At 45.4% G+C, this 131,608-nt stretch overlaps 38 protein-coding genes across 38 annotated transcripts in view; 21 read left to right on the top strand and 17 right to left on the bottom strand.

Moving 5' to 3' along the window:
* The window catches only part of M430DRAFT_50860 (hypothetical protein), a gene marked incomplete at both ends in the record, with an annotated part of 688 nt that extends 120 nt beyond the window's left edge, over positions 1 to 568 (top strand). Inside the window, one exon of the mRNA XM_024868171.1 lies at positions 26 to 568. Coding sequence (XP_024721224.1) covers positions 26 to 568 — 543 coding nt within the window. The remainder of the gene's footprint in view (positions 1 to 25) is intronic.
* Positions 569 to 879: 311 nt separating this feature from the next.
* Positions 880 to 1,964, bottom strand: M430DRAFT_101905 (hypothetical protein; the record flags this gene model as incomplete). The annotated part of the gene is made up of 3 exons (XM_024860752.1): positions 880 to 1,223; positions 1,288 to 1,733; positions 1,792 to 1,964. 3 exons carry the CDS (start codon positions 1,962 to 1,964, stop codon positions 880 to 882), a joined length of 963 nt encoding a protein of 320 aa, XP_024721223.1.
* An 886-nt stretch (positions 1,965 to 2,850) lies between these two features.
* On the top strand, positions 2,851 to 4,851 carry M430DRAFT_276355 (hypothetical protein). Its single transcript, XM_024865676.1, has 8 exons — positions 2,851 to 3,211; positions 3,264 to 3,344; positions 3,401 to 3,565; positions 3,625 to 3,866; positions 3,920 to 4,070; positions 4,119 to 4,251; positions 4,310 to 4,538; positions 4,596 to 4,851. The coding sequence occupies exons 1-8, from the start codon at positions 2,881 to 2,883 to the stop codon at positions 4,809 to 4,811; spliced, it is 1,548 nt and encodes a 515-aa protein (XP_024721222.1). The 5' UTR covers positions 2,851 to 2,880; the 3' UTR covers positions 4,812 to 4,851.
* A 232-nt stretch (positions 4,852 to 5,083) lies between these two features.
* M430DRAFT_102380 (hypothetical protein) lies at positions 5,084 to 7,517 on the bottom strand (the record flags this gene model as incomplete). The annotated part of the gene is made up of 6 exons (XM_024860790.1): positions 5,084 to 5,536; positions 5,601 to 5,790; positions 5,848 to 6,003; positions 6,057 to 6,266; positions 6,326 to 7,173; positions 7,428 to 7,517. 6 exons carry the CDS (start codon positions 7,515 to 7,517, stop codon positions 5,084 to 5,086), a joined length of 1,947 nt encoding a protein of 648 aa, XP_024721221.1.
* A 2,516-nt stretch (positions 7,518 to 10,033) lies between these two features.
* Positions 10,034 to 11,920, bottom strand: M430DRAFT_19457 (hypothetical protein; the record flags this gene model as incomplete). Its single annotated transcript, XM_024864080.1, has 1 exon — positions 10,034 to 11,920. The coding sequence occupies one exon, from the start codon at positions 11,918 to 11,920 to the stop codon at positions 10,034 to 10,036; it is 1,887 nt and encodes a 628-aa protein (XP_024721220.1).
* Positions 11,921 to 13,383: 1,463 nt separating this feature from the next.
* On the top strand, positions 13,384 to 14,917 carry M430DRAFT_28255 (hypothetical protein; the record flags this gene model as incomplete). The annotated part of the gene is made up of 3 exons (XM_024865773.1): positions 13,384 to 14,411; positions 14,461 to 14,531; positions 14,808 to 14,917. 3 exons carry the CDS (start codon positions 13,384 to 13,386, stop codon positions 14,915 to 14,917), a joined length of 1,209 nt encoding a protein of 402 aa, XP_024721219.1.
* Positions 14,918 to 15,634: 717 nt separating this feature from the next.
* M430DRAFT_19454 (hypothetical protein) lies at positions 15,635 to 16,706 on the bottom strand (the record flags this gene model as incomplete). Its single annotated transcript, XM_024864079.1, has 3 exons — positions 15,635 to 15,709; positions 15,753 to 16,540; positions 16,592 to 16,706. 3 exons carry the CDS (start codon positions 16,704 to 16,706, stop codon positions 15,635 to 15,637), a joined length of 978 nt encoding a protein of 325 aa, XP_024721218.1.
* Positions 16,707 to 17,838: 1,132 nt separating this feature from the next.
* Positions 17,839 to 19,455, top strand: M430DRAFT_91016 (hypothetical protein; the record flags this gene model as incomplete). Its single annotated transcript, XM_024869664.1, has 1 exon — positions 17,839 to 19,455. A coding segment is annotated over one exon (1,617 nt), but the record flags the coding sequence as incomplete, so codon positions are not given.
* A 385-nt stretch (positions 19,456 to 19,840) lies between these two features.
* Positions 19,841 to 21,730, bottom strand: M430DRAFT_121811 (hypothetical protein). The gene is made up of 4 exons (XM_024861821.1): positions 21,481 to 21,730; positions 21,000 to 21,275; positions 20,649 to 20,935; positions 19,841 to 20,592 (listed from the first exon to the last, which is right to left on the bottom strand). The coding sequence occupies exons 1-4, from the start codon at positions 21,524 to 21,526 to the stop codon at positions 19,849 to 19,851; spliced, it is 1,353 nt and encodes a 450-aa protein (XP_024721216.1). The 5' UTR covers positions 21,527 to 21,730; the 3' UTR covers positions 19,841 to 19,848.
* A 1,171-nt stretch (positions 21,731 to 22,901) lies between these two features.
* M430DRAFT_35260 (hypothetical protein) lies at positions 22,902 to 24,060 on the bottom strand. Its single transcript, XM_024866709.1, has 2 exons — positions 23,457 to 24,060; positions 22,902 to 23,315 (listed from the first exon to the last, which is right to left on the bottom strand). Exons 1-2 carry the CDS (start codon positions 23,913 to 23,915, stop codon positions 22,926 to 22,928), a joined length of 849 nt encoding a protein of 282 aa, XP_024721215.1. The 5' UTR covers positions 23,916 to 24,060; the 3' UTR covers positions 22,902 to 22,925.
* Positions 24,061 to 24,664: 604 nt separating this feature from the next.
* On the top strand, positions 24,665 to 25,120 carry M430DRAFT_35259 (hypothetical protein). The gene has a single exon (XM_024866708.1). It carries the CDS (start codon positions 24,737 to 24,739, stop codon positions 24,899 to 24,901), a length of 165 nt encoding a protein of 54 aa, XP_024721214.1. The 5' UTR covers positions 24,665 to 24,736; the 3' UTR covers positions 24,902 to 25,120.
* Positions 25,121 to 27,064: 1,944 nt separating this feature from the next.
* On the top strand, positions 27,065 to 29,123 carry M430DRAFT_58947 (hypothetical protein). The gene is made up of 5 exons (XM_024868766.1): positions 27,065 to 27,302; positions 27,361 to 27,424; positions 27,477 to 27,856; positions 27,909 to 28,481; positions 28,544 to 29,123. The coding sequence occupies exons 1-5, from the start codon at positions 27,209 to 27,211 to the stop codon at positions 29,026 to 29,028; spliced, it is 1,596 nt and encodes a 531-aa protein (XP_024721213.1). The 5' UTR covers positions 27,065 to 27,208; the 3' UTR covers positions 29,029 to 29,123.
* Positions 29,124 to 30,571: 1,448 nt separating this feature from the next.
* On the top strand, positions 30,572 to 31,912 carry M430DRAFT_121806 (glycoside hydrolase family 16 protein; the record flags this gene model as incomplete). Its single annotated transcript, XM_024861820.1, has 3 exons — positions 30,572 to 30,866; positions 30,918 to 30,969; positions 31,033 to 31,912. The coding sequence occupies 3 exons, from the start codon at positions 30,572 to 30,574 to the stop codon at positions 31,631 to 31,633; spliced, it is 948 nt and encodes a 315-aa protein (XP_024721212.1). The 3' UTR covers positions 31,634 to 31,912.
* An 884-nt stretch (positions 31,913 to 32,796) lies between these two features.
* Positions 32,797 to 35,237, bottom strand: M430DRAFT_121803 (glycoside hydrolase family 1 protein). Its single transcript, XM_024861819.1, has 5 exons — positions 34,782 to 35,237; positions 34,387 to 34,731; positions 34,000 to 34,337; positions 33,141 to 33,921; positions 32,797 to 33,094 (listed from the first exon to the last, which is right to left on the bottom strand). The coding sequence occupies exons 1-5, from the start codon at positions 34,951 to 34,953 to the stop codon at positions 32,958 to 32,960; spliced, it is 1,773 nt and encodes a 590-aa protein (XP_024721211.1). The 5' UTR covers positions 34,954 to 35,237; the 3' UTR covers positions 32,797 to 32,957.
* Positions 35,238 to 35,692: 455 nt separating this feature from the next.
* Positions 35,693 to 37,314, bottom strand: M430DRAFT_102090 (hypothetical protein; the record flags this gene model as incomplete). The annotated part of the gene is made up of 2 exons (XM_024860766.1): positions 35,693 to 36,475; positions 36,529 to 37,314. 2 exons carry the CDS (start codon positions 37,312 to 37,314, stop codon positions 35,693 to 35,695), a joined length of 1,569 nt encoding a protein of 522 aa, XP_024721210.1.
* A 699-nt stretch (positions 37,315 to 38,013) lies between these two features.
* On the top strand, positions 38,014 to 42,609 carry M430DRAFT_66848 (hypothetical protein; the record flags this gene model as incomplete). Its single annotated transcript, XM_024869250.1, has 4 exons — positions 38,014 to 38,361; positions 38,455 to 41,114; positions 41,165 to 42,522; positions 42,570 to 42,609. Exons 1-4 carry the CDS (start codon positions 38,232 to 38,234, stop codon positions 42,607 to 42,609), a joined length of 4,188 nt encoding a protein of 1,395 aa, XP_024721209.1. The 5' UTR covers positions 38,014 to 38,231.
* A 1,323-nt stretch (positions 42,610 to 43,932) lies between these two features.
* On the top strand, positions 43,933 to 45,143 carry M430DRAFT_121794 (hypothetical protein). The gene is made up of 3 exons (XM_024861818.1): positions 43,933 to 44,224; positions 44,279 to 44,554; positions 44,623 to 45,143. Exons 1-3 carry the CDS (start codon positions 44,046 to 44,048, stop codon positions 45,128 to 45,130), a joined length of 963 nt encoding a protein of 320 aa, XP_024721208.1. The 5' UTR covers positions 43,933 to 44,045; the 3' UTR covers positions 45,131 to 45,143.
* A 31-nt stretch (positions 45,144 to 45,174) lies between these two features.
* On the bottom strand, positions 45,175 to 46,655 carry M430DRAFT_140514 (hypothetical protein). Its single transcript, XM_024862666.1, has one exon. It carries the CDS (start codon positions 46,413 to 46,415, stop codon positions 45,276 to 45,278), a length of 1,140 nt encoding a protein of 379 aa, XP_024721207.1. The 5' UTR covers positions 46,416 to 46,655; the 3' UTR covers positions 45,175 to 45,275.
* Positions 46,656 to 47,780: 1,125 nt separating this feature from the next.
* Positions 47,781 to 48,301, bottom strand: M430DRAFT_35255 (hypothetical protein). Its single transcript, XM_024866707.1, has 3 exons — positions 48,246 to 48,301; positions 48,009 to 48,137; positions 47,781 to 47,950 (listed from the first exon to the last, which is right to left on the bottom strand). Exons 1-3 carry the CDS (start codon positions 48,258 to 48,260, stop codon positions 47,840 to 47,842), a joined length of 255 nt encoding a protein of 84 aa, XP_024721206.1. The 5' UTR covers positions 48,261 to 48,301; the 3' UTR covers positions 47,781 to 47,839.
* A 9,420-nt stretch (positions 48,302 to 57,721) lies between these two features.
* Positions 57,722 to 58,871, top strand: M430DRAFT_19442 (hypothetical protein; the record flags this gene model as incomplete). The annotated part of the gene is made up of 3 exons (XM_024864075.1): positions 57,722 to 57,814; positions 57,876 to 58,116; positions 58,174 to 58,871. 3 exons carry the CDS (start codon positions 57,722 to 57,724, stop codon positions 58,869 to 58,871), a joined length of 1,032 nt encoding a protein of 343 aa, XP_024721205.1.
* Positions 58,872 to 59,656: 785 nt separating this feature from the next.
* M430DRAFT_276339 (hypothetical protein) lies at positions 59,657 to 61,997 on the top strand (the record flags this gene model as incomplete). Its single annotated transcript, XM_024865673.1, has 5 exons — positions 59,657 to 60,167; positions 60,235 to 60,596; positions 60,933 to 61,062; positions 61,112 to 61,194; positions 61,291 to 61,997. The coding sequence occupies exons 1-5, from the start codon at positions 59,956 to 59,958 to the stop codon at positions 61,995 to 61,997; spliced, it is 1,494 nt and encodes a 497-aa protein (XP_024721204.1). The 5' UTR covers positions 59,657 to 59,955.
* Positions 61,998 to 63,249: 1,252 nt separating this feature from the next.
* On the top strand, positions 63,250 to 67,781 carry M430DRAFT_121784 (hypothetical protein). Its single transcript, XM_024861817.1, has 3 exons — positions 63,250 to 65,811; positions 65,913 to 67,077; positions 67,144 to 67,781. The coding sequence occupies exons 1-3, from the start codon at positions 63,459 to 63,461 to the stop codon at positions 67,601 to 67,603; spliced, it is 3,978 nt and encodes a 1,325-aa protein (XP_024721203.1). The 5' UTR covers positions 63,250 to 63,458; the 3' UTR covers positions 67,604 to 67,781.
* Positions 67,782 to 68,345: 564 nt separating this feature from the next.
* Positions 68,346 to 69,539, top strand: M430DRAFT_121780 (hypothetical protein). The gene is made up of 3 exons (XM_024861816.1): positions 68,346 to 68,453; positions 68,504 to 68,635; positions 68,694 to 69,539. The coding sequence occupies exons 1-3, from the start codon at positions 68,412 to 68,414 to the stop codon at positions 69,486 to 69,488; spliced, it is 969 nt and encodes a 322-aa protein (XP_024721202.1). The 5' UTR covers positions 68,346 to 68,411; the 3' UTR covers positions 69,489 to 69,539.
* Positions 69,540 to 72,409: 2,870 nt separating this feature from the next.
* Positions 72,410 to 73,969, top strand: M430DRAFT_102226 (hypothetical protein; the record flags this gene model as incomplete). The annotated part of the gene is made up of 3 exons (XM_024860777.1): positions 72,410 to 72,564; positions 72,612 to 73,489; positions 73,551 to 73,969. Coding segments are annotated over 3 exons (1,452 nt in total), but the record flags the coding sequence as incomplete, so codon positions are not given.
* A 3,003-nt stretch (positions 73,970 to 76,972) lies between these two features.
* Positions 76,973 to 77,718, bottom strand: M430DRAFT_244523 (hypothetical protein). The gene has a single exon (XM_024865067.1). The coding sequence runs from the start codon at positions 77,604 to 77,606 to the stop codon at positions 77,064 to 77,066; it is 543 nt and encodes a 180-aa protein (XP_024721200.1). The 5' UTR covers positions 77,607 to 77,718; the 3' UTR covers positions 76,973 to 77,063.
* A 1,705-nt stretch (positions 77,719 to 79,423) lies between these two features.
* Positions 79,424 to 80,351, top strand: M430DRAFT_244512 (hypothetical protein). The gene is made up of 2 exons (XM_024865066.1): positions 79,424 to 79,524; positions 79,641 to 80,351. Exon 2 carries the CDS (start codon positions 79,646 to 79,648, stop codon positions 80,258 to 80,260), a length of 615 nt encoding a protein of 204 aa, XP_024721199.1. The 5' UTR covers positions 79,424 to 79,524; positions 79,641 to 79,645; the 3' UTR covers positions 80,261 to 80,351.
* Positions 80,352 to 80,730: 379 nt separating this feature from the next.
* On the top strand, positions 80,731 to 84,432 carry M430DRAFT_58934 (hypothetical protein). Its single transcript, XM_024868765.1, has 4 exons — positions 80,731 to 81,787; positions 81,833 to 81,895; positions 81,942 to 82,454; positions 82,500 to 84,432. The coding sequence occupies exons 1-4, from the start codon at positions 80,864 to 80,866 to the stop codon at positions 84,033 to 84,035; spliced, it is 3,036 nt and encodes a 1,011-aa protein (XP_024721198.1). The 5' UTR covers positions 80,731 to 80,863; the 3' UTR covers positions 84,036 to 84,432.
* M430DRAFT_35247 (hypothetical protein) lies at positions 84,427 to 86,936 on the bottom strand. Its single transcript, XM_024866706.1, has one exon. The coding sequence runs from the start codon at positions 86,903 to 86,905 to the stop codon at positions 84,530 to 84,532; it is 2,376 nt and encodes a 791-aa protein (XP_024721197.1). The 5' UTR covers positions 86,906 to 86,936; the 3' UTR covers positions 84,427 to 84,529.
* A 287-nt stretch (positions 86,937 to 87,223) lies between these two features.
* On the bottom strand, positions 87,224 to 87,631 carry M430DRAFT_244488 (hypothetical protein). Its single transcript, XM_024865065.1, has one exon. The coding sequence runs from the start codon at positions 87,503 to 87,505 to the stop codon at positions 87,275 to 87,277; it is 231 nt and encodes a 76-aa protein (XP_024721196.1). The 5' UTR covers positions 87,506 to 87,631; the 3' UTR covers positions 87,224 to 87,274.
* Positions 87,334 to 89,370, top strand: M430DRAFT_35246 (hypothetical protein). Its single transcript, XM_024866705.1, has 3 exons — positions 87,334 to 88,073; positions 88,195 to 88,829; positions 88,877 to 89,370. The coding sequence occupies exons 1-3, from the start codon at positions 87,758 to 87,760 to the stop codon at positions 88,949 to 88,951; spliced, it is 1,026 nt and encodes a 341-aa protein (XP_024721195.1). The 5' UTR covers positions 87,334 to 87,757; the 3' UTR covers positions 88,952 to 89,370.
* Positions 89,371 to 90,028: 658 nt separating this feature from the next.
* M430DRAFT_42471 (hypothetical protein) lies at positions 90,029 to 90,989 on the top strand (the record flags this gene model as incomplete). The annotated part of the gene is made up of 3 exons (XM_024867559.1): positions 90,029 to 90,132; positions 90,188 to 90,618; positions 90,671 to 90,989. The coding sequence occupies exons 1-3, from the start codon at positions 90,058 to 90,060 to the stop codon at positions 90,984 to 90,986; spliced, it is 822 nt and encodes a 273-aa protein (XP_024721194.1). The 5' UTR covers positions 90,029 to 90,057.
* A 118-nt stretch (positions 90,990 to 91,107) lies between these two features.
* M430DRAFT_35245 (hypothetical protein) lies at positions 91,108 to 92,655 on the bottom strand. The gene is made up of 2 exons (XM_024866704.1): positions 92,179 to 92,655; positions 91,108 to 92,117 (listed from the first exon to the last, which is right to left on the bottom strand). Exons 1-2 carry the CDS (start codon positions 92,338 to 92,340, stop codon positions 91,257 to 91,259), a joined length of 1,023 nt encoding a protein of 340 aa, XP_024721193.1. The 5' UTR covers positions 92,341 to 92,655; the 3' UTR covers positions 91,108 to 91,256.
* Positions 92,656 to 93,025: 370 nt separating this feature from the next.
* Positions 93,026 to 94,075, bottom strand: M430DRAFT_35243 (hypothetical protein). The gene has a single exon (XM_024866703.1). The coding sequence runs from the start codon at positions 93,996 to 93,998 to the stop codon at positions 93,099 to 93,101; it is 900 nt and encodes a 299-aa protein (XP_024721192.1). The 5' UTR covers positions 93,999 to 94,075; the 3' UTR covers positions 93,026 to 93,098.
* Positions 94,076 to 95,189: 1,114 nt separating this feature from the next.
* Positions 95,190 to 97,094, top strand: M430DRAFT_19430 (hypothetical protein; the record flags this gene model as incomplete). Its single annotated transcript, XM_024864071.1, has 4 exons — positions 95,190 to 95,348; positions 95,404 to 96,083; positions 96,131 to 96,674; positions 96,729 to 97,094. 4 exons carry the CDS (start codon positions 95,190 to 95,192, stop codon positions 97,092 to 97,094), a joined length of 1,749 nt encoding a protein of 582 aa, XP_024721191.1.
* A 156-nt stretch (positions 97,095 to 97,250) lies between these two features.
* On the bottom strand, positions 97,251 to 98,790 carry M430DRAFT_140475 (hypothetical protein). The gene is made up of 2 exons (XM_024862665.1): positions 98,639 to 98,790; positions 97,251 to 98,573 (listed from the first exon to the last, which is right to left on the bottom strand). Exons 1-2 carry the CDS (start codon positions 98,732 to 98,734, stop codon positions 97,743 to 97,745), a joined length of 927 nt encoding a protein of 308 aa, XP_024721190.1. The 5' UTR covers positions 98,735 to 98,790; the 3' UTR covers positions 97,251 to 97,742.
* A 184-nt stretch (positions 98,791 to 98,974) lies between these two features.
* M430DRAFT_58926 (hypothetical protein) lies at positions 98,975 to 100,913 on the top strand (the record flags this gene model as incomplete). The annotated part of the gene is made up of 2 exons (XM_024868764.1): positions 98,975 to 99,217; positions 99,268 to 100,913. Exons 1-2 carry the CDS (start codon positions 99,016 to 99,018, stop codon positions 100,911 to 100,913), a joined length of 1,848 nt encoding a protein of 615 aa, XP_024721189.1. The 5' UTR covers positions 98,975 to 99,015.
* Positions 100,914 to 127,801: 26,888 nt separating this feature from the next.
* Positions 127,802 to 129,169, bottom strand: M430DRAFT_19427 (hypothetical protein; the record flags this gene model as incomplete). The annotated part of the gene is made up of 3 exons (XM_024864070.1): positions 127,802 to 128,091; positions 128,140 to 128,948; positions 129,003 to 129,169. The coding sequence occupies 3 exons, from the start codon at positions 129,167 to 129,169 to the stop codon at positions 127,802 to 127,804; spliced, it is 1,266 nt and encodes a 421-aa protein (XP_024721188.1).
* A 1,412-nt stretch (positions 129,170 to 130,581) lies between these two features.
* The window catches only part of M430DRAFT_101448 (hypothetical protein), a gene marked incomplete at both ends in the record, with an annotated part of 3,289 nt that continues 2,262 nt past the window's right edge, over positions 130,582 to 131,608 (top strand). The window contains 2 exons of the mRNA XM_024860706.1: positions 130,582 to 130,808; positions 130,857 to 131,269. Of these exons, the coding sequence (XP_024721187.1) occupies positions 130,582 to 130,808; positions 130,857 to 131,269 (640 nt within the window). The remainder of the gene's footprint in view (positions 130,809 to 130,856; positions 131,270 to 131,608) is intronic.

Below are 131,608 nucleotides of genomic sequence, written 5' to 3'. Positions count from 1 at the left end.
TTGGAAGCTCACTAACATCTCACAGTGGAACTTGGCCCTCCCAGGTCCGCGAATTGTCTACGTACAGAGACGCCTCACATCGGGTCTCGACGCGGTAGAGGGATATACTCTCGCGAGTGATGACGGCCCTCTCGAGGCGACGTATTTTATATCGCCATCCTCGAGCTATCCAATTGCATCGATGACACAGACGTGTAAAGAGTCTCGCTTCGTGGCCACGAAACATTACACACTCCTGTTCCCGGCATCCTCGACTTGGTTCTCCTTCTCAGCAGATTTCCTGCATCTCGACTTTGGCCGCTCGCCCTACGTGATGGACTATGACCCTAGGCATTTTGACAGATCTATCCCCCAACCACCGCTCACGCCTGCTAACCTGAAGTCATCTCGATACTCATGTCCGGCATTTGACACGCGGTTGGCCACAAAGGTGAAGAATCTGGCAATAAACAACTCCAGTTATATGCGAGCCGTTCCTATTCGCTGTATTCGGGGGGCGGCTTTACGTGGGCCGACGTGGTGGCATCGGTCATGGATCGCTTCTGTGGAGTGGAAACCTTTGTTATAGCGGATCAGCTATTCAATACCTGCTATGACCCGTGTCCAAAATATCTCACTAGCATTATCAAAATAAGAGTGGAATCTATAATTTTTTCCACATACATAAAGCGCCACGCATAACGGCGGTATTATATTCATATCGACTAAAAGAAACAATCTTGGCATCTAACTTGCTTGCAGTTTTTCATATGAGTTCAGGCAAAAGAACTACTAACAGTCATGAGGACAACCCACAAGCTCCCAATGCTCTTCAGTACATACGTCCACAGGGTCCGAGTCGGGGCTGCTTCCGGCTCATTAGCCTAGGTCCGGCTTTTTCTATTCAGGGCGGACCTGCTTCTTCTCCCGAGTGTCGACACCAAGCCAGATCAGATCTGGTCGGCTATAGTGACCACAGGTATCGAGGAAATGCTTGTTGCGAGTAATCTCCTCCATATTGCAGTCAGCAATGACCAAACCTTCCTCGTCCGGGCCAAGAGTGCTCTCGGAAATTTGCCTGCCATCAGGGCCATAAATCGCAGAAAGTCCACCCCCTGGAACTGACCACATGATGGAGTCTTCGAGGTCTTGAATCTCGACGTTGCGCTTTGATACGACTGAATTGCAATATAGAGAAAAGGTTCCACCCTCAATGCAGTGAGTGCTGGTCAAAATCTTTGCGCCTAGAAAAGTGGGAAAACTTAGCCCTGACACTGTTTTTACTTCTGGATGTCGAACATTCATTACCTTCAGCAGCCTGGCTCCAAAGAGCATCTGGTGTTTGCGCTAGCGGCAGCATGGGTGGCCAAGCAGCAACGTGAAACTCCTCTCCCTGGGTATAGGTATGGTATCTCAACAAGGGCTGGGTATGCTCCCAGCAGCAGAGACCTCCAACCTTACCAATACCAGGCAGGTCAACGACGTTGTTCAAGGAAGCACCGCTTCCATCACCATAGATGGTCCTCTCCATGTGTGTTGGCTTGATCTTTCGGCGGGTCATTTTAATCTCTCCATCAGCACCGATCAAGGCCTGAGAGATATATAAGGACTGGTTCTCATTTTCGGAAAAGCCCAACATGACTGCAATCTTGTTCTCCTTGGCGGTGGCGCAAATGAGCCTCATCTGAGGTGAGTCGATTTTCAGGGAGCTAGCTATGTACTTCTTAACGGACTCGATGTCGACGGTTCTTTTCCTATGGCACATATGAGGAACTTGATTGGAGTGTATAAGTAAGTTTTTGGATTATGTACCAGATCCAATAAGGATATCCAGGAATAAAAACCTCGGAGAATCCAATGAGCTGGCAGCCCTTTTCAGCAGCCTCTGCAATGTACTTGCATGCCTTGGCGACGTTGGCATCCAGGTCGAAGTCTATCGACTCGAGTTGCGTGGCTGCAACACGGATGACTCTTGGGTCTGACATAGCTGCAATGACTTGTTGATGGATGGAAGACGGATAGATAGAAGATGGACGAATTGATGAAATGATGAAGTGATGGATGAACTGAGGAGTCTCTGCCAATTGAAAGCGCTTATGATTATATAGCCGTATAAAAACAGCTACCAGTCTATCAAGTCATCGTATCCGGAACCTAGATATCCTGAACCAACGTACAATATCCGGAAGTTATTGACCCAGTCACCCAGGCGTTGTATGCTTATCATCTATTCAAGACCCGAAGACCATATGCACATGGAAGATATGGCGCTGCAAAGAAAGCGGAAAAGCTTATCTATCTCGGTGACACAGCCTATAGGCCCATCTAGTATAATCTCCTATCCGGAAACTTGTCATCCGCGGCTGCTATAGGTATATGCGACGGAGAAGAGCGTGTTCTCCATAACGATCGACTACGTGGGGAGAGAGGGTGGCCTTCGCTAAGGTTATCATTATCCGGGAAATTGTTATCCTTAAGGTACCTAGCGAAAATCAACTACCGGCGGGGATGCAGAAGTGGCAGTGAAAAGTACATAATAACATCCAGATAAGAACTATCCCAATCGGATGAAAAGATTGGATAGGAATCCTGGCCAACCAAAATGTTTCTCAATCGAGGCTGCGGCGAACAGGTCTATATACCGTTTGTTGCCCGATACACCCACGAGTATAAGAACATGCCACTAGTCCTACCCTTATTTTGATTCCTGGCACAAATCAATCAATCAATCATTACTTTTGTTGAAGACCAATTCTATCTATTTCGACGCAAACAACGACGATATGGCTGAGGTCTCTCATTCTCGATTTACGTGGTATAATGCCGTAGTAAGTACCTTAGTCTCGCCTATTCGCCCTCTACATCATCTAATATCCAAAACAGATTGTATTGACCTTGTCTATGGGAAGCGTCTGTTATGGCTATGATTTTAGTGTCATTAGTTCCATAATTGGCATTCCAGCTTGGTATTCGTACATGGGTCTCACAGAAGATAAATCTCAGACTGCCCTGTACACCCATTCCAACAACATGATCGGAGCGCTCTTTGGACTCTTTTCCGCCGGTGCAATTTTTGGCGCTCTTTTCGTCGGCTGGATGTGCGATGCTTACGGGCGCAAGAAGTCTCTTATGCTAGCCGCAGTAGTCAACATCGTTGGTGGTGCGCTCCAGGCTGGTTCTGTCCATATTGGAATGTTTATTGCGGCACGATTCGTTACCGGTTTCGCTGCAGGTAGATATACCTTGATTCAAGTCTTTCGACTTAGCTGATGGATATTCTTTAGCAATGTTCGTCGCACTGGTACCCATCTACATCGCAGAAGTCGCCCCTCCTGCAACGCGAGGACTTTTGGTTGGACAGCATGGTGAGTATAATCGTATTCAACCAAGAATCCAAGATAGTGGGCACTAACCTTCAAAGGTGCCTTCTTTCTCTTTGGCTACAGCATGGCTGCTTGGTCATCTGTTGGTTCCTTCTTTTCTAAGTACCCTCAGTTTCAATGGCGGTTCCCCTTGTCGCTGCAGATTCTCTGGCCCTCGCTGGTTCTCATATTCATCAAAGGTTTACCGGAATCACCTCGATGGCGTAAGATATGCTTCTAACACTACCATTAGCGAGCAAATAATTGACGTGTGTTCTTGCAGTTATTAGCCATGGACGGGCTGAGGAAGCTTGGGACGTTCTTGGAAGGTTGCATTACGACCCCAAAGATGCCTCTCAGTCATTTGCTCGCGAAGAGTTTCATCAGATAACTACACAGTTGGCCGCGGATCACGCAACCTATGGCCATGTAACTATCCTTGATCTTTTCCGCAAGCCTCATTTTGCGAAACGAATGCTCTGTGCTGCAATTGTTATGTTCACTTCTCAAGCTGGTGGAAATCTTGTTATTTACAGTAAGAGTCAATTATATTTGAAGTATGACTTCACTGCTAAAAGTTAATAGGTAACATCAGTATCCTGTGTAAAGGCCTGGGATTCAGTGACAGTATCTCGCTGGTTCTAGGCGCAGGTTATATCACCTGGGCATGCGTAATGAACTTTGCAAACGCCTCTTACCTCGACCGTCTAGGTCGTGTTCGCTCTCTACGTGCGTATTTCTAAATATGTATTGGATTTGGATCTTGCTAAGACTCAGAAACAGTCATTGGTTTCAGCTCTGGAGCAGTGATGGTAGCCATCGAAGCTGCGATTGTTGCGAGATTCGGGTCATCGACTAACAAGCCCGCTTTGGCCGCTGGCGTCGCTCTTCTGTTCTTCTACATCACAACGTAACTAGATACCATTCCCGAATTTTGCTATGAAAGCCAGCAGCTAACATCATAACAGCTACGCAGGATTCTGTGATACAACTATCTACGTTTATTGCTCAGAAATATTCCCAACTCACATCCGTGCGAAGGGAATGGCCTGGAGCATCGCCATATTTATGCTCTCGACTATTCCATTCCTCGAATCTTCTACAACTGGCTTCTCAACCATTGGTTGGAAGTATTACATGGTATTTGTGTCGCTAGCCGTAGTTTGTTCCATCGTCATGTACTTCACCTGCCCAGAGGTAAGGCAAAGAAAACTCAGTGCTCCTGTGGGATATTGCTGACAAGAGTCTTTTCAGACCAAAGGTCTATCTCTTGAAGAAATCAATGGCCTGTTTGGAGACGAAGTGGCTGTCAACATTACGAACTTGACGGAGGAACAAAAAGCAGCACTCGATCAACAAATTCGCCTCGACCAGCTTAGGGAGAATGACAACGCCAGCACGGATTTTACCGACGATTCAAAAGAAAAGACCCCTAAGGAGCAGTCCAAGAGTGTGCTGGCGGAAGTGTAATTAGACTCCCCTCAGTATAAAGAGCGAAGCCCAACCATACCTGATATTGCTGGAGCTACGTCTGATATCTGGGCCGCTGGGCGGTCGCTGTCATTCATGCATTGTGGGGTAAGAATTGAAGCATTTTTTTTTATAGATGATAGCCCCACGGGCTTGGGCAAAGTAGAACTAAAAGTATGAAGTAACTTGAACAAGCACATTTTCGCGGCCCGTAAGTAGAGACTATCTGATTGAACACGAAGGACTTGTGATTCCTTAGTCAATTCCCCTTCTCAGCAAATTGAATCCAACCAGTCATTTCCACTAGAGTATGTCGGCTCTAGGCCTACCCCCAGAAAATTGAAATTGGGATCAGAAGTCCACGCAGCCTCGAATGAGTTTTCACCGGTACCATAGCCTGTCGGTTCAGCATCGGTCCCATGTCTTTGCTCGACCGGAATTTCTCCTTTATATCTTTGAAACGACAGTAATGACGCGGGGTCAATTTCCTTTGCCAAGCCAGTACCCCAAATATCCACCTTCCACTCTTCCGCCAGTGATTCGATAGATCTGATGGATCTGTTGCTCCAATTCCACGTGACATTCATATCGTACAAACTCTTGATCAGGATTTTCAGACAATGCATCGCTTTGCTCTGTGATTGCGATCCCTGGCGTCTGACATTCACAAGATGAATGATCGCTGCAGTAACTGCGGAATGAACGGCAGAAATTGGTATATGGCGCTATTCATGATACGAATCAGAACCCCTATTTCAAGGTACAATTTAGGGCAAAAAGCTGACTCACAAGGTTGTAGTTAGAGTGATAAATACGGAAAATGTTTGCCATCTTCTCAGCAGATACTCTGCATGAAGCGGTGTGGATATCTTCTTGATCGTCTTCTCTTTCTGGTTCATCAATTTCTCCGCTTGGTTTCCGGCGGAATCCTCGAGCGAACGGACGATGTAGTAATATCATCGCAACATGAAACTGAATACTGGGCAAATTGATTAGTTGCGGTACAAAAGACTTCGAGGTTCTATGAAGGTCATACTGTAGTTGGTATACATGCGGCAATGCAGGTTTAAGTGAAGAGGTTGAGATTTTGAGAATCTTTGGTAGTCGATCATAAAATTCAACGAGTCGCAGATGAGTTTGCATGATGCGATCCTCTCTCTCTGAGATGGTCCAACCAGGACGTCGGGAGTACCTGTTTATATCAGCCTGTTCTTTACGTCTTAACTAGGTTTAGAGCCGCCTTACAATTGATCGTGAACTTCCGATGTAATGTTAAATAGCTCACATGTGTAAATGGAATTTATGGATATATGCGAGCTTGAGAAGGGTGGGGTACATCTTGTTTTGATACTAGGCGGCCAAGGGGAGATGTTGTCGCAAGAAGTTGAGGGTTTTGGCGCGGACATATTACATTCTTGAATACATCCAGGCCTTCCATACCCAAGGCCAAAGAGTCTGTAAGAGTGAATTAGCATCTGTTGTCTGCACAGTAAACTGAATGGGCATCGCCTTACCGATCTAGGACATAGATTCCCCACCAGGCCACGTTGCGTGCATCGGCATCTTCTGGTGATAAAATACCTTTCCGGACGTATTCTGAGCAATCCGAATGCAGTCCCAAGTTGATAGCTATACGGGATGCTATACCAACATACAACCACCCGAGAGATTCTCTATCCATAGCAGCAGAATATAAGCTAAGCAACCCTGCCGCCTGTACCGTTGAGGTTGTAGGTGCTTCAAATTCACAATGAAGCATTGTTTTCGCTTGCGTGTATAACATCATGCCTGCGGTATTTGGATCCGTGGGGTCCGTCCTTAGCTCAAGTCGATCAGAGTATCGAGATGCATAAGCAAGCATGGCGGTGAGAAGAAGAGGGGTACAAAATCGACCAGACTTCTCGATGTGCAGATCGTGAAGAAAGGATTCCTGGGGTACGAGATACTGCCAGGAATTTTGCCATCGCCAATATAGACCGAGAAGGTGATCACGCAGATCGTCCGAGATTTCTAGACCATTCAACTGCCGAGCTGATTCGATACCTAGCATTCGGGCGCTTATCGCGGACGTCTCTTTGAAAGAAAGGTTTCGATTGAAACTAAAGTTGCTGGCTGCTCCGAAATATCGCAACTCACCCGCATCACCAAGAGTAAAGCTTCCTAAGATATCAGTGAGCTCGTCAACAGTTTCTGTTGCAGCCGGCTTCCCAGCCAAGGCGGTCTTTAAGGTGCTCGACCGCGGTATGGACGATGTTGCGGATTGCTCTTGAATTTCTAAGGATACAGTCCCGCTCTCTCCGGATGAGCCTCGAGGGGCGGTTGACCTGATTGCCAGTCGCTCCTCGAGACATGCTAATCGTGCCTCCAAGGACTCAACATATTGTTTGCTGGGGCGCCTTTACCAGTCCACTGTTAGCTTCTCACTCTTTCTCTCAAAAGCTTGGTGCTAACCTACTTCCTTTTGCTTTCAGCTTGGGTGTATTCGCATGGCTCGTTCCGGTACTTGCAGGCACTACACTGAGGTTGCTGCCCATCGCACTATGTCACAACAGGAAGGGTAAGAAAAGCCCAAGAAAGAAGAGTCGGGCAGTTGGGACATTGAAGCTCCTTGCGTACCTTGGTTCTCTTTAACCGGCAGCCATTGCAGGCGAGAGTAATTCTCTGCCTCACCCGGCGATTCTGGTTCTGGTCATTTGCAGGCCTCATCATTGGCATGGTCATATGAACGGCAGATTGTTTCTGTTTGGGGGTGGGGGATGCAGCACTCATTGCAATTGTGTAAGGTTAGAAGCAGAGACAGATACGAGCAGAAACAGGCAGAAACAGGCAGAAGTTAAAGATATATAATATATATGTTTCAAAGTGACCTCTGAAGTGGGCGTGGTACCTGAGGTCCTGAGCAAAGGAGCAGCTCTCACAAACCAATTAGCAGGGGGCGTCAGAACTGATGATAAGCCAATCAGTAGGGGACGTCATGGTCGGTGATAAGCCAATCCGCCGGAGAAGTAAGAATTGATGATACTCCGAAATTCTGAGTGCTGAAAAGCAAGGCCCCCCTGTGCCAGAGCATATTTCTGCCGGTACCTGGTTTTACGTAGTATTAGTCTCTGCTCCGTATATGATCCACAGGGACCCTCACAATGCACTCTACTATTCAAACAACACCTTTAGAACGTGGGACGACATCTTGAGTATCAAATATAGAATCATAGAAGTGTGATATAGGCGACAGCGAGGTATACGACGGCGATGTTGATAGCGATAGTGAACAACACTTGGCCGCCTACTCTATTTATGGCTCACCGCCGACGCATTAGGTTAGCAGGTTCGCGTAACAATAGGAGGGGTTCGTGTATCACGATCCGAAATTCAAATGCCGAATAACGTTCCTTTAAGCTCTTGATCTGTTATCTACGTACTTATCTACAGCCAGTTAAACTAAAGCATGCAATTCAGACCAATCGATAGTTCTTTTCGGGGTTTGAATAATGGCTAGTGGGTTTGATTAGGATGGTACGCCACATAAAAGCCATATGAAGACGATGAATGCACATCCCTCTCTCGAAACAGATTGAATCAATGTATTGTCTCCCACTTACGGTGTCGATTCCACCTTAGAATAATTCTCAAGGTTCTTCGAACGACATCAAATCCTCCTTCAAAATGAATAGGGCTCCGACCTCAATTCCGGACAATTTGCAAATCACAAAAACCGTGCGAAGCGAATCGAATTCGAGTCGGTGAGTTTGAGATTCGGATATATTACGAATCAGAGTGAGAAAAGTCCAATTCGTCTCACATATCCTTCCCTATCCTTATTCAGAAATATTGGTACGGAAATATCATAATAGTGAGAAATTGACCTTGATTTATCTACGAACGAACTGGATCTTGCCTTAAGAGATCCACGAACGATTATGCGTTGATCGGACGCGCTTATCTCCGTGGATTTATGGAGCGTCGGGCCCTAGTAGGAGTCAGAGTGGAAATATCAAGCTTTCTAATATTGTTCTCGCTTGGTCATTCGAGAAAAGACGGTTTGGAATTGCTACAACTACCTGATCGATTGGAGAACCTTCCTGTGCTCCCTTTTCCAGCACTTTCCGCCACGACACCAAACCGTCTATCTCCTCAACAGTAATAGTGAACAACCCCGGACTTCCATCACAGATACTCCTTGACTGATTTGCGCCATTACTCGGTTTTATATCGTCATACGGAACCGTATAGCCCTTCCCATCCACATTCGCCTTGTACACAATGCAGGCATAATTTGTAACTACATTATCATTGTGCGGTGACTTGGACGTCTAGTAAGACCAGACGTCGGAGGATACGGCAGAGAAAACGATCCAGCAGATTTCTCTTGCGCTATATTGCCTACGTACAGTACCCAAGCCAATAATTCGCCGAGGCGGCGATCTGTAACTATTCTCTGCCGAGGTGACAGACTTCCATCTTACTGGCTTTGGTATTGTAAATGTCGTCGACTCGTCGTTAGGTCACAGACTAAATTGGAACGCAATACTAGACACTAAAACTTGATATATATACGCTTAGTATAACAAATCTCGAGTATTTAGGAGAACTGTAAGTCCTATCCGAAAGGCATGCTTGCGAAATTGCCAAAGAATGGTATGCTGGCAATTCTACCTATGGCTGATGTTCTCTCCTCTAACGTCATTAAGGGTACTCAATAGGGAACGCCAGAAATGGGCACACAACCTGGTGATAATGATATCACCGTGTTAAGTAAAGGTAATCTAAAGGGGTTAACAGCTTCTATACCCATAGGAGGTCATTGAACTCCTAATTCTACAGTAGGTGATAAGGCACCATGAAAGCATGCCCAGAGGGCTGAACTTTTATGAATGGGTGCAAGAATTCAGTCTGCCCAAAGTGACCAAATGATTGGGACTAACTGACGAGGAAAGTTGTAAAGTTCGTTACTATATTACCAACTTACTAAACTCATACTAGGAAAGCAGGGTGTTATAGTATAGTGGGATTTTAGGACTAGGAGACTTCTAAGTTCTCACAGATCATTAGGTCCAAATAATTATTCAGTTATACCTTAATAATAGTCTTCGTTGCTCACACAGTCTATATGCCCCGAGCTTTAATGTAGTTCGACGGCGTAAACACAATTTAACAATGTAAATTTGCCAGTTCTTTAAGTATTCGCGAAATTTTCATACTAAAACAGAGTAGGTATATAATGTTTAGCTATCCTCCTCTAAATCACGTAGCTCGAAGGTAAGATGGGTCCTCCTCCCACTTCTTGACGGCCTCCAAGATCCTCCAAATAGACTAGACGGAACAGGACCGATTACCTCCCCCAGTTCAAGCTGGAAGATCATACCCTGGAATGCCGCGCAGCCCGCCTCTTGGTTATCACGATTTGGATTTGCTGCAAGTAACAGGTTCTTGTCTGCCTCTAGCGAGTATATCTTGCTTCCTCTCTGTACCTCAGGAAAGCCAAGTCCAGCGATGCGCCGTAGTGGCGATGTTCTACACTCTTCCTCATCAACCTCCTCCCATATCACGAGAGCGAAACTCTCCTGCATTCTCTCGAGATGGGTTCGTATCGAGAATGCGGAAGAAGTAACAACAGAGACAGTAGTGGGTTCGTGTTCAGCTGTTAGGTTCTCCCGGAAATACTCCTCCAGATCGCGGAAGGAAAGAAGAATGATAAAGATCCACATCTTTATCGATGTCTTGAGTGTGGCAGGTATTGAAAGCACAGTACATATGTTTCCAAAGGCGGGTTCTAGGAGTAATGGTGCGACAATTTCGAGAGCGGTCCGGCGGAGCAGCCAAGGGATGTATTTGAGACTTTCTACTTCACTCGGGGACGAATGATTAAGTATATCATCGAAATTAAACTTCTTCTTTTCGAGCAGGTCTTTAACCTCTCGAAGAACACGATGCAGTGGCTGAACATAGGTAACTACGCCGAGTTGGGTCGCGTCGAAGCCGCGAATGCACTTACTGATGGAAATGCTTCGCGGCTTAGCCATTAATTTTCCTCCATCTAGTCTAGTAAGGACGAAGGGAGCCATTTTATTGCTCATAAGTCTTATCCCGGTACCTTGAACAGATGGAGGAATTGCATAGAGCCATGACAATCTGCCGCATTGTGTCAAAGCGTCTATAATGGCGTGCAATGCCCTATCAGCAGTGTGTGTTGAATTGTACTGTACACGCTTTAATCTTAAAACACCACAGAGGGCGTAATATTTATCGCAGGGAACCGTAGCTTCTAGCTCACTGGACATCTGCAAAACGTTGGCATCCGAAAGGTCAGAGAATTGGTGGTTGCTATAGTATTGACGAAGATATTCCAGTCGCCTACACCAGCTTGCAAATTCGTCCAGCCATGTCTCCTTTGGCTGGCGCCGGAAAAGGATGCTGGCAATCACTCCAATGTTGGCAAGGCTGGTCCAACCGGACTGCGACCAGCTAACAAGGTAATTCCTCGACAGAAGAATCTCTTGGAAAATCCAAGCTCGTCTTCTCCAAATTCCAGATGCAAAGGATCTCAATACCCGGAGGCAGTCATTTTCACGTTCTTCAGTCAAGGCTGGCAAAATCGTGCAGCTCTGGGTAAGCACGCAGGAATGAGGTGCCAACATTCTTTCAGCGAACGGAACCTTTCCCTCAAATTCGCATCTCATCTCCTGCGCAACTTCCATGAGGACCGTGAGATTGAAGCCTCGCAGCAGGAGAACCGTGCACTCTGCCTCGTGGTAAACCTCGTCCATCCTAGGAATCCAGTACATCTTGTCGACCTCCGAGTCCTGATTGATGCATTTGCTATCCAACCAGCAGCATGAGGCATTCCATGTCTGACGTCGGAGAGCCGGAGGTGTTCTAGGTCCGACAACAGCCAGGAGCCGTTCACGAAGTTGGGTCCAGTCAGGCAGCTTGTCAGAAGGGTCATCCTTCCATTCGCTCCAGACGTAGGATATCACCACGTGCATTTTAAGTCCGCTTCTAAATGCTCCATGCCGGTCAAGTACTCGATGATATCGCTCTGTGGAGGGATCTATCAAGGCAAAGCTAGAGCGAGTACCGGAAAAGAACGCCTTGGGGATATTTTGTGACATAGAGAACTATTAGAGAGAATGCGAGGGGTTTCAGGGTTTAGGTTTTGGAGAGAATGCAACGGTTTCGCGTGACTATTTTGTTTAGAATTGTCAAAAGAGACAAATACTCTAGAGAGAGACGGACACAAGCCTACCTACCTACCTTACCTTTACCTTACCTACCTTAACCGAGGCCAAAAAACAGTATCATGTGATTTGAATTTCCGTGAGGTGCAGTGGTATGCTGACATTTAGCCACCGCTTATACAACCAGATCCTATAACTGTTTAGCTAAAATGCGAATGCGCCGAACAAACAAAACACAACTGCAGTACTTTTATGGACCCCGCAAATCAAAGAGTACCATACAGAAATTAAGTCCAGGAAAAGCTGTGTTCAGCTCAAAAACAAAAGTGCAAGCACTCTTTAGCCCCCAACATTACCCCCCCCCCCCCCAACATTACCTTACACCAAACGGTCCTTGCTAACATGTAGTCAGCATTTCCGCATTCTGAACCGAAAATACCCCCCGGTGCTGTTGTGCTAGAATAGAGTGAGGAGGAGGTCATGTTCTGTATACTCATGCGCTGTCTATGGTCGTGATATCTGCTGACCAAGAGGCAAAAACCTTTACTTTACTATGTGTCGACATCGACGTTCGAGTTTACTACTATTTGACACCCTGCTATAGCCTATAGTCTGAGGCTATAGATAGAGGTGCAAGTAACGTCAAGCTGTCATTTGAGAAAGGGAATTCAACATCCTCTACGACATAAGTCTGATTTGACGTTATTATTACAGGTTGTGACAAAATCACACCCGATGTTAATATGTTCGTTACTAGAACGTGATATCTCTGGGCCGAAGACGTCTTTTAGGCGAAGCTTGCCTGAATGTTAGAGTAATACTAAAATAGGTATTAAATTATTAATTCCCCCAAAAGTTATTCTTCCTACAAGGCCTTAATTAATCCGACATACACGATATAGGGTTAATGGCACGAGGGAAATAACCTATCCGAGCACGTTTCCTTTCTGGAAAATGGTGTAAAATCTGAGGCGGATGATAAAACGAATCAAGATACTACCCTGTGCGTAGATTGGGCACTTAGGATCGAACAAGTTCCATTGATCACATGTAATATACGAACCCTTTCCTCATGTTTTCAAAGGCTATCGACTAGATTGATAATTTAGTTTCCAGAAGATGACTGGTCGATCAACAACTGAGGGATTTTAATGCATGCATGTCTACCTACTGTACCATCCATCCCCTGCAAGCAGTACTCGGTCTTATCAATATTTGCAGCAGCCACATCCCGAAACGGCCAGGTATACCAAAGCTCACTGCCGCCTGTATCCGTACGGTAAATGACAACCCACCCCCCAGATATATAGATGGAGCAGTCTGCTATATTAAATCGAAGACTCTATTTTCTATGCATCGAAGTTATCCAGCTCAACAGCAGCATCAATTATTCTATCATGTCATCTTCTGCTTTTCGACCCCATGGGCTCATTAAAAGCCCAATAGAAGAAGCCTTGTATCACAGAGCTCATATTGCGAACGTCTACACTGGAATAGCTGATCCGAAAGAGCATGAAACGTCCGCTCTTATGGAGGTTATTCTTTACAGCAATGTCTTCACTTCCAGCGAGAACTTTATAGTAAACTCCCAGCAGCCCCCCACAACCCAGTCCGACAAAAAGTGCGATATTGTCATCAGGTATCTTGAAAGCGGAACAAACAGAATCAGAGTGCTTTGCTTCGCCGAATGCAAGCGGACCAGAACAAGTCAACCGTTTAGTTTGAAAGCACTAGAGAAGCAAGCCAAAGACTACTCTAGATTGTACCTTGACTCTGAAGATAGCATACTATTCGTATATGTCGCTACAATGGCTGGCGCCCATATTCGGCTGTGGACATATTGGCGTGATAAAACCGAGTTGGCACCATTCTGGGGTTCCCAGGATCCTGGAAAATGGGACCAATACAAAGACGTCGGTGATAACGAAGCTGGGCGAGATATCGAGTATTGGTTTGGGATAATGAAGCAGTTTCCACCTACACCACATGCGGGCCAGAGCAGTCTCACCTATGGCACTTCAAGCACGGGCGATATGAGATATCAACCCCCTGCCTCGGGCTATGGAGCCTCTGCCTCGGGGTATCAAGCTCCCGCGTCAGGCTATCAAACAAGCCCATATGCCATACCACACCTCTCATCGAGCAATATACCGACGGGCCAATCCACCAGTACGGGTGGAGACATGAGCCAGCCGACGGGCGGAGAGGACAATGACAGCGATGACTACGATGAGGACGACCAAACGGTGGGGTACATTGAAACACAGCAAGTCTCCTCGTCGAGCGCAGGATCTCACTATCACGTCGTCAAGGTGACCAAAAAAGCGCATAGGTTCGGGAATGATGAGTTCAACTTCAAGGACAAGAGAGGAAAGCTGAGGTCAACTGCGCGAAATGATTGGAGGAAGACAACGCACAATGGACGGTCTGCTTGGAGACATCGCAATTATATCTGTACTGAAAATATTTTCTAGTGACAGTGTAGGAGGACAAAAAGGCGACGCTCAGGAATTTCTCCATTTTTCTTCATACCTTCGGAAGTCCCGTAAGTTACAAATGCAGTCTCATTGTACTCTCTTGGGGGATGTCTCGAAGAGCTCCCGTCCAGCGCAAGACTGTGTCGTAGCGTTCTGAAAACCACCAGGCAATGTGCTGTACAAGGGTGTTAGCAGACGTGTTATGTATCTGAATTAGTTTGCAATTTACCTCCCCGGCATCAAAGACTCGATAGTCATGAACCGGCGTTGTCTCACTCGTGTCGGGTGAGAAGCTAATATCAGTGACAATTTGATGGTCTCCAGACTTTAACATTCTGAAATAGATTTTGGTAATGCTCGGCCCGCTACAGTTGTAAATACAGGAGCATTGCGAGACACAGGAAGCGTGCCACTGCCCAAGGACTGTGGTGTGGCCGTTCAAGTAGTGTATTAACATGCCGGTACAACGCTTATCGATATAGCACACATCAACTCTTTCGAGGCCGCTTAAGACTGCGACTGACAAGAAGAGTCCGGCATTCGGGCTACCAATCGGAGGTGAAGGGAAACCACAATCGTGATATTGAGGAGGAAGGGGAGCGGCTCTTACAGTAGTGCTATCACCTATAACACCAAGTCTCGTGATCGTCGTACCGGACTTTACGTTTTCGTAATATAGCCCCGAAACACATCCTTTATTCTGCAGGAGAATCCATTTATAGCTGTTACTAACCACAAGGGATGGTAGAATGTACGGCCCAAATGAGTGTATTCTTCCGAGTGTCGTTTGAATCTAGTAACCCGTATTAGCAGCGACCGAGAGAGAAGTTGACAGAGACCAACCGTTAGTGTTGGCGCGGCAAATGCAGGGCTAATGGAATTAACAATGCGAAGCCAAGTATAAGTTATCCGTTCTTTTGTAGAGAGCGGAAAGTGTAGTGCGCAACCGCTACGGTATCCAGATAACCTCGAAGTCTGAGTGAAATAAGCTTCTACACCTACTATGCCATGTCCGGAGACATAAATAGTAAGGCCTTTAGTGTACTCGTCCCCGCTATACAAGGATAGGTATCTGAAAAAGCGTCGCTCAGGATCCTTTGTAACAGAACGGAGAATATCTCGATCGAAGTTAAACAATGCGGCATCTGGATCGAGCAAAGTAGACGGGAAATCAGGCTGATCCCATACCACTTGATTTCGTGAAAAATGCCTCGGGGGCGATATAACGACGCAGTTGAGATCCTTCCTAGTTCAGTCGGAATAAATTGGTAGATATAATACCAACTTACGTTATAGCCCCAGCGAAAGCTCGAGACACTTCCTTCTAGCAATCCATGCCAGGTACAGTCTGTCCTGGGAATCTTGCCAATCCAACCACTTTCCCAATTATAACCAAGCAGCTGAATTGCACAGATACCCCCAAGACTCGTGACATATTTAACCCCTGTAGTATCCTCAAGAGGATTGGGATTGCCCTCACAATCTCTATCTATGACGAAGTCTTGGACATATTCAGTACCAAAAACCGAAATCATCTTGGTTGACAAATGTGATCCTCGTTCCAGTATTAGACGGCGACTTGAAGGGCAGTGTAGATGGTGAGCGAGGCGAGACGTTTCATCTGCAACGAGGATGAACGCGCTATATGGCGTCATTAACCCAATGTACCGCCAGATGTAGGTCCTAAGCTCCGCAGGTAACCTAGATAGAAAGAGCGGTTGAGACTGACTACTAGCTAGCATCTGAAGCCTGCTCACTGAGTCAAGATCCAGTCGTCGCTCGCAAATATTCTCCCATATTGAGGGGTCAGCAGTAAGCGTTCGAGCTAGTTTGTAGATGACTGATCTAGGACAACCATTGAGTTTCCATATCAAGATCGAGTAGCACCAGTCATGGAAACAGAAAGCGGTTTGCTGATTTCGGGTTTTCTGATTGATTCGTGGATCGCGCGAGATCGTAACTGTCTGGGGTCGTAGACGTCCGGTCAAAGGAACATCAATGTCATCGTCAATATCCGGGAGGCAGGCGACTTCAGTAATCTCGATGCTATCGTCGCCGTTCGCGTCTAGGCACAGCGCTGCAGGGAGTATCAGTAGTGTAAATAACAGAGGAGTTGACTGGACTATACCGGCGCGGAAGTTAGATTGCCAGGCGTCAGCACCCTGCAGACTGTGCGGAGGGAGTTGCTCACGGCAGAACGCACAGCAGTCGGTCGCATTAAATGAAGGTTTGGGTGATTCCATAGCCGGTGAGAAATGAGTCGGTATGGCGGAGAGTCAAATTGGCATGGGATTGAGATTAATCGTCGACATAGGGAGAGGTATAGGTGCTCTGTAGATGCCGCCACACCGCCGGGCAGAATTTGTACGGTGGTCGTTACCTTATCTCCGTGCTCACCTATCATCACGTGATTTGACATCCTCAACCCACCTGGTCCAGGATCCAGGGACCTTGAGGACCTATATATAAAGGCCAATAAATAGTACATGTACTACGTCTGTCTGGCATACTCCTGCCCTTGCTTGCAGGGAAGATTGCCTCACCTAAGGTTGAGGGAAAAGAGCCCAGTGACTTAGATAGCGCGGAGAACAAGAATACTGTTAGCTCTATTAGTCTTCCCCGGAAGAAAAACGCCAAGAATTGTCAAGATCAGCATCTCAAATGCAGACCGGTGTCTTGGCTATTCTCTCCACTCATTCTTCAGCCAAGCATACCTAGGTAGTTTTCCATGATAAGATAAGGTAGTGTGAGATGATCCGAAAAGGGGAGATGGCTAATGAGTTTCCCACGTTTCGGCTATTTCAGGGGGGTCAGTGCAGGAGCCGCGAATCTTACATAAGCATGACGCAGCCCCTCGGATCTGGGCCGAAGAATTCTCTCGACATCTTGAACTCCATTCGTCAATTCGTCAATCGTCTTTTTCGTCTTATCTTGTCTTTGTCAACTCGGATTCTGTGTGAAGGAGCCTCAATCTTCTGGAGATGCAGAATTCCCGACAACACCATGGCTTCCCACCAGCCCCCACCGCCATACAGTGAGCAAGGCTCTGCGCCGCCCCACGATGCCCGCCAGGATCAGAGCCAATTCCGCCTGAACCGCAAGCCAGTCTCCAGCCCTGCGCCGGCGGTGACATCCCAGCATCACAATGGGTCCTCGAGCAGCCCCGCATACCGCGTGGGAATCAACTCGAGACCATCCACCTCAGGCGCCCCAATAACGCCGCCGTTGCCCTCACGCCCCGGCTTGATAGTCCAGACATCTCATCCGCCAAACATCACGGATTCTAAACTGTATTCAAGCCCTGTCTCGACTCATCCCGGGAGAGTCGGGACGTTCGCATCGACAAGCACTGTCTCTTCGTCTGCAGCCAGCTCCCTCCCGTCCAGCAGCATCTCCTCGGTCTCTACGTCGACGACAGCTACCTCTCCCGCCCCCTCCCAATCCTCCCAGCCGTCCCAATCCTCTGCTGCATCATACTTCCAAAAGGCATATCGCGAGGCGCGCCACTTCGCAGGTGGTCTAATTGAACACCCCACGGAGAGCACCAAGCACTTCACGATCCTGCGCCACTCCCACGGCTTGGTCTTCTACCAAGGGACGAGTACCTCCATTGCGATATCAATCTTCGCAGATGCGCCACTACCGCCTGACCGGACGCTATGGCTGCAAAGCAAGGGCTGGACGGGGAAGACAGGAATGCGCGTGAAAGCCCTGATGGGACAAAATGGTGATTGGTTGAACGTCACACCTACAATGGCTGTCGGATCCCAGCAGTTGAATCCGAGTGACGAGCGGGCATGGCAAAGGGATATCAAGGCGTTTTACAAGAAAGCGCACTCCAATGTACGAGATCATAAGTTGCGGGAGACTGCCGTGGTGCGTATTCCGGCCGAGGCAGGGGATGGGTATTTCCAGATTGTCCTCTGTGTAGGAAGCAAGAAGAAAGTGCTCTGTCCCAGCCCCGTCTTCCGCGTCTTCTCGACATCCAGCGACCCCAGCTCCATCCGAGGGGCAAGCCTGAGTACTCTACCGCTGGAGCTAGGGGCAATGGTGCTGAGCACGGGGGTGCAAAACACGGTGGGGGCTTACATCGCGCCCGTGACCGAGGTAGTGCAGACCTCGGTGGAGAAATACATGCCATCTTGGTGGACTCAACAGGCGGCTATTGCAGCTGTTGGTGTGAGTGGTGTCGGGGACAAGCTCAGCACGACGCTTGAAGACGCAAACAACGAATATGACCAGAAGGCCGGCATGAGCCTCGCGGGGGCTAGCAGCGAGGGGCTCTCGCCTGAAGGGGGGCCACAACCACCGTACCCAATCCGCTTCGGCGGCCGCAGCCAACCCAACCAGACAAGCAACGAGATCACTCAATCCCATCTTCTCGCCTTCACCCTGTCCAACGTCGACGACGCCATCATCCAGAAGCTCTACGGCTACTACTTCGGCTGGGTCCGCGTCCTCGACAAGTTCTCCACGGACCCGAGCACCAATCACTGGTACCAATCCGTCATCTCCTGCACCCTCATCGACGCCTCCCAACTCACGCGCGTCAACCTCGCCCAAGCCAACAAACGCACCATCACCCTCCGCCTGCTGCACGGGCTCTCCAGCCCTCCCCCCGAGCGCACCCCCATCGACGTCCTCATCATGGGCTTCATCCGGCCCGACGAGCCCGCGCAACGCGCCGGTCTCGCGCGCGGGCTCCAAGCCGGCGACCAAGCCGCCATCGAAGCCGCCCACCTCTCGGAATCCAACGACGTCGCACTCCTCCGCACCTTCCTGGACCATCCCGCCTGGGCTCCCGAGCTCCCGCCGCCGCAGGCGGCGGAAGAGACGCGCAAGCTGGACAAGGCGAAGATGGGATATGCGAACACGCGCTTGGCGGTGCAGAAGAAGATTGACAAGGTGCCGCTGCATAAGATGGGCATTAGGACGCAGAGCGATCTGTCGAAGGAGAAGACGGTCGTAACGAGTGGGTTTTATGTTGTGCGGGGCTGATCTGATCTGGTGTGTGTATGTGTGTATGATTTTGATCGATTTGATGGTTTGTTTCTTGTATGTAGTTATCGATGCTTAGAACTCTTGTAATTTGAGATGAAAGAATGAAATGATCGATATATGCCTGGCCATACTTCGTATCTCTGGATTCATTCCTTGGACAATGCGCGCGAACATGAGGAGGATCTTGGAGCGGTCGGTATATTATATAATATGTAATATTGCACCCAGGAGATCAGATATAGATGAGAAGAAATCGTTTATTTTATCTATTTCATTCGTATCATGAGGCTAAAGCAGCAGAACTAACCCAACCCGCACGCAGCCCGAACCGCCCCTCTTTTATAAACAAAAAACATACATAGCTTGATCCAAGAAGCGCCGGATCTACCACCAGTCACCCAGGTCGTGCATAGCGGCCGCGACCTTGACGAAACCGGCAATATTGGAGCCGGCCACCAGGGACGGCAGCTCGCCCTCAGCCGCCTTGACGTACTTCTTGCTGGTCTCGAGGCCGACCTTGAAGGCCTCCTCCATGATGCTCTTCAGCTTGTTGTCGACCTCCTCGCTGGTCCAGGAGATGCGCTGGGAGTTCTGCGCCATCTCGAGTCCGGACACGGCGACACCGCCCGCGTTGGCCGCCTTGCCCGGCGCGTACCAGATGGCCTTGCCCCCGTTCGACTTTCGGTGCGCCTCGAAGACGTCAATCGCGTCTTGGGTGCATCCCATGTTCGATCCCTCAGCAATGAATCTGGCGCCGCTGGCGATCAGCGCCTCGGCCTCCTCCTTCGAGACCTCGTTCTGGGTGGCACAAGGAAGAGCAACGTCGACCTTGACGTGGGTCCATGGTCGAGCGCCGTCGATGTACTTGAACTTGCCACCGTGGGAGAAGGCAGTCAGGGCCTTGTGCTTGAGCTTCAGGGAGGCAATCTCCATGATGTCGTCAGGGGAGAAGGACGAGCCTTCGGGGGCGATCAATGAACCCTTGGAGTCGGAGAGGGAGACCACAGTGGCGCCCAGCTCGATGGCCTTGAGGGCGGCGTACTGGGCGACGTTTCCGGAGCCGGAAATGGCGACCTTCTTGCCCTTGAAAGAGCCTTGGCCAGCGTAGGCGATCATGTGGTCGACGTACTGTACATTATTAGTTAGGACGTGATTTGAGAGGGGCGGAAAAAGGGATGACGAACGTAGACGAGACCGTAACCAGTAGCCTCAGGTCGGATCAGAGAACCGCCCCAGGTCTCACCCTTACCGGTCAACACGCCCTCCCACTTGTTCTTCTCCGCACGGTAGGCACCAAACAAGTATCCAACCTCACGTCCTCCAACCCCGATATCTCCGGCGGGCACATCAGTGTCGGCGCCAATGTGCTTGCTCAACTCGCGCATGAAGGCGACGCAGAACTTCCGGATCTCATTGTCGGATTTGCCCTTGGGATCGAAATCTGCTCCTCCCTTGCCACCACCGATGTTCACTGCCGAGTGATTAGTTCATGTGCAGGAGGAGATGCATTAGATAAACAATATTAGGGCACTCACAGCCAGTCAGGGCATTCTTGAAGATCTGCTCAAAGCCCAGGAACTTCAGGATGGAGAGGTTGACGGTAGGGTGGAATCGAAGACCGCCCTTGTAAGGACCGAGGGCTGAGTTGAACTGCACACGGTATCCGCGGTTGATCTGGAGTTGGCCCTTGTCATCCTCCCAGACGACGCGGAACTGGATGATGCGCTCTGGGATAGAGACGACCTTGAGTGCGGTCCTGTACTCGGGGTGCTGCTCGAAGAGGGTGCTTTGTTCGAGGGTCGAGACCAGCTCTGCAAGGCATTAGTTAGCACTGAAGAACCTGAACAGAGGAATCTTGTTGCGTTTCAATCGCCCCCTCCCTCGCCCCCCGCCTCACCCTCCGTGACAAGCTCACCCGCTCTTTGCAGAGGGCAGGGGAAAAGGATAGAGTCGTGTATGGGCAATGGAGGAGGCCATGGGGGGAGGAGCAAAAGTCAGGGAGGATGTCAGTAGTACCTTTGTAGGCCTGCTCGAACTCGGGCTCAGATGGAAGGACAGGCATGATTACGGGTGGCAGAAGAAGGGTATCTGGGGGACGGCAACGGAAGGGGTATCACAGGAATCAGAAGTACTGGTCAATGGAGTGACGGCGGAGATTGCTTGATGGGGGCGAGAGACGAGAGTTGAGAGAGAAGAAGAAGAAGAAGAGAAAAGGAGAGAAATGTTGCGCGGCGCCAGGTTTTTATGGGCAGAGAGGGGGGGACGGAGGGGCCGTTGGGGGGGGAAGCCTTTTGTGTTTCTAGAAGGGTTTAGGGCGGGAAGATATTACCGTGTCTATATAGGGGATTTACCGTATTAACAGAGGAGTGTGAGGGACAGGGCGTGGACTTAGGGCCAGATTGGTGTATTAGAGGAGGTATTTTACAGAGGTTTACAGTTGGTTTACGGTGCCTTGGATTTTGCCCTTTTTCCCGTCGGCGTCGCCTTGCCTCTGTGACGTGAAGAATCATCCCATCGAAATTCAAGAGCCGCGATCGGAATCGAAAAAGTCGGACGGGCTAACCTGAAACGGATCTGGCTCTTGCGCGCGCGGGTTTCTTCTTCTCTCATTAATAATTATTATTATTATTATCATTGATGTTGTTGTTGTTGGGACAGAACAGCAGAGCATGAGTGCCTTACCTTACTGTCTCGATCTTCCTCCTTCTGCTCTGTCCCGCCCCTCTGTTTTTCTCTCGATACCGTATTTCGCCCTTTGGCATCCCGCCACAATCAGATATCGATATCGGATATCGGTGCTTATCGTCGCCGCGCCATTCGCTTCCTGAGGGGGGCTAACACCCAATCAGGGACAGCGGGACCGCGGGGCCACGAACAGAAACAGGGGATCCCCCCCCACGTCGCGTGAGACCCTGCTCGAGGCAGCTGCGATGGGTGATTCCCGGGGAAGAAACATGTGAGAGGAAAAGCTTCTGCACAAGTTTCACAGCTGCATTATTATCAACATCGTTGTCCCGTTGCCCACGCACACACCGTCGTCGGTCGGCTGACTTCTCCCGAAACCCGCCGCAACCCGGAGAGCCGGTGTCGGACGCCTTTCTCCCCCCCCAAATTCTCTCTTTTCCTTTTTTCTTACGTTTTTTTTCCTCTGGTCACACTCACTAACAGCGTCGGGCCCTTGGTACCTGGCGCGGTGGACCCTTTCAGCCTTACTGCGTGTTTGCATTTATCCTCTTGCGGTCTAGGTCTGCGGCCCTTCATCTCGGACAGGCGCAGCTTCCGGCCGTTGAGAGCCTCACAGCCCTACCTTGCCTGATACAGCGATGGTTTGATGCTTGATGCCCTCGGTAGCGCAGTACAGTACCAGTACACTACAGTAGTCCTGAACAAACAGAGCAAACATCCTTCACTCGTCCCCTCTCCGCTCATATCTCTCTCCTTCCTTTCCCCCTTTTCCCCCCTCAAGGCGCATCAGTCGGATCCCAATCCGTCACCAGGTGCTCGTCCAGCCCATCCATCGTCTTCATGTCCTCCGCCGAGATCTCGATGTGTTCCACGTGTCCATTGGCGATGATCCTCTCCTTCGTCACGCTCTTGGGCAGCGGCACATAGCCATGCTGCAGCGACCACCGCACCATCAGCTGTGCCGGCGTGCACTCGTACTTCTTGGACAGCTTCACGATGGTTGGATGCTTGAACCGCAGCGCGCGGGCGAGGGGTGCGTAGGCCTCGATCACGATGCCATGCTTGGCGCAGAACGACGTGATGTCCGTCTGCGTGTTGAAGGGATGCACTTCGATCTGGTTGATTGCCGGCAACACCCGTGGTTTGGAGTCGAGGAGTTCTTGTAGCTGCATCGCAGACAGCCGGTCAGCTTGGCCACTCGAGAATAGGGAGAGGAGGGGAAGGGAGAAGGGAGAGAGAGAAAGGAGAGAGAGAAGAGAAGATGGAAGAGGCAGAAGCAGAAGCACAAACACAAGCAGGACACATACATGCCGCACCCCAAAGTTCGAGACCCCCCCAACCCGCACCTCCCCCTCCTTAATTGCATCCTCCACCGCCTTCCAGCACTCCAGCCGCTTCTCCCGCCCGCCATACGGACTGTGAATCAGGTACAGATCCAGGTATTCCATCCCGCTCTTCCTAATACTCTCCTTAATCGCCTTCCTCGTCGCATCGTAACTCGTGTTATTAGCCAGCTTGGTCGTAAACCAGATATCGCTCCTCTGGAGCTGGGAAGAGGCAAGGTATTTCCGGATCGCGGACCCCACCTCCCTCTCATTCCTGTACATCTCGGCCGAGTCGATGGCTCGGTATCCAGCGTCGAGCGCCATGGCGACGGCCGACGACGTCTCGTTGCCCGAGGTCATGTAGACACCCAGGTGGATGCGCGGCATCGAGATGGCCCCGACCTTGATGGTGCTGGCGAGAGAGTAGGGTGAGGAGGCCATGGTGTTTGTAGTCGTACTGTCTGTCTGTATTGCTCGCTGTATACCTAGTTTTCCAAGTCGTGTATCGTAATGCTTCCGAGCGGTTGTCCTGTTCGTCTTTTTTCTCACTGAGAATCTGGAGAATCCCTAGATGGCATCAAGCCCGTCGAAGGCGCGCACACACGCACATATATATACAAATCCCCCACTATCGATGATGTCGCGATGAAGTCAGTCTTTTGGTCGTCACCACTGTAAACCCCTTCGGACTTTCGGCGATGCCCATCACTTAACGCCTATAAGCGGTGTAAGCCAGCAGAATCACCCAAATGACGTATCTATATCCCCTCCTCGCATGGTGCCTGCCCCCGCCCGAGAATCCATCCCACTTATATATTTCATTAGACCAAATGCAAACACAAAGCAAACAAACTTGCCATCCCTCGGTCGTCTAGTTGGTTTATGGCGTCCGGCTGTAATTGTCACAGTCTCACCGGAATGGTATGTTCTCTTCAACCCCAATTTCTCTCAGACATCTGCTAACAGATGTAACAGTCGCGCGTTCGACTCGCGCCTGAGGGACTTCAAAAAATCTTTTTTTATTTCTTTTTTTTATTTTTATTGTGCCTCTTTTGGCGGAGGTGCTGTTTTTTGGGACGGTAGGTGGAGTTTTGACTCTTGAGGTGAGGTAGCGGATTGGTTGGTTGGTTGGCTTGCACCCGATCGCATAATCGTGGGGTATAAACGGTTCCAATCTTCCAGAACACTTCCACAAACCTTATCACCAGCATGAGCCTAATCTTCCATTTCACTCCTCAAGCTCGCTATCATCCCCTCTAAACATGATATGGGAAGTCATTTTTATCCCCCTCTTATTCATTCCAACTCTGGTGCTCATGGCACTCTGTGACCTGCCGGCGCGGTTCCGGCGCAGCTCGCGGAAAGGCAAAGGCGAAGGCGAAGGGACAGCGCGGAGAAAGCAGCAGCAGCAGCGACGGCGGGTTTGATTTCGATGCGTTCTTCTAGGTCTTATCGAATTGTGGTTTTTTGGGGGGAGGGGAGGATGGGTGGTGAACTTGCTCTGTACCTGGGTAGGTACGCATGACATCTGGTCTCTCTCTTCGTGGAGCAGCTGTTGATGTCGATGGGTTTCAGGACGGAGAGTTCGGATTCGGGCGTCGAAGGGGTTTGAGGGGATCGGTGGTGTAGGTTATATAGTAGCAGATAACGTTAAATATCTATATCAGGAAAGGTTTCCATCATACACAGTGCTTACCTGTTCTGCTCGTGCAAAACTGCTCAGGATGCGGTTCTAGATTAGAGGTTCAAGAATGTATTCTATAAATCATTCTGCATCGAATTCATCTCCTCTGCTGTTATTTCCTACCGCCTGAGTATATTATAATAAAACAGACGGTCGAGTAGCAGTTGAATAAAAGGCGTGTGAAGTACTGGAGTTAGGGAGTTAAAAAGAATAGGAGAAGAGAAGAGAAGGGGGGGGGGGGAGGGGGGGCGCATATCACGTGTTATCGCAATCGATCGATCGTTTTCAGAGAAGAGATTCTTACACAGTACCTAGGTAGGTGAGGTACTTATTACATGGGTAGGATTGTAGCCACCTTACTGTCACATCTCATAATCCAGGAAACAGTTTCTTTGAAATTCCAAAACCTGGTGTTCCCCAGCCTTTGATACCCAAGGTAAGGTACCTAGGTACAGAGTAGAGGTGATTATGTAATTAGGATCGCCAGTAACGATGGATACCTTGTGTATGCGTGCCTTATATGTGAGGCAATTATCAACATCGTATACCCAGGGAGCCTTTTGATCGTGGAGCCGCCGACGTTTTTCTGGGAGTGGGTTTGTATATGCAGTGGCTCTCACTGGAATTAAAGCGGTATGGATGTTTTCCGGATGCTTTTCTGTTACACCGCGCGTGGAACTAGGGGCTGTGTAGCTGTTTCTTGGGCCTTGGTCTTGCATGAAAATGACTATCTAATGGACCCCGGACGTCTCCTTGCGGCATAGGCATCTTGGTATCTACCTAATCGTAGACTTTCGTTTTAGTGTGTCTCCTTTTGTATCCACTCAGAGTTCCAAAGTTAACAGGAGCTAGTTAGTCGCGAAGTGAGTTTGTCCGAGATATAGTTTTGGTAGTGATTCCTATACAATCTTTATTTTGACTCGACCAAATAGACTACTATGTTGACACTAAAACTGTATCATTATTGGTTAACCAGTCAAGAATAAACATAGACTCATCTAAGTCTCCCTCGTTATATAGGGACAGAAATCCTTTCAGTACCACAAGTCCCTCCTATATGGACTTTGTATACTATCAAAACTGTATCGCGGATTATTTCCGCTCCGCGGACTAATTCGCTTCTGTCGATTCTAAGTAAACGCGAAAAGACGACGCACTTGAGCGAAATCGACGATTAAAATAAGAAAATAGTCAAGGATCTCATCGGATGCCTCGGCATCCATCTGGCCAATTCGCACGTGGGAGCGTAATTCGGCCCCCTAATTTGCCGATCAACAACCAGTTCGACGTGGTTGATTAAGGTACCTATTGACGAATACAGCTTCAAATTGCCTGCCCTACATATATTGCTGTAGATTCTGCAGGTTCGACGATTGGTCTATTACATGCAACATCGTATGCAGACTCTCTATGACTTCATCAATACCGTGGTGCATGGAGGCACTGCTCTAAAAGTGGAGGGAGCAAATGGGTCAAGGGGAACCTCAAGGGAGATATACTGGAAAGATGGGATACAGGGTGATCGATCAACCTTGCAAGGTATGATTATAAGTGCCAAGACAGACACCAAGCTGGCTAGCAACGGCTACAAGAAGATGCTTAGATGATATCGTTAAGTCTGGTTGATCTCCATCGCATCGCTGTCCTGTTTTCGGTCACAAGGTCCACCGGCTATATATAATAGATTTGGAATTGGATCAAGTTGTCGATTCTCCAGGCCGCTGGTTGAAGAGCGACAAACTATTAACCGACTAAGGTAGGTACGCATATCCCATTCTTTACCCCGCACCCCGCACCCCATGGGCCGCTATTCCGGTTCGGCGAATCAGAATTCGTCCGAAACATGAAGCATTAGATTCCACGAAGCTGCTCCTAGTCTCGTGGGAAGTCTTGGGACGGCGGACGGCGTCTTTCCCTCCTATCGACTATAAAGTACCACGCCTGCTCGTCGGTACCAACAGACCCTGTCTCCTTGACCAGCTTCACTTCGATTTCCAGGCTGTAGGATTGGAATAGGGTCAAGCTAGACTTGTACATCTATCTTCCCATCATGGCGTTCCTGATCCCTCTGGCGCTCTGCGCCTTTGTCGGTCTCACTTATGTCATTCTCTTTGTCGGAAAAAGAGAGCGTAACCTTCCTGGCGGTATGCGTTGCCCTGTGTAAATATTAGAGAGCAGAGCAGCTTATGTGTTTCTGTGCAGGTCCACCGACATTGCCTATCATTGGAAATCTCCATCAGATGCCATTAAAAAATGCCCACTTGAAGCATGTCTCCCTCGTGCTGGCTCTTACCTGCGCACTCACTGACCTGACTTAGGTTCACCGAATGGGCCAAAGAGTACGGTGGAATGTACTCGCTGAAGCTCGGCACTGGCACAATGATCGTGATTACAGACCGCCGGCTGGTCAAAGAACTCGTCGACAAGAAATCCTCCATCTACAATGGCCGACCGGAATCCTATGTTGGAAACGGAATCATTACAGGAGGCGATCATCTACTCGCCATGGATTACGGAGAGCTGTGGCGCGCTTTCCGCAAGGTTATCTACCAGCACTTCAAGGAGACCATGGTTGAGAAAGAGCATACCAAGGTGGTGAACGCCGAGGCGATCCAGATGTGTCGGGACTTTCTGCTCGCCCCTAACAAGCAAATGTTACACCCGAAGAGATTCAGTAATAGCATTACCATGAGCTTGCGTAAGTTTCGTCTCCAGCAGGGCTCCTCTATTTCTTCTGACATGCGAGATAGTATTTGGAGTCCGCACACCCACGCACGACACGCGGCACATGATCAAGCTGTACGATATGATGGAGGATTGGTCAAAGGTTATGGAAACCGGAAACACTCCCCCGGTGGACATCTATCCCTTCCTGCACTGGATCCCTGAGCGATTCTTGGGTATGTGGGCTTCACGTGCGAAAGCCGTTGGCGACTCCATGAACCAGCTATACGCCGAATTCTTAGACGTCGTCATCGAGCGACGAAAGATTAAGGGGAGCAAAGGTTCTTTCATGGATAAGGTCCTGGACGAGAACGAAAAGCATGGGTTCAACAGACATCAGTTGTATTTCCTGGGGGGCGTGATGATGGAAGGTGGTTCAGATACTTCATCCTCAATTGTCATTGCTTTTATCCATGCAATGACAAAGTGGCCCGAGATTCAGAAGAAGGCGCAAAAACAGATTGATGCAGTTGTCGGAGAAGACAGGACACCGGTCTGGGAAGACTATGACAAGCTACCTTACGTGGCTGCGATTGTCAAAGAGGCCATGAGATGGAGACCGGTTGTTCCCCTTGGCTTCCCTCATGCTCTGTCTGAAGGTATGTAATCTTTCTCTCACTTCCCACTAGTATCCTGAAGTACATTTCTAACGTGGTCGCAGATGACTGGGTCGATGGTAAATTCCTTCCCAAAGGTAGCACTATCATCCTCAATGCATGGGGTATGCATCATGACCCAGTTCGCTTCCCCAACCCCGATGTCTTTGATCCAGACCATTACTTGGGCGTCACCAAATTGGCTGCCCACCTCGCCAGTTCCGCCGACTATGAGGATCGCGACCACTATGGATACGGCACTGGACGCCGTCTATGCCCCGGTATCCATCTTGCAGAACGGAACCTGTTCCTTGGAATTGCCAAGCTGCTTTGGGGCTTTAACATTAGTCCCGGCAGAGACGAAAACGGTGCGATCATTGAGCCGGACGTTGATCCCAAGAGGGCATACAGTGAGGGCTTCCTGGTTTGTGCCCATCCGTTCCCATGTGAGTTCAAGGTCAGGAGTAAGGCGAGGGAGGAAACAATTATGAGAGAGTTCAAAGAGGTGGAAGAGAAAGTGTTTTCAGCCTACGAAAACCCTGTGGCTTAAGAGCTCAGCTGCTCGGCTGTGTCAACCTGTACTGGATAAGTATAGCTAGCATCTCTAATAATAAAGCGAGTCAAATGAACCCAGATGGGTGCCAGCATACCCTAGGTACTTTGAGCATAACGAACCTATAATCGCAGACAGAGTGCTTATATCTTCACAGGTCAATTGACCCTTTGACCTTCTCAACTGATACGGCTGCGAAATGTCGGGCGCAGAGCTTCGAGATAATATCTTTATTCTGACTTCAACATTGCCCGGCGATCCGGAGGCATGGAGTTAACACGGAGTAATCTCCTAGCCAAGATCTCTGCACACCATGTTACGCAATTTGACAATGCATGATCTGATCAGCACCAGTCCGCCGGGGCCTGTATCAGGTCTTTGTTCCTTTTGGAACTTGAAACGCGGTACCGGTACTTGGAGTGCCGCGACGCAACGTTCCATCTGATATAGAACTTGTCGATGAATCTATTGAGATGAGATTGAGGAATGACCGTAAGATGGTAAGCAGATCGTAATAATTGTGTTCATGTTTATATTTCGAATATTTTATAAACATAAAAGATCATACAGAGGTATCTGTGGTGTTGCTGGTATTATTAATCTTTACGAGCGAATCACAAGCCGCCATCGCCGCACAAGCGAAGAGGGGCAAACCTTGTTATCATGTCTGGTTTGATCGGCGCATCCTTCTTCGCGGCTTCTTTGCTATCTGTGATCTATCTATTATCTGCTATCTAGATAGCTTCACCTACAGTCCAAACTTCTATTTATCAATAGCCATTCTTCGTCTCTTCCTACCATGTCCCGCACCGCCCCGCGCTCCGCCAGGCTGTGCAAAGCCGGATTCCTAGTGGAATCGGGATCTCGACAGCTGTTGACTCCGTCATTCCGCTGGATCCTGGATCCCGAATCCTGATGCTGGTACATCCGCTGAAGCTTTTGAATTCACCACGGGCCCCCTCGGTCCATAAGTACTGTACCTGAGTACGGAGAGTATTTCCGCCAGGGGCGAGCTGCTCCGGGCGGAGGACCGCGGGATCATCCTTCTCCTAACCAATCACAACTCATGGACCTACCCCCCAATGCTCCCTGCGACAGCCGGCAGGAATCTTATTTCGAGGACATCCCTGCCTCTCGAGGTGACTGGTAGGGCATCTCATGGAGCCGGCCAGGCACATTATGAACCTCCCGTTTTTGTACAACCTTATCCCAACTCGACCTTCTAGAAGAGGATCATTAACCATGTCGAATATGCGTGAACGGCCAAAAGATAACATAACAAATCCATGAGCTGAGTCGGATGGGTCCTAAAGGACCGAATCCGTACTCCATGGCAGCAGTACTTTTACGTGCTTTTATTCCTCTCGAACCCAAGGCGGGCTTCGAACCTCTACGCCTCTGTTGAAATGCATTTATAGAGCGATCATCCGCTCATTAAGTCTTAGTTTTGATCAGCCACGTTTGACCCACCTTACCAGAGCTTGCGCCTTGTATACTTGTTGAATCTTGCATTTATCAACATATTCATTGCTTTGGAACCATGCGTTCAACACATTCCTTCACCTTGGGCGCAGCGCTCTTGTGTGTCCTTAGTAGCACGAATGCGTATAAACTGGTCGACACGTTTGACAGTACGAACTTCTTTGACGAGTTCAGTTTCTTCACGGGCACGGATCCAACCCAGGGATACGTCGATTATGTCTCTGAATCTGCTGCTAACAACAGCCATCTGGTACGGACTCAAAACAACCAGGTCTACATGGGGGTCGACTACACCACCAAAAATCCATCCGGCGGAAGGAAGTCCGTACGAGTAAGTAGCAACAAAGCATACAGTAAGTAAATGTGCCTTCATGTAGGAGTACGCTTTTACTAACTCTTAACAGCCCAGGGGCTTTTCATCGCTGACATCGCACACATGCCCGGTGGGATTTGTGGGTATGTTCAACCTGACTTCTAAGACAACAACTCTATAAGCATTGGCTAATGAAATTGGAACAGCACATGGCCAGCATTCTGGACATTTGGTCCCAACTGGCCATCCAGTGGTGAGATTGACATCATTGAGGGCGTCAACAGCGCCAATACAAACACAATACATCTCCATACCTCACCCGGATGCACAGTAAGCAGTCAGAACTCAGCGTCTGGCACTTCGTCGCTCGGCAACGACTGTAGCGCGGGAAATTCAAACACAGGCTGTGGCGTCAGCACGTCGAATACCAACGCATACGGAACCGGCTTTAATGCCAATAAAGGTGGGGTTTACGCCATGCAGTGGGCGTCGAACGGAATCTACATCTGGTTCTGGCAACGGGGCCAAGTGCCAGCCGGCATTACCAACGGCTCCCCAGATACCTCACATTGGGGTACTCCTATGGCATCCTTCTCGGGGTCGGGCTGCGATTTTGCCTCGTCCTTCAAAAACCATAACATAATCTTCGACTCGACGTTTTGTGGTTCCTGGGCCGGGCAACAAAGTGTGTGGTCCAGCGGCTCGTGTGCCAGTCTTGCTTCCTCTTGCAATGACTACGTTTCAAACAATCCGTCTGCGTTCAAGGACGCATACTGGCTGATCAACTCGGTGAAGGTTTACCAGTAGTCGTTGGCATGTGTACTTTTTGCTATGGTTGCGTCTAACTTTTGCGGGCAAGGGGGAATGGCGACTTGGGCTCCTGGAGTTTTCTGGCGCATGATATCCCAAACGGATTTATATTTTTTGCTTCGGGGCACTGTTTTTTTGCACTGATTTTTACACTGTTTCTTGTTTGTACTACTTATGGATTTCTATTGTACATTATACATTCGGGAGGCAGGGTTTCAACGATATGTCTTCAACCTCATTTTAGAAGGTGTCTATGTTAGGAGTTGCTGAATTACGGAATGAAAACATTTTGCAGTATATTCACGTTCGAGTAAAATCGACAGTATTGACTATTGAGTAAGTGGGAAATAATCAACTATTCAAGCCCTGCTGCTCGCAACATACGGGGAGAAAACCTCCTACAGCCTATAAGAAAATAAAATCTTTATTTATCCACAGACAGCGCTTAGTTAGTGAAAAGCAAACTGCTCGCTCAAATACCACCAAACCCATTAATTATACTTCACATCTACAAACCCTATATAATACTTAACACCGCTGACTTCCCGTTCACGTTCACGTTAAAAAAGACCTGGATGTACGCCCCAAGAATCATTCTCCAGAATTGGAAGATTTGTTAGTGATATATCAGTCACGATATTATAAATCTTGATGATTTCTGATTCTGATTCTGATTCTGGATAGGAATAAGAACAGTGCTAATAAGGAAGACACATATCCAGATTTCAAATTGTATAATCAACACTGTTCCATTTCCAGTGCCATAAATAGCGGAAACTAAGGGCCAGAGGCACAATGTATGCAATTCTCATTTTCAACCCCGGAGCGTCGGCTTGAAGTTTTTTCTTTCTTGTACATGTCTCAAAACAAATGGAAAGGAATCGAGCTATATATGTTTTCTGTTGTTGTACAGAAATATAAAGCTGGGTCTCATGTAGAAATAGAATACCGAGCGAGGCCCGGTTCCAGAATATTGTATGTATCCTTGATTCATTGCATGGCGATTGTATTACCAGTTTTCTGACATGCGTCTAGGATTGACAAAGGTAGCACTAATGATGTGTAGCCGGGAGAAAAAGCGTGAGGACGGAAACCCTTGTGTATGGTCATTCATGATGTGATGAGTAATAGCATGTTATGAAGTTAAGTTACTAAATTACACATGCTAATAGAGCTGTGGTATTTATTCTGATACTTGCTGGACATGAGGAACGGAGCAAAGACCCCCAAAGCAGCAATAGGGACACCAAGGATCATCATATCTCAGCAACACACAGATATCCGGGACAGCCTTGGTTCCTAGTGCATCCATGTTTCAAGCTTACTCCACAAATATCGGTGTCACAGGATCTTCAGCATACAGCTTGAAGGTATTGACATACTCGAAGAATGAGGCTTTGTAATTTCTCTCATACGTCGTAAAATTGACGTACTGCATCCCGAACTTCGCATGATAGCCTAAAAAAGGTCAGTGGTAAATTTGTACTGAAGACGAAGAACTCACCAGAGGTCCACTCGAGATTGTCCATAATCGACCATGCAAGACATCCTACCACGTTCACACCTTCCGATATGGCAATCAAAACGGATTCCAGATAATTTCGAAAATAAGCAGACCTTGTATAATCGCTCAAAATGTCCTCCTTCAGAGTTCTGAGTTCCTCATATGGTTCCGTCCAGCCAAATTCGCTGATGGCAATACCACCAGAGGGCCAGGTGTCTTGGATATAACGGAGAAATGCTGGGACCCAATCTGTCGCACGCTGTAGCCATGGTGAGTACATGTCGGACGCGGCGCCAATTAGCCACCCGGTAGGACCAGTGTTACTTGAGTTGTAGCATCCAGGGTAGAGCGGGTTGGAAGAATTTGTAAGGCAGTCAGCGACGCCGACGTCAGGTGCGAAGTAGAAGTACGAGGTGTAGGCGTCATGAGCAAAGATATCAGCGGTACCATTTATCAATGACTTCTGCTCATTGGTAAATTCAAGCCCCAGAGTTGAGACGTGATCTTTCAGCGATTGTGGATAATCGCCATTGACGAAAACTGGATTCGCAAACCACCCCTCATTAAAATCCCAAGCCCTCTGGGTCGCTAAGGCATCATCTGTTGAATTTGTCAACGGAATTTTATATCCACCATTGTTTTTGAATGAAATTGTTCCATTTATACCCATGGACTTTGCTAGACGGTACGCAGAGGCGTGTGCTAACAACGCATGATGACCACAGAAAAACGGCTGGGCCTCAGGGGGAATGGTCACGGCAGTGAAGTAGCCTTTTGGCATCTAGCAAAAGATCAGCAGAGATTCATTTTGGACAGGGAATGTCCAAAGGGTTTGTGAAATTTGGTGGAAATGACTGACTGGATATTCCTGGCAAAATTCGATAGGCTCGTTGAGCGTGAACCAGTGAGATACCCTATTTCCATATCGACTGAAAACTACCTTGGCATACGAGAGGAAATCGTCCACAATTTCGTCACTCAACCACCCGCCATACGAATTTTGTAGGAACAATGGAAGATCCCAGTGATATAGAGTAACCATTGGCTTCACGCCGTATTGGAGGCAGGTATTGATCACATCGTCGTAGTGTGCTAGGGCGAGCTCATTGACAGGTCCTTTACCAAAAGGGAATATCCTGGACCAAGAGATGGAGAAAGAGTAATAGGGCACACCGAGAGCAGCTATCCGAGCGATATCTGTTGAATAGTCAGTAACCGATTCTCATAGATCCAAGCCATACTTTACCCTGCTTGTACAGGTAATACTGGTTGTCACCCACGTCACCCGTATCATTCGAAACCGTAAGATAGGTAGCTCGGTGGGTGAAGACGTCCCAGATTGAAGGTCCACGTCCTTCAGCCTGTGCTGCACCTTCGATCTGATATGCCGCAGATGAAACCCCCCAGAAAAAGCCAGACGGGAATTTCCAGCTCTCATTCATTGATACCAGAGGGGACTGGTAGCCGCTTGGGAAAGCGGAATAGTATAGAGGAGGTGGAGGAACCAATTCACTGGTAGGAATGGGGGTGGCTTCTACAGTTGTATTGATGGTGGCTGTCTGAACTGGGCCCACGAAGAGATCCCAGTATTCTGCAGAAATGTTGGTATACAACCAGAACATGCGGGATAATAGCACCTACGCTTGAGATCAAGTGTAATGGGCGTAGCAAATGCCGATGGGTTTGCCACTGGGGATCCGTTGTTGGCTGTGGTGGTGGCATTCTCTGTGAGTAGAAGGGATCCGGTAGAGTTGGACGCTGCTGCAAGTGTGAGACCTGCGATTAGCAGGCAAATGTTCAAGGAGAGCTTCATAGCAAGAACGTGAGAAAGAGACAATAAACACGGCCAATTGATGCTATTCTAAACCCATCATCTGCAACGGGTTAATTTTCCTTTTGTATGGTTCCATGCCCCGCTCAATGGCGGGGTTGCACCTTCTTCCACGATCATGGTCAAGATCGTCTCCTCATTCAGGAGTTCACTTCAGCCTTTATCCGGGGCAGCGGGGAGCCTCGTCAAGGATCGCAAGTTGCTGCGTGGTTATTGGTGGTTATTGGCGTGGTTGTTGAAGATGGATGAATAGATATTTACCAGAGACTGTTCACGAGCCTCGGCAAAGCACAGAGCGAGCGACATTCGGCAAGGCACGTCACGTGATCACGTGAGCCCCTGCAAGACACGGGGACACGGGTATTCCACGGGTATACCAAGGGTATCCCTGCCGGCACGGGTATTATACGGGTACCCCTGCCGACGCGAATGAGGGTGAGCGCTCTGAGACCCGAGATCCATCGGCCCAAGTATACCTATGTTGTAAGGTTGCACTGTATCTCTTGTGACCTCGGAATGGCTATCGCGATGCTCGACACACATGCAAGAAGTATCTGCGCATCAACACTTGCTCTGATCATCTTTCAACATTGTATATTGTCTCGGTTTCCGGGTATATTCCTGTCTTCTGCGGATCCGTAATCCTTGCCCTACATAAGTATTCCTGACTTCCTAACTCCTGAACTCCATACTCACATATGCAATGCCTTGGGCGACTCATCTAACTCATCAAATCAAGTCCCTTATCCCGTTTGAGTTTATCCGCTAACACCGCCAACGCGCTACTGGCCGCGCTTCGCTCAACTGCGCGACCGGGAAAATCTACCAAAGCGATTCGCAATGCTGCCAGTGCTGCATTCCCATAGAAGCCCAAGAACCTTTGCTCGTAATTCTCCACCATGGACTTCAGGACGACATACTGCGTTGATGATGCCTCGGAGGGTGGGGTTGAGGTGATGCTTGCCATTGCCCGCCAGTAATGCCATGGCGGCCAAGGGTTTTCATTTCGGGATTTTGAGAAGTCTCGGAGGGAAATAGCAGCATACCCGGCCCCGAGACCAGTCATTCGAGTGACGTGAACCTGCTCCGGAATCCAATTCCCCTCATCATCTTTCTTCCATCCCAACCTCGCTCGTCCTTCCTCCGTCCTTTCGCTTCCTCTGATGCCCCACAAGACAGGACATGCCACCCGCATTTTAGCCATCAGAATGTCTATCAGGCTGTGTCCACGCCAGCCTAACTCGGGATTGGAAAATATGGATGCCACGACAATTCCAATGGGTTCAGCAGCCTTGGGCGACACGCCAGCTTCGTCAACAAATTGAGCGACGACCGCCTTCGCAAATTGGTTGAGAAGGTATATGAATAACATTGGAAGCTCATCGCCGTTGTTCCTGACATCCTGTTGGCTGGGACCGGGCTTTGAGACCATGAATATACTTGGATCAACGCCAGGGCTGCCAACCTGGAATGATTCTTTAAGCACGGCAACAATTTTTGCCATCTGTAGTGAACTGTTAAAGCCGTATCACCAGTAACGGAGCAATGCATACTTACAGGTTGTTTATTGGACCCCTTCTCCCCCGTCAATTGACCCATGGAAGTCCTGATTGCTCGGCGCATCTCCCCCGTCTTCTTCTTAAAGGGGAGATTCTGCTTTCCTTCATTGACGATCGTTGCTCTCAACTTCTTTAGAGATTGGTGAATTTCCGTGTAGCGATCGACGTCAGCAAGAATATGGGGGGGTTTCTTGGAGGCCGACGGAGCTAGTTGTGTGGGAGCCGGTTTTGTCTGTTCTTTTGAGGGAGGCTGCACCGTGGTTACGGAGCTCTGCTGGGGCTGCGGAGCCTTTTGAGGAGGAGTTTGATCTGCAGGACTCGTAGGTTTTGAGGTCGGCTTGGGAAGTTGGTTGTTTGGTTGAGCTGTGAGTTTCTGAGCAGCCGGGACTTGAGGCTTCGGTGCTTGAGCCGCTGGCGCTGGAGCGGCTGGAGCTTGAACAGCGGGTGGCGGAGGTGAAGGTGCGCGGGGAGGAGGGGTTTTGACCCTCGGTGCCGGGACTGGTATTTGTTTCTTCTTGTTCTCGATCTCTCGCAGTCTACACTCCTCCTTCGCGCGCTCCGTTTCAATCCGGACGCGTTCCTCCTCTTGTAAAGCTTGCAGCCGGAGCCTTTCTTGTGCCTCCCGCAGCTCGTTCAATTCGTAGGCGCGTAATGCAATTGCTCGAACCCTCTCGTGCTCGGCGAGGGCTGCTGCAAGGGCGTCTTTGTGAACGTCCTCGGCATTGCGAGTTTCAAATCGCATGTCGTGATTGTAGGGCGATCCAATATGGCTTCTCCTCAGCATAGACGGCAAGTCATCATCGCCAGAGGCTTGGGACCCCATGGCTTTGTTGCATGGAGAGGAGAGGCTGGTGAGGAAGCCCGCACTCGATCGTTGAGCAAAGAAACATTTTGCCCAAGGCGGAGGCAGACGAACCGGATTGCCGCACTACGGCCACGGCGAGGACTGTTATCTGCACACCCCGCATCCCCGGCCCATAGGAAGACGCCGTCGGCTGGAGGCTATGGTTGACGAGGATGGTCGTGAGCTGGCCGGGAGCAAAAGAGGATGAAGAGGAGAGGAGACTGGATGTCGAAGAGCTGCATCGATACTATTCATAGGATTCACCCACGCAGCTTTCATTCACCCCACGAAATATCACATGGTGTCGGCAGCTACCGAGCACGTGAGGCGGCTCCTAAAAGATTCGAGACCAACCCTTCTAAGGGTGAGGAGTCCAATGCGGTTCTAGTTACCTACATTACATACCTACAGTACCTACCAAGACATATATCGAGGAATGCGTCCGTCAATCCACCTCCATCTCTTTGTCGACGTTCTTTATCCTCAGACCCAACTCATCTCACCACTTTCGTAAACGCATCAATCCAGCCCCGTGCCCTTATTACGCGAGCTCTCTCGGCAAACTAGGCGCCAAGGTTGCCACCTTATTAGTCAAATTCGCAGTCGACAGGGAAAGCGTCAGGCGAGAAGCATCGCATAGCTCGAACCATCATATCTCTCGACAACATCCCCAAATTCTCCCTAACTCCAACTCTCCCACACCCACATCCTCGAATCGTCGAGAACCACTCCTTCACACCAGCCTCTTCATATCCTCTCCTTTGCCCTCCTTTGGTTCTTCTGCTACAATCTTTCGGACTGCCCACAAGAAATCCATCTGTCTCGACCGCACTCGGCGTGCACTTGTCCCATTAGCCATGGAGCATAAGCAGAATCAACCACCCCCTGGTGGTGTCCCGGGCCCAACCGGCCGCAGACTGCATATCGCCCATCGCAGGAGTCCTTCTGAGCTTACGCCTCTGATGAGCATGTTCTCGTCGCCTGGAAGTAAGTTCTCTCTGTTTGTTTCTTCAGCTGCTCCAATGGCTGTCGTCATCGAATGCCATCATCGATATCGAGTCATCACTAACAACGCCTAAGTGGAACAACTTGCAATACAGCAACAGATCGAACTGCTCCAGCAGCAGCAGCAGCAGATTCAAGCTACGCATCAGCAGTATGTGAACATGGGAATGATCCCACCGAGTCAACACCTCGCACCCGGCGGTTACCCCATACAGCAACAGATGCAGAATCTGTCACCACAGTCGGCGTTCCAATTCCCAAACCAGCTACAACAGCAACAGATGAACGCACCAATGGGTGCTCCAACGCAACCGTTGTCACATCGCCGTAATCAATCGGCACTGCCCAACATGGGCATGGGTCCTCCACCTGCTCCGTCCTCTGGCACATCCGGATCCGCATTCGGTGATTTCGGAGGACACAATCGGGAGAACGTATCTGCTCGAGGTGGCAGAGGTGGTGGGCCTCCCGGCGGTGGGCATCAACGTCGACACTCTCTCGCGTTACCGGAAGCCAAGAAGGCGGCGGAATTAGCCCAGCAGAAACGGACCACGTCCGGGTTCCAATTCCCCATTCCTGGAGCTGGCGGTGCTTCCCCGTCAAATGCAGATCAGACGGATAGTCCTCCCGCAGATGACAAGAATGGTCAGGGTCAGAACACTGGAAATCATGTTTCGACGGGCTCAAATTTGCGGGGTCGGGGCTCTGCTCATGGAAGAAGCCAAAGTTTGGCTATCGGCGCAAATGGACGAGGTGGTTCATCTATGCGCGGTGGCGGCTCCTTCCAATTCCCCCCGATGCAAGCGACAGCAGATGCAGGCGCTGGAGGTCAAAACCAAGGACATGGCAATGACTTCTCGAGACGAGCAGGTTCTACTGGACATAACCGAACCTCATCTCGAAATTTTGAAGGTAACTGGAGAAACCAGCCACCTCAGCAACCCCAGCAAGATCAGCAGGGGCAAATGGGTAATTTTCAGGGCCAACAGCAAGGCGGTTTTCAGCCCGGTCATCGCAATCGTGGCTCGATGAACCAGTCGATGAGCTCCATTGGCAACTTCCAGTATGGTGGACAACCTCAACTGGTCCAGTTGCCACAGGGCCAGATGGCTCTTGTTCACCCTCAACTTTACCCTGGTCAGCAACTGAATCCGTTGCAGATCAGTCAGCTCCAGGCTCTACAGGCTTCACAGATGAATGGCCATGTCGGACTGCAGGGCAGCCAGCACGCCCCACAACTCTCTGCACAGCAACAACAGCAGCAGCGCAAGACACTTTTCACTCCCTATTTGCCACAGGCCACGCTTCCAGCCCTCCTTGGTGATGGCCAGTTGGTTTCCGGCATCCTACGTGTTAATAAGAAGAACCGTAGTGATGCGTATGTCTCAACTCAAGACGGCCTTCTCGATGCCGATATCTTCATCTGTGGTAGCAAGGATCGAAACAGAGCTTTGGAAGGGGATTTGGTTGCTGTAGAATTGCTCGATGTGGACGAAGTCTGGGGTCAGAAACGAGAGAAGGAAGAAAAGAAGAAGCGCAAGGATATTACCGACACGCGGACCGGTGGATCAGGCAATGGGAATGGCGAAAGATCACACCGTGACAACTCTACAAACGGCGATGATCAGTCAAACACTGCTGATGGTGGGATCCGGAGACGCGGCAGCTTGAGGCAACGCCCGACTCAGAAGAAGAATGACGATGTTGAAGTGGAAGGTCAAAGTCTTCTCCTCGTTGAGGAAGAAGAGGTCAATGATGAACAGAAGCCACTTTACGCAGGCCACATCGTTGCCGTTATCGAACGCGTTGCTGGCCAGATGTTCTCTGGCACGCTCGGGTTGCTTCGCCCAAGCAGTCAAGCTACGAAAGAAAAGCAAGAAGCTGAACGTCAGGCCAGAGATGGGGGTAACGGTCGCCACCAAGAGTCCCGTCAACCAGAAAAGCCAAAGATTGTCTGGTTCAAGCCAACTGACAAACGAGTCCCACTGATCGCCATCCCTACCGAGCAGGCACCACGTGATTTCGTGGAAAAGCACCAAGAGTACGCCGATCGAATCTTCGTTGCTTGTATCAAGAGGTGGCCAATCACTTCCCTCCACCCCTTTGGTACACTTGTCGAACAGCTCGGCAAGATGGGCGAATTGAAGGTCGAGACGGATGCTCTCCTCAGGGACAACAACTTTGCCTCGGATGAATTCTCCGACGCTGTCATTCGCAGCATTGGTCTCGACGATTGGTCTCTTGAGAAGGAAGACCAGGAAGCACTTGCTGCACGACGGGATTTCCGAAGTGAGAGGACCTTCACGATTGACCCTAACCATGCAGAGGAGCTTGATGATGCCATTCACGTCAAGACTGAAGTAGATGGGAAGATCGAGATCGGTATCCATATCGCCGATGTTGCTCACTTCATCAAAGCAAACTCTCTCGTTGATCGTGAGGCCAAGAAGCGTGGTACGGCCGTTTATCTAATGAACAGAACTTGCGCAATGCTCCCACCGAAGATTGCTTCTGATATCTGCTCCTTGATCCCTGGTCAGGAACGTCTCACCGTCAGCGTGGTCTTCAAGGTCAATCCTCACACTGGCGTTGTCTACGAGGACGAGACATGGATTGGAAAGGGCATAATCAAGAGCGGCGGCAAACTAACATTCAAAGAAGTTGACGCTGTGCTCTCGGGCCACCTTGACACAAAGCTCCAGGGAGCCGAGGTCAAGGATATCCAGATTCTCCACGTGAGTTAATTATCATTCTCTGTTTTTCTGGCCTTTCTAACAAGTAGCAGGCTGTTGCGCAGAAATTCCGAGAATCTCGCCTCGGAACAGACGGGGAGACCATCGCTCCTTTGAGACTCATTTACCAGCTTGATGACGAAAATGTCCCTGTCGAGCAAAACATCTTCCAGTCCACGCCTTCCCATGAGCTAATCGAGGAACTGCTGCATAAGGCGAATGCATATGTCGCACAGAAGATCGCAAAGGGCCTGCCCGAAAAGGCTCTCCTCCGTCGGCAAGGGCCCCCCAACCCTCGGCGACTCCAAACCTTTGCCGATCGAATGAACAAGATCGGCTACGAAATAGATACGACCAGCAGCGGAACCCTCCAGAACAGTCTATTCAAAGTCGACGACACAAACATTCGCAAGGGGATGGAAACCCTTCTGGTGAAGACTATGCAGCGCGCGAAGTACTACATTGCCGGAAAGACCCCTCAACACCTCTACCCGCACTATGCTCTCAACTTGCCTCTCTACACCCATTTCACAAACCCGTCCCGCCGTTATGCCGATTTAGTCGTTCATAGACAGCTCGAGGCCGTTCTTTCCGAAGGCAAAATCGAGTACACTGAGGATATTGAGACTCTTGTCAAGACAACCGAGTCTTGCAACACCAAGAAAGACTCCGCTCAGAATGCCCAAGAACAAAGTGTGCACATCGAGTCATGCAGGATCATGGACAGAAAACGCGAGGAGGTCGGCGGTGAGCTCATCAGCGAGGGCATCGTTCTTTGCGTGTACGATTCGGCCTTCGATGTTCTGATACCTGAATATGGTTTTGAGAAGAGAGTGCATTGTGATCAGCTCCCACTGAAAAAGGCCGAGTTCAGAAAGAATGAGCGCATTCTGGAACTGTACTGGGAGAAGGGCGTACCTTCATCCGCATATGTTCCAGAGGATGAGCGCCCAAAGGCCGGTGTATCCCAACGCACGGCCAATGCCGTAGCTGCCGCCAAGCAGGCTGCAGTTGCCGAGCGAGCTAAGAAAGAGCACGAGGAGGCTCAACGCAAACAGATGGAGACCGGAACCATCTCGACTGACGATGTAGACGCCCTCTTCGATGACGATGATGATATGTCTGATGTCGCGGAAAGCCTTGCTGGTGTTTCACTTGCCGAACGCCCAACTCAGAGTGTCCCTCCATCGCCCACAAAGAACTCTCTGACGGCTACCGGCGACCTTCATCGCACTCGTTCCGACTCGAAGGTCCCCACGGCCGAACCACCAATCGAGTCTAAGCTCAGTGCCAAGGATAAATACATGAAGTTCTTCACATTACGAGAGGAGAACGGGGAGTATATCCAGGATGTTAAGGAAATGACCAGAGTTCCTGTGATTCTGAAGACTGATCTCACAAAGAGTCCTCCGTATGTAACAACCATATCTTGCTCTGTTCATTGCTGACATATCTCAGATGCCTTACCATCCGTTCCGTGAACCCCTATGCTCTCTGAACCCTCATCAAGATATCACATAGCTTTGTTGTTCACCCGACTGTGGTGTCGTATCATTAGCTTTATGGTTTTCCATCGTATGGTTGGAGCAGGGAGACAAATGCCTACAGACATACAATATGTGGGCGGCTCTTGGATCCCACAAGGTGCCACATTATACGGGTGCCTTTAACCCGCGCGGGATAACCCCATTAATAAGATTGTCATGGAAATGGTCAAAAGCAACAGTCTGGGAAAGATAACCGGTATTCACAGTCGAGCGACGGAAAGAAGGCGTGATGCGCAGAAGTGAGAACCAGGAATTTATATATCATGGTGTCCACTATGTATTTTCTTTGCTTTAGCGTTTGCATCTATATTCCTTAGCGCAAATCATATATTCCTGAAGCGCGGCTCTCGATGCCGTCCCAAGCATATTAGACCGGTGAAGCAATTGACCTGTGCTTGTCAAAACCCGCGACTCGGCGAATCCATTCACTCTCTGCATATCCTTCCCAGCAACTACTTTATTCCAGACAAGGATCGTGGACGAGCACACTGCATGTTATATACCCACAGCCGCCGAGGTATTATCATCAGTTCTAATTGCCCCGTTCAATGCTTGACATGGCATGTTCATCTGCAACGCGAAGTGTCATGACCTACGGATCTAGTTACTTCCGAGGGCCTTGGCAAGCTCTCAGACGACCCTCAATTAGCTATACGGCATTGTGGTCTCGAACTCTATAGGCGAATTCAGATTCCAAATGCTTGACTTGAAACCGATGCGATACGCGAGATCCTTCATCGTCCAACACTTAACCACTGGAAATCACACAGTACCCTGTCGGCCATGGAGCGAATCTGACCTATTTGCAATAAGCTTGTTTTTAACGTTGCACTAGGCCCGAGCCTCCAGCCTCCAAGCAAGCATTCCCAGAGCGTGATGACATTGCTTTCCGGAGTCCCAATTGGCCCAGTCGTCCCAGCCAGCAGGATAGTTCCCGCTGCCAACGCAGGAGCTTTGATGGTCTTAGGATGACTGGCTTCTCACGGTTCAGAAGGAGTTTTTAAGGTTTTGCGGCGAGGGACAGGCATCTTCTCGGTTGCCCCTCGTCCCGTCCGGTTCATGGGGGTCTGAGAACTACTTCATTAATGAGCTTCCCCCTTGATACCTGAAAGCCACCTCGTTGAATCTCCCTCGGTACCACTTCAAGCGCTGGTCTGCTTCTACGAGGAGAACCCGATTCCTTTCGTTCTTTGATATTTTTATTTTCATAATTTTTTAATTGTCCAATCTAGTTATAATTACTCAGGCTGGCCTTGTCGTTCTTACTTCCTTGCATTCTCTACAATACTGCCAACGGCGACGGTCGTTTCTTCAATCGCATCAAATTGATACTCTTCTCTGGACCATAACCAACTACCGACAACTTCATACAATCTCATATCTCGCAATGCCTGGCATCAGACAGATCTTCGGGGTGGTGGCAGTGGTATTTGCTATTACCGGCTCTGCTCTTCCAGCACAGCCAAAGCTAAGCAGTCGGGCACTGAGGGCCTACGATATCTCAGCCAGGCAGCTTGCAAGTACAGGACTCCCAGCGGGCTTGACGGACATCGATATTCTACAATTGTATGTGGCCGTGACCCCGCGAGTTTTAACATTATTAACTAAGGATACATACAGCGCCTTAACGTTGGAAAATCTCGAGACTGCCTTTTACCAACAAGGCTTCGCGCAATTTCCAGACTCGGATTTTCTAGCCCTGGGGCTTACACAAGCACAACTCACTGATCTGAAGTCCATTGGTTCAACAGAACAAGTTCATGTCACTACTCTGTTGAGCGCCATCGCTGGGGCCGGCACTCAGCCTGTTGCACCCTGCCAGTATAACTTCGGATTTACAACCGCGAAAGCCATGGTAGCCACGGCCTCCATATTGGAAAACATCGGGGTCTCTGCGTAAGATAGCCATACCTACCTACCTCTCTCTCGCCAACTGCCAGGAATTCTAACAGTTGTCTACCTAGGTATCTCGGAGCGGCGCCCATGATCACTACACCTAGCATCTTGACCACAGCAGCCGAAATCGTAACGGTGGAAGCGCGCCACCAAACCTTCGTCCGCACCGCATCGCAAGTCGCCGCCGTGCCCTCCGCATTCGACACTCCTCTTGGGATCCGCTCCGTTTTCACCTTGGCCGCGGGATTCATCGCCTCGTGTCCGTCGGGCTCCAATCTCGCCATCACTCCCTTCCCCGCGGTCACCACGATGGCCTCGGGCTCGTCTAATAATATTATCCAGGCTGGGACCGTACTGCAGCTGCAAACTACTGCGACGGGGGGGACGTTCTGCTCGTTCACGAATGGCGGCGAACCTGGTGGCGCGGCTTTCGTGCCTTTCGCGAATGGTGCGTGCGCCGTGCCGCAGAATCTGGCTGGGCAGGTTTATGTTCACATTACGAATGCAGCGCCGTTGACGGGGTTGCTGACTGATGCTATTACGGTTGCTGGACCTATGGTAATGGTTGTTTCATAAGAGTCTGTGGTGGATTTTCATGGTTCATGAATGAGATGTATGCTAGCGAGGTTTAGACATGGGGAGGTTTTGACTACAGATATCATATGTTAATGTTCATATATCTACCAATTCGATCATCACCGTTGTGTTAGTCCTTTCAAGTTCATGACATTTCAATGTCATCCTTTGACAATCCCGATGTGATCTTCTCGAAGACGGGTATGCCTTCCCTTCCAAGTGCCGTCCCGACCCCTACTGCTGTGGCGCCCACACTCTTCATTCTCCTGAATCCATCTGCATCACTCACACCCCCAATTCCGATAACAGAGATGCGACGCAGCTGCGAATGCTCGGACGCATCCAGCATCTGCCTGATCGTCTTCACATTCCCCAGGGCAATCGGATGAAGGGCGTCACCCGCCATTCCTCCAATGCCAGTCCCATTAGCCGATCCCAGAGCAGGCTCGTTACTAGCATTAAGCACGAGGCAGGAACCCAGCGTATTCGTTGCCGTGATGAACGAGATAGGACATCCATTTGGCAGCTTCGCAGATTCCTCCAGGGCCATAATCAGGTTCTGAAACTGGCCGTGGTAGGTATAAGGCGGGGTTTTAATGCCCACGTGTACAGGGTGTTTAGGCGCACGGCCAAAAGACTGCCCTGCTTCCGCGATAGCAAGAATATATTCGGACAAGCTGGCCGCATCGTAGGCTGGCGGTGGTTTACCCGGAATATTGGGACAGGAGAGGTTAATCTCCATCATCATTTCCAGATCGTCATAATCCTCATCCGGCTTCCACCTGCACTTCTCGGGGTTGTTTTGGATTTCCATGAGATGCGTGTAGCAGGCCGCAACTTCGAAGGCGGAGCCCGTGACGGACACAATGAAGGGCTTCGCGGGGCGCCGTTTCAGCTCACCAGACTGAGAGAAGTTGATCAGCATCTTGGTATAGTCGGTGAAAGGGATTGGGCTGTAGCCTAGGGTATTCAGGGAGCTGGTCTCGCCAGGGAGGACGGCGCCGCGGCCTTCTGCGAGGGAGACATCGACAGGCGCAGTGGAGTGGCCTACGGTGGGAGAGAAGAAGGTGTATTGGTGAGTTGAGGAGTGTTGATTGAACGCCTTCCAGAGAGAGGTCCGTATCGTCACCGCGCCGGTGTAGGGGCAGTCGTAGAGGGCTTTAAGGTCATCGTAGCTGCTGGCCCAGGGATTGGCAGAGTTGATGAGGGGCGGGTTGAAAGTTACGATGTGTTTAGACGGCGGCTCGGCAGCCGCAAGAGGTTCGGGAGGAGGTTTTGCGTCCATCGATCGGAGTCGAATTGGCAGAGAAAGGGGGGAGAGTGAGAGGTGGAAGATGAAGATGAAGATGCAGAAGTGGGCGGGACTTTGGAGTCAATTTCGATGGTGGGGTGTCTTCAGCCGCCTTCTGCGAACCCCCATCTTTCACCTCCCTCTCGCATCGGAATCGCCATGGCGCTTTTGCTGGGACTGTCGTTGCGTTCACCTCGGCGAGATGTTGATGCTGCTATCGATGTTGATGTCGATGATGAGGCTGATGATGAGGCTGATGTTGATATACCGACGCACATGTATTGATACAGATCGATATAGAATCGAAGGGTGAGTCGTGACCTCACGAGCCGAGGTACAGTAGATTCCGGTCCAGAGATCTCCGGAGACTTCTCCAAACCAACCAACACGCATTAGTGGTGCACCATCAAGTTCAGTTGCTTTCAATTAAATATGCAGGCAATTATTGAAACGTATCTTCTTTCTTTGCCCAGATCATCCGTCCGTGGATTTATCAACATCTGATTAAATTACAAAGTGTGTACCACTGGCCAGGTAAGGTAGTTCCTTGAACAGGTCTGGCACGAACTCCTCATGAGAAATACGCGCAAAAGGGTACAAGTCTCGGAATTGAGATCTTTAACTTTTTATATCTTGTAGTAGGTGCACAGATTCTTCAGATTAGGCTGGGTATGTGCGTATCATCTTTTCGTTGGATTGGACGGTGCTGACCCTTTCTTAGCCATCGCCAGTCGAATGCCCAAAGACAGCTTCGTACAACGGCATCGAACATTGTCTGTGTACAGAAACTTGAAGCCGGGTACAACAAGGTACTATGTTCAAGTAATATAGCGATGGCATAAATATTAAGAAGATTGAGCAAGGCATTCTTGGGCAGTACAATACAGCCGAATTGAAGTGCTTGGGTTCCAGATTCTTGCTTTAGATGAAGCCTCGCGAACTCTTCAGCAAGAAAAGAAGCCAACTTGGGACATCTCTTGAATTGCTCCGTATTATCCTTGGTCTCTGGATTGGCTTTTGCTAGAATATACTATCCATCCGCGGGCTGGTTCTGCGATCCTGAAAGACACGAAGTTAAGCATTCATGAGACCATCCATCGATGGCTTCAGGAGCATGTCAGAACACAACCTGAGAAAAGTTCCTCTCATTGTTTGAATATCGATCTGCTCATTTCAATTGCAGTCTTCGCAAACTATATCTCAGCCTCAGCGGGCGGGCATCTTTCTCCCCAGGCACACGTCTCCAATCATCGAATCCGTAACAGCTCGTCGGGCACATTGATACGATGCGTAACTAGCCGATCTACTAGCTGGTGTAGCACAATCATCTTAATCTCATAAACCGTCATGATACCCCATATCCAACTATTCTGCCAAATCCCTTGTTGCACAAACACCCGATTCCCCTGACAATCCCCTCAAAACTTCCTCATCACATCATTAACCACATCCCCTCCAAAAGTCGCACCTGCGCCGAACATGACTGCGTTCCCGAATCTGGAGGCCATATTTTTGGCCCATTCGTGGTGCTATACACTGTCAATGCCCGATGCAAAAGATGGTATGTACGGAAGAAGGGGGTAATGCCTTTGGATGGCTAGGATGCGCAGCATTCTTCGGATCTTGCGCCTCCTGTGCTACCTGGCTGGGGTTGAAGACTGGCTGATTGGGAGCGAACTTTGGGTCCATGTATTGGGAGGGTGTGCCGTTTTGTCCCTTTCGAGTTGGCATTCGTTAGCCTCATATCCATTGACAGAGCATCACAGGCATATCGGACCGGAATGGGGTATGGGAAGAACAGGAAAGACGAAGGGATCAGCTTACAGGAAGCTGGGCCATAATGGACTGGAATTGCGGGGGAGAGAGGACGTTCGAGGCCTGCAGGAACTCGAGCTCGGTGCGGATGGTGGAGAGGGAACGGTTGATCTGTGCGGGGTCTGGCATTGTGACTGGCAATGTTTCTGTACGATCAGGATAACGTCAATTGAGTGCGGGCTCTACGCTGTCCAAGAGAGATGGGTGGATATAAGGGAGGAAGAGAAAGAGAGAGGGCGTGATCGTGAGACCGAAAGACCGGGGATTCGAGAGGGACGATCCTGGAAGAGCTGAAAGAGTGGAGGATGCGGGTGATTATGCTTGGTCGCGATCGCCGATTACGTACTCAGCCGTTCGCTTATCGTCACAGTGTTAATCGTCGGCTCGCTTATCGCGGGCCGTCTACGGGCTAGCCCCCTCTCTTCTCTGTCGGATTATGCTTGAAGGCTCCCGCTGATTTTCCCAATGAGGTTGTTGCTGATATTTTTGTACCACCTTGGGCGCAGCATAAGGCATTGAAATAGCCGCTTGACAATGGCGAAGCGAAGTTTCAAGAAATTTGAGGGAGGACAAGTCATGGAGAGCATCCATCTACTAATAGGGTCAGGTAGCGTATAAAGATGCTTCTATGTCAGGGACCCAGGGTTGCTGCCGTTGGACGGTCAGCAGTAAATCTGTGTATTGGGTTAGACAGTTAGTCGTCGATCGTAGCTACTGAGGGCGTAGACTTGCGAAGGGCCTCTTGAATCAACTACACCAAGACGACCTCGATATATCCAGATTCAAGTGTCATGAGCTCTTATTCCGCTACCCGTCTGGCGGCTGCGAAGGCAGTTGGAGGTAAGCGTACTAAACTTCTACATAATGGAACTGACTTTTAAGAACTGTAGACTGTATTATTACATACCTAGCTCTTAAGGCGTTTTCATCGAAGGGGGACTTCCAAAATCAACGTAAAATCGCTTTACCTCTCTTCCCCTCCCCGCACTTCCCACCCCGCTGAGCCTCGACTCCGGGCCTACGATAACCCGGGTTACATAATCCCGAACCGTCAGAACCCATCCGTCGAGATTGTTTCCCATGGATCAGGACCATTGGGTTAAGCCTGCGGTACGTCAGTATTTCTCTGGTATCCAAAGATTGTGAGCCACGTGCCTAAAGTTGCGTAGGTGGTTTTCCTACCATTTTCTAGAATTTCATCTCGTGCGAAGGCTACCGCCCCTACTAGGGTCTAACGCCAAATCAGCATTTTCCCACCACAACTTTTGTTCCCAGATACAAATAAAATTAGAATAAATGAAAAGCCCTAGCTTGGGGCATCAACTTAAGCTATTTAAAATATCTGTGCGGGGTGGTGGTGGTGAGGTACGAGGGGGTGGAATGTTTTGTTGCACGTCGCACTTTTGGACGACGGTTTTCTGAATCCGAAAATTTCGGGCGAATATGAGGCTACGGTACAGCCTTACCGCCTGATCATTGCCAACTCGGCAAGGCTGACAAGGTGGTGCCTTGGAATTGCATTCACACCAGATCGATTATAACCAGCGACCATGAGATCACATTCTTCTACATTCCTCTGAAGAGTCGGCCTCAATGCCTCCACGACGTCGAATAAAACCTCCCTAGAGAAGAAATGTCTCAAAGCTGGCTGCAGCAAGGCCCAACTTGATCTAGTCTCTTCCTGGTAATTCATACGAATTCTTTCGCTGATCGAGTCGAATTCGTCTGCGTCCATGAGTCACCATTCCTCAGGTTCCTTTGACTTGTTAAAGTCCAAGTATGGCGCGGTGGATTAGAAGATGGCAGGAACTCTTTCTCAATTACCACTTTTGAATTATTAACTAACACTCAGTTGGATATCAGGACTGTGAAGGCAGAACCTGGAACGGAAATACTAGTGGGGGCTAGTTAAACGAGAGAGTTAAGCGACAAAGGTATCTCCACTCTCCGTCGCCTTCTCAGCTATCGCTACCATCTACCTTATACTAGAAATCTACCTTATACTAGAAAATAGACCGAACTTTTGCCGAAAACAGGGGTATTTTTTCGTATTCTTATTAGCCCGCTTCTTACCTTACTGCCTTAGGCTTTACGACGCGCCTACGCGCTCTCTTACCTCCTTACCTCCTTACCTCTTACTTACTTATATATTTTTTATTTAACGCCTATCCTTCTCTTACCTCTTCCTTACTCTTTATAGATCCTTCTGTTTCGTCCGTTTTAATCTACTCTCTCCCTACTACCTAGCTATTCTACTTTTGTTTATAATAGAATCCTCTACGCTAACCCTTACACTAACTCCTACGCTAACTCTTATACTAACTCCTACGCTAACTCTTACGCTAACCCTTACGCCGTCCCTTCTTATTTAGTGCCAGATCTATAGCTTACGCTATCCTACTGTCGACTTTACTATTAAGAGGAACAAGGCCTATTACTAGACGTGTTTTTAGTACAAGGTATATAGTTATAGCTTACTATAGTAAAGCTAACCTTTTTATTACTATATAAGATCGTATATAGTAGACTCTTCTATAAGATCTTAATCTTAATACTACTAGGGCGTGCCTTACCTATTAAACCGCTACCTAGCTAGCCTCTAAGGCCGAGCTTATAGATGCCCTTACTCTAAAACGTACTTATAGACGCCTTTACTAAGGTGTTATTATCTAGTGTCTACCTTTATAGCGGCTAGGACGCCCTTACTAGCCTCTAATAAAAGCTACTCTAGAGCGTAGAGGTTTTATAGTATATAAAGACCTTATTTCTAGACTGTCTCTAAGTCTATAAGACGCTATTATAACTAATATCTTATACTTATAGCTTTTTATAGACCTATAATCCTCTAAGTTCTATAACCTAAACTTTACGCTACTATTAGACTCTAAGCTCTAGCTTTACGACCCTTAACTCTCTCCTAATCTCTCTAATCCTTTCTTAACCCTATAGTCCCTAGTTATATACCTCTTGTAACAGTCTAGTAGTAGTCTATAACCCTTTATACCTAAAGACAATCTTATACCTAGTAGACACCTAGTAGTGTTCTTATCCTACTTTAATACTATAGTAGAGGCCTATAATTTAGGCTATATAACAGACGTCTGTTATTACTATTACGCTTTATAGTAGGTTAATAAGAGTATTTTATACTACCTTAATAAGAAGGTAAAGCTCTTACGTATTATAGACCTACTACACTTTTTATAGAGGCTCTTAGATAAGACAGATACTTATAGCTAGGACTTTATAAGAAGTATATAAGTATATAACTTAGTACTTATACTTACCTCTTATAATTTTAAGAAAGACACCTGTTTTAATACTACTTAAGGTATCTACGTCTTCTCTATCTATAGTAAGCTTTACTATAGCTAAGGCCTGTTAGAGCTACTACTAAGTAAAACCCTTACCTTTACCTAGCTGTTTATTTACGACCTAGATTATACTAACTCTATTTAGCTATAAAGGTTTATAGGTTTAAACCTTAAGGTCCTTTATAAGCTTTTAGAATAGCTTTATAATAATAATTATTTTATAAAGCTATATAAGACAGCTAGTAAGTAGCTCTATAAATAGTAAGGCGATTTCTAAGTACTATTAAATCTATAAATACGGCTGGTTTTAGAGAAGGGTATAGACTATTATAAGTATAACCTACCTACTACTAGCGATAAGCTAGTAGCTATTATTATATACAAAACAATAAAAGAAACGCGCTATAATATCGTTCTTATAGTCTATAACCTAGGTAGAAACGGCCACGTTATTTAGTAGATTAATCTTACGACTATAGTGTACATACCTCTTTACTACGTACTTCTCTTTTTATATAAGGACTACGGCTAGTACTATAGGTTAACTTTCTATAACTAGAATAGTACTTGTTAGTAGACCTGTCTATAATAGCGCTAGTACTATTAGTACTGTCTTATAGCCTATAAACGCTAGTTTTTAATCCTTTACTACTCTAGACGCTTGTTTTAGTAATATTATATTAATAGTTACATCTATTATAAGTATACTAATCTTGACTAGATTAAATAAAACTAGCCTAAGATATAGGCTAATCTCTACTAAGGCTTAGTTAATACGATAATCTATAAGGATATTAGCCTTAACAAGCTTAGCTATAAGATCGTCCTCTTAGCTACTTATATAAGTAGTAATAAGAGTATATAATAGTAGTTTTAGGATTTAATAGCTATTGTCTGTTACTTTAGTAAGCTAACTCTTTTTATTACCTTTATAGTAAACCTAGACTAGCTAGAGATTAGGGAATAGCTATTATAAGGCTAGAGTACTAGTAATTAGCCTAATATAGTAGTCTATATCTTTTACTAGAAAGTTAATAAGCTATTAAAAGACGTCTATAAGGGTGTTTTTAGGCCTTATAGTACTTACGTATACACGATTAAGTACTAGAAACGCGGCCTACTATACATGTACCTGTTATTATTCCTTAGGGTATATATAGATTACCTTACCTCTAATTAGATTAATTAAATCGTCTATACTAAGCTCTTAGACCCTTTATAAGACCTAATAAGTAAGTTAGTAAGCGTTATTATAGTTTAGATAGCTTATAGCCCTTATAAGGATAATAATCCTAATAGTCCTTATATATAGAGTACAATACCTAATAGCCTAAAAAAGTACTTAAAGTACTTTCTAAAGGCTTTTATAAAACAGACAATCGTCTAAAAGGATTTGTACCCTAAATACTAACGCTAAGATAATAGGTATACGTTTATAGTCTTTAAACTAGGCTACCCTAGAGAGTAAGTAACCTATAATAATCGTTAGGTAGTCTCTTATAACCTGTACTTACTCTAAAAGTTCTACTATTATATTAATGTTAAGGTTTATACAAGTATTATAGCTATTAAGTATATATATAAGTACGTTTATAAGGGTTTAGATTATACAACTATAGCTGTTTTAGAATCTATAGACAAGATTACATAGTATATTTAGGCCTATTACGTAAGTATAATAAAGGTATACTAGCGTTTATTTAAGTTTAGGTATTACTAAGAGTACTTATACGTAAAGTGTTTAGCCTTATACCTAAAGAGTTAATAGCCTGTCTATTATAGTAAAGACTTAACCTCTTTTTAGTTAGCTATAAAGGCTAAAACAGCTAAGACAACCTTAATAGGCTTCTTTAACTATAACACTTGTTATAATCTAGATCTAAAAAGACTATACTAAGAGTTCTCTAACTACTATATATAGTATAAGAAGCTAGAGTAGTAGTGCCTATAGTAAAAGAAGTAAGATATTAGACGTATATTCTACTATAGCCTTATTATAAGTAAGCGTTACTACTTATAGCTCTTACTTACTATTATTCCTAGTCTAAAATCGTTTAAAGAGCTATATAATTTTAAAGACAAAACCTACCTAACGTATTACGCTACGTATATAGTACGTAAGTTATATAAGAGTAATTAAGAGTAGTTTTAATACTTTAATAAGGCTAAGATCTTTATGTCTAGAAGTAGTTTATAAGCGCTTTTAGTATTAGGTATCTATTATAAGGCTATTACAGATCTAATAGCTCTATAAGATTAGTTTAAGGATAATCTATATAACGATCTACGCTACTAGCTTAGACAGGCGCCTACTAGCTCTTTTCCTTTCTTATTACTTAATCCTTACTATAATTATAGACTATTTCTAATAGAAAAAAGGCTTATAGATTAGGGTAAGTCTTTAGTAAGCGTATAGTTACCTAAAAACAAGTTTAATTAGTCCTAGGTAAAGGCTATAATAGAACAAGAGTACAATCCTATAATAGAGGCGGCTCTAGCTAAAGAACAAGTACTACTATTAAATACAGGCTAGAAAGAGTACTATAATTAGGTTGTTATAACTATTTAAGATAGTCTAGAAACAGCCTACTTCTATCTTTAAGGCCCTAGTAGTACTAGTAAGACGTTTCTTTACTAGACTCTTTACTACTACTTTTAGAGCTTAGGTAAGACGGTTTTTTATATTACTTTTATAAGTATTACAGCCTTCTTACTCTTAGGTAGCTATACTTTCTACTCTTTATTTAAGATCTCTGTCCTTATTTACAAGACATCTAGTAGTATAATAACTAAGACTTTATAAGCTAGAAAGCTCTTATAATAAGCTAATTTAATTATCTAAGATAAGGTTTTTATATAAAACAAGTACTGTTTTAAGGTAGTCTACTAGCTATTTATAGACTTATAAGGTACTATAAATAACGTTCTCTTTAGTAGTGTACTTATTATCTTTAGTAGAGACTTTACTTAGATCCTCTTAGTCGTCTGTTACGGCTTATAGGCTAATATCGTTATAGTATTCCTTTAGAACACATAGATCTAGCTACGGCTTAGGTAGTTATACTTATAGACTAATATATAAGTAAAGGACAGTCTATAAGATTAATAGTTTATATAGTAGATTAGTAGCCTACTATACAACCCTGCCCTTTACGGCTAGGTAACAATACCCTTATATATCTCTTGGCCTTAGACTATACATAAGCTTATTAACTCTATTTACTTACAGGCTTTATTAGAGTAGGCTATTATAGACCTTACTGTCTTTTATAGACAGGTAATCTTATCTACCTTAAACAAGACTATAATAGAGCTAAATTACTTAGTCTTTAGCCTATTTAATCCTAAAGGTAAGTTATAGACCTATATAGTAGTTAACTTAGTAGACGTAAACAATACTAATCCGGACGTTATAGTACTACTAGTTAAGTACCTATAAAGTATCGATCTCTTATTATTACCTTTATTAACCCTAAAACTTAAGAAAGGCACTCTAATTATAGTGTTATAAAACCTGTACCCTTAGGAGAGGCTGTATAACAGGTTGTAGATAGTCGTTACTAGGCTATAACAGTACTATATTAAGGCCTGGTTTATTAGTAGTAACTTTAACAAGTAGTTATAGACGATCTCTTATATTAAGTTATTGTCTACTAAAGAGGATTCTCTCTCTTTTACCCTAATCTATAAGTAGTTTCTAGTCTGTCTAAGTTTTACTATAACGATTAACAAGTCTTAGAGGTAGTCGTTTTTATAGATTAGACTAGATTTATAGTTCCTTGTTTTCTCTTATAGTTAGTTTTATATAGCTGTCTCTTAGGTTACGTCTATAGTAGGCCTATCTATTCTTTTACTAAAAGAGGTAAGTACTACTACTAATATCGTCTACCTAGAGGTATTATAAGATATTAATCTAATAGAGTAATCCTTTACGGTTTAATAGCGTATAGTGTTAGCTATATACTTATAGCGTTATTTATTTTTATAATACTATATATGTTATATACTATATATTATTCTTTTATAAGTATTATATCTATAGTTTATAGTCTGTTTTTACTATTTATAAGTGTTAAAGAGGTTTTAAGTATATACTTTAGTATAATTATTCTAGTTCTATTATATAACCCTTATAAGGACGCCCTTTATAAGACTTAGTAGTCTATAAACTATACCTTTACTCTTTCTCTTTATTATTATCGTCCTTATCTTTTACCTTAGCTTAGGCTAGAGTAGTAAGCTTAAGCTAGATTTTAGCCTAGCGGCCTATGATTTTAGCTTAGCCTAAGGTTTAGGCTTTATTAAGAAGTTAGGTAAAGTAACTACGTAGTGTAAGTAGTACTCTAATAGCGCTAGTACTAAGGACAGTAGAAACAGGGCTATAAGGGCTAGGGCTATAGTAAGGACAAGGGCTAGTAGTAAGGTAAGTAGTAGGTATGTATACTAGGGCTAAGGCTAACAAGAGGGTAGTAGCTATTAACAGTTAGTTATAGACTTATAATTAAGATGTTATAAGGCGTTACTATTAGTAGCTAAGGCAATAGTAGAGAGAGCTACTATACGTAGTAAGTTTTCTGTCTATATATAATAAAGGTAGTATACTTATAGTAATATAAGGAGTAAGGGCCTAAGGCTAGGGCTAGGGCTACTAAGGCCGTAAGTATAGCTCTTAAGGCCTATACTAGTAAGACAGGTAGTATAATAAGTAGGCTAAAGGGTATAGGTACGGCTGTAAATACGACGTTAATAGTAGATATAAGGGTAGTAGATAGCGTAAGTATAAAAGTCTAGCCTATAGCCTGTTAGTTATAGTATACCCTAAATCTACCTTATTAAGTTAACTTATAAAAAGAGTAATAGATCCCTTTACTACTATAGTAGTAATTTGTATAGCTCTAACTTAGCTATCTAGGTACTATAACATACTCTATCTATAGGCCGGTACTATTTTAATAATAGCTATAGCCTAAAAGGTTTACCTAACCTATAATATAAGTAAGCTCTACCTCTAGGTTACTAGCCTAGTTTTAGTTTAGTAGGTTATAGCCTAGATAAAGAGTTACTAGCTACTATAGTACTATAGTAGTAAGGGCCGTTATAGTATAAGTAGTGTTCTAGAGAAGAAAGAGAAGGGTAATAGCCCTAACAAATAGGTTAGTATTAAGGTACGCTTTATATTTAGGGTCTTTAGCTAACTTATAAGGTAGTAAGGGTAGCGGCTATAGTAGTAGTAAGGGCGATAGCCCTAATAGACAGGTTAGTATTACTATATACTCTATATTTAAGGTCTTTAGCTAACTTATAGGGTAGTAGTAGTAGTAAGGGCTAGGGCGATAGTAGCCGTAACACTAGCTAAGAACACGGCTTTAAAGCTAGGAGAAGAAGAGCTAAGGACTAAGCTAGCCTAACTATTAACAGGCTATTAGCTACGTATATAGTAGTCTGTTATAGCTAGAGGTAAGTAGTTACTTACGTACTAGTAAGGAGGTTGTTATTATAAGTAAGGGAGGTTAGTAGCCTATTAGATCTGTTAGTCTCTTTACTCTCTAGATCTAAGGGTTAACTTACTATAAGCCTCTACGAATTATAGTACCCTTAGTAGGCGTAAGAAAGTCCTTCTCGAATCTATCTATCTAGAAATAGTCTGTAAGGTTAGGAATAATAGGCCGTAAGTAAGGCTATATACTAACTTTATCTTTAGTATTATAGTTATAGTTAAAGTTAGAGTTATAGTTATAGTTAAAGTTAAAGTTAGAGTTAGAGTTAGTAGTAAGTAAGATAAAGGATTGTTAAGATTGAGTTTCTATATAGCTAACTACTACTATTGTCTCCTTTAATAGTAATAAAGAGATTAATTAAGCCCCTTATAGCTAATAAGAGTACTCTATCTGTAAGTAGCGATTTTAATATTACGTGCCGTTACTATTGTCGTCTACAGGTAAAAAGGGGCTTAATTGTTCTGTACTATACTTACTAATCAAATATTTTTGGGTCACGTGACTAAGCATTGTACCCACGCGAGCGAAGCGAGCCATTGCATCCTAGTTCCTGATACTTTGGTGTAGGGATGGCATTCCGGCCCAAAACGAACGTCCGTTTTCAATTGGTGGATGTGTCGCTGTGTGGCTTGACAATGATGGACATGTTCCTGCAGAGATACCGATCGGTGACATGGGAGCAATCCAAGACGACTTGGTCATGGATCGTGATACCATCTCAGGCTTAAGAGCATTCGAGATTCCGACCATGAGGACCTTGCGTCGGGTGTCCAAATACTTCCCTGGGTGCATATGTGACCTATATCACTTGCAACCTCATTATCTAGTTCGAGAAAAAGGACGACAACGCTTGGTTTGAGTTCCTAGGCACACTTCCAGTAGGCATCTCTGATGTAAAGGGTGATGGAGGCGTACCTATCTGGTACCACAACGGGCCACTGATTGCCACAGAATCAAAACAAGGAATAAAGCCTCAGTCAAGGTACGTTAATGGAGACGAAGACGATACTGATTATATCAAATCTGATAGTTGCTTCTATCCGGGAGTTATGCTTAAAGGGAACTCTGGTGACTAGGTATCGGCAGGTATTGCGATCCAGAAAGGCGCTGAAACTAGGGTGACAGTCCCTTCCCATTGTTGGAATTCCGAGAACGAGCAGACACAGCAAAAATTAGGGGATCCTGATTACTTCAAAGCTACGCAAGGGGAAAGCCACGTCGGCAACCTTACAGAGTATATCAACACTACGGACATTGGCTTGATGAAGGTCAAAGATGGCATAGCTTTCAATAACCGCTTGCTCGACCTAAATACCGTGCCGAAAAGGCTTGTATCAGCAGGCGAATTGAACCTTAACGAAGAATACGCTATCGATAGTTTTGTTACTGGTACTCAAAGATTGCGTCTTGCAGGTATACGCGCTCGCAACGACGACGCAGTATCAGCATTGAAGGGAAAGCCGGAAGACATTCCAGATGATGGGTATCACCTTTCTTTTGCCCAAGGGATTTACGCTACAGGTGCACCAGAAATCTACAATATGCCAAGAATTAGAGACGGTGTCAGTGGCTGTGCTGTGGTAAGGGTAAACCCAAGAAAGAATGCGAGTGAACGAGAAAATGTCTTGCATGAAGGCGAAATATGCGGTTTCATGCATTGGTCAAACATACAATTTCGGTATGGCTCCGGAGGTCTGCTTTGCTTTGCAGATGCAGTGGATAGTTTGGTTGCGGAGGGCTGGGAAGTTTGCAAAGTCGCCGAGAAGAGAGTTGCTGAAGATGGAGATCAAGAGGGAGAATCACCCTCTAAGAAGCGGAAGTAGACTCAATCTGTCTGCTGCAAAGTCGCTGAGTTGCTGGTGATGGAGATTGTTAGGGCACCAGCATGTGACCTCGCTTTATGTAAGGTATGTATGTACCATAGTTTACAGTGACAGCACTCTGAACTCTACAGACTTTCACACATAATCAAGGACCGTTACAGAGATCAACAGGAAAATAGCCTTTTCGAGGAGAAAAGGTGGCGGAACAAGCTCCTAGGGATTGGCCGGCGGACACAATTCAGGCGTTGACCTACCTCCTTTTCACAGCAGAGCTGGACGGCGCCCAGGAGGCTCCTAGGACGAACGCCAGGATCCCACAGGAGTACGAAAAATGGGCCAGAGTTTTTAGCAAGGAAGAAGCAGAAAAGCTCCCACAGGAACATAGCCTCAGAGCTGGCCCCGTCCCGCTTCGACTCGTCCCCTCGGAGTGTTCCAGGAGAAACAGGATTTACAGGCGCAGACGTATCGATAGGCAGACACAGCAGCAATTATTGAGAGTAGGATAGTTATTTGTACAGGATAATTATCTGTGTAAAGATAAGTATCATAAGAGGTTATTTCCTTCAAATTTGACTTACCCCAGCTGTATCATTGAAATACATACAGTATGACGTTGAGATTAGAGTGCGGGTCTTCCCTTTCTGGAAACTGGAACACTACCAAGGAGCGAGTCTGGCAGACATGATTATATTAGCTAAGAAGCATATAGACAACTCGTACGCTTATTAGGTAGTAAAGGACTAGGACGTCGACTTGCACACTTGAATAGCCAAAGATGGTTTGGAGTCCAGTTCGACTAATATAAACCATGGGACGGACAGCCCAGCACGTGTATTCTCAACGGTTTGGAACGCCCCACGTAACAAGACGAACCGCAAAAGAGCAAGCCTTCCATTCTATGGCGTACTATCATCCGTCATGAAACATCCTGTAGTATAAGCGTACCATCTCCCACATTTCAGACTTCAGCTTGCCTCTCTCATATTCTTAATTACCGGAACAGCAACCCTTCTGGTTTGACAGCACCGTATGGAGTTTCTTCTTTACATTGCAAGACCTGCAAAATATATAACCTATTCTAGTAATGCCATTCGACAATATTCTTTCTGCGAGCACCAGCAGGAGCAGCGCGCCATCAGATAACCCGTTTACTGACGACGAGTTTGTAATTGAGGTTGGCGTTCCACTCCAAGATGTACCACGCATATCAACGGAGACGACCCGACGTAACGGGTTTCGGCAATCTGTGGCGCCCGATCGAGGGACGCGTATCATTGAGGACATCAGGAACGGAAAGTCTGTAGCCGAGTTATTTGGTCTTCTCCAAGCTTCCCTCCTAGCATCCACAGACTGACGGGAATAGCTACACATGCTCTATTTGTACTGAGCCCATTGTCGATGGCGCGACCCAGGAATATACCATGTGGCACTGTGCAGACTGCTACAATGTATTCCACTTCCGATGCATAAGAACTTGGGCCATGACGAATTCGAGTTATATCCTCCACGGGTTCCGACGTTATCCGGTATGGAAATGCCCGTACTGTCTTGTGATCCACGGGGAGAATCCCAAGGCGACGTGTTGGTGCGGCAAACAGCCATTTGACCCGTGCAACCCCCGCAGCGATATACCAAATGCATGTCCCAGTCAGTGCGGAAAGACAGGCATGTGTAAACACGAGAACCGAACAGAGCCATGTATGAACCGTTGTCATCCGGGACCATGTAACTGGCCTTGCAAGGCTATATGTGCAGATCTGCCGGCAGATTATGTACCCAAGAAGCCGAATGCCTGGGGCAGATTTCGCAGGAGATGGCAGCAGAGAAAAAGAGGAACCGTAACATGTGCGCTGGGATGGACTATATGCGTCGCTGGAGCATACAGTTTCATTATCAAATTCACCCTCCAACACATCAAATGGTGGACGCAGCCATACAACTTCAAATACTTCACCGAGGTTCTCAGCGATTATGAGTGCCTAGCTCTCCTTCTGGTTGGAATGCTGGTGTGCTTTCCAGTGGTGACCATTACCATTGTGGTGTGGCTTTCCGCAGTGGGAGGTTTACTCAACACCCTTTTGAATCTTGATAACCGAGAGACAAAGGAAAAACTGAAGAGTTGGACGCAAGGGTTGGGAAAGGTCTTCCTGGGTCTCATAGCTGTAGCTTTCATCGTTATTCCTATTGTAGCGTGGGTCCCCAGACAAGTGACTGCTTGCTCGATACTGACGGACGACTAGTATTGGGGAAGGTCCTGAAATCGCCTGGTACAATCAGTTTCGACATTCTTGCAACGGCTTCAATACCAGAATCCGAATGGATGGTAGATTGAAACCTGTCAAATGAAGTGGGATTTTGCTGACCAGGCTACTAGGCAGAGGCTTCCATATTAGTGGAAGTAAAAGGGATATCAAACCAGTGCAAGATTTCAGGATCCACAGCCTCTCGCCCTCGATCCAAGATGAAACATTCTATCTAGGGGCTCACTTAAACCCCCAAGTAAACAGCACGGCTCCGTTCCAATACTATCACCGGTTTGGCGGTACCACCAGGGATCACCGAGATATTGCTGTAGATGTAGATTCCGAGCGTCACTCATGGCGCATGCTCTCCCTGGACGGCCCCGACGAGGCAAACAAATGGATAGCCAAGACGTCGACCGAGCTCAACATGGGGTCGTACCCAAAACTCCCTCAGTTTTCCAGCGTGACCGAGACGGAGATTCACAGCGGCACGTTCAGCCACAGCACGGTTTCCTACCAGCACATGCATATCCCGGAGATAGATTTCATGATTGGAGGGATCCATGACTTCCTCGAGCGGTGCGAGTACGAGCCTTTCCTGCGCGTCTACTCGACCGCCGGGCTGGCGAAGAAAGAAATGCAACAGATGGCGAATAAGTCGTGGTCGAGTCGATCAGAGGACAGGCTCGTGATGCGCACCGCCAGTTTTGGACACGGAAGACAGAGGTTGGATATGTGTGTTCGAGAGGGGCCGATACAGCCAACGAAACCTGGTTATGAGCACAGGGAGGGAATGGCGGATGAACTCCTTGTTCCAATGGCAATTATTGCAACGTTGCGGCTGAGGTTGTGGGAGACGGGTAGGAGGGCATTTGTGTGTTAAGATATATCCAAGCCTACCTTACGTTATTTACTCACGCATTGGTTTGTTTAGTGTTCTCCAGTCTTGACTCTTGGTTGAGTTCTCGTCGTTCTTTTCAAGGTTGGCAAACTCTGTAGTCAGTGTACGTACTACCTAGCACAGCAATAATTGAGCCCCAACACAACGCCTGGGTTTTGGGTTCTCGGCCAAGGGGAACGCTGCCCTCAAAACCACCATCCCTTACTTCATTCCCATGTCCCTCCGCCCAATGATCAATCGCACTTCCAGTTGGATGGGTTCACGTGATGCACCCGAGACACTGGTCTCGGTCGACGGGGGAGATCAGTGTTCACTCGTGTCTGAAAAAAACCGGACCTGGTTCGTCTCCACAGACAAATACGACAAGGTAGGATGCAATGAGCGTGACGGTGTGAGATCGAGTGCTGACAAGACCCAGATGAGTGAGACGGTGAGAAAGACGAGTGAGACTGGCAGCGGAGATGCCTGGCGCTGGAGGGAGAGAGGGAGGCAATTGAAAGAACAGCTTCAGAACGACATTGTTGTTCCCCTCGATTCCTCCGGGATATCCGCACTTTTACCACCTCCAAAGGGTTCAAATAGTTCATCCGGAAGATAGGGTCGGCCCCCTCCCAAAGTGCCCGATGGACTCGGTGGGGTCGGAAGTTCTGAACTCGCCGCGATGATCCGTGACGAAGGGTGCTGCAGAGACCCAATGAGCGACAGCAAAACGGCGCACCTACATGACGAATCGACGATGGTTCTCTCTTGAGCCTTGGGGAGGGGCGGGAAGAGAATCCGTACGGCTGCTTTCGTACACTATGTACACAATAGCCTCCGTAAGGGCGACGGGGACGGCCACGCGAGGCACTATTTGTCTGCGGGCCTTGAATCGCTGAGAGTCAACCAATCTTCAGTCGATCTCCTCGGCCAGTGCTCTCGACCCCTACCCCGACCCTACTTTACTGGTCTTACCTGGGCTCTAGTACTCGACCCTTGCGCCGCCAAATACCACGCTCAGCGGCTCAAGACTCTGCAATTGGCGGGCGGCGAGTGGGAGGCCTGACAATGCCCGATACCAATGGACTAAGCTACGGATTACCACCCCCAATTCATCATCCTCCTTCAGCTGCAGCTTGGAACTCGAGCTTCAGCTCAACTTCAGCTCCAGCCCGTCAGCCATAGGGGTCCGAATCCTTTTGTTATTAATGGCTTCCATCCCCTCCTTCGTACTGGATGCATCTTCTTTCCTTGTTTTTTGACCATCTTGTTTTTCCCCTTCCCCTCTTCTCGGTCGCATAGCTTTTTCATTATACATACACATATACCCACCCCTGTATACTCATTACCACGGCATCGGGTCACTCTGTTGACGCGTTGACCCTGTAACCGCACAGACGAAAGAAAGCGAGCTCTCATTCACTGGCAGGCATTGAATCGAGATCGCGATAGCCGCCCTGAAACATGGCTATCCAGGATGAAAAGCCGCCTTCGGTATCTTCCCTTAACGGCCACACAGCAGTTCCGAAGGTGAATGGAACGAACGGGACGAACGGGACGAATGGTCTCAACGGCGCCCATTTCAGCTTTCCTGACCCGGCATCCAAACTGACCGGGATTAGTTCAGATGAACAAGGTCCTAACTCCGAGATTCCTTTCGAGGACACAACCCCTCCAATTCCGCGCTTTTCTCCCCAGACTTCGACAGATGAGCCACGGCCAAATGAATATCCCAGAATAAGAACATACAATGATGATTCAGACCTGAAACAGCCTCCAAGATTATCGCGGCCCGTAGAACTCTTGAGAAAGGAGTATGATGTGGTCGTTATCGGATCAGGCTATGGGGGAAGTGTTGCAGCCAGCCGGATGGCCAGAGCTGGCCAGACAGTCTGTCTCCTAGAACGAGGACGGGAAAGATGGCCCGGAGAGTACCCAAGTGGAGTCGTTGATGCGATGGAGCAACTGCATGTTTCCGGTGATTTCGCTCCCGGACTCCTGGAGCTGGAAGGTTCTCTGGTCGAAGGAGGTGATCCAACCGGACTCTACCATCTCATCGTTGGCAAAGGGCAGAACGTGTTTGTGGGAAATGGGCTAGGTGGGACGAGTCTCTTGAATGCAAACATCTTTCTAGAGGCTGATAACGGCACCATGGGAATGGATTGCTGGCCAGAAGACCTTCGAAAACCGGATGCGCTAAAACCTTACTATGAGCGAGCAGCATCTGTTCTCGAGCCAAAGAGCTACCCAAAGGACTGGCCATTGCTTCCGAAACTACGTATGCTAGAGAAGCAGCAGAAGGCTCTCGGCTTGGGAAAATTCTACCGACCCCGGCAAACCACTCGATTTCAGGGTGGACCTAATAGCACCGGAGTCGAGATGAACCCCTCAACATTGACCGGAATGGATAGTACCGGACTCAATGATGGGAGTAAGTCCAGCACACTTGTCAACTACCTTTCAGATGCTTGGAACTGGGGGGCGGAAATGTTCTGTGAATGCGAAGTGAGATACATCAAGAAGCATCCAGACCCTGAAGAGGAGGGCTACCTTATCTTTTTTGCCTGGCATGGTGACAAAAGAGATGCGTTCCGGAAAAATATATATGAAGATCTTATGTGGGTGCACGCAAAGAAATGTGTGTTCCTTGGCGCAGGGAGTATCGGCACTACTGAGATTCTCCTTCGAAGCAAGGAGCTGGGGCTGCCGATGAGCGACAAGGTTGGCTTAGGTATGAGCGGGAATGGTGACATGTTGGCTTTTGGATATAATACTGAGGAAGAGGTCAACGCAATGGGGCACCAGAATCCGCCCGCCTCCAGACCTGTTGGTCCAACAATTACAGGTATCATCGATTGCCGCGAAGGTCACAAGAACCCCCTTGACGGATTCGTCATTGAAGAAGGCGCCGTGCCAAAGGCCCTGGTTCCTCTTCTTCAAACTATGCTAGAGCTTATGCCTGGTAAAGAAGAACCGCAGCTCAGCCTTCTGGGTAAGGTGAAGCAGTCTCTTGCATCACAAGGTAGTCGCTTCTTAGGGCCATACTTCTCCAAAGGAAGTCTCGAGAAGACACAAGTCTACTTAATAATGAGTCACGATTCCAACCAGGCCGTCCTTTCTCTCAAAGATGATAAGCCAGTATTGGAGTTCTTGGGAGTTGGGCGCAGTGAACATGTGAAGTATTTGAATGGTGTTCTGAAAGATGCCACGGAGGCCGTCGGTGGAACCTTTATTAACAACCCCTTCTATGCTGCCTTAGGTCGACAGGAAATATCTGTCCATCCCATTGGCGGGGCTTGCATGAGCAACGATGGTACAGGAGCGAACGGGGTTACAGACCAGTATGGTGAAGTTTTCAGTGGATCTGATAAAAAGACGCACAAGGGTCTTTTTGTTACAGACGGTGCGGTCATTCCTACAGCACTGGGAGCCAATCCTTTTGCGACTATTACAGCGCTCGCCGAGCGTTCAGTCGAGTATGCAGCATCTAAACGAATCAATAAAGAGATCAATCTGGAGCAAAAGAACGATCTCCTGAACCTTTTTGGTAACCCAGGTCAATTTCCTGACGACTTCGAATTACCTAGTCGGACGAATACGAACCGAATTCGAAGGGCAACTGAAGAGATCGAGAGCACAAATGCAGCGAAAACGAACGGATTCGGCTTCGCGGAAGTCATGTCTGGCTATATTCATGTTGGCAGTGACATCGATAGTGGCAAGTTCGAAGACTTTGAGGTCGCTGCAAAGACAGCCCAGGCACTTTGTGAACAAGCAAGATTTTTCTTGAGCGTTAAGGCGTGGGATACCGAGACTAGTAAGTCTGATTTTCCGCTTATGCCTGGTCCTTTTGATTCTCGTAGAATACCTCCACCCTTGCCATCCCACAGCTAGCTTGATCAATTCTGATATCTGTAGTCGTCAACCGAGCCGATCATTCAGCAATGATCACAGGCACATTTACTTGCGCCGGACTACCTGGCAGCCCTTTCATGGTTCAACGAGGCAATTTCCATTTGTTCACCGTGGATGAAAAGGCACCCGGCACCCGGAATCTCAGCTACGATTTCGACATGTCTTCAATAGATAACAAGCGATATCACTTCCACGGATATAAAGTCATTGACTCGTCGTGTGCCTTGTCACCGTTGCGCTTCTGGACCTCAGCTTCGACTCTCTATGTGACTATCTCAGAAGTCACCAATGGGAGACGCACTATTGGACGTGGTGTGATGAAAATCAACCCAGTTGACTTTCTCTCTGAGGTACTCACCTTCAAGGCATCTGGCAGAAATGCCTTAGCAAGACTACAATCTACAGCTAGCTTCCTGAGTTTCTTTGCCAGGAAATCCGCGAATCTCCTGTTCGCGCCTTTTACGCCTCAACAATACTCGGCTGTCACATACACGGGATATATTAACGACACATCTCCGGATGAAACATTTGATATCGTAGCAAGAGATGGTGTCCATACTTTGATGCACATGTGGGAGTCGCAAAACCCAAATATCGAGACGAAGACAATTTTCATGGTGCCCGGTGCCTCAGTCGACCAACAAATCTTCTCTCTTCCAACTATCAAAGTCAATACTGTCAATTACCTTACCCGCGCCGGATACCGAGTCTATGTGAGCGTGCACAGAATCTGTCATCTGATGGTGGCAGAGACTGACTGCACAACATATGATGCCCGCCTTGATCTCCGGGCCTGCCTAGAGAAGATCAGAGAGAGGGAAGGCACAGAGAAAATATACACCATATGCCATTGCATGGGCGCTGTGGCATACTCCTCCGGCCTGCTGGATGGCACAATTCCAACTGAGTGGATCAAAGGGATCTTCTGTTCACAAGTCTTCATGAATCCAGTCTGGGCAACACTCAACATCTTTAAAGCCAGCGCTGGTCCCATCCCCTTCGACAAACTCTATGGCATGCTTGGCGGGCACTGGTTCTCTTGCTCTTCTACGCCCGACGATTCGTTCTTCCAACGACTGCTCAACCAGGCTCTTCGGTTCTATCCAGTCTCAAGACCCGAGATCTGCAATAATGTGTCTTGTCATCGCTGTTCGCTTGTTTTTGGACGGTAGGTTCCTGTTCTGTTTGATCATATCCAAGTCCCAAGATTACGGTTTGCTAATGAGAAATCCAGACTCTGGAACCATCGTAACCTGAATGAAGCAACGCACCGGCAAATAGACCGCTTCTTCGGAGGCGTGAACATGACGCTCCTGAATCTCCTGATGCAGATGGGTGTACGGGGCAACGTAACCGGCAACAAGCCATTATACAAGGACCTCGTCACCGACCGAAATGTCGCACGCCTGGAAGGGATCCCCATTGGACTCATGTCTGGATCTGATAACAAGGTCCTGAACCCCCTTTCCACGGATAAAACATATTCGATTCTAAGGGATAAGTTTGGGGCGGATTTGTACGAGAGGACTGAGATACCGGGATACGGACATCTGGATTCTTGGATGGGTAGGGAGGCATATAAGGATGTGTATCCGATTGTTCGGAGGCATGCGGACAAGGTATGCAGAGGGAAGGATTATAAGTACGAGGAGCCGGATTGGAGCGATTGGAAGACTTGGAGGGACAGGCGCTAGGTAGGTTCGGGTGTTTAGGGAGGCTTCGCGATATATTGGGATAGGATTGTATTTTGGGTACTGGGTTGGGTAAATGGTCGGAGTTTTGTAGATAATGCATGTACGGATATACAGATAATTAATAAATGTCACCAAGGTAGCTAGCCACGCAGGTTGCTATAATAGGGACAACCTCTACATCACCTCAGTTGCTTTGAGTACCTCCTGCCCATATCCTAATAACCAAGCCTCACAGGACAGTTAAATCTCAGGGAACAACTGAATCTCACTGAACATCAAACGGGACATTCTCCTCATAAATTTTGCACCAAATCGACATCTTAATCTAAAAATTCGTCGATTCTGAACCCTTCCAATCATATCCAGCGAGATGCCCAGTCTTAGCACTCTCCCCAATCTCCAGGAGAATCCGAAAGCTTAAATAGAAAGATGTTTTGTCCTCAAGAGTCCCAGTCACCAACGTCTGGAACGGGTTCATCTGTCCACAAAAAGGATCAGCATCCTTTGCACCAACCAGCCTCAGGATTTATGAAGATGAAACATACGCATTCCGCACAACAAAGCCTGCCATGTCGTTCACAATTGCTTTTGGTTGGTAGAATACCTAGGTGCTGGTGGAAAAGGGGGTCGATATTTACCCCTGAATCCTTATCGTAGGCGATAAGACATCGGCATCAACCACAGTCGTCAGAATTTCGCTTCGGCATCGTCACCAATCTGCACCTCAACTGCACCCATGGCCGAGATTTTGGATTCCTGGACAATCGCCAGTCTTCTGTTTGGTCTTTTGCTGTTTGTACTGTCAATCATGGGCCTATTCGGAGGCAACAAGTTCAATGTCCAGGGCAAGGCAGGTATCCGCAGTCTCGTGCAGCATGCTTGAGCTGACCTTCACAACAGACGGTCCTTCTCACCGGAGCCTCGGAGGGCATGGGCAAAAGCGTAGCCAAGCAATTGGCTGCCAAAGGCGCGAATATCATTATAGTATCGCGGAATGTAGACAAGCTGAAGGAGGCGTTGGAACAAGTCAAGGTACGGGCGGCCTGCGTTTTCCATCCCACCTCGATGCTAACCGCATCTCACCACGCAGGCCGCGGCAGCAAACCCCTCAGCTCAACGATTCCAATACATCAGTGCCGACCTCTCCGACCAGGACGATGCTGCGCGCGTCGTCGCCGAAGCCTCGGCCTGGAACAATGGCCACGCCCCGGATGTCGTATGGTGCATCGCCGGCGCGTCATACCCCCAGCTCTTCCTCGAGACGCCGAAAGCGATCATGCGGCAGCAGATGGACATCAACTACTGGTCGTGCGTAGATATGGCACAAGCAATCTTGGGCTCGTGGCTCGCGCCGGCATCTAGCAGCAAGGGGCGCGAACGGCATCTTATATTTACGAGCTCGGTGGTGGCCTTCTATCCCGTTGCAGGGTATGCGCCGTACGCGCCTAGCAAGGCGGCGATCAAGAGCTTGAGCGATACGTTGGCACAGGAGCTGCTCCTCTATGGCGAGGATGTAAAGGTGCATACCGTGTTCCCAGGCACCATTTCGAGCCCTGGGTTGGAGAGGGAGAACCAGAGTAAGCCGGAGATTACACACATACTGGAGGAGTCGGATCCGGTGCAGACGCCTGATGTGGTTGCTGCAAGAGCTATCGATGGGCTGGAGAAGGGGCAATATCTAGTTACGGTTGGCTGGCTTGGTGCTGCGATGAGGGCTTGTGCGTGGGGTGGCAGTAAGAGGAATAGTTGGGTGCTGGATACGTTGATGACTTGGGTTACCAGTCTTGCCTGGCCATTTGTCGCATGGGATCTGGATGGGAAGGTGAAGGCTTATGGGAAAAAGAATGGCCATCCGAGCACATACGCAAAGACAGCGTCGGCGTAGACCGACTGTCGTACGGTCGATAACCAGTGGTAATATCAGCGATACCCAGGCGTCCATGATTCGATTTTGCTCTCACAGTCGGCTTCATACCACTTTTCATTGTTCTCATCTACTTGAATGATTAAGAGTGAAAGGCAAGTATCTCACATCTATCATCCTCGTGGCGGAAGAGGCTATTCGAGATTTAGCCCCTACAATTGATTCCAAGTGATTCAGCAATCTCTTTCTAGAGAATAATTTTTTTGTATTTCACGGAGGGCGGAGAGAGAAGGCAAGTTACGATTGATTGAACACAGAAAATAGCAGATATCTTATCTGGAGTCGACACCGACATAGCAAAAGCCAATCCCTGGGCTTCCGACAGCTCTCACCTTCGTATTGGCTGTGCCCTAAGAAATTACAAGGGCCAAGTTATCTTTGCTTCGAAGCCATCAAAGGGACGATTGACGAGGGCACTGTATACTACATGAGAATCGGCATGTGTTTCTGTCCCTAGTGCGAATCGGTTGAGCGTGATCACTTCTCGATATCGCGGGTTTTGATCGAGCATCTGCTTTACACGTTGCAGAGAAAAACGCGTCTTTCCCTTGACAGCTCATTGATGGAAACGTCTTCTGATATGGACTGTGAATCCGAGTCTGTTCATTTGGTCTTGTCTCTCTGATCGAATCGCAGCTCCGAAGGTAGATACGGCTCAGACCTTTTTGAGAGCAGTTACAAAGCCTCTTGGGAGAGTTAATTGAGCATTGACTTAAGACCCGAGTGAGATCAGGCCTTCTGGGCTTTGCCAGATGTTGTCATGAGGCACGCGATCATGTCTCTGTCTATTCTGACCCATGTCAGAATTTAGGGCACAGAGAGATCCTTCGAAGTAACCCCCACGACTTCAACCTTAACGGATTCTACAGCCCTTCTGCGGTATGATCGCGGCTGCACCCTGCGCCCTCCATGGAAGGTGTGACCAAACGGCCGAGGTATTGTGCTACACTGCTACTGTACTCGTATGGCTGCCAGAAGCGAATTAAAGTTCCCTCAACTCGGGGTTCTGATGCCATCAGAGCTGGCTATTCTCTGTTCTGATCCCAGAAGCGTCGGTAGTCTGTTATCAGTGACCTTGGAAGCCGCAACCAGCCCTTGCTAAGTTGCAAGGTCGAATTCCCTGGGTTTGAAAAGCCAAACATAAGGCGAAACCCCACGAGCCTCAAGAGCCAGGAAGGGTTTGTAATGCTTCATAATTGCGGCTTCTAATTCTTTGTAAATTCGTTCTTTGCTGACTATGCAGTTTGATCGACCCGCTTCTAGAAAGCTACGAGTCCTGTGCGATTCCATTGGGGGGATGTGGCATCCAGCGGGAATAACCCATGAAAAACGCTTACGAGTACCGGCGCCAGTTCGACCAATAGGCCTCACTTTGCCTAGGGTTTGTCAACGACATGTGGAATCAAAATGGAAGATCGTCGGCACTTCTCCTTCCACATCAGTCGTTCTACCGCGGCAGGGAACTCGATCCTTACAGTCGATCTTCTCCCGAAACGACTGACATCCGGTCTGTTCAACCATGCCAGCCTATCGACGAGATTTCTCTTGCAAGTTGCAACGTTGTTGAAGCATAATGTGGTTTGTACAACGTTAATTGATGTCAAAACACCTCCCTGTTTAAGTGGTATCGTGGTATTTTACATCGTCTTCCGCAGTCGCCATCTTAGCAATCGATTACGATTGCTTACGATTAACGTCGATTCTAAGTAGAATCAAATCCTTGTGTCGTAGTTTCGACCGATTGAATGCATGCACGACATTCCATGTTGTATCAGGATCATATATACACATCTAGCTGATAGATCTCAAGCCTTTCCCGAGTGAGGAGGTAGTTATTGTCAAATAGAGCGAATTGGTGATCGAATAACGGGACGATATAGGGTGGATTCGAGTGGATTGAATTGAACTGAACTGACTACTTAAAAGAGAACGCGAAGGGAGTTATATACAGGTAAAGGTGGCAAAACCAGCATACCAATTATAGCATATGTGGTAATCCAAGTACTTGGTACGAGGTATGCGGTAATAGGTATGCGGTAATCCATGTACTGGATACCAGGTATGCGGTAATACGCAAAATCTGACTTCTGATGACGTTATTACCAAATTAGGCAATAGGCGTGACATTCCCAGTTTCCAACAGTTATGGTGTTGCGAAAGGCCAGAAGCCTCTATCTGGAGATCTCAAGGAGAGTTTATCCTTACCTCTGGTAAACTTCTCGATAATTGTTCCTTCGAGTATGTTGACTTGGATCTGTTCAAAGATCTATCATTATAGGCGTAGTACAGTCTACGTAAAATCCGAGTCAAGACCGTTTCGAATAGGGATAATCTATCAAATCTTCTTGGGTATATCGCAGACGCAATGCTTGGCTTGGGTATCAGAACGACCTCTGACCAAGGATGTTATTGGGCATGTTCCCAGTTGCTACATCAGGCTCCTGGTCTTCGGCTCCCACCGTTTGGGCTGGGTCCCCAATGGAGACCCCTCAGTCTTATCGATGAGATAGTTCTGGACCAAACATTTATAGCATTGCCACTTGTCTCCTTGATATTTTCCTTCAACTCAAATACTTCCACTCTGTCTGTTATCCCTCGCAGCTTTCCCATTCATCATGAGCACGGCATCTGGCCCTATGTCGTCAGCGGAGGCAGCAGAGCAGGCTGCCAGAGCCATTGCACAAAAATCGCACGAGAAGACGGCTGCCTACTTTGCTGCTTCAATGTTGGGGCTGATGGCAGTATTCACAATTTTCCACTGGATAGGAAACATACTACAAGATCACCGATCTGATAACGAGAATGCCTTATCAAGGCCCTTCATTATCATATCGAGGTAAGTATCCCTCTGGAGGATCGAAACGTCTCTAAGATCCTGCTGCAGGGCTGTGAGAAGTGTGCTGCTCCGAAAGTTTCCCGGGTTCACAAGTACAGGACATGCACTTGTCTTCCTAGTCTACGTTGCCATTAACTTTACGCTCATGTTTCAAAACCTTCATGGCGACCTACCAGGTAGCTTCGCGGGGAGGATGGGCTGGTAAGTTGTATCTATTCTGGAAGCTATCAACGGATTGACAATATCAGGATTACGGCCTGCAATATGGCGCTCATCGTATTTCTGGCGTTGAAGAACACCCCTCTCGCTTTCTTAACAGCCTACTCTTACGAACGTCTGAATATCCTTCATCAGGCAGCGGGGTACTGCACGGTCTTTTCCGGCCTCCTCCACGCCGTCGTCTCTCTCGCCACCCTGTCTCAAGCTAACGCTCTCAAAATAATGTTGCTGCGCCCTCAGGTCATGGGAATAGTTGCAGGGTTCACACTCCTCATAATACTAACCACCGCTCTTACCCTAAGAAAGAGATACTACGAGGTATTCTACGGGGTCCATGTCATCATGTTCATGCTTATCATGATCTCACTCGGTCTTCATCGACCCTATCTTGGTCTGAAAGCTGTCTATGTCTTTATCTTTACGGCTTGCATCTGGGCTCTGGATCGCCTCTATCGCATTGTTAAGATCAGTTCGCTGGCTCTCGGAAACACTGCCACTATTAATCCGTTGCCGCACGGAGGAGTCAGAGTCGTGGTCCGCCGCACACCGTGGAGAGCCGTATCTGGCTCACACGTATTCCTGTGGGTCCCGAAGATCAGGGCCGTGGAAACACACCCTTTCACTATCGTATCAACCAATCCACTAGAACTTGTCATTTCAGCACACGACGGCTTCACTAAAGACTTGTTGTCTTTCGCTTCTGAGAATCCGGGTGCTGTGCTGAGAGCTTCTTGTGACGGTCCTTATGGGACGCTCCCTAACTTCTCTAAATTCGACCATGTGGTTCTGGTTGCTGGTGGGAGCGGAGCTAGTTTTACATTTGGGACAGCTCTCAGTCTGATCCGGAAGATGGATAAGTTGACGAAGAAACCAGTCATCCATTTCATTTGGATTATTAGAGAATATGGTGAGCAACTCCTTTCCTTTGCTCTTCTTCTCAAGAGTAACAACAATTAATACTTCCCTAGAACAACAAGGGTGGTTCGCCAAAGAACTCACAGAACTCAACGCCTCCCCTCATATCTCCGTCACCATCCACATCACCCGCGCAACCCACTCCCCATTCCCTATTCCCAAGGACGACAACAACAAAAACGACAGCGCCTCCCTCACCAGCCCAAGTACCCACGACCCGGAGAAACACAGCCCCGAAAAAACAATCTCATCGATTTCCAGCTCCACATTTGAGAAATCAATCGTCCGGGGACGTCCAGACATCGCGGCGCGGATCCAGGAAATCGTATCGCGGACGGGTATGCAGGAGACGTTGATCGTGGCGGCGTGTGGGCCGGACGGGTTGATGGTCGAGATTAGGAGGGCGGTGGCGGGGGTGGTGGGGAAGGGGGATAGGAGTGTGATGTTGCATTGCGAGCAGTTTGGATGGTAGTATTTTTGTTTGTCTTTGCTTAGGAGGATGGGAAATGGGAAAGGGATTGAAACGTTCAAATGGGATAGAGGAGGTTCGTGATGATACCAGATTAGAGAGGCAGGGTTGTTTTTCCTTATACATCAGGTGGATTTGCAAGAGTTTGGAGCTTAGATGGGAGCATCCTACCTGCTAGCTTTTATGAGTTATGATTTGATAGCATGGATCAGAAGGTAGAAGATTAAGATCTTATCACTGTTGTTTGATAAACTTTCTATATCTGAGCCGGGCTTATGTGGTAGCACAGTATCCTTTCCTAATGTTATATCCCTGGAGATACTCCTATTCTACTTCATCCTCGATTCCTACCCTTGACGACTTTTCTTTCATATGGATATCCAAAGCGGCATTGGACTACCTCATCCGCTCACATCCAGAGTCCCCATATCACCTTGAAAACCAGAAGTAAAAATATTAAATAAAATAAAATAAATAAAAGATAAAATCAAAATCATAGGTTCACAAAGCAGCGCTTCTTCTATATTTTGAATAAGCAGCGATCCGACTATTTAAGAAAGCTGAGGAAATCATTATCTTTCCGGCTTGGAAGTTAACGCGAAAAGAAGAATTTCAATAAGAGGGAGGATTGTTGGTCATGTGAGGGGTAAGAAAGGGGAGGGCGTACCTAAGGCAGGTAAGGTACCTAGGTAAGTCTGGATCACTAGAAGGGAGTGCGATTAGCTCGAGGAAAGGGGTAGCGAAGAAATAAATAATAGGGGCGAAAGGGGTAGCGAGACAACAATGGGGAGAGAAGATGTGATGTATTATTGTACGGATGTTCACGGATATGAATGCGTTATTTTATTGGAAGGATTCAGCTTTTAGCCTTGGATAAAGTAGAGAAAGAAAGGATGGGAGAGAATAGGGAAGAGGTGGAAAGCTGGAGGGTGGAATGAAAGATAGAGGAGGAGGGGAATGAGAATGAATATATGGGAGCTGACTTTTATGGATCCCCCCCTCCAGCACTGGATAAAAACAGGAATATATCAAAGACATGTGAATTCCATTGATACATAATAATATGATTTCCTTCTCCCATGCCTCCCCTGAGTCCCCTCTCTTTGCCCCTTCTCACGTGCCCCACCACAGCATCAATATCATCAGCGTCGGCACCAAGCATCCGCCCCCCTCGATCCGGCCCCCCGTCCCACGATTACTCAACACACAAACACAGATTCTGTTCAGTTCTGTTCTGCGCCACTAGATCCGAAGAGGTATGAACGCCGTTGGAGCCGCAAGGCTGAGTTCCTTGCAGTAGTAGTGGGCGGGGTGGCCTCAGCGGGACAGGGATTCTTACGTTGCGGATGTGCTGGGAGCGGTGGATAGTGCAGTGGATATTGGATAAATCATAGATATGAACGGGTGCGGTGCGGTGAGGTATCACATCTATTTTTCACAATTCCTCATTATTCTATAGAATTCTTTGTTAACGCCCTGGATTAAAATATTGATTATCTATTTATTTTATTTTATTCTCCATTTATTTTTCTAATTTATTTTCTAATTTATTTATTGGAATTGGGAAATCATAGAAACAAAAACAAAACAAAAAGGGCCTGCACAGCGCAAAAACCTGACACAGGTGTGCAGATGCGGACATGTTCGGCTCAGGCAGCGGGATTCGCTCGCTTGGCGGGGCGGGGCGGGGACCGGCGCGCGTGGGTTCTCCCTCCTTGAGCTGTGCAAGGATCATTTGGCCCCTTGGCTTCATGCTTTTCATAGCATAGCGTTGAAGAATAATATTGGAGGAAGAATTATATTTCTGTGTTATCGAATCGAAATCGAGTGGGGAGGATCAACATGATGATCTTCATGATGTAAGTGGTGTTGCGGGTATAGCTAGGTACGTTTGAAAGGTGCGCACATGGCATTCCTGATGGATGTCTGTCTGTCTGTCATGTATAGCTGGATACTACTACCGCACACACACGCTGGAGACGGACTAACTACCTTGACTAACCAAACTATCTTAGGGCTTGCTTGCTTGCTTTCTTTGCTACTTACCCGCCATCCGCGATCGAACGGGCGGGGCATCGAAGCTATTTGCATTTCTTCCTCTTCCCCTTCCCCTCGAAAAAAAAAAAAAAATGTATCTCGAAGGATTCACGACGGGGGGGACCTCCCACCCCCCCTGCCAGTCCCGAACATCCCGAGCAAAGCCGGCAATCGATCTCAGCTACACCGCTACTACTCACTACTTACCTGGATGGCAGTGGCACGCTATCTGGAGGGGAGATCTAGTGGCGCTTCCCGAGATCGAGGAGGGAGGGAGAGAGTTTGGTACCGAGAGCGTGGTCAGATAAGCATAAATCCGTGGTGGTGTGTGGCGGTGGCTTGGCAAGTGAGTGAGTTAGGGACGACGGGGGGGAGGGCATCCGGGACTGGCCATGGACGCTGCTCTTGGGTTTTGATTGCTGATTATTGATTGATGTCGTCGAGGGATTCTCTGCTTGTTCGTTGGGGTGCAGAACTATAGGAGCAGTAGTAGTGAGTAGTTCGCTGGTTAAGGGAACGGTCTTGGGACGGGCCGGGGCGAGGATCAGGAGGGACGGGAAGGGATATGCTTGACTTCAGGTCAACTGTCGACCTCTTGACGGCTTCAGGTTTTGGCCGAAAAGGGGAATGGAGGGCGCTTATATGAGATAGATACTGATACACTAGATGTAAGGTAGGTGTACCGTGTATGTAAATTTGAATTCCTGAGACATATATCATATATGTTTATTACATTAATATAATAAACAGAGTAGTTGAACTCTGTATAGATTACTCTTCACCAACCAGTGTTCAACGGGATTTGAAAGCCAGACATTCTTAACCGATAGTTCTGTCTAACTAACCTCTCGCCTCTCCTCATAAACAACGGTAATAATTAGAGGGAAAAAAAGAAAAATAAAAGCAAGAAAAGGAGAAAAGGAGAGGAAAAAAAAGAGAGAAAAAAAAAAAGAAAAAATCCGAATCCCAAGCCTCGGATTCGACGAGACGTTTCAGAATTCGGGATTGGTTACAGAAACAAAAAAAAAGTCCATCATCGTGACATTCGGACTCGCGCATCTCAAGTCCACGCCGCCGCCCCGCCTTCCGACAGGCCGGTCCAACCGACGAGACCCCAGCAGCAAGGCTTCAGCTGGGTAGGGGTCGTAGCGGACCCCAAGGTTCTGAAAGATCGACGGCGTGCTGCGATGCGATGCGCATGCGATGCGATGATGATGTGAGGCGTGGTGGGAGAGACAGAGATAGCTGCTAGACGGAGAGAGAGAGAGGCCACGCGCGCGACATTATTGCTGGGGCGTCGTCTCAGGCGGGACCCTGGCCCAGCTACAACGCTATCTGCTCGGCATATCATCAGCGCATCGATCACGATCGGATCAGGGTGGATTATTGGGGATGGAGGGGCGTCCAGGATACGATCGTCGGGTTCCTGGGATGAGGATGGGGATGGGGATGGGGCGCTCGCCCTGGTTTGGATGTCTGTCGATTGTCTCCAGAGACTCGGGCATAGGTTGGTTTGTTCGAGGGGGAATGGACGACAGCATTGTACGGTATCTACAGGCGTTGTACTGACAGTGGTCTGGCATGGCATGGCATGGCATAGCATGGATGGTGTATGCACTATGAGGCGTGTCTCTGCGCTTCACCGATGTTTGACTTTCAGAGCTGGCCTCTGCCCGTGCCGCCCGAGATCCAGAGACGCGGGGCCGCATGCAAGTAGCCGGCAGAAGAGAAGGAGAGTCGACACGAGACAGCTTTCACTGCAGAATACTACCATGATTGATTGTCTGTCTGTCTGTGGCTCCTAGAACAGCGCAAGTTGCGCAACGATGGACCGGTGGGACGGGGAGAAGGGAGGCCAAGGAAGAGGATCATTCGGGAGAGACTGGATATATTCCGTCTGTGCGTACCTACCTATCCTCCGTACTGTGGAGGAGAGAGACTGCGTGGTGATCATGACGATGGGGAAGCTGATGCTGCTGGAAGTTGAACCTGGTGGAGAGGGCGATCATGGACGATCAAGACCAGGGGCCCGCCCCAGCACCAGCACCAGCACCAGCAAGAGGCCCCCTCGCCCCCTGGCCCTGGAAGCCCACGCACGTAATTCAGCTCGCCCAGGCCCCAGAACTTGACTACTGTCGCTGCTACTGTACGTTCAAGTGTAGTTCGAGGGTAGTCTTGCCCGCCATCAGTCACTACGCGCGCCTGTCAAGTCTCAAGTGGTAGAATTCTGTGGGGGGTGGCTCTTTAGGGGGAATTGTTAGGAACTTAGGGGAAGCGTGAGAGGAATTATTTTTGAATTCCTCAGACCGTTAGTTTAGAAGGACAACCCTTTGAAGTTAGAAACCTGTTCAAGAGATGCGCTCTTTCAAGACTGATTACTCTTAGTCTCTTGTCTTTTTACTGTAGAGGCCCTCGGCCACCGCTTCCACGCGTAGACAAGTCAGGATAGGCGGATCGGGGATTATTACGCCTTGACAAGCATAGACACTATTGTTACGGTTGTCTTTATTTTGACTTTTATATTACTCTTGCTTTATTGCTTGTTTAAGCTTTTACTCTGTATTCTTTTCCTCTAATCTGATTTGAATTGTTTCATTTATAATCATCCTAATTATTACTCCTTACGACAGGCCGTCCCCCTTCCTCCCAAAGCGCCTCTGCTTGGCCGCCAACCCCACCACAACCTCACCAGCTGCAACAACGTGCTCCGACTGGACCAGCCCTTGGTCGAACCCGTCCCCATCGACCCATCAATGCCCATCATCTACCAGAGCATGGCCTGCCGCCAACGCCCTCGACCAGGGGAAGCGCTCTCGTGGGCTCAAGCAGTCAAGGAGTAGTCCAGGGTCCAGCAGAACTAGGAACGACAGTTCAACTAGCAACTAGGACGACAACAGCAAGGCTAGGGGAACTTGGGAACTGACCCAAGCACCAGGGAGGGGATGGCCTCGCTCCTTGGGCCCGCGGCGGAATAATCTCACTTTCACCCGGAAACAAAAAACATCTTTCTCGTTCATTTCTCCCCTCTCCACCAGCTCCAGCACCAGCACCAGCACCAGGCCACCCCAACGGCGAATCCAATCCCCTCTCCACCGGACCACAACCATACACACTATCCGCAATACGCCATCCGCCATCCGCCAGACCATGCATTGTGCCTCAAACGCTCCACCCTGCTCTTCCTCCTCCTTCACCTTGCGCCGCATCGCCCTCACGGACATATAAGAAGGCCCCCACCCCACCGTTCCCGCCGCCACCAGATATGCTGTTCCAAACCCTATCCTCGTGCCCCGGTCAGAACCATCAGCCCTCATCGATTGCCTCCCTGGATCATCGCGTCTAGCTTCTCGGCTCTTGACATCTTGACATCTTGTATCCTGGATCGGGTCTTGTAGACACTAGATAGTCGCTACCCTCCTGTCTCACGATCGTCGTCATCCCTTTACCTCTTGCGCTGAAAAGTGCTTCTCAACCAGCTCAAGAAAGTCGGAGTGCGCGGGGAGCCATTTCCGGTTCTCTCTGTATGTGAGATTCCGCTCGGTACAGGTTGGTAACTCTGAAGCGCATCTCCTGTGTCTCCAGCTCCCGACGAGCTACCTCACACGAGAGCATTTGCTAACCACCGCGCCGCTATCAGCAAAGATGTCCTCTTCAACCTCCCATTCCCGTCAATCCAAACCCGACGTCAACCTCGCCGAGTGGTATCCGCAGTTTCAATCATGCTACCGCTATTTCCTCGACCACGCCCAGCACAGCACACCCGTGCAAGCTCTGGCCGCATACATGAATATCCGACTCCCATATCAGAGATCCCCAGATCCAGTAATATCTTCTGCGTCCGCGAGCCCTAGTCCAACAGGGGCGGCTGGACGAGCGAAACCACCATCGGGGAACAACGCCGGGCCCGCGCAAGTCGTCTCGTTACTCCCATACATCCGACGGTTAGTAGCTACGGGTCACGATTCGCCCGAGATCTTACGGGGGTTCTTTGGCGAAGATTGGGTTGGGGGCATTGGGTCTTTGCACGATGTCGAGCGGAGGAATTATCTGTTTGCCGCGAAGAGCACCAGCTGGATGAAGGTCAAGCAGGCCTATGATCTGTCGCCGGACGAGAGCTGTCCGTTCTTGACCCCGCTGAGGGAGGCCACGGAGGATGAGATCCAGGCCGCGGAGGCCACATGGAGTGAGTGGCTAGCCATGCAGGATTGGATGCTGGGGCCTCGATCACCAGAGATCATAAAGCGGAAATCTCGGTGATGAATCTGATGATATCTCGGCGTGATGCTCTGGAAGGGGAGGCTCTCTTGAACTATGCTTTGGAATGACGCTCGTCGGTAAAAGACGACGGGAGAGAGAGACGTGATATAGGCCATGATACGATTGTCTTCTTTGGAGCACTTGGAGCACTTGGAGCACTTGCTAGGTGGGCGGTGGGTGATCAGCCGCTTGGTACACCAGGGGGGGGATTAATGTCATAAAGTCGTCTTTCTAGCCCAAACAATAAGTATTCTATAGCTCCCAGCATCTCTGCAATGCAATCGTCGTCGAATGTACTCTGTAACAGCTTCGTAGAACCGCGTCTGTTTCCCCTTTCTTGCGTCTGATACGCGATTCCACCCCTCGTTGCGCGGGGCTGACGAGAGAAGGCTGCCAAGATATTCCGCTTCCGTCCGCGCACAAGCTCGACACCCGCTCCACTCCACTCCCACCAACCCTGCAACCTCACTCTTCAACACCACCAAACCCATCGCAACACCTGCACATCACTTCACACATATATCAGGTCTCAATTCTCCCCGTCGAACAGTAATGATAATGTAAACTACGCCTCCCGAAAACTCAATCGCACATCCCGACACCATGTCATCCACCGAGCCCTGGAGCCAACTCCTCACGCGCAGCCTCGCGACGCGCCTCGACCCGGAAACCTTCACATCTTACGCTGAGCTACTCGCCGCCAAACACCCCGCCCCCAGTTCCTACCTCGCCGATCTCTTTCTGCGGCCCACGAGCACCAACCATGGCTCGCTAGACCCGCGGGTCCCACGGTATCTGCAGGCGCTGCTGGACCTGGGGCTCGTGAACCTCGTGGGAATCCTAGGGGCACTGAGGAGATACTCGACATTTGGGGTTGTGGCTGGGGAGGGGGAAGAAGGGGCCCAGGCTATGGGCGCGGAGCGGGAGGCCAAACAGGCAGGACAAGTCGGGGGAGAAGGGAGGAGGAGGAGATGGACGAATTCATACGCCGTGGATGAGATGCTGTTCTATCGGCTTGCGGGGGCGGTCAGCGCGGGGAAGACACCACGCGGGGCTCAGGAGGCGGCGGAACTGGTGCGGGCGTGCGTTGCGTGGATGCAGATGGTGACGCGGGCGGGCCACGGGGCGAACGAGATGCTGGGCCTGGGAGGACATCCGCTCGCGGAAGAGATGAATAACGCGGGGGTAGCGCTGGGGGTGCTGGTGGTCGCCGTGGTGGATAATGGGCGCGTGGTGCAGATGCTGGGGACGAAAGGAGCGCGGGAGGTCAGGACGCAGCTGGCGAAGGCGCTGGCGGGGCTGGTGCCGTTGTTGGTGCAGAGCAGTGCGCAGACGGCGGGGCGGCTCGAGCTGTTCCGGACGCAGACGCTGGCGGCGATGGAGCCGGTAGGGAAGAAGAATGAGGCGGGGAAGGAGATTGATGATATCTTGGAGGAGGGCATGGGGTTGGGCGTCGATAGTATGGTGGTTCCGGATCTACCAACTATGAATTCGAGGGCGGGGTTGTATATATATTTGAATGCTTTGGTACGTCGTCCCCACATCGTAAAGAGCTCTGCTAACTGGGTATAGCTTGTGGGAAGGCCGCTCATTGATGATAATGCCTTGTTTGCATATCTACATAATCGATATCAGGTAGGTTCGGTGGTGTGTGAGAAGGCATCATTGCTGATTCGATTAGGGCGACGTGCAATCTACAAGCATCGATCTTATTCTTGCATCCTTCGACATCTTGGCCAATGCCAAACTTCACAATGAACGCGCGCAGACGACGACCATCCTACGCTCATTTCTTATTAATAAAGTCCCTCTGCTCCTCACCACCCTCTCGGCATCGTTCTTCCCACCCCTCACTGCCGAGTACTGCATCACGGAAGCCCTGAATCACGTAGATACTAACGTCTTCCCAACGCTCTCGACACTCTTTGATGAGTCGAGTAGTAATGATATGTTTTCGGATTCTGTGCGTCAGGACTTCTGCTTTGCATGTTGTTTGCATGGCTTGCTCGAGGAATCGAGTATTGAGACTCTGCTTGGTGACATCCCGATGCAGAGCTTACCGGCGGGTGGAAGATATGTGAAGGAGGAGCTCGTGCAGCAGTGCTTGTCCGACCCGGAAAAGGTCGAGGGTATGATTGATGAGTTGGAGCACATGGATGGGAATGTTGGGGCGGTCAGCCAGGCAATTACAGAAGTACGTGCTGTCCTCACCCCTGTTAGACTATGCTGACAGTCACAGATTATTGGAAGGCTGTGTAGCAATAAGGAGACGATGACTCTGAAGACTATTTGCAGTTTACTAGCTCGGAAGTCGTCAACTTTGGATATCATGCTGCTGTTCGATAAGCCCATCACGATCCTGCAACCTATTTGCGACCTGCTAGATAATTGGCACTACGACGAAGACCAAGTCGAGTACCAACCAGTCTATGAAGAATTTGGCGCCATCCTCCTTCTCGTTCTCTCCTTTGTACACCGGTACAACCTATCAACTGCCGACCTCGGGATCCGCTCCTCTTCCTCTTTCGTCGCCAAGCTCCTGAACCAAGGCCAATTATCCCGTGCTATGGAGAACCTGACAGAACAGGAGCAGAACCATCTGGACGGCTGGATCCGCGGCCTCTTTGACCATGAGAGCGGCGGGCTTGGTGATGAACTCATGTCCTCGTGCCCGCCCCAAGATTTCCACCTCCTCGTTCCTACCTTATTCCACCACATTGCACTGGCATGTTCGACAAATTACCTCTCGGACGAGACACTCAAAGGCGGCTTAGAACTATTCGTCGAGCCTTTCCTCCTCCCCTCCCTCATTCCCGCCATCACCTGGCTCGCCTCCCACCTCTGGGAGTCCCGCGGCGATGCCAACGCCGTACTCCAGATCCTCTCCGCCCTCGTCACCAACTCCGCCTCCATCTCCAACAACATCGAAGCGTCGCAGATGCTCAACTCGGTCATCAACATCATCGCCAAGAACCTCGAGCACAGCCTCCGCTGGCTCCAGCGCGCGGAACCGCAACGCCAGGACATCGAGCCCCTCTCCAAAGCGCTCCGCGGCAATCTCGGCTGGGAGCGGCGCGGCGCCAGCGACCACACGGAACTGGAATCCTGGACCAGCACGCCCGGCGGCGGCCTCACCGTCGCCATCAAAAACACGATCAGCGGCCTCGTGCACTGGGGCCTGAACCCCGGCATGAACATCAACCCGGCAAACTACACGCACCGGCAGATCCTGGTGGGTCTGAAGCTGCTCGGCGCGCGGCGCCTCCTGCACACCATCATCGACGAGGTGAAGGCGCAAACAGAGGCGGGCAACGGGCCCGCGGTCCTCGACGTCGCGACGGCCATCATCTGCGCTCCGGACGCGGCGACCTGGGAGTCGTCGGCGGCGGCGGGGCTCGAACAGCTGCTCGGGTCCGGGACGGCGGCGGTGCGGCCGCAGCGCAGGATGAGCCTGCGCGAGGCGCTGAAGATGGAGGCGGAGCAGGCGCCGCGGACGTATAAGCAGGACGTGTTCCAGGCGGAGACGGTGGTGCGGCTGTATCGAAGGGTGGAGGCGCAGGCGGTGGTGCCGGTTGGAGGGGCGAGCATGCAGGATGCGATGGAGGTGGAGAGGGAGTTGATGAGTGGGTACATGGGAGGTGGGGGGATGGGGGGAGGAATGGGGGGAGGGATGGATGGAGGAATGGGAGGCGGGATGGGAGGCGGGATGGGGACGGAAGATCTGTTTGAGGGGATGGGAGGGGGTGAGGGGTTAGATGGGGCAATGGGGTTCTAGATGGAGATTTAGAAGATTCGTTGTATAGTAATCAGCGAAGGAAGGAGAGGGGGGAAAAGGGAGGTATTGATCGGATGGAAGCAAAAGAAAGGAAAGAAAGAGAGAGAAGAAAAAAAAGGAGGAATACCGAATGTAAACTAGGATTTAGTCCTGAGATGGCGGGACCCAGGGATATAGGTACATGTGTGCTAGTAGCGGAGTGTGTGCTGTTCCTATTATTTATCATTTCCGGGCTTGTATTTGTTTGTATAGTGGGTGGATGGGATAGATAGATAGATATATGGTTGCTTGGTGTTAGGAAGGAGGGCGTGGGTAGGAAGTAAGGTTGAATCAAGATATCACAGAAGCACACACACACAGGCGTGCAATAAAAGCATATCTAAGCAAGCAAGCAGACACATAAATAAATAAAATTTAAAAAAAAATGGAATTCAACAACAACAATGGTATCTTCAAGAGCCATAAGCGGCAACAAGATAAGATAAGATGATTCATTACGCAGAGCCCTTCTTCCTGTTCCTCCTCATCATGCGCTTCTTCTGGATGATCTGCTCTCTACGAGCCAACCTGCCCTCCTCGCCCGGCGGGAATCCCGGCTTGAATTTTTTGGTTTCGGATTTTTCTTGTTTGTTATTGTCTTTCTCGTCACTTGATCTGGCCCCCTTCGCGGGTCGCGCACGCTTGATGAAAGGCTTACCCTTCGCGAGCTTCATGCCAGGTTTGGTAGCAGCCACGCGAGGCTTCTTCAGGGGCGTCTTGGCGAGGGGTTTCTTTTCCTTCTCCGGGAGCTCGCCGCGCTCGCGCGCGGCCTGGACCTCCTTTGATCGCTGTCGGGCTTTTTCTTCTTTTTCCTTGCGGCGCTGGACGACCTGGGCGTTCTCGATGGCGAATTCGACAATGAGTCTTTGTTTCTTGCCCGAGGAGTTGGTGACTTGGTGGCCGTTGAGCCATCGGAGGCCCATCAATGCCCATCGGTGACTGCTGTACTCGATGAATCCGTAGCCGCGGGATCGGCCGGCACCGCTGTCTTCGGGGACCTTGGTGCCTTCGCGGCCTTCGAAGACGATCTTGGATTGGCGGACGATTCCTTTGCCTTTGGCTTTTCGTTGCTTCTCGGCTTCGCGCATCTCCTCGCCGCCACGGGCCTCTTCTTCCTTGGACAATTGGGCGCGACGGCCTTCTTTCACGTCTTTGGCAAACCCGACCACGGCTTCGCGGGCCAAGGCTTTGAGGTCTTTGGAGGTGATGTTTCGGGGTAGGTTGCGGATCGACAGACGGGTTAGACTGAGATGGAGGGTTGGATTATTCTCGATGAGCTTTTTCCTTTGCTTCGCACTGTCCTCGCGCATCTTGATCTCGGAAGGCGCGAGCATTTCATAGAGAGGCGTACCGGATGGGATGGTTCCCTCTGAGAGGAGGTACAGCCTGCGTTTATCTTTGTCGCGGTTGTCTCGATACTTTGTGCCCAGCTCGGTCAGTTGGGCCGCCTTTTCCTTCTCCACGGCTTTGGCTACTTGGAGGACTCGGCCTTCGATAGTATACATGCCGGTTAAATCGGCATTCTCATTCTGGAGAACCGAGTGTTTGACCTTGGGGCCTTCAGCCAACTTGTTGGCGCTTGCACCGGTGGACTGATATCGCGGTGCATTTCGGAAGCAATTATCTGCATCCTCGACTTTGAAGAAGCAGACAAAGCCGGTTCCTCGGGGACGGTCGGTTGCACGATCCATGACAACTCTGGCGTATCTGACCGGCCCGAATTGTTGGAAATGCTCTTTGAGGTCGGCATCAAGGGTCGTAAAGGGGAGATTGCGAATGAAGAGGGTTGAAGAATTGTCTGTGATCAACTCCTTCTGCGGCTTCTCGTCCACGCTTTCCTCATCGTCCGTGGAGACATCATCATCCTCGTCCTCTTCATCCATATCAACATCCATATCAGCATCCTCATCATCGCTTTTCACATCCTCGTCGCCGCTCTCAGGCTCAGATTCCAATTCATCCCCAAGATTGCGCATGAAATTTGCAACATCATCTTCCTCGTTCTCGGACTCCGGTTTCTCTTTCTTCAATGGGGCACCACCATCCGAGTCCTCGTCCTTTGCATCTTCCTCATCAGCCCCAGCGGACTTGTTCTGACTCTCCCAAACCTCCTTCTCAACTGCCCAATCCACAGCAAGTGTCCTGCCATCAACCACGGTTCCATTAACAGTAGCCAAAGCCTTCTCCGCATTTTTCCTGCCTCGCATAACCACAAATCCAAAGCCTGCCTGCGTATCCTTAACCTTAGGCAAATTGGCGTGCTTCACCTTTCCAAACTTCTGGAATAACTCCGTCAACTGCTCTGGTGTCTTGATGCTCCACGGCAGATTGCGTATGATGAGTTTGGATGGTTTTCGAGCTTGAAGCAACTTCTCCTCCCGAGCCTTCTTTAGCGCAGCAGCTTCTTCAGAAATCGCACTTTTCTTCTTGGCTCCTAGCACGCCATTCGTCCCCGCCTCTCTTGATCTTGGTTGTGCAATCTCGAGTTTCATCTTTCGGCCAAGGAAAGGTTTCCCATTGAACTCATCCATAGCTCTCTGCGCATCTTCGGCATCTGCGAACGTGACAAAGCCATAGCCTTTTGATTGCTTGGTAGCTGGATCGAGCACAACGGTTGCGTGTTTGAGGGGGTAGCTCTGGGAGAATAATTCTGTCAGAGCTTCGCTGGTTGCAATTGCTGGAAGAGAGCGGACGAAGAGGGACCTGCGTGCTGAGGCATTGGTTTCTTTCCGGGCTTTCTTTTGCGGATGACTTTGTTCGTTGTCAGAATGCAGATCCGCAGGACCGTCATGGTCCTCGACAGAACGTTGTCGTTTTCGTTGTTCTGCCATTTTGTGCTGTTGGATTGCACGACTGCACTGTTTGGGCCTCAATTTTCTGATCGGAAGTTTTTGATAGTCGAGAAAAATATCTCGCTTATCAGCACGCTAGTTGATTATGCGCCATCCCTGATTAGGCAGACTTATGAAATACGTCAAGTCTTACCTAATCGAGGTTGAAGGAACAGCTGAGACTTGAAAGCAAAAGGCACGGGATTTTGGAATTGTATTCTGGATATAAATTTGTAGCTCCTGATGAAGATTGATATTGCGCATCTGGGTTTCTCCAAGTCTTTGAGTTGAAGAAAGAAACATATAACGCTTCCCCCGCGCGCAACTCTTTCATCCCATCTTCTGCAGGCAAAGCACGTGATCCCAGCCTCAAACTTCCCTTGTTCTTAGCGCGAATCTCGGTCTACGAGAGGACTCCGGTCGCATCAGCCTCAGCTCACTCGATCCTCCAGCAACACCCGCGGCACCACAACACCAGAGCGTCGCCAACCTCGACTGTCCATCGCGATATTGGCATCCGCCCCGAATAGTTGTATGAAGTAGGATTTGGCGTCGCTGAGCGTTGTCGGGGGCGCACTGGCAGCGAATCTGCGACCGCATCCCCCCCGGGTTCCTCCACTCATTCACCCCTTGCCTCTGGACGCCGAAGCAGCACGAGGTTACAGTTCTTCGAGATTCGAGAGAAGGGTATCGAGGATAGGTCAGAATTACAGAATTCCTCGAAGGCCAGGTCAAACTCGAGGCGGGTGCAGGCGCCTACGAGTTACGATACTAGTTGCTCGTCGAATACAATAGCGAAGTTCTTTGTCGAATTCATTCGAAAATCTCAGATCTCCCCGATCTACGACCGAAATGCCTTCTGACCTCCCGCAAACACCACAGAGCCCTTCTTACGATTCCACTTACTTTCCTTCGAAGCTCGCGGCATCCCCCCGAACCGGTAGCTCGCTCCCCACGCCAGCACACAGCATAAACGGCAGCATGTCTTCGACCACACCAGATGTTGTTGCAGAGGCAGCTCACGTAGAGGATCCCTCAAACAAGCGCAAGCGCGATATTGAAGACGGTGGCGATCGAGATCAGAAGAAGGTTCACCTCGAGGACAGCAGACTGCGTATTGAAGACCTCCATTTGGATGTGGGCGAAAAATACCTTCTCTGCAGAACTCGTAAGACTCCCTTCTTCCTAAGAGATATGCCCTCTCTTCGCCTAGCCGGGCATAACTCTTACCCAAAAGTCCCCCCGCACATCATTAACAGTACCTGGTTAACGTGGACTTTGATGCGCAGCTCATCCGCCTTTTCCAATACCTCTCAAGGAAGATCTCTTCCAGAGGTACGGTCTAACTGATCTCGCTGAGACTGTTGCCCGGAGCAACCCAGATGGCTCGAAGAAAACAGTTCGTAAGACATACAAGGGTCATATCAAGAGGGTTCTCAAATTGAGTGGTAATTTCGACTCGGTGAAGAGGGGGGCCGAGGAGCCTAATTCATTAGTTTCGATGATGTGCCAACCAGATGAGGTATGGAACGCACAATATGCCCAGGCATCCAAAGAAATTGAAACGGGCATACCACAACCAGTTTTGGCAAATCTGGGTAAGGCTGTGACGATGGCAAGAGGGGTAATACCGAAGGATATGTGGAACAGTAGTGTTCTAGGCGAGCTGGTTCCTCCTTCAGCTCCCGCTCAGCCTGCAAAGGGCGTTCAGAATGGAGTCAAGACACAGCAGCCCCCGCAAGCCGCTGGGGTCCGCACAGTCAAGCCCGAGGTTCCACGTCCAAAGAGAAATATCAAGAAGCGTACCTATGGTGATGCAAGTTTTGAGGGTTATGGCGAGGGCTTTGTCGATGATGATGCTCAGGAGACTGGATACTCTACTGGCGATGGCGATGAAAGAACAGGGCGCAAACGACCCAAGAAGGTTTGTACTTGGCTATACCAACACCATGACCCGGCTAACATAACAAGACTATACAATCAAACAGTTTTCAAGGTCCGGTTGCGCGGCAAAATAGTTACGGTCCAGGCATGGTTGGAGTATGAATGCCGGTCCCGACTTCTTTTTTCCAATCCCATGCCCATACCAAGTCACGGGGCGCCGCAGATAATGACCCGTTTACTCGATACCAAACTTAGCTGACAAGACGAGCCATACCTCGCGTTTGCTGGATGGTCTCGAGATTGCTCGCCGATAGCACATAGCGACAGGAGAGCACTCGCCTAAAAGCGCTTGATGAGAGACAGCCGAGCTGTGGGCTTTGGTCTCGAAGCTACAGCCGCAGTGGCTTGCAGCTCTCAATGTATGATTGATGGCACGCTTTTATGCGGCCCCTTGCTTTTGCATTTCTGATTTTAGCGGGAGTCCTGGGTAGGTAGGAAGACGGCTGGATGGGCCTGTATGTGGACAGAAATTCAGAATGCAAAATAAGCATTCCATGAGTACAATTAATATTCGTGATGATGCCCCTGCTGTGAACATGGTGAACTGCAGTCTGACGCTTTTCAAGTGAGACTGATACTTTAGATGATTGCCCTCAACGTCCATCAATAATTCATCTTCTGCCAACTTCCTCGGGCTCTCCCAAGTCTACTCCGTAAGGTATCTGATGAGCCCCCCCCCCCCTCCCCCCGCTTTTTTTTTCCCCATGCCTTTGTATTTTATATCCCTTTTCCACTTCCCACCTTCTGAACGGCAAACGTATATACTGACTTCTCGCAGCTTCTCATAGTCAATGTCGGATTCTTTCTACTTTTAGACATCATTGATTGATTTCTCATACATCGATCCGGCTACTTGCGTGCGAAACTACTATTTAGAGGCTGAACCACCAATTGTCATAATGGCTTTTTGGAAAAGTACTGTCGACATTCCTTGTTACAGATTTCCTCATTTTTCATCAGACTGATACTAGAGATAATGTGTAAGACCAAAAGACAGCGAGCAAAAAGCTCAACTCAATATCTGCCGAAAAGGTATCGAAGAAAAGGGGGGAGGCCGGTGGCCGAGAGAGTGGGCGGTGAGGCTGCAATCACGCTAAGCTTAACATCTCGCTAAATTTCTTGGAGACAGATCGCAAGACCGGAAATCCACCTCTCCATCCTTCTTCACCTTCTCAATCACCTTTTCTCTCAAGGCAATTGACCTCACAATGGTTTCTCTCAAGTTCTCTGCTCTCGCCCCTCTGGCTCTATGGATTGTCAGCGTCTTTGCTGCCGCTGATGCTGTGAGTATATCACCAATTTACCTTGCGATGACCTCGAATCCTAACACGAGAGCAGGCCGAGCCAGTCGACGCCAACCTCGCGGTTGAAGTCAGCGTAGCTTTCCCCGAGGCCGAGATCTTTGGGATCAAGCTCGTGAATGGACGACCGACCAAGGCCCTGCTCGATTTCACGAACAATGAACCAGAGCCGGTGCAGGTCGCGTTCATCGGAGGGGCGCTCCTCAATCCTAAGCCACTAGCACCTGAACAGCCTCCCTGGACTGCGGTGGTGAGGAACCTGACGAACACGAGATATGATCTCTCAATTCCGGCCGGCGAGAAGGCGAGCTTGCCGTACAATTTCGTCACGGATATGAACCCGCAGGACTTGACGCTGAACCTTCTCGCCGTGATTATCAGTCAAGCGGGAGCAGTTTATCAGCTCCAGGCGTATAACGGGACGGTGTCTGTGGTGGAGCCTGCTACGAGTTTCTTCGATCCTCAAATGTAGGTTCCCATTTTTAGACTGCCATTATATCAAAAGCTAATCAGTGCCCAGCATCTTCCTGTATCTCTTCCTCCTTGCCGTTTTCGCAGGAACCATCTACTTCGTCTACAAGACCTGGATCGAGACTCTCTTCCCACAAACAAGACGCGGAGGCAAAGGTGGTGAGCGCGCTAAGCGTTCTACTGCTGGAACGAAGGCTGCTGTTAGCCCCAAGGAGGCGTCGGCTACTGGAGCAGCGGCCGCGAGTGGAGCATCACAGAAGGCATATGATGAGAGCTGGATTCCGGAGCATCACATTAACCGCCCCAAGGCGAGGAGAGTGCAGAGCGGAGGCGCGAAGACGAAGAATAGGGCCTCTGCAGAGTAGATGAGCTGTAGAATTATGATTGAGTATTGACAGCCGAGAAAAGAAGGTGTATTATTGAGGGTTGGGGGTCTATCTTGGGTAGATATTGGGAGGCAGCATATGGTAAGGCACGGTTGAATGCCTTAAAGCAAAAAAGTGTATATTACGACACGACGCAATATAAAAGCATTGGTAGTCGTACAACCAATGTCATATATTTTGCGACGGAAACATATTCGTTCATTATAAGCAAAAGAAATAATGATTTCCGGGATCCAGGGGAGAAACCGCCTATGAAACAGCAAGAGCAACAGAAGCGTCCTGCCTAACAGCCTCCATCGCCTCCCTTTTCGCCTTCAACGCCGCGAAATTCCTCTGCATGGCCCTCTCCGTGAACTCCTTGCCCGTAATCATGGGGTATTTCTTCAACGGGCCCTGGATGCAGGCATCCGTACACGGCTGATTAAAGAACGCCATACTATAGCGCGGACCATAATAATCGACCTCTGGATCACAAGGGGTCTTGACGCGGTGGAAGGTCGACTTGAAGCGGTCATCGGACCAGGACATGAGCAGATCGCCGATATTACAGACGATCTCGCCGGGCGCGGGATCGACCTTGGTCCAGGTATCGCCGATGGCGAAAGCCGTGGTGGTCTCGCGGCCGGGGCAGATCTCGAGACCGCTCTGGCCGGCGCGCTGGAAGAGCAGCGTGACGAAGTCCCAGTCGACGTGGGCGCCCGCGCGATAGTAGTTGTCGGGGACGGGCACGGAGCGGTCGACCTCGAAGTAGTGGAGCAGGCGCAGGACGGTCTGGGACTCGGGCCGCGAGACGTCGTGGGCGTCGATGAAATAGGAGTCGGGGAAGCCGAGGCCGCGGGCGAAGCAGAGCATGAGCTTTTCGCTGACGGCTTGCGCTTTGTGCATGAATGCGAGAGCGGTGGTCTTGAAGGAGGGGAGGACGGAGTCGGGAAGCCAGAGACCGTCCATGTTGGCGCCGAACTGCATCTGGTAGCTTTCCTTCTGGTCGGGCTGGCCGGTGGAGGGACGGACCTGGGCGTTCTTCTCCCAACCGGCGTTCTTGGTGGTGAATGGAACCTTGGCCTTCTCGGAATCGGGGAGGGCGAAGAAGGCTGCTGATGTCTCGAACATCTGTCTCTCCGTTAGGAAACGAGCTGGATGAGGGGGAAGAGTTGGAGAAGGGGATGCGTACGTTCTCTATCTCTTCCTCGGAAATACCATGGTTGATCAGCCCAAAGAATCCGTCTGTTTCGGCGGCGTGGACGAGTTGGGCTGTGATCTCGTCGACTCGGGACTCGAAGTCATGGAGGGAGATCTTGGGGATGCTGCGGTCGGCGTACTTGGTTGGTGCCATTGTTGCACTTGTTGATAACTTTGGCTGAGAACCGAAAGAAGACCTCGATTCTGGTCGCAGTACTGAAAGGCCACAGGATGATTTGAGCCGGAATCAGAGGTGGGGTGAGAGCTTGAAGACCAAGATTGTTTGCTCAGGAGTCTGCACAGAGAAGCTGAAGGCATTTATTTATATTCCAAGGTCTCTCTGCAGTTTTAGGGAAGCCTCGTCTTTTCCTCGTCTCTTGTCAGGCATCTCACTCCGATGTCCGTTCCACAGGTCGCTCGTTTCATGAAAATATCCAAGAAAAGATTTTCCTGGCTTCGAGTGAGATTCTGGAAAACATGTGGTACGACTCTATCAGCGGCTGGCTCCGCTGCACTCCAATGCGGGGAGCGAGGGGCGGATGCTTATCGGCCGGCCGTGTCGTCCGCGGAACTCCGCTGCCAAGCATCTTTCCGGGTGCGCTTCGGCCGAGATCACGGGTGAGAGAGATGCGTGAGGGTTAGAAAAGCTGCGACTGAGACGAGGCCGAACTCGTATTCCCTTGGGTTGAAGCGGTTCAAACTGACAGTGTTTTCAATCCTGTGGGGAGAAGCTTTAGTTGCTTATAGATCTCAGTAACTAACATGTGGGTATAGACTTGGAAATCCTAGGATGAACGATCAGTTAAGGGGGTTTTAGAAGTCGGGACGAGAGAGCTTGACTTTGTTCATTGCATTGTCATATCCATTATCCATGTAGTCATGGAACCAAATGGCCTTTACCTCCTATCCAGTCTAGACATATTTCCAACCTCTCCTATTCTCCGCCTTGACCCCCGATCTCTCCCTAATTCCCCTAATCGATTTCTTCGCCGCCTCGATAATCTCCAGTTCATCAACCTTCACCAGTTTCCTGTCCTTTACCAGGCACTCCCCATCAACAACAACCATCTCTATATCATTTCCGGTACACGAATAAACCACCGTCGTCATCGGATCAACACCACCACTTAGAACATCCTCTTCATCGTACGGCGCACAATACAAGCCCCTCGGATCCACAACCACGAAGTCCGCTTTCTTGCCTATCTCAATACTACCAATCTCCTTATCCAATCCAAGAGCCTTCGCACCATTCATCGTTGCCATCTCAAGAACGGTCTCAGCGCCCACCGCTTTGGCGTCGAGATGTGAACCCTTATGGAGTATGCCCGCGAGGTGCATCTCGCGGAACATATCGTAGGTATTACCGCACGGGGCGCCGTCCGTCCCTAGACTCACATTCACGCCGGCATCCAACATTTCAGGAACGCTTGCAATCCCCGAAGCGAGTTTGCAATTGCTGTTAGGGTTATGCGCTACCGTCGTGCGGGTCTCTTTCAAGATTGGTAGATCAACAGGTAGATCCAAATGCACCATATGCGCCAGCACGGTTTTTACCCCCGTGAGCTGGGCATCTTGGCAAAACTGCATGGGCGTGCAAGAGTAGAGATCTTTGTAAATGGTAAGGTCTTTGGGTGCTTCGGCACAGTGCATCGTGAGGCCGATATCATGTTCTTTGCACGCTTGTCCGATTCCAAGGTGGGAACTGAGGGGCGAGCCACGGGGTGTGCCGGCTGCGGCCCAGACGTGCAGACGGTCATTGAAGGAGCCATGGTGCTTTTCATGGGCTGCCAGCATGGATGCGATGGACATCGAGTCAATATCTTTGTCTCGAGGATCTGAGATATTAAGCTGCCTATTAGTTTCCTCAAATTTCACCAACTTGCCCTAATCCTGCATTAGAATCTGACCATGCGGAGAACTTGTACACGGGCAAACTAACAAGACAGGCTCGAATACCAGTCTCTCCAACAGCCCGTACCACATTCTCAAATCCGCTCCGATGCGTAAGCATACTCTCCAGAAAACAGGTCGTCCCACTCTTTAGCATCTCCGCGATGGTGAGTCTCGCAGCCACGTACCCATCATCTGCGGTGTAATTTGCCTCTAGGGGCCAGACAGCATCGCACAGCCAAGAGTGGAGAGGGAGGTCTTCGGCCAGACCGCGCAGGAGGGATTGTGCAAGATGCGAATGCGTGTTGATGAGACCTGGGAGAAGGATGCGTCCTGCGAGGGAGACGATTTCGACTTCGGGAGGGAGGGGGGACTCTGCTAGGAGGGAGGTTTTCCCGATAGAGATGATACGGTTTCCCTCCACTAGAACAGCACCGTCCAGGATAACTTCTCGAGAGGGATTGATGGTGATGATTGTTGCATGCGTGTAGAGGGTTGATTTTCCAGCTGTCATCTTGACAGCTTCTTAATCTTGGAAGTTGAGGAGATGTGATTGGAAAGCAAAGCAAGAAAAATGTAAAGGAGTATGAGGCACAACTGCTTCTGAATGAATCAATGACACCAGATGGAAAGTTCAGGAGAATCTCGAAAGGGATCTTGAGAACTTCTCAAACTCCATCTCCCATATCGTTTCCGGAAAAGCACGCTCCGAAGCAAGATTTCTCAAAATCAAACTCAAAGCATCGACTCTGATACTGCCATTTCCGTGAAGGTATCTCGGGAGAGGCACGTGCGTGACATCCCCAGATTCAGCCCCTGTCAACGGTGGTCTCCGACGTGATAAGAAGCTATCAGTGCCAATTTGCGACGTATGATTGGCTTCGGTCACCTCCTGAGATCCCCCAGATTCTTTATCATAATTCCCTGCTCCAGCCGGAAGTTGAAGTCTGGCCGCTGATCGCAAAATTCGAGTTTCTAGACAATTTAAAAAGACGAATGATATAATACTAGAGGAGAAGAAATCCCTTAGGGATCGTCAGTAGGTCACTTGACTAGCTAGCTCTCTCTTGTCTCTTCTTGACCTCGAATTTCCGGGGAAAATCGCTGATGATGTATAATCCAGAAACCGTGGAGAAAGTTCCAGCAGCGCAGGATGGCATTCAATATGAACCCTCTTCCCACGAAGGGGTTGTTGGTGTACCAACGCGAAGCCACTTCCAATACTTGAAGCACTATTTCACCAGTCGTGAAGGTTGGATCGGTGACTACGTATGCCCACTTCCCCTTTACTCTACTCCATCCCAGTACTTACAAGGTCTCATAGGATTATGTCTACCTCATCACACCCAACGTCTGGCCCCTAGATCGCAAATATAAGGACTATGAGGCTCCTTTCTACGGCCTCAACGACGAGATCCCTATCCTTCTTACCATTCTCCTTGGTCTCCAACACGCACTGACTATGATCGGGTCCATCGTGTCCCCACCTTTGGCCATAGCAGGCGGAGCTTTCAATTTCGATGCCGCCATCACCCAATATTTGGTATCGGCAGCCTTCATCACCACCGGGATCGCTACTGCTCTCCAAGTGACGCGGGTCCATCTGGCCAAAACCCCTTTCTTCATTGGGACGGGATTGTTAAGTGTTGTGGGCCCGACGTTCGATATCCTGCCCATAGTGTTCAACTACACTGCGATGCGATATAAAAATGGCACGTGTCCGACTGCATCTGATGGGACCCAGCTCCCGTGTCCGGATGCTTGGGGTGCGACCTTAGGGACCATGTTGTGCACGGTCTGGATCCAAATTGGTATGTCCATGGTGCCGCCTAAGAGCTTGAATAAGATATTCCCCAAGATCGTGACCGGCTCTCTGCTTTTGCTCGTCGGTGTCTATTTGATCAGCAATGGCATGCAGAATTGGGGCGGAAGTTCTAATTGTAATGGGGGGACGGGGTTCTATGCATTGTGCCCCAGTATCGATGCTCCTAAGCCTCTTGTTTGGTAACTAATCCTTGGAAAATGGGGGTTCGGAGCTGATGAACAGATAGGGGAGATCCCAAACTCATCGGACTCGGCTTCAGCGTCTTCGTATCTATCATCTTAGTTGAGCAATTTGGCTCGCCGCTCATGAAATCTGCTTCAGTCATCCTCGGTCTCGCAGTTGGGTGTGCCATCTCTGGCGCCACCGGTTACTGGTCAAGAGAAAATATCGACGCAGCTCCCGCCGTTACATTCCTCTGGGTTCATACTTTCAAGCTCTCTGTTGACGGTGCGCTTGTGCTGCCTTTGTTGATCATGTTTGTTTGCGAGGCAGTCAGCTGTATGCCTGATATCCTCGCCACCGCCGAGATCTCAAATGTGGATATCGAAGGGACACAATTCAATAGCCGCATTCAAGGCGGGATTCTCTGGGATGGTTTAGGGTCTCTTATCAGTGCTTTTGGGACCGGTCTTCCCATGGTCTCGCAAGCAGGGAATAATGGCGTTATCTCTTTGACCGGATGTGCGAGTCGGAGAGCTGGGTGGTGTGCATCCGCATTCCTGATCCTCATGGGCCTGTTTGGTAAATTCGGGGCGGTGTTCGGGAGCATGGTATGTTAATATCCCTGACGGTTTGGGAAAATAAGCCAGCTGATAGTTGAATAGCCACCCTCCGTCTTAGGTGGCATGCAAGTATTCCTCTACTCAACTATCGCCGTCGCTGGTATTCGCGTCCTTGGATTAATCTCCTTCACGCGGCGAAACCGCTTTATCTTGACGGCAGCTCTCGGGATCGGCTTCATTGATATCGTGCAGCCAAAATGGTTCAGCCAAATACTCGACTACAGCGGGTCGAACGTCCATCTTCAAGGCTTCGAACAAGGAATCAACCTTCTGGTCGAGACGCCGTTTATTATTGCTGCTGTTGTCGGCGTCTTCTTGAATTTGGTGTTGCCTAAGGATAATAGTGCGATGGATAGGATTGTGAGGGATTCTGCAGGCCATCCCATGCAGGAGACGAGAGCGGATTAAATCTTTCTGATTGTACCAAACAGATAGAGAGGTTACAAGCCAGGAATATAGAGAAACATTTTGATTTATGCAATATATGCACTCCAAGCTGTCTCGCGGTGCCGTTAATCATGAAAGGAGTAATACCCTAACACTCTTTCTCGTTTGAACATTCCTGAGTCTGGAAGTTTTGTTCCAGTCATAAATTTAGGTGTACGAGCACCAGTGGAGAAGACCTCTTTGCCTGCCTGAATCAAGACAGCACTTGCTCATGTAGAATACGGCGCGGCCAACTGCCTCAGAAAATATCATTTAAAGAGAAAACTAGGGCAGTAAAAAGCAGGTACAGGTATAAGTCAGGTTTTACCCAGCGTAGGACTCGCAGCTACTTGAAAGAGCTCCAGGCAACATGCCTGACACTTGCACAAGGCAACACAACTATGTCTTAGGCCAACATAGATTGACAGCATGCCCACGTACTTTCATCCAACAACATCAGCCTAATCAACATCTTGATATATAGGTCATTTGATATGGCTCTCCAAATGATTAATCAAACAACGCGACAAATGTCAATGCCTGGAACCCTCAAAGTGAGTGGAAAATAATTCAGGTGGCTTCGTGCCTTGCCTTGTTCTCCCGCATGTCCCACCGGGTCGTTGCTTTTGATTAACCTTGCAGTGTTTCTTTGTTTATATATCTTTCAACAAAGTCACATACTTCTTGAGCAGAGACAACGTCAGAACGCCAACAGCGCTGAATGATCTTCCCACAAGGTATGTCCGTTATGTCAGGGAAATCCTGAGCGCAGTAACGTCTTTCAACTTCGTCGCTCTCTAGCTCCTGGTACGGGGCTTTGCCGGTCATGATATTGTACATCGTAGAGCCTAGTGCGTACAAATCTTCCTGAACTGTCGGTGGGGTACGAAAAGTAAAATCGGGCGTTATAAACCGTGTCGAGGCGCAGCCTGACGGTCGAGAACCATCAAGAGAAGATGAACCAAAGTCAGCAATCTTAAGACTAAGATCTGCATCGAGTAGAAAATTCTTAGGCGCTATATCGCAGTGAAAAACTCCTGCCGAGTGTAGTAGATGAACTCCTTCTGCTGCTTCTCGTATCCAACGAAGGCGTTGTGTCTCTGATATCTCGTCGTTGTGTGCACAAAGGTAATCCTTAAGACAGCCGTTTGACATATACTCTATAGTAAGAGCGCACTCTTCGGAATCCCATGCAATTATCCTTACTAAGCGGGGATGAGGGCCTAGTCTCTTGTATATTTGGTACTCGAGCGTGATATCACTGCGAGACTGAGTAGCGCGAGAGCCTAACCACGGTGATTTGACAATATCACCGGATGGCAAGCGTTCTATAAGCCCCGATAGTCCGCCGGATATCGTCTGCCCTCTCGATTTTCTATAACTGGTTTCAATCCCTCCTATATATTCGGTCTTTCCAAACAATGATGCAATTCCAGCAGGTTTGGCAATGGCTGGGCCCGTCTGCATAATAGTGAGTATTGTATAAGCAATAGCATGTTGTGCGAGGAAAAGAAACAAAGAGTTACCTCTCTGACCGTAATGGATACATTGCTCTTAATGTCCTCGCTGGGAGACTCCTCTTTATGATCAGGAAGGATCCTACTGCTAGTGATGGAGCTCATGGCTGAGAGGAACAGAACAACTCTTTTTATAAAAGATGTAAAAGCGAAGGGACTTGTTGAAAGGAGGGCGAGCGAGAGGCATTGTAAACAATACAGATGCCAGGGGCCGACTTGTCGGTACCTGGAAAGGTACGTACCTAGGTACGTCGCGATAATGCCGGACTAACATTAATCCGTGTCCGAAACGCTAAGATAACCTTACGCGGACCAAAAATTTCGATATCGCAAAAAAACTCACGATCAACACCCACCTCTATTGACACTTTGGATCAAACAGGAAAATGGCAAAGAAACGCAAAGCATCCGCTCGCGCGGAGGTGGAAAATGCTACCGAAGGATGGAATGAACAAGGCGGAAAAATGGGTCCAATCAATTCGTACGAGGATGTCGCAGACTCGGAGGATGAATTCCACATGAACCGGGATAAGATTATGCTGGATGAAGGGCCAGATGCGAAGAGGAGGAGGAAGTGGCAGGAAGAAGGTATATATTACTCAGAATTTGTTTGGGAGCATTCATTGACAAGATTATAGATGCGTTACTCGAACCGTCCGACGAGGAAATATTGGGCTATTCTTCAGAGAGCGAAGATGATGATATACCCGAGCAAGCCGATGAAGTGGCATCATCAGATGAAGGAGGGGCCGAAGAAGAGGATGAAGATGAAGAGGGATGGGGATCTTCAAAGAAAGACTACTACAACAATGACAATATCGAAACAGAAGCGGACGCATTGGAGGAGGAGCAAGAGGCAAGACGCTTACAGAAGAAGCGTTTACAAAAAATGAGCGAGGCAGACTTCGGTTTCGACGAGCTCGAATGGACTGCCGGAAATGAGGCCAAGGACGGAGACGACGAAGGGGATGTAGTTACTGAGGTGTTGAAGGATATCGAGATCACGCCAGAAATGGGACCAAAGGAACGACTGAGCCTTTTACAGGCCCGGTATCCCGAATTTGATTTTCTCGCCAACGAACTGCTCGAGCTTCATCCTCTGTTAGAAGATCTCAAACAGCAAGTGGCGTCCGAATCGACCACCGGCGCGACGACAACTGAACCATCCGTCACTCTCATAAAGGCAAGGGCTCTGGCAGCATACGTAGGCTCTCTCGCAATGTATTTTGCAATCCTCAGCTCTCCTGCAAAGAGCAGTCAAGCCCTCCCCCTCAACCCAGCCGAATTGCGAGACCACGCGGTCATGGAGAGCCTTCTGCAATGCCGCCAATTATGGACGAATGTCAAATCACTCAAAGCTCCGGCACCTGCACCAGCGTCCACTGAGTTATCGGAAGATGAAGAAATGGAAGATGAGCCAGTAATTTCTAATGGCGTCCAATCATCCAGCGATGATGATAAACCTAAATCGACCAAAAAATCCCGGAAACAACTCGCAATTGAAGCCACCTCTGCCTCCCTCGCAGACCTTGACTCCCTTCTTCCCAAGCGCACCAAGAAAGTCAGCAAACCTGTCGTTTTCCGATCCGACGATGATGACTCTGATTTCGGTGAAGAAACCGCCCTTACTGCCAAAGCCGCCGCTGAGAAAGCCACCCGTCGCAAGAATCTCAGTTTCTACACGAGTCAAATTGCGCAGAAAGCCAACAAGCGTGGAGAGAAGGGCCGCGAAGCCGGTGGTGATATGGATCTACCGCATAAGGAGCGCTTGCGAGACCGCCAGGCACGACTCAACGCCGAGGCCGAAGCGCGGGGGAAGAAACTCGATGAATACGGCCGAGGAGGGAAGGGTGTCGCTCTTGGTGCTGGAAGCGATAGCGAGGATGACGACGCTGGGGTAGCGAAGGAACTTCGTGGCGAAGAGGATTCTTACTACAACCTCATCTCCAAAACGTCGCAGGATAAGAAACAAGCCAAGGAGGAGCACCGCGCAGCGATCCGGAAGGCGAAGGAACAGAATAGTCTGCTGAGAGTGGTGGAGGGTGAGATGGATGAGGAAGGCAAGAGAGCGATCGGGTATGTGATAGAGAAGAACAAGGGATTGGCGCCCAAGCGGAGGAAGGAAGTCAGAAACCCGAGAGTGAAGAAGAGGATGAAGTTCGAGGAGAAGAAGAAGAAGCTGGCGAGTATGAGAGCCGTGTATAAAGGGGGTGAGGAGAGAGGCGGGTACGGAGGTGAGAAGACCGGTATCAAGACGGGCCTGGTTAAGAGTATCAAACTTTGAGTGCGGGATCAGCTATCACTATCCTATACAGGAACGGACATCAAAATTCTTCAGGTTTCTTAATTCTCTAGTTCGTGTCGTGAATCTGGCTAGACGAGTAGGTAGGTGGTACCTTAGGTACCTAGTGCAGGGTGAAAAGTAGAGTAAAGATGTACGAAAGGCATCAGAATACCTAAATCTAGCCAAATCAACGAGATAATCACAAGTTATATCGAATGAGCAATTACCTAGGAACTTTGTTAATTATGAGCGCGATCCAAAGCTCCAATATCTGTATCAGAAGGGGATATAGATTATGCTCGTTCGAGGGCCAGCATAACCGCAACGTAAAAGAGAATAGCTACCTAGCTTGTTGTATGTACCAAGAAAACATCGAAACACCTATTTTCTATCAAAGCAGCAGACTCTTCTTGTATTATTAAGAATAGCCGTCCAACTCAAAAACCCAGGGTAAATAAGTAACCCTCTCTCTCTGTGATACAATATTTTCAAGTTGCGAAACTAAAATAATAAATAGATAGGAGACTGATATATGATATGATATGCCTGGAAAACAAATGTAGATAGGTAATGCGTTTTGGGATATAGATAGGTAGGTAGGTATATGTTAAGCAATAATTGATTCATTCCACGATTCATTCATTCATTCATTACCTTATCTTCTATTCTTTCCGCTTGCTTTCTATTGGGTTTGGATGTATAAGGTACATAAGGTATAAGGTAGGTAGGTAAGTGGTGAATGCTCCGATATGTGTGTATAAGGTATTTACCCTGACAAGACGTAGCAAGAAAGCCAGTTAGTAGGTATAGAAAGCCCAACGGCATACGCATCAACCAATCACACATCCAGCTTCTACTACTCTATACAATAATAATAATAATAGAATAACGATAAGATCTACATACACAGAATTCGTAATCATCGAGCCACCTCAGCAGGATCAGAGTTTATGGAGTTTTATATCCGTGAACGGGAATAGTCGATCCGTCGGACGAAACGGGAGGTCGGGTTCGGGAGATCTATTTGTTGCACATCGTTATCGTACCTGAACTGCCGACTTCCGATAGTGGAGAGCTTAGTTGGATGGAAAGGCGAGTTCTTGATATCTGGTGTTTCGTTCCGTCCCATCATACGATTGATCGATCGTAGGACGGTTGGTGGTTCTTCCGATACCAACTGTAGTTGTTGTTGTTGTTGTATTAATTTTCGTCCGGCGGGCGTAGGTAGAGCCTACGTACCTAAGCCTCTTATAAGGTATAGGGACGTGCTAAGCTATAGTGTTACATACAAAGAAGCCCCTAGAAAGCATACTAAGTAAAAGCGGGCTAATAGGCGGTAACTACAACCTGTCCCCTCTAGTTAAGATAAGTACTAGTTTTATATATAAAGTAAGGTAATCCTTAAGTAAGTATTATATTGTTATAAGACTGTAAGGCTAGTAGGTTTAAGCCTTTAGAGGCGGGTAGTTAGGGCTACTACTAAAAGATAGTAGCTAAACAAAGGAAAAGGATAATATATGTTTTTGTATATATATAAAGAAAAGAAAGTTAGAAAGAATAAATGTAGCCTAGTACTTAAAACACTATATAATTATTACTTATAATAAGAAAGAGGTTCTAACCCTTATTAGGTACAGATTTTAGAGTAGAACTCTATAACCTTAAAGAGCTTATAGAACTCTACTAGTACTACTATTAGGTAGTATAAGTATTTAAGGGCCTCCTTCTAGTTAGAGAGAGAGGCTAAGGGCTTAAGGGGCTATTATTAGAATATACCTAGCCTCTATGTCTTACGATATAGAACTAGGTATAGTAGGGTTTTTAGTAGGCTATAAGAGTAGTCTAGTTTAGTATCTTTATAATTAAATTACTAGTAATACTAGGTAAAGTCCTTATAAGAAGTTCTAAGGGTAAGATAGTAATATAGTATTAGTCTAAAGAGCGTAAGCTCTTTAAGTAGTTTAACCGTATAGTCTAAGTCCTAGGACTTATACTAAGTAAATAGCTTAGGTCTACGTCTTATCTATTAGTTATCTTATACTTAAGAGACTAACTCTTACGTAATTAATCTTATTCTTACGACTATAGGTTATATAGTAAGGCCTAAGTCTTAGGTAGGCTTTTAGGCGCCTTTGTCTATAAGCCTATTAGCCGCCTTATTACCTTTAATTCTAGTATACCTAAGGGACTACTTTACTCTAGTATTAATAGCAAGTATAGTGTTCTAGTAGTTTAGGATAGCTTACTATAAGGAGTTTAGTACGTTCTTACGTATACCTTAGATAACTAAGGTACTATCTATATAAAGCTAGATACGTTTTTAGCTTACCTCTAAAGAGAGGTATATTATATACTAGAGGCCTTTTTAGGCCCTAATAGCTTTTACGTTAAAAACGTAAGAGATGTTATTAATTAAGCCGTAGCCTAAGGCGATCTACTTACTAGCCTAGTAGACTATATAGCCGTACCTTATAGTATGTTTACTATTAATATATTATTTAGACCTATTAGAGAAGATAGTAACTATATTTAGTAGAAGTCTTACTTACTACTCTTTAAAGGCTTTAGTAGCTTTACGCTTATTAATTCCCCTTATAAGGTTAGTCTTACTCTTAGCTAAGTAGTATAAGATAACAAGTCTTAGTCTAAAGATCTCTAGAAAGAGTACTCTAAGTCTTTATACCTTAGTAATTAAGCGCTAAGGAGTGTATACCTATAAGCCTCTTTTAATTATTAAGGGCTTAATTTACTATATAAGTAAGTATTATTTATTAATTATCTAGAGCCTAAGAGTAAACTAGGCCTTTACTTCTTTTAAGGTAGCTATAGCTAATAAGAGTCTTACGTCCCTTAAAAGGGCGATAGTTAAGGTCGTTCTCTATATAAAGAGTACCTTATATACTATAAGTACAATAGTCTTGTTAATAAGCTTAACGAGTCTACTAACCCTAGTACTAACTATTATAGTCCTGTCCTACTACTATAGTTATAAGGGTTTAGTCCTCTTTACGTACTACGCCTTTATTTTGTATAAGACTAATAAGAGAACGTAAGTAATTACTACTTTCTTAAGAAAGGATACTAGAGGTCTGTAGACTATCTATATAAGGCTACGTATCTACTAGACTACCTTTCTAGCTTTTACTACCTGTTCTATAATATAGTGTTTAAAAAAGAGCTTCTTATTAAACTAGACCTTAAGCTATTAAAGGGCAGGTTACTTACTGTCCTTTAAGGTAGTCGTAATTAAGTATATCGTAAGGTCGTTATTAATGTAGTAGTCTAGAGAGTAATACTCTTATTCTTTACTTATATATATTATCTTAAGTTTCTTAGACATAAAGAAGACCTTATTCTTGTTACCTTATTTAATAATACTCTTTATATCTTAGGCTAAGAGTTTAACGTTTATATTAAAGCTAAAGGAGGCGTAATATATATAGAGGTCGTCTATATACTTAAAACGCTATTTTAGATCTTATAAGAAGAGTTTAGTAAGGTATAGTATATATAAGACTAGAGATAGTAGAGATCCTTATAGCGTACTATAGTAGACGTTATACTCTTTTATAGTCTCTTTCTTAAGTTAGACTTATACCTTATAGTCTAAGAGAAAGGACCTTATAAGCTTAAGTAAGGTAAGAGGCTATCCTTACTCTAATATCTTCTTAAGAAGACAGTTTCTAAGTAGAGCGTTAAACGCCTCTTAGACGTCTATTATAACTATTATAACTTTCTAGCTAGCTACTATTATAGCCTTTACGTTATAAGTAAAGGCTATTATAAGGTCTATTGTCAATCTTTTAAAGAGGACGCTCTTATACTAAGGGCTAAGTATCTCTTTAGTAAGAGTAGTCTAGGCTAGGCAATAGGCTATAATTCTTTTTAGTCCTTTAGATATATATAAGAAGAGTGTAATTAGCCTTTATAATTAGACTAAGGACTTGTCTTTCTTACTAACCTTTAACATTATAACTACCTCTATAAGTTTCTAAGGCTCTAGAAAGTAGCTATACTAGATATACTAGTAGTATAATCTGTGTATTAGCTCTTTAATATAGCCCTAGTAGGCCTTAAGAAGCCGGACTATAACTTGGTCTATTCTTAGAAAGGTACTTAATACTCTAATCGTGTTATACTTAACCTCTTTTATTAAGACTGTCTAGGCCTATTCTAGGTGTCCTGTCTTATTCTAGTTAGTTAAAGGGTCTTGTTCTAGGTTATTATCTATATTAAAGTAATTAAGGACCTCTAATCTTAGTATCTTTACCTTCTTAAGTATGTCTTTTATAACTGCCTTATTTAGAACTAGTAAAAGGGCCTTAATGTTTAGTACAAGCTTATACTAGCCGATAACCTTATATAAGTCCTTATTACCCTTTATATTATTAAGGACGTGTTTCTAGTAGTCTTGTTTTACCTTATAAACTATCTTAAGGAACTATTTAGTCTTAAGGGTAATTTCTTCTTTCTAGTTTATAATACGTAAGTTAATATATACCTAGTAGGCCTCTTAATAGTCTTTTGTCTACTATAAGGTAGTATACCTTATACTACGCTATAGCTTTCCTATAGCCTTAATTATAGAGTAAAAGACCTTTATAAGCCTAACTACGTACTTATTAATTTATACTATAGTTATAAAAGTCTATAGGCTTAAGAGACTAGCTACCTTATTCTTAACTAGCCCTAAGAACTTATTAAGCTCTATATCTAGTACCTAAAAGTATACTTGTTCTAGAAAGACAGTTCCTTATCTAAGAATAGTAGTAACCTAGGTTATATAGTCTAAGCTATAGTATATGTCGTTATAGACGACTAATTATATAAAGAGGACATTTAAGAAAGTAAGGTTAATAACGTACTTACTCCTTTAGGTAAGGACCTCTAGTATACTTATAAAGTCTATCTTACTAGTACTAGCCTAGTCTACTAGTTCTTTACTATAATAGCTGTTCTATACTTCTAGTTTAAACATATTGTACTAGACATTAAAATCGCTTCTTACTAAGTAGCTAGAGAAAGAAGAGAGGTATGTTACGTAGTTAATAACCTTAGCTATATTAGGTAGTTAGTAGTAGTTAAGGATTAGATATCTATTAACGTTAGTCTAAAGAAGGAACTTACTATAGACTAGTTAGCGTTACTAAACCTTAAGGCCGTTACCTTTTTTAATATATATTAGTACCTTAAGGCACTAGTCTTCTTATTACTTAATGTCTTCCTTATCCTAGTCCTAAGAGTCGACTAGTATATAAAGGTTGTAGGTAAGGTAATTCTATATAATAGTTCTTAGGCTTGTATAAGGCTCTTAAATATAAATAATATCTATCTTTTTTATAAAAGTAGTCTATAAGATTATAATATAGCTAGCCCTGTTCTTAGCTATATTAGCCTAGTATACGTAAAGGTCTCTTAACTACTATTATTAATTATAGTAAGCGCTATAGCGCTAGTATTAGTTTCTTAACATTAACTAAGGTTATCTTTATTCTTATTAATTTCTATACTTTCTTAAGTAGCTAATACTAACCTAAGGGTTCTAGGTAGTAGTATAATTTATATAGTAGTCCTAGCTATAGTCTTAGCTATACTTACTTTTATAATAGTACTACGTCTAACCTAACGCGTAGTTATAATAAATAAGCCTACCGCTTTGTATTTAGAGATCCTTTCTCTCTTACGTTTTTATAAAGATATAATATTACCTTCTAAGCTAAGCGCTTAGGTATAAAGTTATAAGTAAGGTTTTACGTCTTATTAAGTTAGTATATCCTAGAACGTAGTCTTAGGCTAGGACTATGTCTTAGGTTATGTCTATACCTTAGGTTAGAAGTCTATGTCGTACTAGGTCTAGGTCCTTAACTCTTGTTCTTATAATAGTACTCTATCTACTATATAAGTATTATAAAAGTCTTTATCCTTATGTTTTTAAATAGTACTAAGCTCCTTTTAGAAAAGTCTAATAAGCTAGCTCTTCTTTTACTATAAGGCGGCTAGGTAGTAGTCATGTCTTATTAAGAAGAGTCTATAGTAGTTAGTATATTATAGTCTCTTTACGTAGTTCTTACCTATAAGTCTATTATACTAGTCTAGTCTAGTAGCGTAGTTATTACACTATAAGTACCTAGTACATTTGTTTAGGTTATAGTACCCTTAGTAGCCTAGGTTATAGTAAGTAATTAAGGGCCTCTTGTCTATAAGCTTTAATACATTACTAGCGTTAAAGAGGTAAAAGGGGTATACTAGCTTAAAGAAAGAGATAATCTATATAATTCTGTTTGTCTAGAGGTTTGTACTATATTATAATATATAGTAGTAGATAGGTTTAACTTTAGTCTACGTAAAGACTTCTTTCTTTATTATACTTCTTATACTAATAGTAGTATTATCTATAAGTTGTTATATTATATATAAGACGCTTATAATAGTATAGTTATACTACTTTTATAAAAGCCTAACCTTTATAGCCTAAAAGACTTAGGACATAATCGTAGAGTTATCTTACGTAAGTAGTAGGTCTCTAGTAGTGTCGTTAGTAAGGATAACTACCTAGCTAGTAGTAGTAGACGTAATAAGTAAGATAGCTATAAGAGTAAGGCCTAAGATCTTAGTGTAGAGTTTCTTTTATAGTAAGAATAGCTTAAGCCTAAAGAGTTAAGCCTTTAGCTTAATAGTAATAAGGATACACTTATCTTCTTTTCTTAGTATTATAGTATAGCTACTTTCTAAGCTAAGAGATATACTACCCCTAGTAGAGTAAGTCTGTCTAGAGGTCTTAGATGTCTAAGAGCGTACCCTTAAGTTTATTAAGGTCTTTTATATTACTACTTTTATAAAGGTAATAGATTTTAGTATAAAGAAGGCTATAAGCTCTAAGGGCTAGCTCTAGATACGTAAAAGAGTAAAGTTTGCGCTATTAGTTTTAGTAAAGAGGGTATTTAAGATATATTTAACAAATTTCTTAGTAATATTATAGGCTACCTTATAATATCTGTTATACAGGATATTTAATCTATTGTTGTATTACTAGAACTAATGAATTAAATTAACTAAGTAAAGTAATTATACAAAGTACCTTTATAGCTATAGTAAATAACTAGGAATTTTAGCAGGTTACTAACCCTAATTAGGTTAGACTAGAGTCCTAGTCCTGTAACTAATAACCTTACGTAATAGGCTAGTAGTTTCTTGTAACACACCTCTAAATCTACGCCTATAACGTCTTATCTATCTATCTAGCCTAAATTCTATACCGCCTATCGTTCTACTAAGTAAGGTACTAAAAGAGGAAATAGAAATAGTAGACTAGTAAGTTTTCTACCGTCTTATATACTAAAAAGGGAAATAGAAACAAGGAATCGTCTTAATTAGGTAATTAGAACGCCTATAGTATACGTATTTAATAGTCTTAAGAGGTAACTAAAATAGCTATAGCGTACAGGTTTAATAGCTTTAAGAACTTAGTATATTTTAGTCCTTTTAAAGCTTTAGTAAGCTTATCTACTACTATATCCTCTATACGCTTAAACTAAACCTTTATCTTACTTAGCGCGACTTGCTCTTAAATATAGTAGTACTATACGTTAATATACTTAGTTCTCTAGTAGATAACTAGGTTATTTATTAGTACTAAGGATCCTTAGTTATTACTATATATTTAGATTATTTTAGTGTCTTTAGAGTTAATACCTAACTTATAGAATAGCTACCTTAGCTAAGCGGCCTCTCTTATAGCGTTAGAGAGCCTATAGTACTCTATTTCTATAAAAGAGAGTACTACTACCTGTAGGCACTTTAATCTAAAGGATATTATACTACTATAGTAGTTAAATAAATACCTAATAGTTAATCTTTATGTTTTTATATAACTAGTATAGTCTAAATTACTATATCTATATAATCTCTTTAACGCTTCTTTACTAGCCTTATATATAATTCCTAAGTTAGGCGTACCTTATAGGTATTATAGCGCGTGTTTTATAGCGCTTATATAGTTAGTAAAAGGGTTTGTAAGATAGCGTAATAATACAGATATTAAATAGTATAGATCTAGGCGTATTTAAGTTAATAAGTATATAAGTAAACTAACGATTTACTAATATAGTTTAATTTAATCTACTATAGTATAATCTAGGTTTAAAACTATAAGCTTTATGTAAACTAGGTCTAATAGTGTTTTAAAGGCTTTATAGTTACTTATCTTAAAGCGTTTAAGTACCTTCTTAATATAAGCGTCTTATATAAGGGATATAGTCTTATTACCTTTATTCTTAACGATCTTAACGCTTATAAAGTAGTAGTAAAGACCTAGATCCTTTATCTTAAACGCGTTCTATAAGGCTACTTTTAGATTAGCTAGCTCTTTTCCTTTTAGGCTAACTAATAAGAAGTTGTCTATATAAGTTATAACGATTAATCTATTCTTAGGGTATTAATATATATAATTATTAGCTATTAGGGGCTTAAAGCCTAGCTTAATAAGTACTTAGTATAGCTTTAGCTACTATAACTATAGAGCCTACTTTAAACTATACAAAGCCTTATTAAGCTTATAGACATAAGTGTTATCTTTACTAGAGCTAGTTAAAAGTTCTACGTATATATTCTTATTAGCTTTCTTATTTAGAAAGGCTATAACATAGTCTATTTGTTTTATCTCTTAGTCTTTCTTAGCTATTAGGGCTAAGATTACCTTCTAAGTTATACTTTTAGCTACGCTAGCGTAAGTCTAATCGTAATTACGCTTATAGCGTTACTTATATCCTTTAACTACCTAGTAGGCCTTATAGTGTACTACTAAACTATTAACGCTAGTTTTCTTCTTAAACACTTACTTACTACCTAGAACCTTAGTACCCTTTTAAAGGCTTAATCTCTTAACTAGACTCTATATATCGTTCTTTATAAGTAAGTCGAGTTTGTTCTATATAGTCTTCTTTTACTACTTAGACTTAACGCTACTAACTACTTTCTTATATATAATTAGGACGTTTTCTAGATCGTCTTTAACTATAGTCTAGTAAGTAGCGTAAAACACTATAGCTATAGTAGAATAAGCTAATTACTATACCTCTTGTTTAGTATTATTCCTTATATTCTCTTTAGTTATATAACGTAATTAAGATTAAGTTATTTAAGTAGTTTTAAGGTTAATAGACTATATAGAGTCTTAGGCTTAAGCTAGAGCTTAAGCTAGAGCTAGAGTTACCTTTAGCTTGTTCTTTAAACCTTTTAGGCGCCCTTAGCCGCGCTTAATAGCTACTAAATTAGGTAAGGCAGTAGTCGACTAATCTTAGATCTGTTCTATAGTAGAGTTAGTATTAGCTAGTAGATTAATATTAGTAGTAGTAAGAGGCGGTTTCTTAGCTATTTTAGCTACTTTAGCTAGATCTTAATCTTTAGCTAGCTCCTAATCTTTAGCTTTATCTACGTCTTTAGTGTTTATTAAATCTATAAGTAGATTAGTTAGTAAGCACGGTTTAGTTAGTAGTAACTACATCTTATTATCTAATACTTTTAATACAAAACCTCTTTTATTAAATCTTACGTTTAATAATCTAATAATCTTATAAGCTCTTAAGGGCACGTAATAGTAGTATATTTAGTAGCCTTTAAAACTAAGAAGGATCCCCTTTTTAGTACGCTTATTAAACTTTCTTAACTTAATCTGTCTTTAATCTAGGATATAAACATATACCTTATAGCTAAGTACTTATAAGTAGGCTATAGACGGCTTGTTGTCTTGATTTAGGTATAGCTAATCTATAAAGGCTTAATATAAGGTTTTGCCCTTAACAGCTAATATAGCTATTCTGTTAATAATATAAATTGTCTCTTCTAGTAACTTTAGCTACAGCTCTTTAAGGACGTTCTAGTTAATTATAGTAGATTATAGTCGTCTAGCTATAATCTTGTTTACGATCTTAGACACGCCTAGTTACTTAGGGGTATATAGTATAGTTTCTTTAACTTAAATCCTCTTTACTTTATAGACGCTAGTTAACGCGATACTACTGTATTTGTTACTGTTATTAACTGTTAATACTATAGTCAATAGGCCGTGGACACTAAGTAGGCGTGTTTTTATAAAAGGGTTAAATAAATTGATTCTCTTATTATAATGTTCTCTTACTATTTACATGTAGTACTACTATACCTTTTCTTTCTTATAATATCCGCGATATACTATAACAACTCCCTTAGACTAAAGAAAATATAGTGTCCTTACTACGTAAACTATAAGTAAATAACGTAAAAAGCAAGTAAAAGAAGTAAAGTAATTAAATAGGGTTAAAATAAGTAGTACGCGGATTTAAAAGAAATATATAGTATAGTTAAAGCGACTTTAGCTATATAGTTTAAAGTCTGTTTAGACTATAAGACGCGCTTGTTATCTTATAATTAAGTACTAAGTACTACGTAAAGTAACTAATAAAGCTAAAATAAGTATATAAAAGCAAACTAATTAAAAGGAGTTAGTTAAGGTAAGTAAAGTTAAAGAGAAGAGAGTATAATATAGTTAAGGTAATTCCGGCTATAGCGCGTTTTGTTCTTTACTTAGATTATACTATTTTGTAACTAACTACTAAGTATATAGAGCGGTTATCTTATACGTTACTCTTAGGTTTGTACTACTATATACTTTCTCTAGCTACCTTACTATCCTTATTATAGTTATTATTCTAAAAGTAAGCTATACTAGACATTCTTACGTACTATAACTTATATATTATATCGACCTTCTTATATAAGTTATTTATTTAGATACTTATAAATAGTATTGTGTTAACAAACTAGCTAGGTATAGAAAACTCTTTCTCTATCTGTACTTATTAAAAGCGTTATAGTAGGTTAAGTAACTCAAATCGTAACTAGGCCTTGTATCTCTTAAGCTTATAAATAACATTATCTTTAATTACTTAGCCTTTATAGTCCTTAAGGCCTTTATACATACTATAAATCTAAGCTTTTATTGTCTTTAGTATCTATATATCTACCTTAAGCTCTTCTAAACCTATATACAAGTCGTTAGTTATTGTCGCTATCTTATTACCTTTTACAATAGCCTTATCTAACTCTTACTTTATACGTATAGCTACTATCTTAAACACCTTAGTAAATATAAGGGCTGGTTTTATATCTATAAGTACGGCTTTTATAACAAGAGTATTCTTTACTACTTATAGCGTTAAGGTAGTCTCCTTAGCCTACGTAACCCTTATAGTACGTAGCTTACGTAATTTTATAGTAGACATTATTGTAGTTAGTTTAGGTAATATTAATAGCTAGTTAATTAGTTAGTCTAGTAGTAGCGTTACTTGTCTTACTAGTAGTATAGTGTACTAATCCTCTTTATTATAATAGACTATAAGTAATGCCTTTAGGCTTATTAGTTTTGTCTATATAAATAATACTACTTTCTCTACTTGTCTTAGCGTTATATTACTTATTAGTAGGATATCTAAGTAGTTATATAAAATTATAATTACTCTTTTATTTAGCGTTAAGGCTAGTAGCCTATACTGTTTTATTCTAGCGTATACACGGCTATTAGACGTAAAGTTTACTAGCTAAAGTCTTACTCTTTATTAGATAGACACGCTAGTATTTAATACTACGATTAGAGGTCTTCTAGTAAAGATTACGTTTATAAGAAAACTGTTAGCCCCTTCTAAATCGTAGTATTAATATACGTATATTATTAGTAGTTTTACTAGGTCGTATAAGGCCTAAGCTTAAAGGCGTTCTATATTCCTGTTACAGTCTATACTATATCTCTAGAGCTATAAACCGTCTGTTATCTATAGTTCGCGTACCTTGTCTCTAACCCTTTAATCCTTAACTAGCTTAAAGCTAGCGTCGACTTTTATAGTATAGTAGTTAACGACTATTCTGTCTATATTATATAAGATTAAAGATAATAAGGCGTCGACATTATATAAGATTAAAGATAAGAAGGCGTTAGTACTACTCTTTTTATTAGTATGTTTTGTCTTCTTAGTTAGCTAACTCTTTATATCTTGTGTTACGCGTTTATATAATTTAAATTCGTCTTATAGTATTATCTAAAATTAGAATAATACGTTATTACTATTCTCTTTATATTCCTTTATATTAGACATAATCCTTAGCTATAAAAGCTACTTAAACAGAAGTTACTTAAGTAGAAGTAAGAGTTATAAATGTTAAAGTAGAAGCAAAAGTAGCTGTAGATACTATAGTAGCCGTAGATACTATAGGTACTAGAGTAAGTCTAGCTACTATTATTAGGTCTATTATATAAGCTGTCCTAGATATAAGTAATGTCGTCTATATTAAAGTAGGAGTAGATGTCGTTAGAGTAGTAGATTAAAACGTTAGAAGAGATGTAGGTAAAGAAATAGATTAAAGTATAAAGAAGGTTAAGAATATAGACTAACTTAAAGTAAGAGTAATAATAATAACAATAATAAAGTAAGAACAAAAGTAAGATAATTAATAAAGTATACTTTTAGCTATACTCTTGTCTCTTATAGTTACTATTTATGTCGATCCTTAAACTCCTTTATAAGCTCTTTACTATTTCTTAAGTACAAAACTAAGAGCTAGACGTCTTACTTAGGCCTAAATCCTTTTTATTAGACTAAGTACTTTATACGTCTTCTTATAGACTTCTTATTAACGATCTTCTCTAGTTCTTACTCTTTCTTACTATTAATAGTTACTAGCTTAGGGTATACAAGCTGTTCTTTCTTATATAAATCTGTGCCTTTTACTACTAGTTCTAGGTAAGTAATAAAGAATACGTTATATACCCTCTAATAGTTAGGAATCGCTAGCTTATACGTAAGTCGGCCTACTCTTTAGATTACTTTTAATAAGCCTACTCTTTGTTTATTAAGCTTTCTATTTTTTTTAGTAAGAATTAAATAGCCCTTATATAAGTATAAGTAAACTTTGTCCTTTACGTTAAAGAAGACTAGCTTATGTTTCTTATCGTAATAGTGTTTAGTAGACACTACTATAAGATTTAACGCGTCTATAATCTTAATCCTTATATATAGTACTATAGTAATTGTTTCCTAGCCTCTTATAAGCTTTATAACGTTATTTAGCGTAAAGCTATATAATACTTTATTTAGAGATTTACCTATACTTATAGAAAGTGTATTATTTAAGTAAAATTACAACTCTAGTAAAGCTTCTAGCTAGAGAGTATTGTCCTTAAGTATATAAAGATAGTACTATAACGTAATCTTGATTATCTAATTTATTTGTTTACTTTATCTATTACTCTATAGATAGTAAGCTGTTAAATATAGTAGCTTTGTACCGAGCTTTATAAATATCGCGGTCTATAGCTAGGCTAGAAACTATAGGCCTTTATCTATAATAAACATTTTTAGTAATCTCTAGTCTAGGTCTATTAACTGCCTTACTACTATCACGCCTTATTCTACTACTATCTAAGTCGCCTTTTCTAGTATTATTACTAACTTCTTTATTAGCTTATTAGTTAAGTTAAGTAGTACGTTAAACCCCTTCTTTAACTAAGGTAAGCTAACTATAAAGTCTATAGTTATTATATAAAACGGCGTAAGTAAGGTAAGAATTAGTTAAAGGGCGCTATATAGCTTATGTCTTATCGTCTTATATATATAGTATTTAGGATAGTAGTAAAGAAAGACATATAAGTGTTTTACTAAGTATAAGATATAAAAGTTTACTAATATTATCTCTAATATCTTATTATATCTTAGATACCTATATTTATATATTACTATAAATATCTCCTTAATATATAACTATAGAATACACAGCCTTCTTAGGTAGCCGTTAATACTCTTTTAAAATAGTAATCTATCTTTTATATAATTAAAAGGTAAAGATACTACGTTATTTCTAAGCTTTACGTTTTCTATAACTATATTAACTATAGTAGATAACCTTAAATTAGTATTATAGCTATTAATAATTAATTTCTTAAACGTAAGGTCTATCTTAACTAAAGTTACTATATAGTAATAGGCCTCTAACAACGTATCTAGTTTGCCTAGTCTATCGTTACTCCTAGCTTCCTTAGTCCTTATAGATAGGCGTAATAGTATATCTAGTATAATATTCGCTTTACTAGGCTTATAGCGTATATCTAAGTAGAATTAAGAGAGGTACTCGCTAGCTAGTACTAGCCGTAAGTTTAACTTCTGTATTAATATTATAGTTATAATATCTAACTACTTTAAGATATTATATAAGAAACTATAATTAGTAAACATAATAACTAGTTATATCTTTAATTCTTTAATAAACCTTACAAGTTTCTATACTATCTATATAGCTTTATAAAGAATATAATAAAGGATAAAAAACTTTTACGACAGTCGTCTACGCCTCTTACTACCCTAAAAACTCGAAAACAAACGATAGAATCGAAATCAGTACCTTTAGATACCCCTTAGAGTACTAGTAGACTATAGGCAAGCCTATAGTAACGGATAGTAGGTATACTAGACTTAAACAGAGCTAACACTACCTACTTACAGGTAGGAGCTAGTACTCCTACACCCTGACTAAGAGCTATAGCAAAGAGCTAGAGAGTAGTAGAGGTAGTAAGGACGATAAGACAGAGAAAATTATACAAAGAATCAAAGCTTACGTAATACTAGGTAAGGAGGATAAGGCGTCGCGCCTCCTTTACGACCTTATTATAACGACGACAGTAGTAGTAGAGCTAAAGGTAGTAAACACAAAGACCCTCTTACGTACCCCTAAGACCCTTTCTAACGACGACCTAGTAACGATTAGGTAATTAAGAACGATATTAAAAGAGGCCTTCTAGAGGCTGATAGTAGCGGCAGCCCCTTAGGCTACGTACACGTTAGTAGTAGGCTAGCGCCTGACAAGAGTATAGGTAATACTAGAGAGACAGATTAAGGAGCTAAGGATTAGAGCAGATAGATAGATAAAGGACTTAGTACGTCGTAGCGCTATTAAAGTAGTAATAGTAGCTAACATAGTAATTAGAGGCGCTAAGGTAGTAGCGACCTGCTAGCTCTCTAGTAGCGATACTATCCTTACCTTTAAGGAGGCTATACTAAAGACTGCGATCTAGGATTAGGGCTAGGTATAGAGGGCGTTTAGGCCTATAGCCTAGCTCTATAAGAGTAAGTTTACGGTAATTGTAAAGGGCCTGCTAACAGACTAGGTTATACAAGTAGAATTAAGAGCGCTACTAGTAGAGATCTAAGCCTACGTACCGTATATTACAAAGGTTAAAGTCAAGCCTGTTAAGGCCTCTATAGTAAAGTTTATAATAATAGTACTATACCTCTAAAGCGCTAACGCGGCGACGCGCCTATATAAACAAGGGCTAATCTAGTAAGCCTAGATCTTTAACTACAAGCTGTATTTAGCCGACCTACGAATCTAGAGATACTTCTAATACTACTAGTTCGGCTACATTAGGCGGTTTTATAAGAACTAGGCCTAGTACAGCTACTACGTAAGAGCGGCACACCCTTAGAGTAAAGAGAAGTGCCCTTAACTTAATAGTAAGAAGAGATACGTTAACTATAGTAGACTATACGCGGCGTAAGACTGTTAGTGTCCTAAGGCCCTTAAGGTAAAAGAGTAGGCACATGCCGTATATTAGTAGAGACCTAGATAGTTTAAGGTATTAAAGAGTAGCTTTACTAGCCGAGTACCTAGCGTTACGTAAGCGTCCTTGTAAGATAGTAACGACAGCTACTAGGTCGTAGTACCTAAGAGACTATAGACAGGTAACAATAAGAAGCCTATAGTAAGGACTCTAGCAAGGTGTAGGCGCCCTCTTATTAGGGCGCTAGACATAGTAATAGTTTAGAGCTACGACATTATAGAGATGTTAAGCTAGGGAACTAACTAAGGGTCTAGCGACCCCTTTGTAACGTAAGACTTGTAGATCCTAGACTCTTAGTAATAAAATTAATAATAGTATACTAGAATACTATAAGAAAGAACGGCCTTACCTTAATAGTGCTTTACAATAGCTATAAAGCTAACGTTATAGTAATCTAAGAGCTATAGTATAATAAACAGACAAAGATAGTCTACTACCTAGTATAGATAAAGTACTAGCAGGTCTATAAGGGTAAAGGCCGTATAGTTATCTACGTTTACAAGTAGTACCTACCTCTTACCTAGGTAGTAGAGACTAGCGTCGACTAGTGTTACGTTACTCTATAAGGTATTACTGTCTAGTTAATATACTTACTAATTCCTAACTCCCTAGGCTAGACTAGCCCTCTTTAGCGGCTTACTAGAGAGGACCTAGAGGGGCTATAGATCGTTATAAGCGACATAAACCTTTACTACCTACTCTAGGACAGAGCTAGTAGGACTACCCTTAAATTAAAGACCCTCCTTCGTCTAGCCTACAGGTAGTAACTCTCGCTACGTACACCCTAGAAGGAGCTAACCTAAAAGAGATATAGCGAACAGGACTTGACGATTAATTACGCGTAAGCTATAGCGACACTCTAGTATACCTACTAAGGTAACCTAGGGTATAAGGGATCTAACTACTACGCCTAGCTAATTAAGGTTATTACCTAAGTAAGGGATTACTGTAAGAGAGCCGTAAAGGTACTAAGATAGAGCTAGACCTTAATAGACTAAGAGCTAGTAGCGATTAAGGCTAGGAGGCTCTACCTCTCTTCTAAGCTACTAGACACACCTTATAAGGTTAACAAGGCTGTTAACTCGCTTACCTCCTAGCTTATACGTATTATAGACTTATCTACCCTAAGAAAGAAGGTTAGCTAAGGGCGTACTAAACCCTAGTAGAGCGGCAAGGTCCTTAAGGCTGTCTAGTAAATACGGGCGGCGTACTATTAATATACTGCTACCTTAACTAAACTTTACTAGCGCGACCTTTAGTAGGCTAGTACCTACTAACTCTAGACGATCTAAGATGTAAAGACTAGGAGCTAGCGCGGCGCCCTTACTACTACCTTAAAAGACTAACAGAAACTCTAGAGTCTTAAAAGGTAGGCTAGGCTCTATAGCTACGTGCCCTTAGAACCGGCCTTACTCTCTCTTCTTTAGGGCGCTAACAAGAAGACACTAGCTATAAGCTACTACGATAAAGTAATAGTATTAGGCCGGTAGTTCTTTCTAGAATTAGTAGCTAATCTTAGTAACGTTATTCTAGACCTTTAGGACAAGTAGTACTAGCGGTTTACTATTAACGACACTATAATAGAGGCAGACATTACTAACGTTCTCTAAAAGACAGGTGCCTAGAAGGCGCTAGGACCTGACCTACTACTTACTAGCTTCCTTAAGGCATACAGGCGCCCCTTAGCTAAGCTCCTTATAGTAGTAGTAACTATAAGCCTCTAGCTAGGGCACGTCCTAGCGTAGTTTAAAGTAGTAAAGGTAGTAGTACTACGTAAGCCCGGAAAGACCCTCGAATAGTAATAAACCGCTAGGGCCTATAGGCTAATATTACTCTTAAGCGCGATAAGTAAAGTAATTAAGTCGGTAATTAGCCGGCGCTTTACTAACGCCGTAAAGTCGTAAGGGCTCTTTCTAGAAACGTAGATAGGAAACCGGCTGTAACGCTTAACAGACCTTATAGTCAAAATAGTAGTCGACACTATATATACGGCGTAGAGCTATAAGGCTGTAGCGTCCCTCTTCTAACTAGACATTAAAGGCGCCTTTAATATAGTAAACTATATACGCCTTCTCTATACTCTCTAATACCTAGGGTTCCTTATATAGGCCGTACAGTAGGTATATAGCTTCCTTACTAATTAGACAGCTAGCCTCTTCTTTAACAAAGAGGCGGCGCCGCCCTAAGAAGTTACTATAGAGGTACTATAAGGCTCGCTCTTCTCTCTTATCCTCTTCCTTCTCTATACTACTAGCTTGTATACGCTACTATAAAGACATACAAGCCTTATTATAGTAAGGTTTGCTAACGACCTTAATCTCTTAGCTTTTAGTAGAGACACGATAGAGACACGCTAACACCTTAAAGAGGCGTAGTAGACATATAGCTAGTAGTCGCGTACAAGAAGGATAGAGTTCGCCCTTAAAAAGAGTAAGCTCTTTTACCTTACCCGCGCCTATACTGTACTAATAACGCCTATCTACTTTAACGGCCGGGTTATACCCCTAGTCTAAGAGGCCTGCTTTCTAAGAGTTTAGATAGATTAGAAGCTTAGGTAAAAGGGCTACCTTAACGCTATTAAACAAAAGTTCGCTACCTAGTAGTTTACGCTTATAAGGCTTACTACGTCTACGTAAGGATATAGCCTACTACGTATAAGAGAGATCTACACGAAAGTGATCTAGAGCGTTATAGTATATAGCGTAAGGGTCTAGTACCGCCCCTTTAGGTAACGAGCTAAGGGGATTACAAAGGACCTTACTATAAAGTAGTTATAGTGCCTTTACGTTATCGTAAGGGCGTACTAGGCGACTTTTGTTTAGTTTCTTAAGTCTAAAATAGCTACGCCTCTACTCGACCTCTACCTTAATAAGAGGGTAGTAGACTTTAAACAACGTCTAGAATGTATAGGTAAGGGCAAACTTATATAGTTTATCTATAATAGAGTAGCGACCTGCCTTTAATAACGCTAGAGACGCTACTATAACGCTACTATAGCGCTACCCTATACGTTACTCGAGTATAGGGCAGGCCGAGCCGTGTAGGCAAAGGACTAGTATAAGGACTCCTTACTAGAAGAGACCCTATAAGAGAACTAAAGGACACAATAGACCTAACACGATAGTTTACTAGCGTACTACTAGGGTACTGTCCCGGCCGCGCTACCTGTCCCTTTAGTAGATACCTTTAAGAAGTACTTGCTCTTCTATAAGTATAAGAGCTTACTTTTAACGTAGATCTGTACTAGTAAGGTTAGGCTCTAGGCCTTCCTTTTCGAACGTAGAGTACTAGAAGTAGCGACCTTCTAGTATCCTTATAGTAAGGCCCTAGAGACAGTAGCTTACCTAGTCCTTAACTACTAGTAGCTCGACTAGTAGTAGCAGGCCTTATAGTAAGTACTCTACCTAAGGGCACTATAGACGTTCCGCGACTTTACGGCGGTAATAAAGAGAGGAAAGAGCGCGTGCGTACTAATCCGCTAGCTACTATCTACCGGCCGGTTCTTATAGTTTAGGCTAGCCGAGCGCTACCTAGCTAAGGAAGAGGGGGAGTAATCCTAGCTAGCGGCCGGCGTCCTTCTAGCGTCTTACTAGCGTCTTGTTAGTATGTTTAGTATTACTAGGCTAGAAGGTTAAGTTCTAGTAGGGTAGCGATAAGGTCCTAACGCCCTAGCGGCGCCGTGACAGAGTATTTACAAGAGGTAGTACGTAGGTTTTTACCCGGCTTTAGTACGGTTTTACTACGTAATTTATGTAGTATAGAGGTTCTGTATACATTAGGCATAGGTAGTAAGAACAATAATAATAATATATAGCTTTATACATCTCGAGTTTAGTAGGCTAATATCTTATTTTAGGGCTACGTACTATCTATAATAAAAACATTATAAGTTATACCTTTGTTTGTACTAGATACTTGCCCTTTTATAGAACTAGATTACCTTATACGTAGTATGTTACTATACTAATACCTTTTTGTTTTAAGACGTTAAAATCAATAAAAAACGGCCTCTTTACATTAAAGTATGTTAGGACTTAAGGGTTTGTTAGCTCTTTTTAAAGCTTAGTAAAAGCTGCCCTCTCTACTCTAGTTAGATATGTAAAGGCCTCTTTTATAGTAAAAGTCTAGTAGGCTCTCTCTTTTACTAGTACTCTCTTAAGGAGCTTAGTTTTACGTACTTATAAGGGTTTTATAATCTATACGAATTAGGGCACCTTATTATATAACTAACCTACTATTCTAAGGTATTGTTTAAGCTATTATAGCGTCTTTAAGAACGTTAGTTTTACGATAGCCGCTAATCGTTCCTTTATAGTTAACAGGCTAAACGTATCTACCTTTTGTTCTAGAATAGTAGCTAAAGAGAATACTATAAAGTATTTTAGCTCTTTAAGCGTAATGTTTACTTTTATAAAACATATAAAGACTTACTATAGGTACTTAATATACTTAGTAAGTGTTTTACTTACTACTACTACATTATCTACAAATGCTCTTATAAAAGCTCTTAGTCGCGCTATTAACACGTTAATTTAGCGTTAAGTATATAATAACGTGTTTCTAAACCTTATAAGAGTATAGTTAAACGTATACTAACTTATGTATATTATAACTATAAAATAGCAACAAGTTTTTAAGTAAGATCTTTATTAGTAAAAATAGCTTATAGTATCTACTACTATAATAAATTCGTAGCTCTAGATTATTTAAAAGATGTCTTCTTATATTAGTATTAGGTAGGCGTCTAGTACTACTAACTAATTTAAACCTCTAATATTAATAACTACCCTTTCTTTACGCTTACTATTTAGTATTATATACTAAACTACAAATACTAAGTAAGTAAAAGGTATTATATATAGCGTCTTCTTTAAGCGCCCTTAGCTAATTAACTTATTAAACGTAGACTCTAGTACCTTATAATCCTTTACTCTTAATAAGTAGACTTTAGCTTTGCTTAACACTTTGTCTTACTAGTCCTATTATAGTTCTATACGTATCTAGCGATCGTCTAGTATATTAACAAAGCCCTTATTAATCTAGAGGCTGTCTAAGAACTTGTCTATTAGCTAAGATATTTATACGACCTGTTCTAAGGGGCCGTATATTATTATACTATACAAGTGTTTTGTTTCTAAAGAGGTTAAGTCTAGAACAAGCCTTAGCCTCTCTCTTTATAGTACTTGTATAGTAAGTTCTTATAAGTCGGCCGTATTATCTAATAACTAAAAACAGTCTTTATAATCAAACCTTATAAGGTCTCTAAGCTTTACGTTCTTCTTAACTTAGACTAGTTTATCTATATTGTTTCTTACTATAATCGACGTTAACTACTAGTCTATAAGATATATAAACAAGCTAATTTAAGAGTTACTAGGCTTAAACAGTATGTCTTATTTACTTTTCTTTATAGTATATAATATAGGTATAGTTATTATAGTACGTAAGAGGATAGTAGTACTCTCCTTAGCTATTACTAGTATCTAGCGCCTTTCTTTTAGTAAAACGTTAATTTTGATTATAATACTATATAAGTGTACGACTGCCTTTTTCTCTAATACTAAGATATTAATACGTTCTAGGCTAATAATATCTATACTAATAATTAGATTTATAGAAAGAGTATTAATAAGGTATATTTCGCGTAATATCACTACCTAAGCTGTCTTACCGGCCTTAGTTCCTAGTAGAAACATGTCTACTATAACGTATTCTATAGACTATATCTTGTTAGTTCTTATACTTCTAATACTAATTAGCTTTACTTGTATATAAATTCCGTTATATTAATCGTATAGCTATACTTTACCTACTATACTTAGCGTCGATCTTATGTTAAGGCATATCTAGACTCGACTTGTTAATAGACTCCTAAATACTAACTTAATAGTTACGTAGTACTATAATTAGAAGCCGTATCTTATACTATTATTAAGTATAGCAATTATAGAGGATGTTATTACTTCTATAGAATTTAAGGCTACTATAGATTCTATAGAGTCTATAGGTTATAAGGAGCTTAACATTACTATAGATTTACTATTTACTATAGACTTACTACTTGTCTTAGCTTAAGAAACCTTATAGGCCTTTTTAAGATATGTAAAAAGCTTGTTAGTACTTTTAAACTATTCTTTATACTTCTTATATTAATGTTAAGCACTACCTACTTTAGTAAAGTTAACTTCTATAAAGTTTGTAATTAGATTATTATAGAACTTATCCTCTTATACGTAATATATGTTTATAAAATCCTGTTCTACAAACCTAAGTAGCGGCTTAACTATATTAGCCTATAAGTCGTCTTACATATAATACGCCTTAGCTCTTGTATATTCTTTCTCTAGTACGTCTTTAGCCGTAGCTTAATACGCTTGTACTAGCTATAGTTAGTACTAGTATTTGTTACTATTCCTTATATAAGCGTTTCTTATAGTTATCTATAGCTGTCTACGTTAACTAAGAGGCTAATTCTATAAGGCCTGACTTTAATAGTTAGCTATAGTATTCCTGTTCTATCCCTTACTAAAGCTGTTGTTACTAGTAAACCTGCCTTATAAGTTGTCTTACTACCTGTTACTATAAGGTAGCTGTTGTATAGGCTATAGCGCCTACGATTACTATAGCTACTACTATAGTTGTTAGGCTTGTAGCTAGTAACTCTATTAAGACAGGTACTAATAAGGCTAAAACAGGCGTTAAGCTTAAGGATATAAGGCGGCTAAAGGCCTAAGGTTATATAGACAAAACAAGGGCTTACCTCTATTATAAGTATTTGTATACTAGCTTATAGGTTATTACTGTACTCTAGTCGTAAAGTTAACTAGGGCTACTATCTTTAAGTCTACTTTCTTATAAAACCTTTTAATTAACGTACTTTTAGTTAGGTATAATACGTAGAGCTAGATCTATAGGTTAAGTATAGTCTATACTAACAGAAGGTTCTAAAACGTTAACTTACTTTCTAGTAAGCGTATAAGACAGAATATACGTATAGAAAAAGCTCTTATTAATTTACTATCTTATAGATTAGCTATTATAAACCTCTTTATATTTAACGCTATACGCGCTATTTCTAGACACTTCTTAAATTAATAGTTAACCTCTTTAAGGATTTTCTTTATACTTATATTAGTTAGGAACTCTCTTTTTAGTTCTGTTAGCTCTACTAAATACTATAATAACGCCTTCTCTTATATATATGTTATCTATATATTACGTACAGCCTTCTCTAAGTACTGTTTTATAAGGTATTAGAGTCTGTCTATATATAAGTATACGTCTATATATATTATATACTTTCCTTACTATATAATCCCTAATTCTATACCTTCTCTATTAAAAGACAGGTTAAATAGTCTTACTACTTTAGCTATTAATTACTAAGTAGTGTTTTCTTTACTCTAGTTATTTGTATTATTACCCTTATTGTTTATACTATTATTTACGTTATTTGTATTATTTAGATTCTTAATCTGTCTACTAAGAAGGCGTACTACTTGTTACGTAATTACTTTTTAATCAGCTTCTAATAGGCCTAGGAAGGCTAGGGTAGCTTCTTTATTTAAGCCTAACACTATGTTCGAACTTAACGCTATATTATTATCTTTGTTAATCCTTAGTAGTAGCTCTCTTAATTAAGCCCGTAAACCTGTTACTAACGCTAATCTTACTACTAATACTAAGCTCTAGTGTTTAATATTAAGCTCTACTACAATATTTATAGTCGTAGTATTAAAATACTTAATAGATTAATATAGTGTTAGCTAATTAATAACTTAGTCGTTAGGGTATGTTGTCGCTAGGTTGTCCTTAATGTCTTAGAAGACGTAATCTATAATCCTTTACGTTAAAGCTAGTACTTGTTTAGTAAATAACTTACTTACTTTAGTAAATTTTTAGAGTTGTTAGGTAAGAGTAATCGTCTCTTTACTAACTATAGTAGGATTTAGAGGATTTAAAGGATTTAATAGATTTGTCTAATACTAGTATATATATAGTAGCGGTTTTAACGTTAACAACTATAATAATCGGTCTAATAATAATTAGGTCTCTTAATAAAATCTGTATAAGATACTATCTCTATAACGCTTGTCTAATGTCTATAACGACTAGTTCTTTATTATAATTTAATAAAGTGTTTAATAAATATATAGGGTTTTAATAAAGTGTAGGCTTTAGAGGACTCTTAGTTAGTAGTGTAGCCGGGCTACTAGTACGACACGTAGTGTTTGTGTTACTAGTGCTTAGACAAATAAAAGAGCTAGTCTAATAAGGTATTACTACTAATTACTATAGTTAATAGGCCGTAAACACTAAGTAAGCGTGTTTTTATAAAAGGGTTAAATAAATTAATTCTCTTGTTATAATGTTCTCTTACTATTTACATGTAGTACTACCGTACCTTCTCTTCCTTATAATATCTGTAATATGCTGTAACAGTTAATATAAGGATCTTAAAGAAAGTAAACTAACGCTCTGTTATGTTAATAAAGCTAAGGATCTTATTATAAGCCTTTCCTTTCTTCTTATAAGAGTAGCCTTATCTAGTGTATATAGCTACATCTATTATAATTATAGTGTAACACTTACTACAGAATCTAATAAGAGTAATCTCTACTATATCTATACTTACCTCTTAGAGTATAATAGTAGGCTAGTGTTTAATAGAGCGTCTAACTAAGCGTAGTAGCTTTAATAGCTTATAGGGCTTATAGAGAACTATAACGCTAAGATCTATATCTATAGGCTTGTCTATAATCTATATACTAGTAGTAATTTCTATAGTCTTTTAGACGTTATTAAAGCCTAAGTACCTTAATCTCTTATACTATAGTTTGATTCCTAGTTTACCTTATTAAAAAGTAGCTAGTAGTACTATAATATAGTAGCTAGGTAAGTCTAACTATAGATATACCCTTATATTATTAACCTTATAGAGTATAAGTATCTCTTCTTCTCTGTCTAGAAGGGCTCTCTTTATAATAGATCTACTATAGTATAGTAGCTTAATACCTAATAAGAGATTAATAAAGAAGGTTAGAATAAACAGAACTTTCTTTAGCTATAGTTTATAATACTAATTACTCTTTACCTTAGCCTTTAGGACGATATTACTATAACCCTCTAGTTAGATTAATCTAGTACCTATTAGAACAAGTTATAACTACTTAGTTACTTTAAAGCTATAAAAGATCGACTTATTATTATATATATAGTAAGTTACTCTTATATCTAGGTACTAGTTCCCTTTTTAAAACTCTTTTTAAGTAGCTAATCTAAGCGCTACCTTTAAAGCCTTAAGGCCTAGCGCGCTATTAATCTAAGGCTACTAATTACCTACTATATAGAGTAATATAGTACTCTTTAAAGACTCCTTTTAGTCCTTTTTTAGACGCTTTTCTAGGAACGTAGTCTAGTAATCGTCTTTATCCTTTATAACGTAGAGCTTACTATAGTAGTAGTACTACTTTCTCTTAAGCTTCTTCTTATCCTTATCCTTGTCTTTACCCTTTCTCTTATTCTTATTATCTAGCTTACTACTATATAGTAATACTAATAAAGGTACTAATCTACTGTCCTTTACCTAGGCTTTGTCCTTAATTTCTATAACTAATATATTAAGTAATAAGGTACTTTTCTTACTACTCTTTTATAGGTTTTAAAGAGATTAGTATCTTTTAGCCTATTAAGGAAAGGCTTTTGTAAGTCGATTAATAAAGATAATAGCGTATAGGTAGTTACTCTTAAGTACTATATCTAGTTATATAGCTCGTTTAAGTTAAGTTATAAAGGTATTAATAAACTTTTCTATATTATTATAATTCTTATATTTAAGTAGCTAGAACTTATCTACTACTTAATACTACTAAGTAAATCCTTTGCCCTTATAGTAATTAGCTAGCTTAGTCTATATAGCCTCTACTAAGTCTACTTTAGCTATAAGATTAAGTACTAGAACTAACAATATGTTCTCTTTAATAACCTAACGTATTATAGCGTTACTAGCTCTTTATTTATTATACTAATCTAGCTCTTCTTTTATTATAGTAGTATTACTATACTTATAAGACTTAAGGACAAGATACTTCTTAGATATAAACCTATTAAGCCTATTAGCTTTAAGTATATCGTATACATCTGTCTTTTAAGTATAGAAGTTACTCTTACCTTATAGCCTCTTACTACTTATAAGTACGGTTAAGTTAGACATTATAGATTAGTCTAGGGTTCTATAATATAGTTATTATCCTTTAAGCTCTATAATCCTGTCTAGAGCTCTATTTAATTAACAGATATACTATAATTAAAAACAGGCTTTTACTATAACAAATCTTACGATAGATTGATTTAAGTTTAGTAGAGGAGATCAAATAGTATTACTACTATATTATACGGGATATTTAATCTATTGTTATATTACTAGAACTAATAAATTAAATTAACTAAGTAAAGTAATTATATAAAGTGCCTTTATAGCTATAGTAAACAACTAGGAATTTTGGCGGGTTGCTAACCCTGATTAGGTTAGACTAGAGTCCTAGTCCCGTAACTAATAACCTTACGTAATAGGCCAGTGGTTTCTTGTAACAATATCTAGGTTAGTTATATAAGTCTATAAAGGCGTCTACGCTAGTAGTAAAGTCTTTATAGATAGCGTAAGTAATTTAGGCTTCTTGTTTAAATACGTTAAGCTAGCTACTAAGGGTAGCTATAGTAGTCTTAGTATACGCTCTTCTACCTTAGTAATTAAGCCTAAGAGAAGGATAGGTATTAAGAACCTTTTACTATTGTTTTAAAGAGCGTTTACTAAAGTTAGTAAGCGTTTCTACTTCTTGTAGTCGCGTGTGATCCGCGTTAATAATACTCTTAGATAAGCGCGATAGGGTAGAATCCGCTATTCTAAGGGCTACGCTAGGCGTACAGGTCTCTAGGAAGTCGGACTTGATTAGAAACGATAAAGATGATTATTTGTAAGCCTGTAAGGGCCTAAATTAAGCGTCCGTAAAGGATACCTTAAATTCGAAAAAGTATGTAAAGGTGATACCAACTGTAGTGTAGTGTCGGGAGTCGGAAGGCTATCGATTATGTGGGGTAAAGGGTCTAGCATGACATCAAGGATCTCGATAGGGAAGCGGAGTTAAGAAAGAGAGTCCGATAGTAATTCCAAGAGACTTGGATGTGACTCGTGGGAATTCTGTTTATTCTAAGTCTAGAAGTGTATACAGTACGGTAAATACATCACTGCTCACAGCTTCGATCTCTCCGCAATCAGCGAGGACGAGTTCGGAAGACTGTCAATACTGTTCCGGTTGATCTGGTCTACGCTCTGGTATCCAGCAACGTTCATCAAGATATCGAAATCCGCGAGTAAGCTCTTCATGACGTGTCTCACCCCAAGCTCGCCCTTGATGCTGAGAGCGAAGACCCACAGTCGGCCCACGAACACGAATTTGGCGCCCAGGGCGAGGGCCTTGAAGACGTCCGCAGCGCCGCGAACGCCGGAGTCGAACATGATGTAGATCTTATCGCCAACGGCTATCTCCGATTAGTACAAGGCTTGTTTTGGGGGGGGCGGAGACGTACCTTCAACGATCTTCTCCAATGCGTCTAAACTCGCAATAGCACCATCTACCTGTCTCCCAGCATGGTTACTAACAACAATCCCATCGATACCCATATCCACGGCCTTCTGCGCATCAGCAACATGCTGGATGCCCTTGACGCAGAATGGTTTTCCTCCACTAATGCGCTTCCAGTTCTCTATTAACCAGGGCATTTTCTCCCAGCTCCAGGCTCGGCCATGCCACACATTATCGATCCACATAGCCCCCGCCTCATTAGGCTGTGTCTTCGGATCAATGCCCGCTTTTTTCAACCTCTTCTGGAAAACCGGGTCAGACAATCCGAGATCGGCACCAATACCATGGTAGAAGGCATAGTTGGAGTGAGCCTCGTCATGGTGTCGCCACGCAAGCTGCCATGTATCGAGCGTGAGGATGCAGGCGGTGAAACCTGAATCGTGCGCTCGCTGCAGCAGCGAGAGGGTCAATTCGTCATCATGTGGCATGTAGAGTTGGAAGAATCGGGGACCATCGCCATTTGCCTTGCCTACGTCTTCAATGGGAGTCGACCCAGCTGTTGAGAGGCAATATGGCAGGTTCAATTCCTCGGCGACCTTGGCAACGGGCAACTCCCCGAGAGGATTGTAGATCTTGTTTATGCCAATGGGCGCAAAGCCGATAGGAGCGCTGACTTTATGGCCAAAGATCTCGGTTTTGGTGTCCCGTTTGTTGGTATCAACGAGCATGCGTGGCACGATGCGGTGCCGATAGAAGGCCTGACGGTTTGCGAGGTGGGTGTATGATTGCCCAGCATTGGAGGATGCGTAGTACCTGTTCAATGGAGTCAGTTGGTGAATGCAAAGTGAGAAGGGCGGGAGAGCTTACCATCCACCAATTGTCAAGCTCTTCTTCGCCAGGTCCTCGAGATCTCCTGGGTCAGTACTGAAAGGAGGGACTTCCCCCGTATTATCCTTCCACAACAGTTCTCTTTGGTAGAGACCCCATTGCGGGGTGTCTCTGGTCTTGATGTTGGGGTTCTTTGGGTCAGACATAGCAGCGAGTTTTGAACTTGGAAGTGTAATTGAGATAGCAGTGGAAGTGCAGAGAAAAGGAGAGCATTTTGGAGAACATATCGATCAATATATACATATCCGGACATGTTTATTATGGAGAATATGGAGATTCAGACCTACCTGGGAATTGCGGATGATATCATGAGCAGAGCTGTTCAGGCAGGGAGTTGCAGTTGCAGGTCGCTGGCCTTTCTGCCGACGACGAAGTGACGTTGAGGTCGGGCGGGGCGGGTCAAGGAACTCGGGAGTCGGGAGTCGGGACATGAATAAGCGGGCCGGACGGGCCGGGCGCCTGATTTATGAGGCGTCCATGAATTACGAGTCGCGAGTCACGAGTCGCGGAGCAACGACGACGTCCCCCAGTTCAGCCTCAACCTTCAGATGCATCTCTCTCGTATATATGTCCATGGAGTTCCTCTCTTTGTCTGTTTCTTTTCCTCTTTTTGAACCCTATCTTGCATTTTTTTCGCTCCAGGGAACACAGCAGAAATGACAAGCGTTTTACGAATCTGGTCCAAGTCAGTCTCATGATTCCTGTTCGTGCGAGTCAAGATTCCTTGCCTGTCTCTCTTTCTTCCTTTTGATTATTCTGCACCTATCCTATGTATTATTTTTATTTCTGTTTCATGCCCATTCTTTGTCAAAAGTTCTTCGTTTCTTCTTTCTTTTCCGTCCACCAATACCCCTGCGCTATAGAGCTGTCAGTGAGGACCCAGAAGCCACCTCCACAGAGCAGGCCCCTTGGCAAAAAAGCTTGGCCGGTCCCCGAATTCCGATTCCAGGCTCAACTCCATTATTAGGGTCGGCAATATCCAAGTAGTGGATGAGAAAAAGAAACTTCTGATTTTTTCCCCATTTGTTTGTACATTGTGCCTGAGGTACAGTGAGGCCAAGAGGCTCGGCAGCGTGACAAGCACCAATCTTAGCTCTCCGCTGATCAACGTGTCTTGTCCCGCCCCGTGCCTTTGCCCTCCGCCCAACAATGCCCTGCCTAAGTAGGAGAATCGTAGTAATCACTTTCCTTGCTCTCATACATTCTGGGCTCGCTTCCTCGTCTTCTCTCCTAATGCGGCAGTACGATCTACTCAAGCGCGACTGTGTGCCATTATGATTCGTTGCCAGGCGCTGTCAGGTACAGTACGGGCAACGGGGTCTTTTCCATGGTTCCACCATGATCAAATATCTAACATTGCAAAACGGGTAGGAGAATCTCTGCAGCGCTTCCCCACTCCAAGGAATCAGATATTTAAGGAACTTCGCCCATATGTCGCAGACGTCCCTGCCGGTCTCCTCTACAGCACTGCCAATCTTTACTGCAGCATTCTTTGATATTAATAGAAGTTGGCCACGAACCTTTCCCATCGCGGCTCAGGTCACCCGCATTCTCAACCATGCGCTTCCAGTCTGTGCTCGCCAGTGCCTCACTGCTGTGCCTGGCGACAGCACATGCGGGGCACAGGAGACGATCCGTTCCGTCGAGCCCTGAAGCGTTAAACCCAAAGCTCACCAACACTATCCCAAACGCTCAAGGAGGACCAACTCTCTACTACAATGGCAGCGGTCCTGTCCCTCCATACGACCGAACCTCCCCGATCCCACCCCCATTACATCCATTGAGGTAGGTGCTTCTCTCACCCTTGGTCGACCAACCTAACCCCTCTTAAAGCAAGCAAGAAATCGAGGACAACATCTTTAACGAGTTAGAAGCCATCGTAAATGGTGATAGTCTCACCACCAAGTGTTCGAAATGCATTGCGGGTACCGAGATCATGCACTTGGCAGCAATTACCCAGCCTGTCGATGTTGTTGTGAACCTCCTAATCAGAGCTTGCGAGGCATTTCCCACAGTCAAAGATAGTATCTCTGCTGCCACTTGCTATGAAGAATACTCTGGAATTGGTGGGACGGGCCCATACTTGGCCCAACTCTTCGCTAAGATGAGTGCTGCTACTGGTGACATGCAGGGCTGGTGTTACTTCCAGTGGGACACTTGCTCTCAACCCCCGACCATTGCCATCGATGAATCGCAGTATTTCAAACCAAAACCAGAAAACAAAACTACCGCTCCCACACCATCGAGTAAGTCTTCATCGTTGTTGGTCACGTGCCAACCCATCTGCCCATGAACGAAAAGAGTGTAGTTCTGACCACCCAACTAGACAAAACAATCAATGTCCTCCATCTGTCAGATTGGCATATTGACCCAAGATATGATATTGGTAGCGAGGGAAACTGCACACAATATCTCTGCTGCCGGCCTTACTCTACCAACACAGACCTATCTACAACCTCAGCCAACGCGTCCATTCCGGCATCTCGATTCGGGTCCCTTTACTGCGACACACCAGCTGATTTGGCCCTGTCAGCATTCTCGACAATGGATCAATTTGTGAAGAGATCCAGCATCAACTTCACCAT

This window comes from Amorphotheca resinae (assembly GCF_003019875.1).
Source record: "Amorphotheca resinae ATCC 22711 unplaced genomic scaffold M430scaffold_6, whole genome shotgun sequence".
Lineage (NCBI taxonomy): Eukaryota > Fungi > Ascomycota > Leotiomycetes > Helotiales > Amorphothecaceae > Amorphotheca > Amorphotheca resinae.
The sequence above is the reverse complement of the archived record's forward strand: the minus strand, read 5'-3'. Positions and strand labels throughout refer to the sequence as shown.

Excerpts from the sequence above, each read along its gene's own strand:
- M430DRAFT_35255 (XM_024866707.1), bottom strand. Across the intron at positions 47,951-48,008 it reads CGCATCCTAGCCATCCAAAG|CACCACGAATGGGCCAAAAA; the intron begins GCATTACCCCCT and ends GACAGTGTATAG.
- M430DRAFT_35243 (XM_024866703.1), bottom strand. The coding sequence starts at position 93,998 with ATGTCCATCGCATCCATGCTGGCAGCCCATGAAAAGCACCATGGCTCC.
- M430DRAFT_244523 (XM_024865067.1), bottom strand. The coding sequence starts at position 77,606 with ATGCTATGCCATGCCATGCCATGCCAGACCACTGTCAGTACAACGCCT.
- M430DRAFT_121811 (XM_024861821.1), bottom strand. The coding sequence starts at position 21,526 with ATGCCTGTCCTTCCATCTGAGCCCGAGTTCGAGCAGGCCTACAAAG. Across the intron at positions 21,276-21,480 it reads GTTCGAGCAGGCCTACAAAG|AGCTGGTCTCGACCCTCGAA; the intron begins GTACTACTGACA and ends AATGCCTTGCAG. Across the intron at positions 20,593-20,648 it reads CTGGTTACGGTCTCGTCTAC|TACGTCGACCACATGATCGC; the intron begins GTTCGTCATCCC and ends AATAATGTACAG.
- M430DRAFT_244488 (XM_024865065.1), bottom strand. The coding sequence starts at position 87,505 with ATGCGGTCGCAGATTCGCTGCCAGTGCGCCCCCGACAACGCTCAGCGA.
- M430DRAFT_121794 (XM_024861818.1), top strand. The coding sequence starts at position 44,046 with ATGCCTGGCATCAGACAGATCTTCGGGGTGGTGGCAGTGGTATTTGCT. Across the intron at positions 44,225-44,278 it reads GACATCGATATTCTACAATT|CGCCTTAACGTTGGAAAATC; the intron begins GTATGTGGCCGT and ends GGATACATACAG. Across the intron at positions 44,555-44,622 it reads GAAAACATCGGGGTCTCTGC|GTATCTCGGAGCGGCGCCCA; the intron begins GTAAGATAGCCA and ends TTGTCTACCTAG.
- M430DRAFT_58947 (XM_024868766.1), top strand. The coding sequence starts at position 27,209 with ATGGCGTTCCTGATCCCTCTGGCGCTCTGCGCCTTTGTCGGTCTCACT. Across the intron at positions 27,425-27,476 it reads TTAAAAAATGCCCACTTGAA|GTTCACCGAATGGGCCAAAG; the intron begins GCATGTCTCCCT and ends GACCTGACTTAG. Across the intron at positions 28,482-28,543 it reads CCCTCATGCTCTGTCTGAAG|ATGACTGGGTCGATGGTAAA; the intron begins GTATGTAATCTT and ends ACGTGGTCGCAG.
- M430DRAFT_35260 (XM_024866709.1), bottom strand. The coding sequence starts at position 23,915 with ATGGCCTCCTCACCCTACTCTCTCGCCAGCACCATCAAGGTCGGGGCC. Across the intron at positions 23,316-23,456 it reads CGAACTTTGGGGTGCGGCAT|CTACAAGAACTCCTCGACTC; the intron begins GTATGTGTCCTG and ends TCTGCGATGCAG.
- M430DRAFT_140514 (XM_024862666.1), bottom strand. The coding sequence starts at position 46,415 with ATGGACGCAAAACCTCCTCCCGAACCTCTTGCGGCTGCCGAGCCGCCG.
- M430DRAFT_35247 (XM_024866706.1), bottom strand. The coding sequence starts at position 86,905 with ATGGCAGAACAACGAAAACGACAACGTTCTGTCGAGGACCATGACGGT.
- M430DRAFT_35245 (XM_024866704.1), bottom strand. The coding sequence starts at position 92,340 with ATGGCACCAACCAAGTACGCCGACCGCAGCATCCCCAAGATCTCCCTC. Across the intron at positions 92,118-92,178 it reads CCGAGGAAGAGATAGAGAAC|ATGTTCGAGACATCAGCAGC; the intron begins GTACGCATCCCC and ends ACGGAGAGACAG.
- M430DRAFT_58934 (XM_024868765.1), top strand. The coding sequence starts at position 80,864 with ATGTCATCCACCGAGCCCTGGAGCCAACTCCTCACGCGCAGCCTCGCG. Across the intron at positions 81,896-81,941 it reads ATCTACATAATCGATATCAG|GGCGACGTGCAATCTACAAG; the intron begins GTAGGTTCGGTG and ends TGATTCGATTAG. Across the intron at positions 82,455-82,499 it reads TCAGCCAGGCAATTACAGAA|ATTATTGGAAGGCTGTGTAG; the intron begins GTACGTGCTGTC and ends TGACAGTCACAG.
- M430DRAFT_244512 (XM_024865066.1), top strand. The coding sequence starts at position 79,646 with ATGTCCTCTTCAACCTCCCATTCCCGTCAATCCAAACCCGACGTCAAC.
- M430DRAFT_35246 (XM_024866705.1), top strand. The coding sequence starts at position 87,758 with ATGCCTTCTGACCTCCCGCAAACACCACAGAGCCCTTCTTACGATTCC. Across the intron at positions 88,074-88,194 it reads ATACCTTCTCTGCAGAACTC|CTCATCCGCCTTTTCCAATA; the intron begins GTAAGACTCCCT and ends TTTGATGCGCAG. Across the intron at positions 88,830-88,876 it reads GGCGCAAACGACCCAAGAAG|ACTATACAATCAAACAGTTT; the intron begins GTTTGTACTTGG and ends TAACATAACAAG.
- M430DRAFT_140475 (XM_024862665.1), bottom strand. The coding sequence starts at position 98,734 with ATGAGCTCCATCACTAGCAGTAGGATCCTTCCTGATCATAAAGAGGAG. Across the intron at positions 98,574-98,638 it reads TATCCATTACGGTCAGAGAG|ACGGGCCCAGCCATTGCCAA; the intron begins GTAACTCTTTGT and ends ACTATTATGCAG.
- M430DRAFT_121803 (XM_024861819.1), bottom strand. The coding sequence starts at position 34,953 with ATGAAGCTCTCCTTGAACATTTGCCTGCTAATCGCAGGTCTCACACTT. Across the intron at positions 34,338-34,386 it reads GTATTACCTGTACAAGCAGG|ATATCGCTCGGATAGCTGCT; the intron begins GTAAAGTATGGC and ends ACTATTCAACAG. Across the intron at positions 33,095-33,140 it reads CAATCTCGAGTGGACCTCTG|GCTATCATGCGAAGTTCGGG; the intron begins GTGAGTTCTTCG and ends GACCTTTTTTAG.
- M430DRAFT_276355 (XM_024865676.1), top strand. The coding sequence starts at position 2,881 with ATGGGAAGCGTCTGTTATGGCTATGATTTTAGTGTCATTAGTTCCATA. Across the intron at positions 3,345-3,400 it reads ACTTTTGGTTGGACAGCATG|GTGCCTTCTTTCTCTTTGGC; the intron begins GTGAGTATAATC and ends TAACCTTCAAAG. Across the intron at positions 4,252-4,309 it reads CTGTTCTTCTACATCACAAC|CTACGCAGGATTCTGTGATA; the intron begins GTAACTAGATAC and ends ACATCATAACAG.
- M430DRAFT_121780 (XM_024861816.1), top strand. The coding sequence starts at position 68,412 with ATGGGCCTATTCGGAGGCAACAAGTTCAATGTCCAGGGCAAG. Across the intron at positions 68,454-68,503 it reads AGTTCAATGTCCAGGGCAAG|ACGGTCCTTCTCACCGGAGC; the intron begins GCAGGTATCCGC and ends CCTTCACAACAG. Across the intron at positions 68,636-68,693 it reads AGGCGTTGGAACAAGTCAAG|GCCGCGGCAGCAAACCCCTC; the intron begins GTACGGGCGGCC and ends CTCACCACGCAG.
- M430DRAFT_35259 (XM_024866708.1), top strand. The coding sequence starts at position 24,737 with ATGATATGGGAAGTCATTTTTATCCCCCTCTTATTCATTCCAACTCTG.
- M430DRAFT_121784 (XM_024861817.1), top strand. The coding sequence starts at position 63,459 with ATGGCTATCCAGGATGAAAAGCCGCCTTCGGTATCTTCCCTTAACGGC. Across the intron at positions 65,812-65,912 it reads GGCGTGGGATACCGAGACTA|TCGTCAACCGAGCCGATCAT; the intron begins GTAAGTCTGATT and ends TGATATCTGTAG. Across the intron at positions 67,078-67,143 it reads TGTTCGCTTGTTTTTGGACG|ACTCTGGAACCATCGTAACC; the intron begins GTAGGTTCCTGT and ends TGAGAAATCCAG.